Here is a 112,498-nt window from a genome sequence, read left to right on the forward strand (position 1 = left end):
AATTAGATCGGTCACGAGGGGAACTTCTGTCTATTGACGCCGGGTCCGGCCCTGTTCTTCGAACAACAAACCTCTCAATTTTGTGCAAGATTCTTTATAATAATGACCTTCATTCAAGCGGAAATAGCAACTTTAGTTCAATTAGCAACAATGTTATAATGAATAGAAACTTATTTCTAACGAAAAATTCCTCTTCCTGGAGGCGCTGGGTACGGTTCTGTTTTGCTTCCCTGTCTTGTTTCATTGAAGAAATCTCCTCTCTACCTTTAAAAACACGGAAATTCCCCCTGGTATATCCTCTTAAACGGTACGACCCGGAGCGATTTATTCCGATCAGAAGACTACATTTGCTGACATCAAGCTCTAAAAATAGCTCTGAGTATGAATTTTTCTGGAAGTATAAAAGATAGAAATAAGCAGGCGCAAAAACAATCCTTGACTAACACTAGTTCTTCGCTTTATATGGCGATGAGATGTGATTCGAATGATTCAATGAGATTGAAGATGCGGTCGGTTAAATGCGTGTTAGTGACACTCTTCCTTGTGTTCGGGGGGTGCGCAGCGAAACCCAGTCCGCAGTTCCTGCCCGTGGCTGTCAGACTCGGTGAGTAACCTGTCAAACACGTCACAAAACTTTCGAACTATCAAAAAAATAGCAGAGCCAGAGATTCACCAACACCGAACATATCATCTGAAAGCTCCAGCGAAGGCGAGAGATGAAAGCGAGAATGACATCGCGAGTAGTCCTGAGAGGAATATTGCGGCGTCTTCTAACGGTAAGCTTTGAGCTGAGGCAGTGAGTTGAAGGTACGATTATTACTTTTGACAGATTTGTTGCTGACGCAGACTTCAACAGAGGTACCTAAGAGCAGCACAAGGGGCTTGGAAGCGAAAGGTGCGTAAGAACCTTGAAATTAGATTTTTTTTTACGTTTGCCCACGTGGTTTGAGTCAACGGCTGGCAGAATGTGACGTCAATGCCGTGCAACTGGGTTTGACAGCTGAACAATAGAGTGCCGCGTTGTTGCCATTTCATATCAAAAAGCTTAATTTTGGTTTTATTTTGCAGAGCAAAAACTCAACAAGCGCAGACGTGCCAAGCCGAAAAGTGCTTCGACAGGTAAAAGCGTCAAATACTCTCATTAAACGATAAAATGGAGCTTTGTATAATTAAAATATGTTTTAGATTCAAAGAACATCATAATAAATCACAATGCGTTATGTAAGTAATTTTATCAGGTTATCGCAGGATGTCGACTTTTTGGGTTTTTAGGGTTTTTGAGGTCCATCAATGATAAGCCCGCAGATTTAGTCTTGAGCACCGATAAAGGTGGGTTCCTAGCATATAAACTTCTGCAATGTATTTAACGCCTTTCTCCAGCTTCCGTAGCCAGAGACCTGAAAGACACTACTGAGAGTGCGTTGTTCAAGGTGAAGAAGCTCAAGGAGAGACCGAGTTAATTGTCACTGATTTTCTAACATGATTCAGCCCTCATTTGTAAGTATATAAATGTACGAATAAATAATAATATATTTGATTGTTTTTTTAATTTTTTCATCCTCCAATGCCTCGATTATTAAAGCTGCGATTGAAATAAATATTTTTTGTCATTAACATACACAAGACATACTTAACATATAAGGGCGCCTCGAGGGGCGTTGCGTAAGTAATTTTTCTTCTGTTCCATTAATTTTCTTAACGCAATCTATTACTTCTCCTTTCAATGGTGCACTGCAAACAGTCTATTTTAGGGCAATTTGCGCCTTAAAACAGTTCTGCTATAGGATTCAGGGCTCTGTGCTCTGTCGCGCTAAAAAACTGCTGGAAGTAGACCCGCTTACGTGGCACGCCCCCGAAAAATTAATTCCATAACCGGACCATTTTGGGCATAATAAATTCAACGAAATGGCCACTAGAGTAGCCCGGATCATCTCCGGACCCCTTATTTTATTCAAATTTTATTACAATTGTATTTTGATTAGCATCATCTCTTTTCGGATGAATCCAATTATTACAATATGAGAGAAACGCCTCGAGAGAACAGCAATCTCTGTATAAAAACAAAATACATTTTAAGCACAGGATCAGACTCAGTATAAAGTTTGGTCCTGTCGCAACATGTTTGAGCCAAATTCCGGTCCTGTACAAGTGTTTGAAAGGGACCGAAACAGCGACGAGGGACCCCCCGGGGGTCACGACAGCCCCCCCGCCGCTCTCTTAACCAAAAGAGCACTCTCTAATGTTGTCGTCGATGGTCCCATTGTCGTTTGTGTTCTTTTGTGTCCGACCTCGGCTAATGGACTTTTAAACGGGCCCTCTTTTTCTGTTATAAATAGTTCTATTATCCCGGCTTAATGAACTGCTTTGATTTACATGAAAATCGTTGGGCAGGTATCAATTCAAGCCTTGATGCGACAACCTAAAGGAGGGGATAATACCCCATACCCTTCCCTGAACTTTACACACAATCGCGATGTAATTTTGGAACCTCGAACGCGAACAGTGGGAATTGGAATGACGTCAGGATGGAGGCTTTAACGACATTGAACGGGAGGCGGCTGTCATGTTTGCGTCATTTTGATGACAGAGGAGGTCTATGTCATGCAACTGTGTTCGAGGTCCCGTCAAGTTCAAAACGCTACGAGATGTTTTTTTGTTTGTGGCGTAGACGAATAGTTTTTAACGAATTTATTATTACTTTTTTTAGAGACAACTTAGGGCCCTCATAACGCCTAATAATTGATGAGATGCAAGGTGCTTTATTTGAAATTAAAGACCATTTTTGTACAATAATATATTTGAAATATACAGGAAAGACGCTTATTCATAAACTGCCCAACCTACAAAAATTACACAGCTAAATCTATATGGAGAGATGCTTTGTCAACCACAATATTCAATCACAAACAAACTTCTATGAGTATAAAAATAATAAAAACAAACAAAATCTATAAACAATACAGTGTAATATATGCATAAAGTCACATTAATTATACGCTAAATGAAAACACACAAAAAGGAAATATATATATAACACAAAATTACTTAAACATAAAGTTTTCCATAACGATTTTGCAAAAACACGGGCGGCAAATCATTAAATGAAAAATAGACAAAAATTAGATTTTGACAAGAGACTCATTGTGACGTTACGTTCAATGTCCTTTAAACAACGCGGATTTTTGTGACGTCAACTTGTGCTTCTCTCTCTAACCTCCCATGTTCAAAACGTCTTAAATTTAAAAACCAAATTGTCTCTATTGCCCAATATCTTACTTCACTCTCACTTCTCTCCTCCCCGCTAATCATCCTCCTCCCCACTACCTCCTCCCCCTCTCCCGCCACTCGAGTCCCCAGGCGAAAACTTTGGGCCGTCTGACGTTACCGTGCTGGACGCAGGGGTGGTGGCACTAGTGCCCAGGTTGTGGGTCAAGCTATGCCTCCTCAGATCGCAATTTCTCCTGAACACTTTTCCGCACGCAGTGCAGTTATAGGGTTTGATGTCTGTGTGGGTCAACAGGTGGGTTTTCAAATTGGATCGTTGGTTAAAGGATCTGGAGCAAACTGGGCACTTATGGGGCGATTCTTCCATGTGGAGGATTTTGTGGACGGCCAAAGTCCGGCTCTGGCAGAATCCCTTGCCGCACTCCTGGCATTTGAATGGTTTCTCTTTGGAGTGGATGTACCTGGACCAAATTAGAGAGATGATAAAATCGGTTAATGGTTTGAGGTACGAAACAGCAAGCAGAAGAAAACAGTGCAATATAGCCATGTGTCAAAGAGACAATTTTCCAAAAAAATACAATTTTGAGCACTTTTTTCAAAATGGCCGACATATGCTAATTTTTGTTCCAAGATGGCGTCTACTGTAACCCAATTCTTCCATATTGATTTATTCACACCAAAATGACGATTATATAAATGCATAGATGAAGGTTTCGGCAAATAGGAATTTTTCTCTCTTGCAATGTAAAATCGCAGTAAAATTAAGCTAATAGAGTCATTAACGCTTGAGCGGCGCATTGTCTTATTGCTGGTCTCGTAAAGTGCGGTTTGAATGGGCTATTGTGAGAAATAAAGTCTATAATTACAAGGATTGCGGGTTAAAGTTGAGAATTAACAGGTTTTATAGTCGCCGTTTTGCCTTGAAAACGTTTAAGCTTAGACATATACCTACTGATGGGTTTAGATTGTGAGAATGCAATCTATGCGAGGAAACATGCTTGGTTAAGCGTGGAATTCGGTAAATTGTGTTGGCTTAGTTTCAGTATTTAACCATTTAAGTAGAGATAATTCAACAATCGAGATTTTTAAGCCTGAGAACCGGTTAAACACTGTTTGAATTCGGCTACATCAAACATACTCAGCTTCAATTTATTGGTGTAGGAATGGCCGCCATTAGGTAAACAAAACGTCCATAGTTTCTCGAAATCATCTAACCTGAACTAACTTAAAACCGCACGTTATCTAGAGTTCGCGATTTTCAGGGACAGCTGATGATCTGTAAATAGGGGAGCACGTGACAGGAACCTTTAATCTGAGTTACATCATTATGACGTGCGTTGCGCCAAATTGAAGTTGACGCGGCTGTGAAATTGCGTCATCGTGACGTCACGGGAGTTACTAACCAAAGACTACGTTCGAAATCTATTCCCTCTTTTTACGTTTGTGATTTGAAGAGTTGGAGCCGTAAGTGCTTAGTGGATTTTCGCGTGAAAAAAATGAATCAAACTCACTGCGAGGTCGACAGACAACACCTATCATCGACTGGAATGATTAACACGAATCGTCCATTACTGGCGGGCAAATAAGTTCTCTCTAATCGAAAAAGGTCAGGAAATGTATACGTTCACAGGTGTGCGCTAAGGTCAGGTGCAAAAACAAACGAAAACAACATTATAGGTAGGTTGGGTTTTTGAAGCATTTGTGCCGTGGGCTGAGTACCTGACCTTACTCCACAATATCCATTTGTTAACATGTAAACTCACCTGTGATCCCTCAAGTGATCCTGTCTCCTGAAAGCCTTTCCGCAAATATCACAGCTGTACGGTCTTTCGTCAGTATGAGTCCTCTCGTGAATCAACAAATTGTAGCTCTTTGTGAACTGCCTGTTGCAGAACTTGCAGATGAACTGCTTTTTCGGTCTGGCCACCCCCTTTTGCCGGCCCAAAGCCACCCCACTGGCCACTGCTGTCGTCGCCACAGGCGGCTCGGCCCTAGAGGCATAGACGCTACTCATCACTAGAGAAGGATAACTAGTGTCCACAGGGCTGGAAGGCAAGGAGAAGTTGTCCTCATTATCCAAGAGGGCCAAATCCTCCTCCACTTCCTCTGACAGCTCCACGTCCTCAGTGAGGCTGGTATTGTTGGTGATGTCTTCATTGGCCTCTTCGTGGATCTTAGCGCTGCTGGTGGCGATTTTTAAAATATCAATCTTGGGAGGAGGATTCGACGCACTTTTGGCCGCATTGCATGGAGGTGATGAGGCGGGCCAGTCATTCTGCAACAAGTTGCAACAAATCAGCCTCAAATCAAGTGACTCAAAGCAAACTTACAGTGTTAACAGATACAGTCGTAAGCCTTTGCAAAGTCAAATAACTCTCCAACGCCTGCAGATTCAAGGCTGTAGCGGCGGCGCTGTTAGCTGGTAACAGCGCGGCCTGCTGTAGAGAGCTGATCATGGCGTTCTGTAGGGTTAAAGCTACATTGTGGATGGACCTCTGCAGCAAGCTATCTTGCATGGGAGTAGAGGAGGGCTTTGAGGAAGCGTCGGGAAGAACGACTTTGCCGGAGCTCAGCTGTTGCTTGTCTTGCAGCATTTTCGTTTCTGTAGAGGTTTGCATGTTGAGGCTGTAGCAGTAGGCATTAATGGGAGTCGCAGCTGGAAAGAATTTGATGTTTGTGTTGAGTTGGTTGGTTTGCGACCAGAAGAGGTAGATTCGAGAGGACAAACAGCCGAGATAGAGAGGCCCGATTCGGAAGTGTATGGTCTAGAGACCGCCGTCAGGACGCCCCTGACTTTAGATAGATTGAGTGATGAATTATAGAATTGGAAGAGTGCGCTCATGCTGTAAGAATGTCAGGGGCGCAGCTGGAAGTGTAAAATTTTTGAGGTGGTTAAATTTGGTAAATGCACCTAGGTCTTTACTTGAGGAAACTCCCTTCAGTACATTCTTCTCATACATACATACATCCGTACATACTTCCTTCTCATTTCAAATCCATCATTCAAATCAGCGGCGTGACAAGTACATGCCAAGACCAATTAGAATTATCTACAAATATTTTCACTTTTTTCACTCTTAGAAAGTACCTTTCGGCGCGTCCTTGATTTCTCCTCTATTTATTGACGTCAGTGGGACAGAAAGTCTTTAACCAAATAAAACAAATCAAAGGAATCAAAGAGTCTGGATCTTATATCAAAAGCAGTGGCGTAGCAATCAAAGTGAATCTATCAACTTCCGAGTTCGGGATTTCAGACATAGAGTGGGGATGCGGTTTAAACTCCTGCGGGTTCGATTCTAAAGAAATGGCCCTTATTTAAACACTCCCTTCTGGAAATCTAGAGACGTGAAATTCAATTAATCAGTTTTGGACTGAAGATCTTCCTAAGGCTCGGATTTCTGCTGAGTTTTCTCATATTTTCCCACTCGGAACATTCACATAAGTCTTGAGAGGGAGTCTGCTTGATTTTCGCATCAAATGGCACTACTTGTACTACAGAGTAAGCGTTTTTTACCGCAAGTGGTCCATGCAAGGAATGTTGAAGAATTGAACCAAAGGAAATTGATGAAATATGAAGATGGAGATTTTTACTCGCGACCTGCAGGAATCTGAAAACAATTGCGCAACAGAGCGCAATGTAACTGTGAAGTGAGAAACTAGAGGAGAATGACTGCAATTTGAGGATTTTGAAGAAATTTGCCATTTAAATCCAATTTCAACAAGTTGCTTTGTTCGCCGTACCGATAATTGTGGTATAAATTCCTCTGGAAGTTGATATTCTGCTCAAAAAAACCATAAAACACGAATCCGACTGAAGAAAATCTCAAGAATTTAACACTAAGTGGCTTCAGCGCACCGAAGCATGAACCTTGTGGAAGGCCAACGAAGAAGCACCTGTTCAATCCCGATTACCTCGCCATTAGTACTTCTTTCCCTTATTCTCTTCCACACGCTCAATTTATTCAAACATTCTCAGATTTTACTATAGATAATATCTAAATGGCCCTCAAAACTCACCTATATACGTCCTTTCCACGCACCCCCCGATATCGCCAACACTGCCTTACCCCCCGTTCGAAGGAAAACAATCGACACTCTACCCACCCCCCGAACTGTCAACCACCTGTCGAAATCGGCGTAATCGCGCGCAACGTCGCGCACACGTACGTTCGCTCTTCAGTAAAACAGTAGAAAGTCGACTAAATGAGGCACCAGAAGAAGAAGAGGAGGCCGGCAACACGTTCTTCGGCTGTTTTTACTTCTGCGCCGACCGGGATTTAGCGCGACGACAGAGAGAGGCGTATAACGAGATTTGCGGGTGGGAGAGAGAAGGCGGGAGAGTGGTGAAGATTGGGCCGTTATTGAAGGTATTTTTTTGTTTCTTTCGATGGAGATGCAAACTGGGTGATTTTTAGCTTAGTTATTGAGGTTTTAAAGATTCTTTCTTTGAGGCCGTCGGATCTCCAGCCAACAAATGTTTGCCCCAAGACAAAAATTTCCTGAGACACTTTGGTCGACCTTTTTTGTAAAAGGGGCGTCTCGAAGCATTCAAATTCCGATTACAAATCAAATATTGGAGGAGTCAACATATTTTTTAACAAAACGTGTGTGTGTCGGTTTGACTTGAAAGGGGAAGTCAATATTTGCCCACACTTCCTGTGTCTACACGCAGCTTGAAGAGCTTTCTTGTTATTTTGACCGAACGGCACATAATAATTTAGTCTGACGATTTCAGGGCTCGTTCCGATGGCGGAAAAATGTACTTTCCGTGTGCCGAAAATAGAGGCAATGAATCATAATCTTGAAAACGAAACAACGACTTTTGATATCGGCCCCAAAAGGAACAGCTGCCTCCAGAATTTTCAAAGGAATTATCGGGAATGTGTCTGGGAAGGAGTTGACTGAGTGAGGGAAATACGACGGGAGAGTTTGCCAACTGAAATACCAAATACTTCAGATAGAATAGAAGAACGCTTCGAAGGGAAAGGACTTTTTCATGGTCCAAGCAGAAAGACGATTGTTGCTATAGAATGTTCTAGATTTTTCGATCGTTCGGACAACACTTATTTCAATGAAGTCACGGAAGACAACGATTGAGCTTTTGAAGGAATTCCAAACAGTCGCGGTAATGGAAGCCTCGAGAGTTTTCGAAGAAACACGGAACGTTTCCAGAATAATCTGACTCGTTATGGAGCATGACGGATGGATCTGGCTTACTTTGCGTTGGTTGTGGATCCATTGGGCGCGTTAGCAATTAGAACGCTGACAATTTCCCCTGTATATGGCGCCCTGTATGTCCTCCTCTATACAGGCATGTCCCTTGAGCGAATAGATCACCTTTACCTGCTATCATACACTCAGCCAAATCCCGGCCAAAGCAGCAATATTGAAAGCGTGAGAACTTTCCGGTAAAAATCCCGTGGGTCGACAAAATAATTACATGTTGCGCAAGTCTCTCATTATCTCTTTTATCATCCACTGCCACCATAACAGACATGATCTATTCCTCGATCTTCATCGCTACTTCTCCTCTTCTAAGCATAGAATCCGATTGAGCTTAATCAATCGCTATCAGCTGGAAATCTTGAGACAAGCATCAGCTTCCGGTTCCCACCGCCGAATAACTTAAGCTGCTTTCGAACACTGGTCACCGATTTTCGCTGGCCGATTAGCATTTCATTAACAAGAATATAAGCCCTTAACAAGTTGACATAATCAATTTTCGGGTACTTGGATGGCCGATAAACCCGGCATCAGATTGTCGGCCGTAAAGAGCTCGGATATTGGGAAAAGCCACTTGTGGCAGTAAATTCGGTTGTTTAGTGGATGGTTCCGATTTTTTAATTTGGTTTTGGGTATTATTAGTATGCTAAATGAAGATGTTGAGGTCAGGTTGGTGGAACGGTCGCAGTCCATCCGCACCATCTCTCCGGGGGTGGTGGAAAGTGCATGCGCCTATTCGGCTGAAGCACGCCCCTGTTTTCCTGCTGTAAATTTTCATAAGACGGGAAGAAATCTTCGGGCGATGAAATTCACAGAAATCGGTAGCGCGGGGGGCCTCGAGCCCTCGAGGTAGCGACCCTAGGAAGGAGATTAATTCGCCCCAGTACCCCTCTGTTTGCTTGGGAAAACGTTAATGAAGCTAAGAGAAATCTTCAGGTTTTGAATTTAAAAAAAGCAGTAGCGTAGCGTGCTTTGGGGCGATATTACAGAAATTGAAAAAATCTATACGCTGACGAATTTCACCGTTTAACGTCACGTGAAATGCGGGCCAAGTGCGCTTCTGTTTTCTTATAAAAATGTTCATGAAATTTTCAGGCTCCGAATTAAAAAAAAGTCAGTGGCGCAGCGTACTTCATGACGACACTTCGCGTGTCCTTTCACCAGAATCGAACCAAAAATCACAAACGTTCAGGAAGCCTGCTGACCCCTTAAACTCGCATCATTAGTCTTACCGGGAGGTTGCGACTGCATTAGGGGGTGTAGACAAACATCCCGTCTTGGGATATTGACGAGTTAAAAAATGACTTAGTAGAAAATGTAGATCTTATCTAAAAAATCGATGATCGAAAATACGAATTCCTTCTTGGAGAGGTAGCGACCGTGGGGGGTACCGAATAAGTCTGTCATTGTGCGGGGCCACTATTACTGGGCATAAATATGGGTCGTCATAACCGAGACGGTTCCATAACTCATTTCCCCCGAGAAGTCGTGTATTATAAGATTATTAATATCGCGGGCAATATAGCATGTGAGCATTATTATTGGGTAAAGTGATCCACAATAAACATGTCCTCTGATCAACATAAACTCGTGGAAGATATCACCTCGTTGCATGAGAGACGCCCATTTTACGACTGTGTGAAAGATCGTTTTGCTTAGTCACTTTCCAGCATAATAAACTCTCCCACATCATATTTTAGCCATTTAGGTGCTAAAGACGAAATAATACAGAATAAATCTTGTGGCGGAGCAATAGGGACAAACAGGTGTTAAGGCCTTCAACAGAGGGACTCCCGGAATCTCTTTTCAAGTTGTGAGAACACGTCAGATTAAAAACCGGGACAAAAGCCCCGTGAAATGGTATAAAAGCCATTTTGACGTATTAGATGGTCTTGGGCATTATTATTTATTGGTGGTGATACGGCTCTTTTTGCCTGAATTTGTTGTTATGATAATTTCGGCCGCATCACGGCTCTTTCAGCACCATCCCGAGAGAACAAAGCTGGAACAAGATCGGATTTTTATTGGGTTTGTTCTTTGATCTCAGCAACAGCGCGATAACTCACCCATCTGCCGTGAGAGATAATGAAAAGCAGCGGCAGTGCAATACTTGTAATTGAGCAATTAATAACTGGGCTCGGATGGGGCTAAATGGGGCTACCATGGACTACCGTGCCCAAAACGGCCCCCCGCCGAAAACCATTTGTTCCAATCGGAAAGTGAGGCGGGGGGGCCCCGCTTGATAGCACCCCCTATCAGAATGAGGCAGTTTTTAGATCGACATCTCTCAGTGTTAAACGGCGACAAAATGCAACCATGTCACCGGATTATCGCGCCCAAAGTTGGCGTGAGATTGCCAAGAACCGTTTTCGAGCTCTGGCTATTTTTTATGGCCTCTTAAACTGTCATAACCGCAATTTAGCACTCGTTGCCATAATTCATATGCGGTCCCAGATCTCATTTCACACTTAAGGGGTTTAATATGCGCTTTCCATAAGGCTTTGTGTCTTTCATATTCGGTTTTTTGATCGTTCGACACAATGGACACTACACTTTCTTACCTTTTTGCACCGGCTCGAATTCTCAATTGGGGAAAACACATGAACGCGCCCATGCACGCAGTGAAGTCGGGGGGGTAAACTTCGTGCTGTTTTTAACTAAATCAATCCGGGGAATGAGGCACAGGAATTGGAACTGGAAGCCAAGTTTGACACGGATTTGAAATTAGAGCTGTCAACGCCGAGTCTGCGCGCAGCCGAAAACAAACAATGCACGTTGTTGCCAAACTGCACACGGGAGGAAGGGGGCACATTTGGGGGAGTTGTTTTAATGGATTTCAATGGGCGCGCTTAACACCGAGAAGTGCTAGTTGCGGATTTCGAACGGAGTTAAACGGCAAGCCATTTTTACCTAAGTTAATCTGATGAATAAGGCACGCAGTCCCGGACTGCAAACCAAGTCTATCAACGTCTGACATCGATTTGAAATTAGAGCTGTCAACGCCGTTCCACGTACCGATGAAATAAAAAAATGCGCGATGTTGCCAAACTGCACACGGGAAGAAAGGGAGACATCAATTTTTTTATGGATACATGCGGAGGCGGGTTTGCGCATGACGCCGAAGAGTGCTAGGTGCGAACCGCAAGCGGGATTAAACCGAGAAGGCAATTAATTAATTTTATAAGGTTTATTTGCGCCTCTGCCTCAACATTTGTTTCTCGCCATTTCTGTGTAGAAACTTCAACGAAATCTTCGGCAAAAAGGAAAACTGGCAACCCAAATTTGGGCTCCTGTCGCATGTAAAATAATTTTTTCCATTATAAAGCAGCAACACTTGTACCTGTAAAACTGCATAGGCGTACCGGAATGCCGGTACATTCCAATAAATTTCATAAATAGAATACCGAACGAGCTGGTCGTGTGTTCGAAAGAACTAATAGACATAAATCCGGCACGCCGGACGGCCAGCGCTTATCCTATGCTAATGCCTAATGAATATTCTGGTTCAGTGCTCCGCCGTTTCAGATAGCAAACAAGAACCGATAACGGGGGACAAAACTTTCCGGTCAACCTGTTTCCCTCGATAATACACACAATTAAATCACACGAGGAAAAACTTACAGATTCGCAAGAAAATCCGTTTTTTACTCTCACTTCACGTACGGAGCAATTCATTAAGAGTGAATTTATGTCGAACAAATTCCGGGGCCGAACCTGGTGAGCTCATTTAATTATTCCGACCCGATGGGGCCCTGATAATGTCATTGTCGATTGCACTTCACAATGACAGGTGAGACGGTGCTGATTGCCTTTTCTTTCGGGGATTAGTGTCCGACGATTATCTCTTAGATCGCCCACGATTTTCAACGGGGCAACAGGTGAAGAGAAACAATAAGCCTAATGAAGAACTTGGTCTTGTTGGATGTGACAATCTACAGCAACGACAAATGGAGGAATTTTTTTCTCTAGTAAACCCTTGTGAACACGTTGTCACCTCTTAGCTCCCGGGCGAGCGGTCAAGCCGTTGACCAGCGTGAGTATTCATTGGCTAAAGGTTTTTCTCGCTGACCATAGGATTTTCGTCGTTAAAACCTTGACAAAAATTAATGAAGGAGGTGTGGACAGTGGTCAGGGGAATAACCATCCCCTCCTCTGCTTCCGCCACTGCTCAGCTTCACTGCTAATTCCATCAACCCCAATCCCTATCAATTTCCCACTCAATCCCAAGCCGCTCGTTCGCTTCCTCGGTTAAAGTCCTAAATTGAACCCCAATTTAAGCCTGGACTTGAGCCACATTGGAGCCTCAAGTTAAACTCCAACTTGAGCCTCAATTGAGATTTTAACGAGGACCCTAATTTAAGCTCGAAAAGTTTGCTTCAAATTGAGCGCCCAAGTCCCTAGTTAAATTCGCTCGAGACTTCACTCTCGGAACTCGAGCCTCAAGTGGAGTTTTAGCACGTTGAGTCATTCTCTCTCGAACCTTCAAATTACCGGCCTAAAGATGAGTCTCGATTTAATTCAGCTGAACGGGATTCTCCACTTGACCTCGACTTCAGGCCTATACAGGGCCGGTACTGGGCCCTTACCTGGGCTAGAATTTTTCATTAAGGAACTTGAGCCCTGTGACTTCAAGAAACAAATATTTGGGCCATTTTGAAGCAGTCTTTAGCAATTTGGTGCTTTAAAGGGAGCCTGAGATTTAAGAGAATTTGGGCGCTATGTGGCTCAATTTGGGGGCCCGCGAAATTAGGAAATTCCAAGTTTTCATGGAAGGCAGAAGAAAGCCAAAAACATACTCGATCTGTCTCCTAAAAGCCAAAAATTTCAGACTTCGTCTTGATGGAAGACAGTGGCGTGCGACGCCAGCGGCCAGGAAGCGCTTTTAAGCGCCCTTGGAAGCTTTTTCGTTTCGAAGGCTCTGGAATTCTAAAGCGTTCGAAAGGGAATTTTAAAAGCTCTAACGTCCGACCTAAAACCTGAACTGGACCCGTAGATATGTTTATTAATGGCAGCCAAGAAATATTATGTAAATGCCTCGTTATGACTAATGACTTCCCCGGGCCCGAACGGCGTTGTCAAATGCGGGGCCCGGTCATTTTTTAGCGTCGGAACGCCCAAAATGCACCCCGGTGTTAACCGATATTGGAAAAAGCTTTTGGAGCTGCCGAAAAATTATCATTTTTCATTAGAGTTTACGGTTTAAGAGGCCGTTTTTCGTCCACCTTTGTTGTCCTGTTTGGTCAAATGATAGATCGAATTAATCGAATATTAATAGTGCGCACCTGTGTCCGTGTGCTTCGGGGGCTCATTCCGAAGGATTTCGCCATTAAAACTCCAATAAAAGCGTGCATATATGCGAAGAATGCGCGCTCGCAAGAGAAGAGCAATTTTCGGTCCTTTTAGAGCCTCAATCACGAACTCTAATATACCACTCGCAAGACCGTCCGTATGGGAACACAACACAACCAGTCTTTATGGAGTTTTATTGCTTTTAGGTGATTATGAAAGGGGCGAACAAAGTGTTCCAATTAGGACCGAAGAGGCTTCGGTTGATAAGCTTCTGAGAGGCTCGTCAATGAGAGGGAGGCATCAGGAAGGACGGTGCTAGATGACTGAGGATGGAGCGTGTTGGTCGGGTTTGCGGGGAGGCGGCATTTAAAGCAGTTTATGCGATGATGTTAAGGCTCAGCCTTGCAGCTGATGCAAACATCAAAAATTCTGTTTGTCCTCCTTTCTTGCAATTTTGACGCTTAAATGTTGGTGACTTTCCTTCGCAGCTCTTTAGCATTGCTGGAAACACAGAATTGGCTGTCCATAAAAGAGAGTCAAATAGGGATAGATCTGGTGAGCGTGCCGGCTATGGCACCTCTCCGCGGTCTGAAATTACTCTGCGGGGAAATATCGGGGGATATGTTTGAGAGCACTGCCCGAGAACTCGATTCCCTGCCGGTTATTATTTTGGAGGAGGTTCTAGTCGAATTTCCACTTCGCTCTCGCTGGGTCTGCGAACGCGCCTTTCGGGCTCAGAAAACGCACCAAACTCCAAAGCTGCTCCCAGTTCCCGACATTTTCGGAGGTCGATCGGGGCCTGCCCGCTCTGACCCGGCCCTGCCTCCGATCGATAAGAGCATCGTTCAACACTCGTTCTTCGTGACACGAACCCGACGGATACAATAGACGATTGTTGGTCGGTCCTCCGCCTTTGAGCACCCATCATTAGCATTGTCATCGTCAAGTGAAGGCGGTGGTTCTTTTCAAATGACATGTCGATATCATTAACAATATCACGCGGCATTCCTGCCCTTTTAGGCTGGGTCGCATGAAAAGTGGGCAATTGCAATCGGTCAGTAAGTTTCGAGATTTTAAGGTTTGAGACCAGCGGGGGGGCGCACTTGGCCGCTGGCGACTCGTAAAATATGGCGGTCGGATCCCCCGTTTTTTTTAATAGTTGGGCCCACAACTCGTGGAAGGTTTACGAGGAATCAAAAAGGGCCGCGGTTGTTTCATCACCTCCACCGCAGGGGCGCGCATAAATTTCATCGTGATATCTTTGAAAATTTCGTTAATTATTTCCAATTTGATCTGGTGTCCCTCTCTGTGCACGCCTGACCTGCCCATTAGCCTCGGCCGCGTATGGAGGATCCTAGGCTGATTTGCAAGACGTTCCCTATAACAAGTTGTTACGTACCTCATTATTGAAATTAATAGTACCAGAGAAAGGCACAGTATGAGTAGCGATGAAAAATATCGGGCTTTAATTGCTTTTCAAAGTCGAAAACAAATGTTGTTAGTTTAGAACGCACCGGGACGCCGGACCGTTTCTGAAGAAGGGCATCAGAGCTAATTTGGGAGCTGTCTTGCCAAAATGTGATTAATAAAAGTCTTAAAATTAAGTGAACGTCAGAAATATTGATGGTTCGACGAGACTGATAGGTCGTTAGTAAGGTAATATATTAATTTTTCGAGGTTTTGTTTGTTTTTTCCAGTGCTGCTGCGGCCCGGGAATGCGGCTGCTACTTGAAGGCCCGAGGAGCGCGAAGGCCGACGTGAGGATTTCGAAAAGGCTCGAAAATCGACGACCCATTAGATGGTCGTTTATGTAACCAGGTGGGAAATACGCGGCTTTCCGCGACGAGCGAGCCTTTGCGGGGCGAGTGAGGCGCGGGCGCGCAATGTGCCGCGAGCGAGCGCGAAAAAATCATGAAGCACCGAAGCGTTTTCCTCCTTTGCTCCAATACGCGTCGACACTAGAGCAAGAGACGTTCTTCTCGTGCCTTTTCCCTTAAAAAACCTGAGGAGGAACAATGGAATTGGGAGGAGAGCTGCCGTAGTTCGCCGATGAGTCGGGAAACGGATGCGAGCCTCGAAAACCTGCGAGGAAACATCTGGTTTTCTGTAACGAGGGAGCGTTTGGCGGACGAGTGGGGCGAGGCGCCGCGATGAGTCGCGAGCGAATAGGAAAAGCCACGAAGCCTCGAAGTGTTTTCCTTTTTCATCGGCTGCTGCTCTCCAGCACCCACCAACAGCGCAACCAGGAGGCTCTTCTGGCGCTTTTCCAATTATCTTCCCGATTCTGGATTGAAGTCGGACGGATCTCTCCCCGTTAGTGACTCGCCTCGTTCTATCCGCATGCGCAGAAGCCTCTCCGGCAATCAATGGAACGACCGCCAAGCAGCTCCGTTCTCAAGTTTCCATTTCAAAAAACAAATCTTCCACTGAATTTTTGTCCACCCTCATCTAATAAACCATGACGGGAGTATGACACAGTGGTAGGTGGTACGGGAACTGAGGGCACCGGCACAGTGGTGGCAAATGAGAATTTCACCGGCAAAAGTCGCAGTTTTCTTACGCTCGCTGTGCGGACAGTCACACGTCATGGAAATATGTTGCACAAGCGAATACGCATGAGGCAGCCATTGAAGGTTCCCTGCCCCTTCTAGAAAATTGAAAAACCAATTAGGGCCAAGTCCACACTATTTTATAATGACAGGGGCGATAATTCATACATCGGCCGTAACGAGACAGAAGAGGTATTTTTGATTACGGCGTGGCAGACTTTTGTGTTGGGAACGCAAATGAGGGACTGCTCATTTTGAACACACGGTAGGGGGCCCCATTTCGCTCGGGGGCCCACACCGCATTATATACGACTCGATCCGCGTAATGCACTCGCTTGTAATGGGCATTTATTTGAGGAAAAAAAACCTTTTCGGCTTAGTTGGTTAATTCTAGAAACGGTGTTGTCAATTCGGAACGAAAACTCGTTAATACGGAAAATAAATGAGTACATGAAATATGGTAAAGGTGAGGTTCTGTCACCATCCGAGGGGCCCATATAGGCCCACTGTCCGAAATATGGGGGCGCCCAACCACGTGCTGGGCCGGCCCGGGTCCTGCTGCGACTTGTCGCATGTCATATTTGACAGAGGCGTAGTGTGGCGACCCCTCGGACCCAGAGCGCCATGGTATGAAACAAACGAAAGGAGTGCTGTCTGTCGATTCCAGAATGTTCTAGAGCACTCTTTCTGTTCTCGTTGACGTGTTCTAGGTTAACTTAATTTCAGGTAAAATAGATCGAAAGCGGTCCCTCCAGGAAGGTTTCGAATTTTCGGAATGATCCCAAACGCAACGCGACGCCCCTGGCTTGCGATACCATACCCCGTATTGATATTATTCAGTTGCTGCCCGGTGTCTGCGGGGTTTCCAAAAATATGAACATCATATACGTTGATGATTTTTTAAATTTATGTAACGTGTTTCTCGAATTATTAATGTTTTGGTAGTCAATATTTCTACTGTCCTCGCGGTCGGCCCGAAAAAAGAAACCGAGGCGAGAGGAGAGATATTTTGTCACGATACGGTACCACTTTATGATGATGGGTACCGCGATTCACAACATCGTCAAATAAATATTCCGTTTTTTATTGCGTTAGACCTTTTAGGCACAAGTCATGGGCGGCTGCCATCTATGGTTAAAAATTGGAAACAAACATGTCAGTTCGCGGGGAGGACAATGAGCGGCGCTGGCCTCAGAAAATGCTCATTCGAAAAATACTTGAGGCACCTTGAAAAGTTGAGGCACCGCCTCCAGTGGCGTATCAAACTAAAACAGGAAGCATGAACCCCGACGCACGGCTCAATAATTGTGTTCTTTTTTCGAGTTTCCAAGCATTTTATCAACGCCTCTCCGATTCAGATTTGACCGAATTCGATTAAAAGTTGAGATTTCCAGCGGGGCCAATATTCACCACCGTGAAGCTGCGTAGGTACCCACTCAGCCATAGCCGGAGCTTCAAAAGATTACAACAATCATCAGACTCAAATTGCGCCATTCATTCTTCATGGAGACTAACCGTAGGCGCCTCTACTGTCCCCGAAAAGGAGAATGAAATTAGAAAAAAAAACAGGGGGGGGTACTGGACCAATGCAGTCCATCATGCTCAACTCATTACGCATTTTTACGCATTTTCGGGTTTTTTTGCCTACCTGGGTCAAGCTAATTTAGGGCAGTGTAGACGGTTCTAATGTGGGTGATGTAGCAAGCAGAGAGTGGTACTTACAAGCAGAAAGAGCGCGTGTCCATCGGTTCGCCCGTGGCCTCGTAGGAGGTGCGCACCGTGGGAAAGTCGCCGGAGACGGTTTAAACCGTTTTATGGACAGTTCGCCTCTCATTATCCGTTTGCCGAAGTATCCAAGTAACGAATCGGCCAGGAAATGCTGTAGGAGCACTCGGAGGAACCCGCTTAAGAACACAAAGATGCCGCAGAAAGTTCGGAGGAGAGGAATGGGGGTGAATAATCCGCATTTTCTACACATGTCGACAATGTACACTATTGGTCGTTGTAAAAATTTGAATTTGCTGGTCTGGTAGATCCCGTCGAGAGCTCTCGTAGCGGTGATCACTAAGAACCTCGCATAACCCGATGACCCGTTCGATTAGCTCGTGATTTTTCGACCCAAACATCCACGATACCCATTATTTCATTAATATCATCCACTTGTCGAGCGCCGTATAGTACCACCAAATAACGCCGGTTCGGTTGTTGCATCCGAAGGTAATTTAGTTGTAATCTCCCCCGCGGGGGCATCGCGTCGTAACGGCAACGTCGCAAATAAATTACAACGTCGATCGTGGTACCCCGGAGCCAGCACGTCTCGAGGTGGCCCCTTGGGTTCCGCCCCTGGAGACGGCACTAAGTATAGGTGCCGTGCGGGCCTTTGTATACATCATCGTGGTTCCTCCCTTTTTTTGATAAAAGATAACCCGATTTTTCGGTAGGATTCCCCGAAACGAAACATAAAATGTTAATGATAGCTTGCGGGAACAAAGATCGAGTTACGTGAGAAAAAGGTACCATTTTTGTGTGCAGTGGTCCACCCGGTATATTCGGGACGGTACCCAACAATGTCCCAGCCATACATCACGACACAAAATCAGCAGAGTCCGATTATTTGTTTACGAAACGACCGTAAATTTGTACGAACCGCGGGCGGAATTTTTATTATGAATCGGCTAAGTCATGGCGGCCAATAAACAATTAGGCCTAAATCCGGCGATGCGGGTGGACCGCGCATCCATTACCGTACGAAATAGTGCACAAAATAGACATGGCACATCTGCCATGATTTATGGATCCTAGTATTGTCCTCGAGGGCACGGACCCGGGGTACCAACCGGGTCTGACATGTGCCGGTCGATATTTCACGAAAACTGCCATAAATAACAATTTCTCGGGCATTTTTCAGGAGCCGTCAATCACCGGGGCCTCGAGTGGTTCTCTAACCACGAAATAATGATAAAGCACGAGAGCAATTATTCTTCGAAAACCGCCGATGCGAGTTATGGGTCTGCGGATGGTACCGTTTGCGTGAGAACCCATTGATTGAATCAAATTCTTTTGCTCCGCTTAACCAAGATTATCTTGGAGGGAAAGATTTAGTAGCAATTCTGTTCTGTTCCAAAAACATCACCGAATGGGAATTGCTCATGTGTGGCGACTTTGTCAAGAGGGTAATTCCCATGGAAGCTAACGAACCGATCAATGTATGACCGGCAAATTCAGCATGTCAACGCATAGGACTTAATCGCGGGGTGATAGATTTGGCAACAGGCACTTAGGACCGGTTGTGCACCCTCCTGACAATTTTGTCAGTAGAAGAATTTCCATAGAAATGGAGAAATTCTTCTATACTCTATTTCGTGGGTTCCATGAAAATTTGTAGTTGCTAACAAAGGGAAACTCAAAGGCCAAATGAGGGAAATCTAGAATTGCGACTGAGAAACTTCATGCCAGTAATGCCTAGTCCTGCTCTGGAAAGTCCAGAAAATTCTGGTCTCATAGTCTGGACATTCTGGGCAAATTCACCGGCGTATGTTGGCCCTAACAACATGAAAAATATTTAAAGATTCATTTTTTTAAGTAATTTTGCCCAGCTTCGGCCCCTTCCGCGTTCGTGACCTCCTTTAAATTGATCCCCAGATTTCAGTGATTAATTAGGAAAATTTAGAAGATAAAATTCGACGAAGCCATTGGTGTACGATGTCTGCAATAATAATGAAAAAAATCGAAAGTTTACTGAATGAATAATTTCCCCAATTTCATCCAGTACCGCGCTGGGAGGGGGGGGGGGGAGATTGTCCAAGGCGGCGGACATTCCTAGGTTGTGATTCTTCTTGAGGGTAGAGTGATTAAAAATTTCGCCAAGGAGCCAGGCTAAATAAGGCAGGCCAGGGTTCCATCCCGTCCTTGCCCTTCGTAGTACGCTCCTGATCTCCTTCGAACCTATTCAGAAATTTCGGTGATTCATTGACGGTACTCGAAGGGTGTGACGTGTCGAATCCGTGCACGTGTATCGTCGACTTAAAGGAACCAAACGTGGAAAGTGGTATCTTTTCTCACACCACTTGCTGGCATTTTTTTGTTCCTTGCGCCAACTAGGGAACTGATTCCCATCACGAAAATGAAAAATAATGTCTCGGTCGCACGTACCACAGGATAGTACCCTCTCCTCCCACAACGGTCCTGAAGATTGAAAAATAAAAAATACGGTACTTTAGTACCGCTCGGCACGTAAAAAGGAAATAAACATAGTGGACGTCATGCAGAGGAAGAAGCTGTTGCCGTTGTGATAAACGCCGCAATCTGAAATATTTAGGAAATATTTCTGTGGCGTGTTGTGGCAAGCCTGTATGGGATCGAGAAGATGTCTCTTTTATAACGTACATACATTCCGGCTACCTCTCTACAGGGCGCTCGCCAACTCCGCGCCAATGAAGAATTAACAGCGATTTTTCATCGTTGCTCCATACAGGGTGCGCCAGCGCTTTTACGGAATCCATGCCAACCCGGTGATTATCTAAAACCGTATAAACAATGGTACCGTACGCGGGTGCTGCCCAGGCGCCACAGGCTTTGGGTATAGGTACCCAAAGTTAATTTTCGAACGTGTCATTTTCTAACGGCTAACCACCGGTTAGAACGAAACGGTTGGTTCCAAATTATCACGTTGGATTTATTAGTTTTGATGGAACCCAGGTGGTTCCCACAGGTGAAAACGAACCCCTGACCGAGGTCAATCTATCACTGATTGACAGGCGCGAATCAAGCGCAAAGAATTATAACCACCGTCGAAAATTATCGAATTATCCCTGGAAACAATCGGGCATCGGATAACAATGGGACCGATTAAACAATTAACTGCAATTGGGCGCAAATGGGCTCACGCGATTTTCAGCTGTCAGACGGTTGATTGATGGATCAAGCGGCGATTCTCGGGTCTTTTCGGAGCCGCGCGGGTAGCGGGAGGCAGGCGACGGCCGTTGTTTTTTAGGGTTCGATTTTTTGACATTCGAATATTGAAGGTGAAAGGTACTTGAATGAATTTGTATACAGCTTGAGGCGTCTCTATTAAAATCTCATAACCGTCGCAACCTGTAATTTTTAGGTTGCTCTCATCATCATCATCAGAGTATGAAAATTAAGTGGAAAGTGCGTGGGGGAATCACATTTGAATTATGGTGGGCACTTTGCGATGAAACTGCTGTTTTGAGTCTCAAGAACTTCATTATTCCACAAACCAACGAGCGGAGATTGGAGAGGACAGAGACCCAATGGAGGGAATCTGGTTTCTAGAAGCGCTACTCATCATATCTTCAATCCTAATTTTATCAATTCACATCTGCAGCTCCATCCAGGCAGATCTGCTGCGTCCTCAGCATTAACCCCAACTGCTCCAATACCCCTTGCAGATCCCGTAAGAAAAATTCAACTTTCAAGAGTTCTTGTCTTGTAAACTAAGAGAACCCCCCATTTGAAGACCGCTATGGGCGCCCACAAGTCCGTCAAGTACCACCTGAAGATGCCTTTCGGTAATTCTAAGTTTCTGTATTATGTCAGCAGTGGCTTTTAGGGTGCGTCTGAGAACTTGATGGATGTGGGCCATGATCTTTCAGAAAAACCTGTGGAGGCCCGTGGCCAAAAAATTGAAGGACCAGCTCGTCTGACTGTTAATGAAATAATCAAAATTTATGTTATGCAAGCAATAAAAGCGGCTCATACATGTTTCTCATATAAATAAAGGAAGCAATGGCCGAGAATCACGTAAGCAGCTAGTTCATCTTGAGCCCAAGTTAGCATGTCCCCCAGAGGCCAGTGATGACTTTTTTTGCTGGGATGTGTGGAAGTGAATTATTTCCTAAACATAATGGCTTGCCCGGAGTCAGTCGTGTTAACAGATCTTTAGATTAAGTCAGGTGGTGTATGCGAAGAGCCATTGAGAAGGAGGAAAGTAAATTATTTCGATTACAGGATTTGAACCTTCCAAAAGGGGGTATGAAATAAGCGAACTACTGGGGATGTTCGCCCGCATCTTCAAAACGCCGCTACTTTTCCTACGTGCGCATTTAAATCTAATTTCACACCTTTTCCTGGCTTGTTACGGTATCTATCTATCTTACTTATACTTTTTTTTCCTCATAGAATCGTCAATATTTCGTGCACGAAAAGAACCCAAATCAAACCTGCTTCTCCTGGACGCAGCAGGCGTTTTCTTGATAAAATGGTGATCGACATTAATCCCCTTTAGTGGGGCTGGTTCTACCACTATGGTACCTCGTCGATCAAACAGCGACTAATTTATTAAAAAAATTCCTTCAAAGGACATATACCAGCTAGGATTAATTACCCAGGTGCGGAGCCCAATGGGCATATCTCAATCATCTCCAACATTTCTCAGTTCGATGTGGTACCGGTAAAGCGAAATATTTCCATAAATAATTCGGCCCGTCGACAATGGAAATAATGGATGAAAGAATGCCCGAAAACGGAAGCGTTGTCATTTTGACGAATCATATCTCGGCCTCGAATCTTATTTAAATATTTAAACGCAAAGTGTGTAAACAGCCTTAGTTATGAATTATTTATCACTTTTACGGTCCCGCTTGTTAGATGACATCAACACAGTGGTTCGGTAATTAATTCCCTCTTTTTGGTCGTGATTTGGCAAAAACGAGTGCCCTACATAAGCCCCCGTGAGAACATTCCTCGAGAGGCGCTTGCTCAAGGAATTAAAATGTCTTTAGCCTTAAATGACTACCGATTTAATTTATTCGCTTTCAGAAGTGTTATTATTCTGTAATCAGCGTGACCATCTAATCGAAATTTCGGTATTTACAATATCAGGGATTTGTTTTCGAGCAGCCGGTAATTTCAGGGACAAAACGACCCTTTTCCGAAATTATAGCCGCGGCCTATTCCCGGCTACCACAAACCCGGCAATTTGGGGGCATAACATTTTTCACAAATTATACCTTTTTCGAATTAGATCATTCGTTTGTGTGATGCGTCTAAAACCCGAAAGGATTAATGAATTAAACGGCGCCTGGGGCGGAGAACTCCACAAAACCCTCAACCATAAATCCAACCACTTTTCAACCCTCTATTTTGACTACCGGTTCCTTTGTGCGGTCGGTGACAAATTATCTGCTTGAACTTTCGCGGAATACTTTCTAAATTTGTGTCACCCTGCTACCGGGTGGTACGTCTCTAATTTATTAGAGTATGGTACTTCTCCACGGGGCGCCGGCCAACCTCAATGGGGCAGGTATTGAATTACGCCCCATTGTGGTGGTTTAATTGGGGCGGAACTACTGAGTGTGAAAAATTTCCTTTCAATAGGGTATTGACAAAGTTGTGTATGAGGGCTTTTGTGGTCGGTGAAAATGAATTGAAAAAAGGGCAACATGTGAAGTTTGGGCAGCGAAATGCGCGTCGGGCTTGCTTGGCTTCATGTACGGTTTTTTGGTAGTTCCTTTGACCCAATGAGATAATTTCTGTCATATATCTCCCAATTTAAAGAAATCCTCAAGAAAATAAATATTAGGGCAGAATTGGGGCCAAAATAAATTAATTTTAACCTTACGTTCGCCTGCTGCCATATGTACCAAGTGAAATATAATACTTCCTGTAAAATCGAACTGCAATCGTAGGTAGGTAGAACCAAGTCCCCTGTTTGAATTACTGCAGATTTCATTGGTAGATGATTCAACGTAAGATTACAGGTGTGACTATTAGTGCAAACACGGAATTTCAAGTTAGGCATTTGTTGGAGTGGGTTTCGTTACAGAAAAAACTTGCATAAAGCAGCTGTCGATTTTTTCTGCAGTGTACAATCTAGAGTTCGTAATGGGATAATTTGGCTTGTTGAAATTTTGCGATCTTCGTAATGTTTGTACTAGATATCACACACTCAATTAATTTGGTTCTCCGCTCAGTTTTCTATTGATAGATGATAATTCAATGGAAAAATGATAGGCAAAATTCTCCATTCGTCAGTAAGTTATCTCCGATTCGGAATTGCTCAAGGACTCGGGGACAATTGTCATTATGGAAAAAGGAATGACACAGACCCTACACAAGGAGAGTAAGACAAAAATAGCTTAAAGGAGAAACATGGGTTAACTCTTATTTCGTAACCCTAAACAAACTCCTAACACCTACAATCAAAGTAGCCTCGAATTATCCAAAAGTAAAAGCTTATCTCACGACCCATAATTACGCCATTACCCCTATCTGCCTATCTAATCCATTACGCCATCACATAATGCGAAAATAATGTATCAGTCCAGCAATCGACAACTACTAGTACAGATAAAACTATTAACCCATTAGCATTACAGAGAAATTTTAGTGCGACACTCGTACGCGATTATAGCCAGCCTAGTTACAGATTCCTGCTTCGGTGCACAGATGGCGCCTGTTACCGGAATAAGAAATCAATGGCGACACCTGCCTATGACGTCATAAGCCAGATGTTAAGCCTTTTATATAGGGGCTGTTCAATAAAAACGACTTCAAAGGAATATGTTTGCATTTACTCATTGTAACCGAAAACATGGGGCTTTTGTGATTTTAATTAAAGAACTACATATACTAAAGGGTAAAACCTAATTTGGATGTATTATGCACAAAGGGTGATTTTGATGCGTGGCATGATTATAATCCGAAACTACACAAAAATGGTAACTATCGGAGAATGTTACGAATAATTTTAAAATAAATCAGTCTTTCTTGGAGGTAGAAATACATGTAATAGCCTAAAATAATAAATGCTTCTTTGGTACCGAAATAAGCTAAACAAGAAATGAATAAATCTTTGAACAATCAAAAATTCATTAACACATTTTTCCAAAACTTGTGGAAGGAAAAATGTACATATAACCTATATTTATACACTTATCTCCTCATTATGTCCTCTATACTGAAACCCAGTTTTCGCCGAGGCACCTCTTCAAAAACCTCCTCGCTCTCCCCTTCGACATCCACAACCCTATCATCCTCCTCTTTCAGAGACAAATCCAACAAACTATCTTTGGCCACCTCCTCAATGTGAGTCGTAGTTACTGCGTCTGAAGAGATCTTGGAGGGGGAGGAAACAGAGGCATCAGCTCCGCATTTAAAGACCTCATGATCCCTCATTTCGTGATAAGAAGCGAAGAAGCTCTGGCACTTATTGCACTCCAGAGGGCGGTCCGTGTGAGTGAGCATGTGAGTCTTGAGGTTGGATCGTTGATTGAAAGCTTTGGAGCAGATGGGACACTTGTGAGGAGACTCCTCCATGTGAAGAACTTTGTGAACCGCTAAGGTGCGCGACTGGCAAAAACCTTTCCCGCATTCGGTGCATTTAAAGGGTTTTTCCTTCGAATGAATGTATCTGGAATTAAATAAACTATTATTGGAAAAAACTGATGTTTGAGGGTAGTTGTTAGTCGTACCTGTGATCTCTCAGATGATCCTGTCTCCTGAAAGCCTTGCCGCAGATATCGCAGCTGTACGGTCGCTCATCTGTATGCGTTCTCTCATGTATCAACAAATTATAACTCTTAGTAAAATGTCTGCTGCAATATTTGCAAATGAACTGCTTCTTAGGTCTGGTATTTCCAGGCCCCATTTTCGCCCCACTGGGCGGCACCATCCCTCTGCCACTTTGAGGCACATATCCCCTGAATTGCGGCTGCTGATGGTACATGACATTCCTCAACCAATGATTCACCATTATGGCGCTGTTGTACTCAGTGTGATACTGCAAGAAGCCTCCAAGGGGTTGCTGGGTTATGGGAAAATGTGCGGGGCTAAAAAAGGGGAGTTCGGGGGGTTCGTTCGCGCATCGGGGGTACCAATTGGTATTAGGTTCAGGATTCGATGGTGGTGTTTCCATGGGAGGTGTGGGGGGTTGGTAGGTGGGGGTGTGAGGGGGAGTTAAGAGGGGAGAAGTTGAGGAGTCGGGCTCCTCTTTGGGCTGGCCTAGCGGCCTGTAGGGTGGCTGAGTTAGTAGTACTGCTGAAACCAAAATTGGTTTACGTAAGTAAGATGTAAGTGGAAAGTTACATTTCTAGAACAAGTGTGTGGAAAGTGATATTTTCTCGCAAGCGACTGATGTTGCCCGTAAGACACGAAACGGAGTTTAGGCCAGCAGTAAAGTGAGGGAAAGACGCTTTCTCCAAAAGTTGGGAACAATTTCCCGTTCGCAAACAGAAAAAAATGTTTTTATTTTATTGATACTGTATAAAACTTTCACCGTTTTTCTGATAATGATGTCTAAAATACTGCACTTTTCAAATTTTTGAGATCTGTAACTCATAAAAAATAAACAAAGTTTTTCTTGAGTTTTATCTTCCAAACGTGATTCGTTGGAATCACGAACGTGATTTCAAAAATGAGAAATTTTTATTTTTCAAACGAGCTAATGCAATACTTATAACCCTTCAAACTCTCAAATTCAAAAACTCTCGCGAATTTTGAAATGAAAATCGAAAAATTTTCAGAACTTAAATTTAAATCTGAACATAAGCTAAAACTGAAATTGAGCCAGAAAATTCTGAATTTAAAGGAAAATTTTAGGAAATTTTTCCCCTTTTTTAGGCAGATAAAAGCCAATTCAAGCCAATTACAAAAACCCCGTTTTTGACCCAAAATCCTGCAAAAAACTCCCGTTTTCGCAAACTCTGAATACTAAAAAAGAAAAAAGCCACGTAATAATGGAGAAATGAAACTAGATAATAATGGAATCGGTAGTGGAAAAACTGAAAACTTTTAAACACAGATACACCCGGATATCCACAACCGCATTACATAACACCTCCAAAATATGAACAGACCTGCGGCTTGCTTGGTCCCCAATCTCTCTTCCAACAATTCAAAATTATTCATTTCGCACGGTCACCCAACTCCAAATCCACAATTCACACTGAACAAAAGAACTCTCTATCTCCGTCGGACTGTGATTGACAGTTCACTGACATCCACCACACACTGTGATAAACTGGTGCAAAACAAGCGAACGGCAAGACCTACTACCGTGAGGCTGTAAAAGTAGCGCTGGGGGCGGGGCGCAACCAGGCGCCGCCCCCACTGGGCGCTCGGGTCGCTTTTCAACCCCTGCTGCTGCTACCCAGTAACAGGGGCTCCAAGGCCCTTTTTTCCTATGTCGGCAGGACAAAGGAACGTCGTAATGGATTTGTTACGTCGTTATAGGGATGAGATTGGATTTAAATACAGGGGGCCGTCTGTTGGTAGTGGGCTTGGGTGAGGTGATGGATGGAAAAGGAGGTAAGGACTGTTGTCAACGCTTTTAAACAGTTTTTTTAAGTGTTACGCGTTCAATAATCACAGAATGTTTCACTTTCGATTGTTCGATGATTCCTCATTTCATAACGAGTCACAGAACGAAATCCATTGAGTGCTGTAAAATACCACTGGTGCCGTCACTTTAGTCGTCGAAATTAGGAACAATTTTTTATTAGGAAATTGGATTGGTGAAAGAGGCGAGAAGCCGGAAGAGGGGGCCGAAGAATGTAGGGCTTATACCACTAATTGCTATTTATTTTACACCTATTAGCCCAAATTGCTTTTGATGCTACCTGAGCTCAATAAGTCTCTGGCACGCGAGCGAATGAGTTCGCCTCAATATTATGGTGCCCAGAGGCTCTGGCACACCTCTGAGCACCGGGCCTAAGGGAGCACACACCAAGATCTGGGTAACTTTATCAACAGAATATAATCCGTAGAGAGATGACGAAAGAGACGTAGCTCAATGGCTAATTCCTCCCTTTCGGCACGGTGACGAAGGAATAATTTAATCTACGAAAACGATCAGTACTCTATGTTAATTTCATCGCCAGCACGGGCATCGTCTTTGCGGCAAACCTACCTAGCCATTGGCCCTATCACCACAAATTCCACATTACGACACAATCATCGGCTTGGCAACTTCAGGGTTAAACACAACAACAATCAGGCCCTTAACTAGCAAGTTAAAAATATACCTTTTATTGCAGGATTATGAAGGATCCAACGAGATATGTAGCGCACATTCACACACACCACAAAGATCACATTATCGCATTGTTAATGGAACACGATAGTACTATTGCCTGAGGAAATACGGTTGACAATAAAACTATTATAATTGAAAACTCCTCGATATTTATTATTCCTATAAATTGTTTAACAAAACGGAAAAAAGATCAAAGGCGGCCCGCTCCTTATCAGCCATATTGATTGCAATATGGTAGTCAATATACTTAGAGATAAAAGGGTTAAGAAATTACGATTGGGCCTTTGATGTTCGCCGATTACAGGGAACGGTAGCAATATAAAATTTATTGTTGTTTAAGAGCGGAGGAACGATTTTCACGTACAAAACGATCGCAGATGCGGTACTCACCTGAGGAGATCCAACTCAAAGGTGGCCGCGCGTACACAGTATCATCAACATCCCACGTTAAACTGCTGTTAACATGTAAAGAGGGATTTCGGTAGTACCACGTGACAAAACATTGTTCAAGGCAACTGAAACAGTTTTTGTAACAAATACCTCTACCGATATAGAAATTCCACATCAGCGTTATTCAGAAACGAGTGAAGATGCATTTATTTATAGTCAGCTCTTCAGTTTTATTTATTGCGTGGATATAGATAATCGCAGCTGCATGCGGACGCTAGATAATCAATGACCAAGTGGTTCCTGGCTAGTAAGCGAACCCCGCAAATCGCCGTTGCTTTAATTTTTAAAGCGAGCTCTTGGGTGCGGTGGGTTTCTGACTGGTACTTCCGTCCTTGTTATACACTTGAGGTTTTGTATAGTCGGTCTTTTTTGGTTGCTGGACAGCACCATCACCACGCCAAAAACCGGGCTTGAATTACCATCAAATCGAAAACAAAGATTTTCGATCTTGCTCGTTTTTAATGGAACACCCTCTATATACAAATCCTCAGATCCTCCTTTTCGAGATATTGACTTTTGAAGGATGACACTCTTTACTCGTAACTTTCGAAGACTTCCAGGTAGAGTAATTTTTTGAAACCTCTTCCAGGTCACCTGACGAAAACCCTTAGCTATTTGACAAGTGTCAGTAGTTCTGCCAGTTTTTACGTTTGTATAATAACACAATTTGTTCCATGACTTCTACGAAGCCAAAACCTGTGCAAACCTAGTTTATAACGTATCGGTAAGGAATTCCTTAAGTTACTTTACCTTTTGAACCCAAGTTACAGATTTACCCATTCCCCGTCCCTGCTATTAAAATACAAGACATTTTACCTTCGTCCTGCCATCCCTTCATTGTCGCATTGCGATTTAAGGGATGCAGGACTCTGCTCAAAATTTCTCGCAAATGGCGCCACCCTGGTACCCATCGCTTGATTGACTTGAACTTGGCAACCTCCCGAGATCGTCCCAATTGGGGTCCGATTTCATAAAAAAGAAAAAGGGTAGCTCTGGAACGCCATGATGGCTCAAAGCAATTCAGTCGTGTGAGCAATCGTGAATGTTCGTTTTCCGTCGTGTCGAAGATATTTTAGTCCGAGAAAAAAAGATGATCGAGGTGCAACCTCCGAGGTCAGCGTGAAAAGTACAGTGGCTCGTCAGATCAGTGGCGCAGTTAACGCCACGACTGAAGGTTTTTTCTTTTATTCTCTTTGGGAATAAAGCCTTACGCACAAGTAGGGAGGAATTGCAAACTAGCCTCAGTTAAAGCTAGCTAAGACGTTGAATAATAACAAATTAAATTTAGGGCAAGTTTAACCGAATCGCTCTCCTTTTGCGTCGGCTGGCATACTGACTCATTTGTAGCAGTGTTCCTGAGACATCCAGTAGATCTGACGCCAGACGAACCCTGCGAACGCGTTAAAATCGCACCCCAAACCTTTGCGATGGGGGATGTGACAATAAGTTTTCAAGAAAAAATGCCCTGTACATGGGACCTGGATACCTTATTCCAAAACACATTCCTTAAGTTCGAATTCCGCCAATTTCCGTTGGGCGCAAAACTCGGAACTATACTCAAATTCTCGCCGACATAAACCATGCTGCGAGCGGCAATTTTGCCGCTGTAACCGATTTTTAATCTGTCGGTATCTTCAAACGGTACCCAGATCAAAGGTGCCGTTATCTGCAATTGACACAGTTTATAGTAGCATTGATAAAGCCGCGAACACACCTTTTTCGCCCCGGTATCAGTGGTGTCGGTAACTAAATTAGAACCGTTTATTGTTACCGGAATGACGCTCGCCGCATATCAAAACATCATCCCGATGATGGGCAGATTAAAATTTATATTTATGTCTTCTGGGTAAATTCACCTTAATAAACAAGTTAACTCATGTTTACAGTGTTTACGTACATAAACAAATAACTGTTGTCGCCTGCTTGTTTTAAAATGGCAACCAGGCACCTCCCATTCTGTCAGCTGTCATGCACGTCAAACGTCACTAGTCACCTGTCAGCCATAACGGCGCTTTAGCCACTCACCTCTCAATTATTACAGTGACTGAACGAAATCGCAAATTAAACTTTCAGCCGTGGTTCTGTTAAACATCCACTGAGGCTATACTTGACTTGAGCTGCCACTCTAGGACTCTATTAATAATAAACCATAAATCCCTGTGTTACGTCCCTGCTCCCTCCTTACAAGGCGTGTGCCGTCTTATTAAAACAGGGACGGTTTTATTCTCATTTCTATTTACTCAGTCGACAAAGGCCGCCGCTGGCCGGAATCAAAGAAAGAAAAGTTCTGTGGCGTTCGTGCAAATAGGGCCCCATGTGATAAGGGCCTTTAATGGGATTGTTTTGTTCAACGGCTTATCGATGCCCGTGTAGGATTGTCGAGGTATTTGGTTTGGGTATGGGGTGTCGAGTGGTCGCACTTGGGGCGACTAGATTCAATATTTGAAGGGGTTGGTTGATGAACGATTTGGGTCTAGATTGAGATCTGGTACCACCTGACAAACAACGTAGAGCAGGCGTTGTCAGCCCTCGAGCCTCATTACCCTATCGTGAAGGTTGCTTAAGGGGTTAAAGGGCTCTGCAGGGAACCTGTAGTACCATCAGCATTTTCAACTCCATCGATGGTACCAATGCCAAATATACTTAATTTCTTTGATTAATCTGTCAGTTCTACTTGTGGTACCATCTATGCACTACTGCTCTTTAACGAGGTACCACTCGGCAAAACTTCCGTGTTTCTATTATGTGTCCAAAGTGAGTTTAAATATGTCTTTTGACGATTGTCGCATTATGGAAATTTATGTTCAGATTTTCCCATATTGATCGACTGTTTCTCGGTTTGATTGCCGAGCGTCTGGGACCACAAAATTTAGTCATAACGTGCGGTACCAGAGGTTAGGCATCACTATCAATCTCCGCAGGGAAAGCCCCAAAAGCTCGTCTAGGGTACCGCTAGTATCTTTTCTTAGCTGACCTGATGGTACTACCAGAATTGTCCTCTCCATAGGAGACTGTCTCCGTTTGCGTCCCAGCTCAAAGCACCATCAATCAGCCGCCTAAAGCTCGCTTTCGGCCTTGCTAAAGCACCTCGGACACTGTCCAGCCCTTACAGCACACAATGGCGAAACTCCGACACAATTAATGCATTCATTACATAGGGTCGTAAAAACGCAACTAAAGGCCGAAAGGCACGTTTCTTGAGCCCTCTTTGTTGACACAATTAGGCCTTTATTGCCCCGCCCCTGCACCCCACGCCATAACAGCGACAAAGCTTTTAATTAAGTTGGTCAATATTTGAACTTTGGACCTGCATCGTGCAGGATTTGTGACCCCAGAGGTCGCTCCTAGGGGCCACAGAGCGGAAATTCTCCAGGTAACTTTATCTGGGAGATAATTTCCTGAGACTTGAACGTAGGAGTGATGTAGGTTGACGGAAAAGGTCTTGCCCATAAATTGTCTTTTAGCTGAAGTGGCCCTTGACTCTCGGGCCCTGAGGGCCGAATTAATAAAGAGTGGATTTTCCGCGAAAACGCTCTATTTTTAAGCTGCCAAGGTGGTGAGAGTGGTGCGCGAAAAGGGCTTTGAGGGCCGACTTTCCTTTCCTTGCCGAGGCATTTTCTTGAGCCCCCTGGCGCGCCTTTCCCTCCAACTAGACACGAAGTTGGAAATGGCTTTTCTAAGTTAATTTCGCAGCTTCAAAGGGGCGCCGCCAGAGAACAACAACCTTCGCACGCCCAACGTGTAAAATCTCAGTCTATATGCAAATGGGGCTTTAAAAATAATATTTCCAGCCCTGCGAAGCAGGGCGGGCTCCGACCAATCCCAGCAGGCGGCCGCACCGGGCGATAACATAGAAAAAGTCGGAATTGCGTTATCTTATCGAAATTAGAAATCTGCATTAAACGTTTCGAGCCCATATGGCCCCTTTCGGTCATTAAAGCCCGATTAATGGGAGATAATTGGGAAAGTAAATGAGCCCCGGGAGGCTACTTTCAATGGGCATCGAAGTGAAATTTTCTCGTGTTTCTTCAATGTCAGGTTTTTTTGGTGCAAGGCCCATAAAGCGTCGGAGTCTTTAGGCATCGGAGGTGCCATAAATAAATTTGTCAAGCAGAAAGGAAACAAAGTGCTAACTGAGCAGCATCTTTCAAGGGCGATGGGGCTCCCGCAGGGACCACCCATGTTGGAGTGGACGCCCTGAGATTTCGGACTTCCGAGCCGAAGAAAGCGAAGGAGGATCCTCAAGGAGAGCAAAAGAAATTAAATGAATAAATAATGAAATAAATAAATAAAAATGTGAATAAAATAAATACCATGTTTACTCACCATAACCTGAAGAAGAAGAATATTTTACTGGGGGTTTGATGAGTTTAAGATGATTGGAAAAGTGTGCTTGAAAACTTCCGCTTCGCCCCCTTATCAGGTACTCTGCAAGATCGACCGTTTCACTGATTTGACACACAATTACAGATCCAAATAGGATTTCCAACACACATAAACCGGTTTAACGATTTCACAAATTCGTAAAAAAGGGATCGAAGCAGTACTAAAAAACTCGTAAATTTATTTTTTAGTGCTTTTGCTGCTACCAGGAAACGGTCTTTTTGAAGCCGTAAACTGTGACCTCGGATTAGAATCAAGAAAGCCTGTAAATCAGGTATTCAATTCGTTCGGTTTATGCCCTTTTAATATTTCAGTAGAGGCCGATGTGTGACGGATTTAAAAATATCCTAAATGTTCATAAGACGCTGTGCATTTTACATTCGCTAGATTTTCAGAGTAATTTCGCCAGATTACTCTACGACCGTATATGAATTAGAACCGTAATAAAAATGCTCAAAAAGCAAGTTTTTTTAAATCGTCAAAAAAGGAGATGGGGACGCAGCACACGAAGTATTTTGCATTATCCATTATAGGGCGACTGTCAGATGTTACTGGCAGCTACGTCCGAAATTTCCTACTTGAACTTCCGGATAGTTGATGAGATTTTTTCATTGCTAACTTATGTATTACCATGAGCCAGATCTAATTCAGGCTTTAATGATAGTTCAATGAAAACGAAGGAAAATTACGTGTTTTTTAATGTTACCCTCTTTTAGTTGAAAGTACTGCCTGGGTTCTAAAGCCTCCTCTTTGCTTGCTTTAACTTTATTTGACACGATCTTTTGATGATCCGTGACGAATTTTACTTCATTGAATTTTGACGATTCATGAATGACTTGATCCTTCTCGATCTAGGTTTTTTTAGGGAACAAAAACGCGGTCTAATATATCTGCCTGTACCTATTTTTAGTCTTAACAATCGAATTGCTGCTTGCTGGGAATCAATAAATGAAACATTTCTTAGCAGGATTCTTTGAATGGATCTCACGTGTACATAGAACTGAATTCACTTATCTCCTGAGTTCCGGGTATACATATTTTCTTACAACAAAAAATTTCGTCGAATATGTTTATTAACAGGAAAATCATGGTTATTTGGGTAATTTTTACGATTTAAAGCGTTAATACAGCTCAAATTTTAGGCATAACGTAATGAGCCATAGGTTTTTTAAAAACCGTATGGAACGCAGCTGCAGCAGTTTTTCTATAGGTCCTATAGGGAGACTGTCAAGTGTTACTGGCAGCTACGTTCGAAATTTATATTAACATCTTGAAATAGGTAGCAAAATTAATCTTTATTTTTTCACTTATCCATCGTCATCAACTAGACTCGATCGCGCTCTTGCTGAAAATTCATATAGAAAAGGAAAAATCATCTTTACCTTTGAAAAAATGGGGGAATGATAGTTTCGCCACAAACACCACAGACTCATGACCTCTCGATTTGCTTTTCATATGGTTTTTCGTGTGACTAATTCGGGAGCTACATGGACACTTTCGCACGGTACCTCGTACCCGCAGTTGCGACAAATCGGGCGTCGCAAAATGATCATTGATCGGGCGCGGAGGCGGGAGCTCGCGCTCGGCAGCCATTTGCATTCGTCGCCATCGGAGGCGACGGCGACGGCGGCGGCGTCGGCGGGCCGGATCAAAGCACGCCTGCCTCTGAAGGCCCGCCACTACGGAGCTTAATTCGATTTCCGGGCTTCGCAGGAATCCGGGGCTCGGTAGCTCGGGGCGCTATACGGGTTGGGGGCGCAATACCGAGAGATTTAATTGGTCATTTATTTCGTAATGGGGATTTTTTGTGTATTGAAATCATGCAAATTTCCCCACAAAAGGAGCGGCGCCACATTTTCGTCTGACCAGCGTTATTTTTACAGCAAATCTTTTGGAAGTCGACCCCGTGACACTTACCATAAACTTCCAATAAAACTAAACACTATTATCGGCCCAAGGGGACCTATCTGCCCTCAATTATTTCCGAAATCCACCTTTCAAACCCGGGTTATCTCATAACAGCCCACCCATCAAAATCAGCCCTGACAACTCATTTTCGAAGACCTGTCCTAATTAAAACCCGTAAAATTGGCCCGCTATTTCCTGGGGGGGTGCAGGTGGATTCCAAAACACCCTGCACCCATACAACATGTTTTCGTGTTTATAAATACAATCCATCGAGGAGTACAACATTCTAACTCGATGGTCCGGTGGTGCCCTCAAGGTATCTGTTATCTTTTGGCAGTAGTTCTGGTTTCATAAATTAGTAGACTTAGTGGGTCCTCTGGCGAAATTGCATGTTACCCGAGCACCTTGCTTTGTCTTGAATTATTCATCAGCGCGGCCCTTTAGGTCGTGGGCAGGTAGTGAGGAAACACCTGTTTCACATGTTAGATATCAGGCAGCGAGACAAAATTATTTTCAAAAAATGTGTCCCCTTACATCACTTATTGCAACATCTGCCATCTTTCGACCACATGAGACCGGCCGTCTCTGCTTTTTATCTCGAATATGGGGAATTTTAAGTGTTTCCCTTGAATCCCTTTAAGAACCTTCAGAAGTTAACACTTCTGGGGTTAACGCGTTTTCAGTCTCTTTCAAAAAATTCTCACGCACGTTGTTCATATCACACGTTTGGAAATTGTACGAGGACCCATCAACAATGCGAGCCAATTGCAGGTCTGGCGAAGCCCAAGAGAGAGCTGCTTTGCCGTGCTTTACGGTGACGTCTCCCTGTATTCACATATCATTTCGAGCACATCGTCTGCTTGAGAGCTTTTAGGATATCTGGCGAGATAATGATAGGCCACTTCAGGGGTTTGACACTTCAAACCTTAAAAGTCATCAAGTAGCCATAATTTTCCAGCTGATAAACGGTTTTGACGAAAATTATTATTTTAAGAGGGTACGTGTTCGGGAGATAAGTGCGTGTGTATTTAGAATGTGTTGAGAAATCGTACGTTTCTAAACAGCATTGTCTCATTTTCTATTTTATTATTTTGACTTTTAACGATTTTTGCATTAGAATAGTGGTCTCAATAGTGCAAATTTCGAACGTAGCTGGCCACAACAATTGACGGCTGCTCCATGCTGACAATGTTAAATATCTCGCAACTGCGATCCAGCTTCCAAAAAGCATTAGCCGCCCTGATTCGGGCGCAACTACTCTATGCCTCATAAAAACATTATCAGGGGCGCTGTGTAAATTCTCAACAGGGACAAGAAAACTGCTAAAACGTTCTTACTTCCATTGCAGTCGAAGCATATATCACCGATTTTTCTACTCTGACACTATACGCGGGCTCTTCAACGTTTCCTCCAAGGTACCTGTGGTGCATGCCCTTGAAGAATGAGAATAAACAACTTGCTGTTTATATGCCATGGAAAGCATGATTCATCAGATCGATGATATATGAAGCATTCCGCAGTTCCAGGCAGCAGATAAGAGATCGCCGAAGAGGTGCGTATTATTTAAAATTCCCAATCACTGGGATATCTCGTGGCAAGAGATGAGTGAGCATCGACGCTACAGTACCATAAGAGTGGTACTGGGAAAATTCTGCAATGTCCTCCTCAAATCCATCCATCCTAATTATCGACGCATCTCCAGGCATTTTGTAGCTTTCCCTTCCCAGCTGCTGGGGATTCTCACTGGTCAGCACCCCCAGTGCTGTTGCTCAGTTCAACATGATTTCCCCACAGGCGTAACTACCATTTCTGATGAGTAATACCATGTTACCTGGCACAGTGATAACATCCAAAAATTCCACGCGTCTCAGCTGGCCGATATCGACATAGCTGAAACCAGGGCAGCTTGCATTTTGCTAATTAAACGCCATAAGCCAGACCCGAGCATTATTATTATTAACACGAAAACTAACATCGGCCTAATCCAGAAAACCCACAGAACGGTTTAATTATCTAGAAAACAAACTGGTATAAATCAGAGAGATACCCAAATATCCCTCCGAAGCCCTTTTATCTCTGGCACCATCTGTCTGGACAGGAATTGGCAATTTGGGCCGCGTTTACACCGAATTAACGACGATTAGCTTTCGCTTTTAATTAGTACTGTCGTTTGTCAGCTAATTTCCTAGATTTCATCGAATTGATGACGGAAACTGGGATTAGGGCACCGTCATCTGGCATATTGGATTTCTCCTGTTTGACTTACTGTTTGTTGAATTTGGGCTTAGAAAAACAAGTCCAAAAAGGATCGTTTAGCCAAAATGAAATTTCAACAAATGTCACGTGAAAATTGAGTGTGAAATGCAACGGTGCTTTGAGGCTGAATGTCATGTGAAATTGGCCCGAGTGGATCAAATATAGCGCATGCTCTGAACTCGAACTAAAACAATGCATTTCACATATAAATGTGGCGTGAATTGCGGCCGCCTGCGGAGATTCGAATTTCATATGAAATCGAGCTAATCCGAAGACACAAAGTGTGCACAATATGAAATTGAAATTCAGGCGATGAACCTCACTAACTCCCCTCTTACAGCGAAATGGCAGCGTCGTACAATACCTCCGAAGGATTCCTCAGGCCACCCATGGACTCATGAATCCCCCCCCCCCCCCCCTCCCGTCCTCATTGACCACATTCATTTTCATCGTGCTCAGGGTTTTTTGAAGGGCTCTTGGAGCGGCACTGTTCTCCTGGAGGAATGATGAATTCTGACATCGTTCTGACATCTCCGGAGGTTTCGTGCAGAAAGCGGATGTTTAGATGGGGGTTTCTCAGGAAGGTGAGGATATTGTTGAGTGGTGAGTTTGTTTGATGAGGATTTAAAATGAACTATAAAAAAGCTGTGAAAGTAACTGCACTGGCAACCCTTTTACCAGTTATTTTAGCTGCAAAAAACCTATTCAGACCTGTTCTCTCTTTAAAAACGCACGGCCGTTGAAACGCTTTTAAAAGGGTGATTTATGTACTCTCCAAACCGTGTTTTATCTGGGCAAGGGCTCGAATCCCAGGCGATAACATATTTCTACGGAAGAATGTGGATAAGAGCTCTATAGGGCCATGTGTTTAACTTCATTTCCAAAGGCAAAAAAAGTCAAAGGTGTGAAGCAATAACGTCTCTTTTCAGTCGTTTCGACTGCGAGAAATGATTTTCATATATCCAACGCCCATAAAAGCGTCCATAATTCAGGCCGAGCTATTAAGTCAATAAGCTTTAAATCTGGAATAAACGCAGTCCTCGCGGCTAAAGGTCACAGTCGTGTAGAAATAAACGGTCACTAAATTAAAATGTGTTTATTTTTATGAGACCAGTTACTGTTTTTAGTGGCCTGAATTATTGGAATGACTTCCGACAAGGTTGGCACTAAAAACTTCTCGAGTGGTTAAGAAATGCACACATAAAATGACTATTTGTTTTAATTGCCTCGGTATTAGATTACCATTAAAAAACGCATCAAAATGGACCCTTTTTTGGTACTTTTCCCATCAGGAGCGCCATAGAATGAGAACAATTTGAAAGAATTCCATCATTTAACAGCAGCTTTACACGACCAATTTCATAGCATAATCTGATTTAAAGGCGCGACTAATCGGTCTTTAGGGTGGAACGGTTTTAGAAAGGCACTGTTTTGACTTTGTGACTGATGTTGATACAAACTGGTACAAGAGAGCCGTCACGGATGTCAACAGAAGCGCGTGGAAGAAAGCTCGTAAAAAGTTGGACATTCTCTTGAAGTCGTAAATGCACAAACGCCCAGAAATCTCCGTTGTAGGGCCCAAGGTTTCCTAAAAGTTTTGGGTTCAGAATACAGACGATATATCGGGTGGATCAAAACATTTTTGTTAAACCTTTATGAAGTTATAGGAGCATTATCTGAGAAAGTTATCAAAGTTGTTAAATCTTTCAACAAATTTCTCAGAATTGTCTAAGAAAATAACAATTTTTTTAGTTGTCAAAATTCTTTTAAAAAATTATGAAAAACTCACTCTATCTCTTATTCACAACTCGTCTCTATGCTCCAAAAAACCTTTTCTGGGCCGCCCTATATTATATATATATATCTATATAATGTTTTCTTGAGCAATTATTAGGTTTTATGATCTCTAATATCTACCTACCTAAGATGCCATCAGGGCGCATCTTTTTCAGTAAGATTGTAAAATTTGATGGTTGCGACAATGGGGCTCTTTACCTAGGTTATTTACAATGTTTTAAAAAACACTGCTGTAGTAAAGTTCGGCATTTTAGGTTGTATTAAAGACCCTACTGTGTCGGTAGTTTGGTCTTATTTTAGCTTGGAACCATCTCAATTTGGTTCCACATTTGACCATAGATCCCCAGCAATTATCTAATTATGTAATGAAATTTTTATTTTTTGGGGGGAATTCCATCTATTCTCAGTTGGTTTTAGATGAGAATGTTGTGCAATTCCTCCGCACTGTTCCCAGTTAAAGCTAGCTGAGAAGAACTGAAGGGTTTAGTACTTATTTGTTAAGTGAAAGTGGATTGGCCAGGTATAGATTGTTCTTCTATTCGTCCTCGTCCACCAGCGATGTACTGCATTGCCCATAACTTGCGCGAATTCCGAGGGTTAAACGACGAGTTCTTCCTTTAAACATATTCTGATACGACCCTGATTTTTTTCTCGTAAAAAATTGATAATTATCAGGTTTCAACGTCCCGATCAGAGACGAACTGCGTTTCTCCCAGTCTTCAGGAATTCCTACATCCTTTATTGATAAGCGACGGGGTTTTCCTTAGCGTTTTGCCCCCATAACTTTTTGACCCTCGACGTGAAGTGCGCCCAGCCGCCCCTGTTTTCATCCTGTTACATGCAAAATGAGGCAGAAGTAAGAAAAGGAAAAATCAGAACCGTCCGGAAAAACTGTCTTAAGGGCGAAAGACCCGTCCAAAAATTGAAACCAGCCCCTCACAGAACACCACACCCCGGTTTTTTTCTCTAGACGTGTTTTTATTGATTTCTAGTGAAATTTCCCACAAGAATCTCCGAGTCGCTCTAAGAAAATTTCGGGAGGGGGCTGAGAATAATAGCGAAAAATCACCAAATCACGGGTTTTTAACGCTCCAAACATCCTCCAATACTCTCTAATTTTAATTCAGCCTCCTTAATAACGGACAAAACGGTCCTTAACCAGATAAGCATCACATTTTTAACCCACCCTGAAGGATGCTCAACCCAAAACCACCCCCTCATCCATCCACGCACTCGACAACGCTGTAACATGCAACCCATAAATTAAGTTATTATACCCTCTGTTACCCCCTATTAAAATCCGCTTAATAAAAGTGGAAAATTACCCCTGGGGAAACTGAGAGGATATGCATCAGCTCAAACCCTCCGGTAAGCACCTGAGGTATTTTGTGTGTTATTTATCTGAAATTTGACTTCCCTTGCCCCTGGCAGCTTGTATCCTGATCTGGGAGGGCCGAGGTATGGGGGCTGCACATGGGAGTTTAAATGAGATGTTACTCGAGTGGTACTTTGTAAGGGTCGTGTGTGGGCCAGTGAGGAGCGCCATTGCATGGAAAACCGTGAGGAATGCCGTTAGGCAGCTGGACCGTCCACATGGAAAGACGCACCAAAATGCCTTTGGGGAATAGCAAATTTACCGCAAATCCCTTATTTAGAAGTGGATCTCTTGGGATGCCCAGTTGGCCTGCAGCTTGGTGGGTCGCAGTGAATGCTCAACTGGCACCTCCACCATCTTCAATTTGGCGGTCTCCCTCTCCAATCTTCGCATCCTTTCGATTGAAACATTTTTATTTCCATGAACAAATCTTCCTTTTTGCACTGTGGCATGCACTAGAGAGACTTTCTAGCCTTTCCTAGCCGTTCTCAAGGGCTCTTGGCGAAGCATTGAGTGAATTTTACGTCATCAGTTTGCACGTGCAAACAAGCTTAGCAGCCGTATACTGTTACCCAATTAACAAAGATATTTGACCCTGGAATTGCTGGAATCCATGTCCTTTTAAAAGATTATAAGGGTAGTTTGCAATACCTATCAATAAATCAAATTCACTCTAATTTCACAACCCCTTTCCTTCTAGATGTTAGCAACTCTTGTCAAGGATAGTAAAGCAGCCTTTGTTGCATCCTAAAATTGGAGCATTTCTTTTGTACGGTTTTTCTTTGAAGTCGTGTTATTCAAGTTTGCGATCGTTTTATGCAAGACAGACAAACAGCTGATGGAAGATGAAAAGCGTTTTAGGGTGGTCATTTAGGGGCAATAGACTACGAATCGAATGGTGCAGAACACGCCGAATTCTCACAATCTCCGGGAGAAATTTTGCTCAAACAAATTTAAGCTTATTTCGGTTTTATTGGGGATAAAAATTTCGTTGAAAGGCACCCGATTGTGCCAGTGATTTTATTTTTAACCCACGTGCCCGTTAATTCGTTGAAAAAGATGGTTTTAGATTTGAGGATAGACCAATATCAGCCGAAACGCCGGCGAGGTTCGGGCACCAGCCCAAAAACTTAGGAGTTACCTCAAATTATAATCTTCATTTCTTTCTTGCTGGCGCCATCTGCACAACTTTCCGTCAACTAAAAGTGGGCAGAAATAATCTATGCCCGTGGCGCCATCTACCATCCAATAGATGGACTCACCGCTGCAGTCGCCATCAGAATACCAGCCCCTGCAGTGGGCCTGATTAGGCAAAAGGCAGCTCCATCTCTCAGCAAGGAAAACAATATATGCCAAAAACCCTTTCTTTAAGGTCACTTCTTTCAGGTTTCTCCTTTGCACGTCTGTAGCTCGCTCCATGAAAAATTTGCCCAAATCATGTAATGAGAGAATTCGAAGTAAAAGAACGGGGCTACATAAGAGTGCCTCCCTGAATTTTGTATTTTACGTGGCAATGAAGCTGCACGCCTCCAACGTTGATTTAAATTATTGCCAAATTTTTCCATAAGGAACTGTAGATACTCATATGTGGGAGGAGGCGAATTGGTCAGTAGCTTTGCGAATAAAGGTGATCTTATCCTGGCTTCAGGAACAGGAACAGTCTAAGTTCCAAGGCAGAGGCGGCCTTGATAACTCTGGTTCCTTGGGCGAAATTTTTGATCACCGTCCTCTATCCCAAGAAAAATCGCCGATAAAGAAAGTCTGGCACCCATCCTAGTCTATCGCCCTGAGCCGTAGCCCAACCTAGCTCTCCCATAAGGCCGGTATTGGTCCCAGGGTCCCTATTCATGACAATTTCCTCGGAACTTGTTTTCTGATCTGGTCGCCTCCTACCTGAGGTGTGTGAGAACTTCGTTGATTGCCTGCCTTATGATTTCTTCTCTCTGGACTCTCCTTAGGTCTTCAACATACGCAGCATGTGTGTAGTGTGTTGCCTACGTCTTCCTCTTCTTCGGAGATATGCTACTTGGTATTTCCAGAATTATTTCCCAAGTAGTCAGCAAGGGCCTCAGCTTTATTCCCAATTCTGCACATAATTCTCCACTTGATACTTATCGAATTATCTCCCCAATAGCCACAACTATACGTTACAAACCTACGTTTTAGGCAGGTGTGAATCGATCAATTCTTCCCTTCACCAGGGGCATGTTTTCGGTGAGCAGGTGCCTTTGTTCAGCTCCTTCTGCAGTTTTCAGTCACTAATAACGAGTTTAGAGGGAAAATTGCCGGTTCAAATGGCAGTCGATGGTAGCTCGATAAGTCATCATATCAGTTCCAACAGGTCGGCTCCCATATGGAGCAAGACCGTATAAGCAGAAGCCTCTATGAGTATAAACGTAACGTAAATTGACTGCAACCTTTGATTGTGCCTTTAATGGACACTAATTACTGTGTATGTCGGCTATCATGATAAACATTTGCATTAAGGTTTGATCGCAAATAGGTCAAGCGGTAACGGAAACCGATGACTAGAGGTGTTGACTACATTGTTCCGCAATTACTTCTCGGTAAATGTGCAAATTGATCGATTCGGATTCAAGTGCAGCGGGCACGCCCTTTCTACGGTAGCAGCCGGTACTGAGTAGTACGATTTTTCAATGTATTAGTCATTTTCATCAAACCGTGAGTGCATAGGTAAAAAGGTAAAGAGCATACCAAAATTCCACATAAGGGCAGCTGGGATTTATCGAAACATGTTCGGTAAACAGACGTGACTTCTGCAAATTGGCGTTATTGCTAGGGGGCGACTGCTGATTATTACCTCCCCTGGTGCTGATTAAATTTTATAGCAAACTCGCAATGAGCTTTTCTTTTGGGGAGAAATCCGCACAGAAACAGCAATTCTACCCATGTGCGTTCACCTTGGCGCAGTCATGAATGTGTAATTCGATTAAAAGTGAAACGCAAGAACGTTCAGTGCAGGTAATCAATAAGCTGTGGACGATGACAGAATTATTAGTAACGAATTTGCATATAATCGTTGTTGTTATTAGTCATTTCTCGCGCTTCAAGGGTTGCTGTGAAGCACAAGGCAAACTTGAGTTTGTCAGCAAACACCTGAAGACCTTCATTAACGGTATCGCTTAGGAGCGGCCAGAAATGTTTTCAGAAGCGGTATCAAAAGAGGGATTTCGAACGTAGCTGGCAGAAACAATAGACTGCTCTGTATGCTGGCAATGCAACAACTTTGGCAACTGCGTTCGAAATTTATTTTAGGCGATTATTTCTTAATAAACTTTATTTGAAAAAAAATCACAAAAATTGTATTTTTATATAAAAATGAAACAGATAAAGTAATTCTAACAAGATTGTTACACCTTAAACTAAAAATTTCTTCGGAGATCTTTTGAAATCATAATTGTGATTTTTCCTAATTATTAACCTAAAATACGCTAAACCGGAACTACCAACTTACTCTAAAGTACAAAAAAAGCGAAAAACTTAAAAAATGTACTCAACAACTGTCGGTTATAATGCGCAGTTGTCTTAAGTACGTGTACAACCAATAACTAATGTGTAGTAAAGTATTGCAAAATGTCATAAATTAAAGCATAATAACATGGGAAAATGTTATCTACAACGCGTTTACACGATTAATCTTAATAATAACAGCCAATTGCGCTATTTGTTCGTGTGTACGACATCTAGAAAAGCGATTTACGTACGTTAAACACATAATTGACACCCTAAAACTATGAAGTTTGTACAGAATCATTGCGAGTGACGGTCCCTTTGAATAATAACGGAAAAAAAAAAATTTACAAACTTACTTAAATTACAGAGCAATGTGAGGAACATTTACATGCATCAAAAACTAAAAATTAAAGTTTTACACCCTTAACAAACCCACGTGAAACTACAGTTTTACGAGGAATTTACACGATTTCTTTCAGTCCTTAACCCTAAACCTAAGTGATGGATAATCACAATAAATCAACATTAAAGTCCCCAGCAGCAACCACGAAAACAAAAATTTACACCTCCACCCTTAACTCCTCACAAACACCTCCTATCGGCCCATAATATCCGCAATGGTAAACCCGGTTTTCTTCGGTGGCGGCCGCGGGGGCGCCGCACCTCCACCTCCGCTACTCTCACCTTTTTTCATGCTCAAATCACTGGGGGTACTATTAGGGGACACCTGTCCCTGTTTCGAACTCCCTGGCATACACATCATCCCCCCGGCGAAGGAACCATCAGGGGGTTTGCAGGGCTGCATTGGTAAGCTCAAATTCTGGTGATACATGCGCAGGGTCATCGGGGGGCTCAGCGGCCTGGAATACGTGGAGGGGGTGCGAGGACGGGGCGACCCAATGGGAGGGCGCATGAAGGAAGGGGAACAACTCGGACGGTCCTGGTCAAAGGCGCGCTTCCGGAAAGCTCCCAGGAAAGAGGGTTCCAGAGGCTTATGGTTGCTGGTGATGGTGCTGGGCTTTGGTAAGAGGTCTCTGCGGATTTGAAGCTGAGGCATTTGTGGCGGGGGAGACGGGCGGACTGGCATCTAAGTAATGAGAAATATATACTATTTTTAATAGCAGTCGTGGCTTAGATTACCTCTTGATCCAACTCGCTGAGGACATCTGGGCAATCCTCCTGCCCAGGATCGATTTCTGGATCGTCCTCATCATCTTCATCATCGTCAATTTCATGTCTATAATCCAGTTTTTCCATTGAGGGCCTCATAGTGTAGGGCGAGGTGCTGGATCGAGGTTCATGACAATGAGTGCGTTCTGGAGTGGGAGAGCACACTCTTATCGATCCATCATCTCTGGAATCCTGTGAGGGAGATCTGAAAGACGAAATCTTGTAATCGCAAGGCTTTGACTCGAAACTGCTCATTTACCTCGGTCTTGGGGACATCCTCTCCTGTTCTCCCTCCTCAAGTCCCTCCGGAGGAACATCTCCAACTGCGTGAGTGAGGGCATGCCTTCTCAAGTCGCAATTCCTCCTGAAAACTTTTCCACAACTATTGCACTCATAGGGTTTGTGGTCGGTGTGAGTGAGGAGGTGAGTCTTCAAGTTGGAACGTTGATTGAAGGAGCGTGAACACACCTGGCATTTGTGAGGGGATTCCTCCATATGGAGGATTTTGTGAACGGCCAGCGTTCGGGATTGGCAGAAGCCTTTGCCGCATTCCGTACATTTGAATGGTTTCTCTTTGGAGTGGATGTATCTGAAGCAAAATATGAGATAAATGAGTACAATGAAGAATCATTGAGAATTGTTTGGAAGTTCAGTTTTTAATAAGGCAATTGGGATTTCGGGCAGTAAATGCGCCATTTCTTGCTCATTGAATTTGTGATGGATCAAATGGATATACCTATGACATAGTGTCGCCTAAGTGGAAAATGTGCAGGTGTGAAATACAGTCCAAGTAGAAAACCGGATATTAGACTTCAGCAAGGGCGTGTTGGACAATACATCAACACCATTTTTTGAGGGATTACGCTCGTTTGAGCCATTGTATAACGAAAAATTGGAGAAATTACAACTCCTCATGCAACCGTCATTCGCTGTTCTGTCAAGAACTTACTTGACAAAATGGTGAATAGACAAGTAATTAACTCGACAGAATGGTGAATAAAGATTTTCAGCTACTTAGATCACTTTAACCTTCTATTAAATTCTATGGGTAATAATACATTCAAAGTCACGAAAGCTCTTTACACGTCTTAAACCACTTAACGTCATGGACGCGGTCCAAACCAGCCTTTTACAGCTCTTCTGCCGGCCACAAAAAACCAATAAAATTCTAAAAGCATTTTTGACGGTTTCTCGAGGTGTTGGAAGTAACGTCTCCCGGTCATTACGTCCATTAATACGGACCCGAAACCCTGATCTGATAGCACCGTCATGCCAAATAAAACGTTCACCCAAAACTCGTTCGAATATGGTAAAGCATTTTCGATTAATGACGATGGTCCAGTTATAAAAAATATCGCTTCGCGAAGAAACTGCAGAATGAAATAGAGAGTTGGTGGTCATTTGCATAAGATTCTTTTGTAGGTCTCATTGGTGCATTAGCAAAAAGTGCCATTTCACGCGTTTTGTCCACATTCCAAAGATAATGTAGAAAATACGTTTATATAAGGAAACATGGCCGTTGTGGCGGGCATTAATAGTGCAAGCGATGGTGGCTCTCTTCGTCTTCGAGAAGAAACCGCTCTTCTTGAGCGCACTAACCTTGAATTGCGTTCAAAGACCGCTCGACGATCAGCGAAAGGGGCACGCATTCCTAAAGCTGCAACTCTCTTCTAGATCTAAGTAGGGAAAAAACGCGCATCTGGAGCTTGAACTTTCATGAGAATAAATTCATCAAAAGCACAGTGACTCCTGCTAAGAAACCCCTTAAAAATGGGGCTTCTCACCAAGTTGCAGCATCAAGAATACACTCCCAGAGAATAGTGGTCTTCAACGAAGGATCGCACCTGTTCGAAAGCAACAGAGACGGTTATCTTTTATCTTCGTCGAAGCGAGACAGAAATAGATCAGTCGCGTGCGCCCAAGAGAGATAACTGATGGTTATGGTCGGGGCCTTGCATATCTTCAGCACTTTTTTTGAAGATTTTCCTTGACAAACGTGTTCAACCTCTCTTGCTTTGGCTGAAAAGTAAACTGCTGTAAGAGTTATTTAGAGGAATTCTTGTACCTAATGCCTGCCCTGCAAAATGAAGAAACAAGAGATGGAAGATAGGGAAGAAATATGTTATATTTTTTTAATTAACGGCTTCAGATAGGCCTCGATTGGCCGGATAGCGATGCTGATATTGCAAGTTTTTATCTCTTTTCGAAATTAATTGTCAGCCAGTAATGGGATTGATATTGAATGTGGAATGGCCGCGAGATTGGATTTTACGATGTGCCATTAAAACGTACATTCAATCGAGTTTCCTCTTAATTAAATCCACAGTTAGCAACAAGTTTCCACTGGAGCATGCTAACATGAGGCCTACTGCAGTGGCAGGAAGCTAATTTCCGAAACACACGGTAAAACACACACGCATATCACGCTCCTGTGAGTTCTGTTAATTGTATGATAATCATCCTCGTTTGGTAATTTATTTTTTCGCTCCGTCAGGTAAAGAAGTGTAATTCGTTTAAAAAATGAGGTTTCGTCGTTCAACACGTTGTTTACACGATATGAAGGTACATTTTGTAGTCTTACAAGCTATTAATTTCCAAGCATTTGCGTGATGATAGGTCTGGATGTCATTTTAATTGGTCTAATCAATTTAATGGATCCAGTTTTAACCGGAAAAAATCCTTGAAGCTTTTAGGGAAAATCATCACAATTTCCTCAAAATAAATTTCGACCATTGGAGAAACGACACTTGTTTTGGCCATCAAAATTTGTATTTGCCATCACTGCTGTGTAGTTGGGGCATCGGCGGATGTCAAATGCCGTACAGTCAATATAGCACTACGTGTTCGATTCGAGAAACAAGTTACTGGGAAAATGGTGGTCGAGCATAAACTTGATCTTATTAATTTTACTATAACTCGTTGATGGAGAGAATGAAATTTTTACCGTGTAAAAAAAGATTTTTACGCCGAGAGCCGCAAAAGCATGATTATTGGTAGTGTTGAACCACTGTAACAATGACACGTATAGTCCTTGCTGTTTTATTTATGGTTGTCATGGAGATGAATGACAAACGAAACGTCATCGTCGATTGTTTTTCTCGAAGTAGACCTTAAACTTCGCGTCATCGTCAGTGTTTTTGACGTTTTTCGAGTGGTTCAGCGCGATTTATAACCTTAAAATGCTCGTGCGTTATCAAAGTGAGCTAAAATTAGCTGAAATAGTGTTTATTCAGAAGTCTAGGGCTCCAATGGACTTTTAGTAAGTGCTTGCATGCACTAAATTTAATCTTTGTCCAGGAAATCTCAATTTTAAAGCCTGCGGTCGTTTGAGACTCAAGGGCACCTTACGAGAGTGGTTGATTGAACGCTATTTCGCCACTGATATGGCAAATTTCTTTGCCTCTTACAGGGGCGAGGGCTTGCTGTGTTTTTGACACCATTCATACGAGTTTAACAACAATTTTCTGTGGAAAATCGTATCTCGGAAAACCGGCGTCTGTGCGCTCATCTGACTGAACTTTCAGTTGGAGAGCACGTAGCGGATTATGTGCCACCTTCTCGCACTCACGCCAGGGCCGTATAGGGCGTCCTGGTTCGAACCAAAGGACCTTTCTCCTGACGTCGCAAATGTCCGGAACGCCGGCCTGAAAACCTTAACCAGAGTACCAGTGACAAATTAACCGTCTTGCAGGAAACGGACAAGAGCCTCTATCTCCACGCACTACGTACAATTTAAATGAAACAGGTTCGAGGTAATGGATCTCAGCTCTCGAGACAATAAATCAAGCGGCTTATCTCGAGAACGCATCCTTTGGTTAGGAAATACGTCTGCATATAATTAGTCCACTGATAGCAGCGTTGGTACGGGTAACCAGATCATATCTCGCCTCTATTGTTCGGAAATGTGTCTTATTATAATCCCCAGTTGTCCTTTATTAATCACCACATAAAACATGATCCATAGCGTTTGGCCCGAACCTCGCGTGTCTCAGCCTCATCGGAATACCTCTGAGGTTCTTTATGCTCGATGGAAAAAACATTTATATTTTTTCTGCCTAATTATACTTCCAAATCAGCTCGTTTATGCATGCAACCGGCGATGATGCAGTTTATCGTGCGAACTGCAGTGGCCTCCTCAGGAACGATTCTCAGGAAATCTGGTCGAGATCGTTGTCTCAGGTTTCAATCAAACGTCCCCTCATTGGGGACGCTCGCTGGGGAAGAAAGTTCGAGCCTGATAGACGTTTAGTTGATTTTCCGGTTCCCGATTTACGATGAGCGCAAACAGGCAAATCGCCACGGCTAATTGGCATGGGAATCAACTGAGTCCTAATGAGGTGATAAAGAAGGTAGACGGCTTAATTAAGGGTAATGAGTATCTGCAGCATCTCGAGTGCTCGGACGTCTCTGGGGCCTCCTGCCATGGAGCCGTTTTCCGGTGAGTGCGGCTTTTTCACATTCAAAACGTTCTATTTACCCAACTCCCACTTTCCAAGCCTTTGTATACGCAAGAGTGTTGACCTCTCCTCCAGGTGTAACAATAATTGTGCTCGGCCATTACTTCATATTTGGTTTGAATGTTTAAATAGGCTTTCTCTCCTTGCGTGGGCTCAGTCGAACACAGCCGTATTTTTCCTTTCTGCTTATTACGAGCGACTGTTGTTCGGGTCAATCTTTTCGCTCGACCATAGGCCCCAATTTCAAGTAGCTCTAATTAGCGACGATTATATGGGCGAACTTTTACACCTCGCCGAGTGGCTTAATGAGAATCTTACGCATCATTATCTCTCGTGGCTCCTAGACCAGCCTTTCAGCTGTCCCTCAACATCAGATCGGGAATCGAAGATTTCAACGTTGATGAGAGGAGGTGAGCGGTTGGGGTCACAAAATTCAAATGCGTCCCTGAAATGTGTAGGTACTGCTGCAAGAGCAGGAATTTTATCGTCCGGAATCAGTCGTGCGTCAAAAAGGAACTGGTCGAGCGACTTAGCTGATAGTCGCTTAGATATCTGTTTCCATCGGTTTCTGGTACAGGTATTCTCTCTTCAGTTAAAAGCAATTAACAGAGCCTGCTTAATAGCCGAAGACACGAACGTTGCCCGAGCGAGGGTCTTTTTTGCTCGTGCTCTGCCCGATCAATTAGCCAAATATCTCCCCTCCCCCACTAATCCCCCTTACCGCGGAAATGATCTCCTTGTTAACGTTGCCGGGGCATTGATATGTGGATCCTAGTGTTGTATTAGAATTAATACAGCAAGACTTAAAGCAGCCAGTCCCGATGTAATCTCCTCGAGCCTGCTCCGGTTGTAAGTCTGCGGAATGCGGCCCCGCGATTATCTCCGAGGATTACACTCCAGGAATATTAATTTGGTATTGCCCCATACGGGATTATTATCACCATCAATAGTGAACTCAGGGAATTCGCGTTTGGTTGCTATGAGGTGCAAACAGAAGTAGGTCGCTTCGGTTTTTGCTAATTCATCGGGGAAAAAAATTAAATTGCAATTAAATAAATCACGTTTCGCTCCTTTTAGGTCGGACAGGCACGATTTATGCGCCCAATCGCCATGAAAACGAGTCTGACTGCGTTTTGCAATAACAATATCATTCGGGTTTTCAATGTAATAACCTCCATGTAGTCACAGCTACTGATGTAATTTGAATGCAGAGAGATTTGGTGCGAGATTGAGGCCTTAACGAGGCCCAAATTCTCGACCTTGAAAGTGGTCAATTCGGCTCGAAATGCATGTGCAAAGGCCGATGTGGTGCAGGTAAATTTTGCAAAAATGTCAAAAAACTGAGAAAAATTCCCTTAAAATAGTTAAAAATGATTTTTTTCCCCAAACATTGCCAGAAAATTCGTGCACCAACGGCGGTTCGCATTGTTGCGCGGGGTGTGAATTTCATTGATTTATCTTTTGCGATTTCTGTAGTCATTTAATTTGACGTTTTCGTACGAAATTCGAGCTCCTAAATCGAAAAAACTCCTCGCATGGACTACAATGTGTAAAAATAAAGCGTTGCGAATGTTTTCTGCTGAAATCCCGGTGAGTTTGCGATATATTACTATAAGTAAAATCATCTGAGACCGCCCTATCTCGTCCGCCACATATCGTTTGGTCTTCGCTCCTCTTACGAAGCTTTCGCTTGCTTCACATATGCATACAGGGTATCTTGAAAAGTGGTCTTTGTCGGCACACTCGTTTGCGGTACACATTCAGGAGTAGGTACCACCGCGGTGTGCAACACTTAAATTTTTTACGATTGTAAACAATTTACGGTTGACTTAATAAAGGGGCATTAACAATAGCGTTCGGGTAATAAAACGGCGATTTGTGCCGTTACTTTATGGCCATTAGAATTGAATTACTGCCTCAATAAGTCGTTTTGACTGTGCGCGGCGCACTGTGTGAAGCTGCATACAGATAGCAACATTTTCATCCGTAATTAGTTTTTTATTGGCATCGGAGAAAAAAAGGGGGCAATTACCGACAGCATTCCGTCTTCTTCGTCATTAAAAAGGAAAATAAAGAAATTCTTCTCTAGTCACGTAGTAGAGCAAAAGGCGTCCCATCCGAACCCGTGGCGAATGCTGCTCCAGTACCATCAAAAACCTGTTCTCGGGCAGCGAGAGAGTCTGTTGACTTCGTGTGGTGGTACTGCCTCGCCGCCATTAAATTAAAAAATAACAAACCCAGAGACTGATTTAATTTCGTGCTGGCCTCAAAACTGTTTGACACCCCTGTGCGGATAAACTGCTATATGTGGCGTGGCGGTTCCCACGACATATTTTTCAAATAGTAATAATACATTTGGTCAATTACCAGTCTGCCGAGCGTATAAACTAGCCGGAAGGCGTCACGATGAATTTTGATTTGGCCGCAACATAATCTGCCGTACATTCGCTAATTTCGGATTGTAATTATCCGCGCTACAATTTTGAAATTAGGCTCGATTATTAGGGGCTGCGGCGCCTTCGCCTTTTTGTCCAAAAACCCCCTCCTCGGATGAGTCGAATTTCGATGGGTTGGCTCGTGGGATTTTTTTGGTTCTGACTTATTTGAACACTAACGAACCATCAACACTCTCAGAACAATATCAATTTTATTGTATTTGCGAGTCTTGCAGGATTCTTACCTTGAAAATTCTATTGCATCTGAAATCTGTTCTAAATTGCACCTCCGACCGTAAAATCCGCTAATGAGCTTATTTATTTTATGGCCGCAGAGATTAGGTAGGTACTGAAAATTTCTAATATACTTTAGCCGTTTTTGTGGATCAAGTTTCTGGTCATATAAGCCACAAAAAGGAGACGGTCTGCGGTCGGTACTACATAATTACTCTTCTGGCCTCGACGAGGCAGGCCTTCCTTATGAATTTTTTGCCGATAATTTTCTAAAATTTACATGCGGAACCCTATAATTACACTCGAAAACCAATTGAGTTTTTTAGATACAGTTTTTGCCAATCGTGGGAATTATTGTTCCACGCTTCAGTTATAACCCCGCGCCATTGTGGAGAAAAAACACCCCAACAATATAATTAATATAGATTAGAGTTAAAGCCCGAGAAAGTATTAATCAAGCGACCGGACAATGGTGCCCACAGACCTTAGAGCCCTTGACAGGTCCACTATGTTTTTTCTTTCCACTCGTTTGGGTATTTTTGTCAGGTAATACTGCCCAGTGGTGTAGATAGCGATTTCTCAGCAGCCATTTCAGCCACCACCTTCAAACTTAGAGTGCGCCTCTGCTTTAGGTTCAGACGCCCACAATGAGCTAGGGACTTAAGAAGGAACACTTGGCATTCAAACAGCTCTTTAGATCCCTATCTTAGAACCATTTCTACCATTTTACCAGGCGAGACAAAGGGTCAATGCAGGTCCGAAATTGAATTTTCTTCTATCTCAGTTTCGGTCGTTTTCTCCAAGTTAGTAATGTGAAAATGTGGGTCTGATTATGACGAAATAGTTTAAATCCGAGCAATAATTTGGTTCGCGTTAATGTATTACCCATGGGTGGTCCGCAGCAATGGAATTGTATTCTTTGTGTTTTTGTGTGGAGGTGGAGTAATTTAATTATGGTCGCTTGTTTGTCCTACAAGAACCGCGGCTTGGACGAATGGGAACTTTACAGAATTTGGGCTATAAAAGCACGATAATTTGCGCAATCTCAATGGATGTTTTAATTAAATTTGAGGGAGCCTCAAATGTAATCTCTACCTCAAACCAGAAATTACCTCTCCCTCTTCGACACACAACATCGACTTAATACAGGCCCCAAAAATGTCTTATATCATCGTCATTATCTCGCTTTCAATATAAAAAAGGCTAATGGAATGCTTTAATCCGTTGATAAATACCGGACGGGGTCTTTTTATTGAAGATTTTAATAATATAATTTATAATGGGATCAGGCCGATTGTCAAGAGAACTGGTTGGGGACCATTTATTCTCGAATTAAGTCGCGCCGCATTAAGAAAATAAGTCTTATGAATAGCCTCTTTTTTGTTTCCACTCGTTTTCTCCCATGTCATCCTCGCTACACCTCATATTACCGAAATCATGCGTGCAATTAACTAACTCACCTATGATCCCTCAAGTGATCCTGCCTCCTGAAAGCCTTTCCGCAAATATCACAGCTGTACGGTCTTTCGTCAGTATGAGTCCTCTCGTGAATCAACAAATTGTAGCTCTTTGTGAACTGCCTGTTGCAGAACTTGCAGATGAACTGCTTCTTGGGCCTGGAGGCTCTTCCGGGAGCCCTCAACAGCCGGCGGTCCAAGTGCGCGTGTATTTGAGGGGGGCCTAAATACCGCAAAAGCGTTCTGTTTATGCAAAAAGATCCAGAACCAAAAAAGAGGGCCAACATGTGGCACTGCATACGAGTGACGAGCCTCATGAAGGTACAAAGACTTGGCGTTTCTCACCTGGTGGAAATAGGGCTCCTCCTCCCGGAAACGTAAAACTCCCGGCATTTGCAGGACTGGTGGGTAGAAATCCTGGATAGCCGTGAGGCTGTTGCCCCCCGGGGGTTTCTAGCATCCCTCCGGGAGGTCCAGCCCGGGGCGGCAGCATGAGGGCGGCTGCGTGGGCGGCTGCCACGCAGGCTGCCTCCTCGCGCAGCTGCAACTCTTTGCGTTTGTCCGCCATCATGGCCATTAAATCAAAGGAGGTGGATTTGCGACCACCTAGAACAACATGGGAAGTTTAACATAAAAAATGCATAGTTTTGTCATGGGAAAGATGTTGCTTTTTCTCAAGAAAATACATGGTGAAATGCAATTTTGAGTATCTCTAATCATAATCAATACATTACGAAAAGCCTGAGCGTAGGTACCTTCAACATTCTTATTTCCCTCGGCATTTCGCTCCCGATTTTCCAACCCCAAGAGCGGATGGATGTCCCCAGGGTACAGCATCGGATGCGGCATGTTCCTAGAGGGAACCACCGGGACGAAAGCCGAAGTTTCTCTGTGGTGGCTCATAGAGGGAGCCAGTGGCACCTAAAAAGGGAACAGAACACCTAGTAGCACCAAAGAAATAGTCGGAGTTTCCGTCTATAAGATTGTACACCATTGGGTTTACGCAATACGACACTTACTTGATGATGATAAGGAATTTGTCCTTCATATCGGCTCCCCGAAGAGGACCTATTTGAGCTCCCGGGCGAGGGCAATGGAAAATCCCTCCTGGACAAGGCCAATGGCCTGTCCTCGGCTGGCGAGGCAGCTGCAGTTTCTGGCATTTTAACCTGCAATCAATAGTTATACTAAATTCTTCAGGGAAACGTAATAATAATCTCTCTAACGCAATTATCATGGTAATGAACGGCTCTTTCGCGGCGCTGGTAGGCAATAAATAACTAATTGCGATTAATCTCAGACAAACGCTTTATTCATGACCGGTTCAAATCTCGGAACTTCTTGCATATGCATAGAATCGATTCGGATTATCGCGATTTGCATACATATTGAAATTATGGTGGTTTTGTTGGTAATTAGACACGTTGCATACGTCCGGAAAATTCCTCTACAAAGATAAGGCATGTTGATGCGCTCAAATTTCGCATTATCGCTTTTTATCGGCCAGAAGAGCGCTTTTTGGAATTATCAGGTAGAGAAAATATATTCGGTACTCAGCCTAGTTCTAGTGGTTTTGGAGGTGCAGTGCCTCGATGGAAGCGTTCGCTGAAATCTTGAATGGTGCCTTTTTGAGTAGGACGCTCGACACATTTTTGAATATTTATGAACTGTAATTTACAGGGAAGATTATCTAAGTCGAACGGTCGCGTTGGGTTAGGTGTAGAGGCGGAAGTAATGGCTCGAAACAACGCCAAACAGCAGTTCTAGGCGGAAGCGGGGCGAACCGGGGAGGTTTTCGTGGGGGATACACCACAAGGTCTCCTCTTCTGCATACAGAAAAATGGTTGTGGGCCAGATTAATATACCAGAGGAAAGGAAAGATGAAATTTACGGACTTGCAATATACAGGGTGTAACATATCGCCGTGGAAATACTGGGGGGGGGGGGCGTTAGTACTCTGCGAAATAGTAAAAAAAAGATAATAGCCCCATGGTCAAAAACGCGCCATTTTCGATATACAGAGTGGCAAAGTTTCACACTTTTTCTCAAATATTGCATTTTTCTCACGTATGCCTTGAGTTAAATTTTTGAAATTTCATGCACCTATTTCAATTAGGACCCTCTGTGCCAAAATGTCAAAATGGTGGGCAGCCAATGCAAAATGTTATGGTTTTTTAAGTTGTGCACTATTTTTTGTTTTGTACCTTCTTTTGGAACGCCCAGCATGAATTCTGATGCAAAATTTAAGTTCCTTCTTGAATCCTTTAGCTTTTTGTTCTTTCGCAGTACTTTCGCATCTTTCACCGCTTCGGAGGAAGAAGGGACAACAATCATCTCGCTCAGTTATCAGCTAAGTGAAGCTGAATCGCCGGCCTATTTCAGTGTGGAGGTGAGTAAAACAACCTGTATATTTCGAATGGTTCCCGGACCAGTTCACGGAGAATATTTAGGCTTTAGCCGTAAATATCTCGGGGAACCAATTCAACTTATCAGCGACTCTTCGCCAAAGCGTATCCCGTCTTTCTGGAGCCAATTTCGATTAAAAAAGCCTCATTACCCATTAGCATTATATGAAATATTAATAAGCGGTTAACGATAAAATCGCACGGACCGATTCAATTGAAGTAATTACGTAATGAGAATTTTGGTCACGTCTCCGCTAAGCGTAATACGAAGAAAAGCTGTAAAGCCAAAAACTATAAACAAAATAGGATTAGTCGGAATTGTATTATGGCACGACATGATTTGCAGGATTTATTTGTCGGTTTCCAATGTAAATTTGCGGTTTTTCTGATGTGTTCTATTTGGGTTCGAGGGAGTGCCCGATCACTTCTTTATAAGTCCTGCTTGACGAATTTGTCACCACCGGGAGAAAATAAACTTATCGCTAAGTAATTTGGCAGTAAAGCTGAGGTGGCGGCACCTTTTGATGAGACCCACGTGCTAGCAAGCAACGTACAGAAAAAAATTATGGTATATGACCCCATAAATGCGCTTTTATTGCCCGTTTAGCGATTGCCTTTCAGGACTAGCTGAGTGTAACTCAGAGGCTGAGGCTTTGGCTTTGCACGAGTTGCAGTCTTCATAGGCAAATTTGAATATTCCGCAATAGATAATCGGCATTGTACACCCAAGGAGCCGATGGTAGCCACCTAAATATGTTAATCAACTTTATATTCAAATTAGAACCGTACACGACGACATTATAATATCTGAAGTGGAATGGTTCTACCTCCGCTGTTCGCTGAGGCTGAACTCTTTGGCCTCGCTTGAAAGAACGCTCCGTATAGGTAGATACGCTCGATTTCATGCAAAAAAGTCAGCAAAAGAAAGCCTCATCAACGCCAATTTGATTGACTTCATCGGATTGAGTGCCTGGTGCTCTGTATCGCCCAAATCGCTAGAGCTACGACCTCCTACGAGAGAGATCCGCCCAATAACTTATCCTTCACAGAAATTCAAATGTGCCCGCGTTTACCTGCCCATCTTAACCACCTTTTAAGCTCTTTATTGTCCTTAAAGCCCCCTTATATTCAGGCACAAGCAAATCAAACACCCTTACGGGTCGTACGCAAGAGCTCCCAAACCTTTCAAAGCACTAAAAGACCTAATTGACTTCAGTTGCATCACAGCCTGCAATAATCCCAATATTTTGTTTGTTTTCCGCATCTGGTAGCTTATTTCCGACTGTTAAGGCTCCACCAGGGCCATATAACTCGTCTTGCGTAGTCATAAAAAGAGCAAACAGGCCTGAATTTGAGGCTCATAGATGTACGTTTTTGTGCCTACGTGAAGTCGTCAGATGATGAAGTGGAACGTGAATAATATGCGCAGGTTTCCTGGACGATCGCCCGGTGGTGTTTCGCTTTCAGGACAAAAGTGTCGCACTTCGTGTCCTGAATTGCATTTTGACCATACGCCCATATTTGATAACTCGCATGTAGCACGCTAATAACTGGACAGGGGATTAGATTCGGGGCAAGCAGGTTCATCTGGAGACGTGGCTATGAGGACGTACTAAAGTGATTTAAAATAAAAACATGATTTATCAGGCCGTTGCGCTTCAAAGATGTCAGGTGCGATTTAACTTTAACTCATTTAAATGGATTTAAATTGATTTAAACCGTAAACGGTGGGTCAAACGAGTCTTGCTTTGCGCCGTTCTAGGGGCACTGATTTATTGAGCGGCTGTGTACACAAGAGACATCCTGGACAATGAATTCCTGCTGACGATTCAAATCGTCGTTCAGATTTAAATTTAACCTGATTTAAATGATTTCTCTCCTTGATGCGACTTAACAAAGGTGAAGGAAGTGCCCACATATTAAGTTTTCGGTCAATCTTGCCGTTCCATGGGTGTTATCTTGCAGATAAACCGTGCATAGGAGTGTCGCAACTGGCAAAAATGGTCGATAAATTCAAATGAGGCGTCATGACACACGAGAATATATGAGCCACAGGAAGCTATTAAACAGTAGTGTGTTTATTCGACATCTAACTGTAAATCGACTTCTGGTTCGATGTTTTGCATAAGCACGTGGGCGCAAAACATCAAAATATCGATAAAGGCTTGCAAATTGCTTCACACACATGTCTAACTGTGAGAGAATGGCCAATAACTGGACTTTCACGAGAGGAATTTTTATCCTCTTTTTTTTCGTGCTTACCACGATTTTCACTGCCTCACACCATGCCTGCGATAATCAAAAACTGGGTATATCTGTCAAAGAAGTAATAAGTACGTTTGCTTAGCAGCCATTTTTTCCGCGGTTTGCTTGCACAAAAACGACCAAAGGTATGTCTTGAGCAAACACATCAAATGGATATTTCTTTTTCGAAGAACCCATCGGCAAACACGGTACCATAATAGATATGTTAACAATGGATGCCTCGGTACACACACGCTCGAAATTACCTTTTACCTGAAGAATCGGAAGTATTAGCCCGAGTGGTACCCTCGGATGCGAGTTTTGTTAAGCTAGAAGACTGGAGGAAAGCGAGAAAGGACTACTAAAATACGTTGATTTTTTCTTGCTCCGCTTTCTAACGTATGAAGACTCACCTTATAGCACGAACGTCACACAGATCCTCATTCCTCAGTAATGATTACTACCAAAAAGAAACCAAAACAGTACCATTGAACTAAGACGCACTAAGGGAAACCCCCCTTTAAACCGAGCATAATTTGCGTCCCAAAAGGATAAAAACCGATTTACCAAGGCTACTGTGCAACACAATAGGGCGCAAGGGGTGCCACCACCGCACGAAGGGACGAAAGTCCAGTTCAGGTAGTTTATAGTAGCAACAAAGATGGAACAAAACGCGTACACTTGCTTCGAGTAATACTTGGCGCAGACTGAGGAGCGAGAGGTATCCGATGGTGGTACCGCGGTACCTCTCGGCCTCCCATGTGTTCGCGGCCGGAATTTTGGAAAAAAATGCAAGCTTTGCAGCAATCGGTTATACATTAATTCTTTTCGCGTCTCGCAGCATTTTTCGTTCATTTGATTTTATTTGTTATTGCTAGGTGGTACTTGGAATTGGGTGAGGCACGCCTCTGCTTTTACGAGATTAACTTGTCATTTGCTTCTCGGTATGATCCTAATTTTCCAGTTTCAGTGCTGCCAAATTTGGATTTTTAAATACACACAGCAACCAGGGATGTACCAATCTTGAGTGCTAAACGAGAACTTACTTCCTTGATGTTTTTATTAGCCCCTTTTGGTGCGTCCCTGATTTTTTCATATAAATTCAATTATCCTATCTCAATATCAGTGATCTTTTCTTCGAATTTCTACGAAGTTCCAATTTTTTAAATGATTAGCGAGAGCAGTTCACCATTTCAATATTTTACCTCTTTGGTACTACATTATTTTTTTACAAAATTAAAAATCATGAGCTTTCAACTTGCAAGAAAATAATCAGTGGAGTATTGTAATGTTTATTTATTTTGTTCGCGGTTTTAATTATTCAGTTTTGCAATAAAGCTATTGTGTTTATCCACGAAGTCTCCTTAAGCTTTCACCTTACCGCTCATAGTGATCCCTTTGCCTTTAATACAAAAGGTGGCACCTGAGGGTTACAGGGATGGTGAAACTAAACCAGTTGCGTAACATCACCTGAATCTTTATTGTGAAGAGGGCGTCGCAGGATTGCCGAATTTCATTTTATCTAAGAAATATTGGCAAAAAATTTAAAAATTGTGAAAACAACTTTTCGAAAAAAGATCAATAATTGGCCAAATACTATTTTCAAATCTTCGTTTACCACTAATTTTCACTATTTTTGCCTCATTTAACTGCCGTTCTAACTCTAACGGTTAAAGCACTTGTGGGTATCTCGTGCTGATGTGTATTTCGGCCTGTATCTCACATTTGCGGCCCCCGTCCCTGCACCTGAGCAGTACTGGTGGGGTTGGCGCGACCTCTTCGGTGCAGCGGTAGCACGGCTGGGCCTTCCACGGCAGCAGGAGCGTTATTCAACTGTTCTGTGTTCTTCGGCCGCCGTTGGTTTTCCCCTCGCTCTTCCATCCTGCCTTCATTCTCTGTCTGCGGTACTGCTACAGTATCTTAAAGGCACTTATCCCCTTAAAAACTAGAGGAAAAGAACCGTAGAATCTTTCTCTTTCATCCTTGCAAAGTTGATAAAAGATGATGCGAAAAAAGCGTCTCGAAAAAAGGTAAAAAAAAAACGCCACAATCAAAAGAAAAACAGTTTTATTAAAACATAAAATATGCATATAAATAATTAACTTTAAATAATACAATCTGTGCACATCAATTTTGCCAAAAAAATTGTAGCTTGTAGTTGAGTAAATGCAGCTTCAAATTCTTTAATCCTTCCAAGGTTTCAATCATCTCTCGTCTCATTCCTTCTCGTTGTCAGATAGCTCTGAAGAACTCTCGTCCTCCTTCGGCAGGGCCCCCAGTTGGCGCAACCTTTCCTTGAACTTATTTAACTTCGTGTCTTGAGCAGTGAGCAGCTCGAGCAGATCATCTTGATCTCTCTGATAGCTGAAACAATGACACTGAGTTTTTATTTTCAATTTTCGGGCATTCTAAACGCAAAAAAACCTCGTATTTGAATACTCGATGATTTAAGGGATCATTTTCTTGCGTTGTTTTTGCTATTTAGTCTACTCGATAATTGACTCGAACAACGACAAAACCTGCAGGAATTGGAATTTATCCTCCTAACTTTAATGCTATAACCCTGTGAAGTGCCATATTAAGTAGTGTTTACCAAAGGTTCGTTGGAAAATTGCCATACAATGAACAATATCTTGATATATTTGTACTTTTTTTATTTTTCGTATAAGAAAATTTACAGGGCGTTTCCAGAAAGTTTCTATTTCTTATGAAAGTGTAGCAAAGATGACAATATTAGTACGTTTATATACCAGCACTAATTATAGTATTTCGGAAAATCTAATCTGAGCTAATTTGATTTGCCATATAGAATTTTTTGTGAGTATTATGTGAGGTGAGGAAAAATATTCTACACATATTCTCCATCCCAGGCAGTAAGACTTTCACCGTTGAATGATATTTTTCCCACCAACCAGCGTATTCACCATTCTATCAAGAATTAATTACACTATGCATAGTATTACCTACCAAATTTGACAACTTTATAATCCCCTTCAGGGATAAACTTATATACATATTTATTAATTCATTTAGTCATGTTTTTCATTCCTTTTTCTACTCTACTTACCTCTCCAACTCCGCTGTTTTCTCCGCCAATTCCTCTTCCACCTTCTCCAATTTGGCACTATCCCCCTCCAATTTCTGTATCCTCTCCAGTAAAACGTCGTTATTTCCATGAACAAAAACGGTTAAAGCCTCAGGCGGGGGCGACTGTACAGGATGAATTTCGTGCACTATATTCGTTACCTGCGGAGACCCTGCTGCAAGCTGAGCCTTCAATAAGGTGTTCTGATCGGTCATTTGGACGTTCGTTTGCTGCAGTTCTTCCATTTGTGTCTGTTACTGAGATTATGAAATATATAATTAAAAGTGTTGAAAAATCACCTTTAAATCCTCAAATTGCTTCTGTAGAAACGCGTATTTCCTCTGCCACTCTTGCAACTTTTTATCCTGATCCCGAATCAAATCCTTGTATTGTAACAATAGGGCGTTTTCATGCTCACTAAGACTCAGCTCGGAAATTCCATTGGATAGGTCACGTTGAACTCCTAAGGCTTGAATAATCAGGCCTTCCATCGCTTTAAATAGCTTGCAAAATTCGAATTCTGCAAGTTTCCTGATTAATTTAAACCAGACATTTTTTTAAGACAAACCTAAAAGTAACTCGTTGGAATGTTTGGATTTTATTTGAGGCTGTTTGGCAGCTTTCGCATACAACTCGTGTCTGGAAATCTCGTTCAGCTTCTTGCAGTACGTCTCCAAACCCACGCGCTTCTCAATGAGATGCGATAAGTTCTCTTTAGAGTAATTTGGAACTGAGTTATCGTTAAACAACACGCACAGACCCATTATAAAAGCACAGAGGCCTGAAGTAAGAAATTGTATATAAGAGATTTAATAATATGTCAATTAAGTGGTACCTTGTAAAAGTTCGGCGTTGTTGTCAAACTCAGTTGCTGAAGTTTGGGCAGTGAGAAATGCCATTGCACCGGGAACCGTAAGAAACACCGTTATGGCAGCTGGACAGTGAGCCATCCACATAGACAGAAGCGTCAAAACACCTTTAAAAAATAATAAATATATCTCAATTTTTTCATTCAGAAATGAACCTCTTCAGTTCAGATTAATAAATACCTAATTTGGCTTGTAATTTGCTGGTTTGCTGTAAATAAACTCCGCATTGACTTAGCAAAGTTACCGGTTGGGCCCCCAAATTTGTGGCCAAAAGCACCCTCAAAAGCTGTTCTTTTTGGGCGGGATTTTCAATGAGGCAGTGCGATAAGGCCACTGCTGAAAACCAGTTGCTCAGAGAGTCGTTGCTGAATAAACCGCTGCACAATAACTGACCTTTATTAAAAATGTTTAAATATTTATATTTTAAATTCTGAGAAATAAACTTACCAGTAGTTACAGTGGTATTCCCTGTTGAGCTAGGTAGCAGAGTCTGCACCACCAATTCCTGTCCGATTTCGTTTTTGTAGAGGAAACATTGGAAGCAGTACAACACAGCGCATCTAGCATTTTCTCATACATTTAAACGAACTTCTATTCAATTAAATTCTTAATACCTTAAAGTGAAAGGCTGCTTTTCATTTACCATTGACATAATCAGAACCACCAAAGCAGGTCTTGGAGGATTTGATGGCGCCAAAACGTTAGCGAAATACTCTTGATTCGTTAAGTTCCCCCTTATAACCTCCCCTACAGTATTTATGGTCTCAGTTAAAATATCCGCAGGCACACCTTAAGGAATTTGAGTTAGTCAAATTAACAGAGGGGTATTGAATATTGTGATATATATACCACTTGCCATAAGGATGCTGCAAAGTGCTTCTAAGAGGTTGGTATTTCTTAGAGTTTTCTGACAACTGGTGATTATTTGTGCAGGGTTATTTGGAGACACTAAAGTTCGCACTAAGTGGAGAACACAGTGGAAATTTGAGACTTTTTGAGGACTCCAACCCACCTATAAAATGGACCCATAAACTTTCTCACTATTTAATTAACCAACAACATACTTCCTCTAAATTTTCAGGCAACACAAACATTGGTGCCAATTTTTGAATGTAAGAACCTTCTTTAAAAAAATTGATATTACTTGTGTTATGTTGCAGCAAATTCAGCATCAGGAGCAAACAGTCTTCCACTACAATACCCCCATCTGTATAACCCTATTAAACACCTCTTAAAAACGTCTGATACCAAATACTGATAATTTCAAATTAGTTACCTCATCACTGATGATATTCAGTAGCTTATCAAAAGCATTCTCAAATGCTACAATTTTCTGAATATTAGCATTTGATTTTGTTAAATGAATCAGCAGTAACACTGCATCATTCCTGATAACTTCCCTGTTTTCGGCTAGCAAATCCATGAGTTTTGACATTCCCATGGGGCTCACTAGGACTATATCTTGCACTTCTTTGGGCTTGCACATGGTAAGTGATATTACCAGTTTTAAAGCTGGCCATCGAACTCTGTTAAAAGAGACATAAGTCTTTTGTTAGTGCTCAAAAAGAATACTACCTGAAGTCATACTCCTCAAGAAAACTTAAAGCCAAAGTTAAATTATCTGCGTTTTTTAAGAACATTTCAGAGAATTGTTCTCCGACATTGATGTTTATATTCATATTGTTCTCTTGCTCCTCTTCAAATACCTCCTTTGAGGTGATATTGCAGAGTGTGTCTAAACAATAACTGAAACCTTGCATTAATGGATTTAAAAGATCTAACCTTATGAGAAGTTACCCGATTATTTCTGGATCTGCATGGTCCAATTCCAGTACCTGCCTTAGCACATCCATGCCTTGTGCCCCTACCTCAATCCGGTATTTTTTAGATAGAGCTCTGAGAGCTCGGCAGGCATCTCGGCGGTCTTCAAGTAGAGTGCTGCTACTTACTCGGGAGACTAATTTTTCTACCTATAATACAGCTTAATCACTGGCTCATTTGCACAGAATGGGCATCTCTGAGGAATCAGAGTGCTAGCAGTGGGTTGAAGAGAAGGAGAGATGTGCTGCATATGCAGATTATCAACCATAACAGGAAATTGGGATTGTCTAAATGAGAATTGCATTCAGTACTTACGGTTTCCGCGCCTGTAGGCTGGGTCCCAGGGGTCGGGCCCCCCAATACTGACTTTAAGCTACTTTTAAAATATTCCATTTTGCTATTTTTTTAATTTCAACAATGCATTTCTCTATATTTAATTAAATTTGTTAATATTTCTCAAATTATAAGATGCACAAAATCAAAACAAATTGGAATTAAATTTGACAACCGGCCACGTCACTTTTCTATGAACGCTATGCTTTATTTCTCAAATATATGGAATTAAAAGAAGACAGAGCGTAGTACGTATGTCGTAGATAATTGTAGATCGTGGCCATAGATATGTAATTCCATGGATATCATAAAAAAGGATGGAGCTATTAAGGGTAACTTGAATAATGTGTTATCATCCCAACATAAATCGTTGAAAATGAAAAAAAGGTTAAAAAGAGTAAAAATTCAATAAAAGCACATTTTCTCAGATTTAAACTTATTTATTGCACTTTTTTGTATTTTCTTATCCATCTATTTTTATCTTCTTATTTTTCAACATTTTCTGCTTATCTTTCCTCTTCCCAGAAACTTTATCTGACTCCTTAAGCTCTGGACATTCTTTTTGCTTATGTCCTTTTCTCTTACAGTGCAAACAGGCCTGAAATAATATTTAATAATTAAAATAAATCTCACTTGTGACAATCACAAATACCCCTGTAAACTTAATTTTCCCACACTGATGATTAATTTGAGCACATCTGCCACAATCATAGCAATGCCTCCAGTTTGGCTTTACACACCTCTCACATTTCTTGCAGTGCACATAGGTTTCCCCATTTTTTGATGTACAGTCTCCACAGGCTTTGCAATGTTTGTTCTCTTTTGCCACCCATTGAGAGCACTTTGAACAGAATTTATAATCCTCTTCAGGCAGTTTTACCTCACTAAAATAACTGTCTTTAATATCACTAAACCATTATCAAAAAACCCAATTGATACCTTGGATTAATATTAGTAAAAATCCTTACAGGAGATCCCTGTTTCCTGCCTTTAGACCCATTATGAAACAGGGAATGATTGTCATACTGCATTTTATAATCTAGCATTTTAAAATCAGGCCACAAATTCAAAATTTGGGGCTCCATGAAGTAGGGAAAAATCCAAAATATTGGTAAATTGTTTTTGGTATTGGTGAGATTTTTATATTGCCTGTCAATGCTTTGAAAGGTTTGTATTAAGGGCTCAGTTCTCCCTCCAAATGGAGGATCTGTGACCAATACAGTATGCTCTCCTCTGAAATAAATTTTATATGGTTAAAGAACATAAATCAAAATATCAATATGTACTTCGTGGCTTTTAAATACTCTCTAAACACATCCTGGGCTTCATTAAAGAAGAAATGATTGTTAAACATGTTATACCAACAATATTCCAAAGGGCCAAAGAAATTGTGGAATCTGTGATCAAAATCTAATAAAATGCTTGATAAATTTGTTTCTGAAGATTGTATATGTTCATGGATCCTTGGGGTTCCAATACAAATTACATGCCTGCAAAGTCATTATTTTTACCAGCTGCTTTTTTGATTCATGATCACATCACCTGAAGTCTAAGTTTTTGAAAGTGTCAACAAGGAATTTTACTGAGTCTTTAGAAAACAAATACTGAGCCTCCTTTTTAGCATCATCTAAGGGGGGTAGTAACTCGGAAGGATGTTGCAATTGATAATCTGTCATGTTGGATAGCAATGAATGTCCAATGTGTTTTGCCTCTTCATCTATTGTAAATTTCAAGCATGAAGAACAGAATACCCTTTTTGAGTTTGGTAAAGATTTGATCTAGAATTTTAGTTTATGTTTATAAAATGGAGCTAGATTTACAGATTGATACATGATAACATAAAAAAACACAAGCATAGCATACGCGTTTTGTCGATTCTGTCAAGTAAACATCTTGTTTCATAAGAGTCTTTTTTGAGATTACATTTAAGTATGTTTTCCTTATTACTATTTGTTAGTAGTAAGTCATGCTTGCATTATGTTACGCCAATCTATAAATCTGATTTAATTCTTCTAATACTTACTTGATTCAATTTTATGAATAGCCTTCGATGACAAATGCCTTTTAAGAACTTAACTCTCATTTCCTGCCATACTTTTTGAGAATTTAGTACTTTCCTTGACTTGTCTTCCCACATAAAAAAGCTGCACAGTTTTCTATCTCTACATGCGGCGCACCCAAAGAACCGTCTTTCTTGCTTCTCAATTAATTTAGAAAACAATAGGGTTGGTCCATGGGGGCAACAGGGATGTGTGTCTAAGCTCTCAATAATGACTTTAATTCCATGGTGGTTGTCAGATTGTTTGGATTTTACGAAAGTTTTCATGATACGCTTAATTAGGGGACTTTTGTTGGAGGTAATAGGAGAAACGGTTATAAACGGAAGAAAAAACGAAAATTAAATCTATAAAATATTGAAAAGTAGGGTTAAGTTTTGAAATTATGAAAGCAGTGTTGCCATCCGCATCTCCTTTTTTCTCAGCGACAATGACCATATTATTTACAACTTTCAGCCAACTTTGCATTGCTCACATTCATCACTCGCCCCCCATTATATTTAGAATCGCAACCTGATAGATAGTGCAAACCTAGACGGGTGATTATTTAAAAAAGTTCAAAACGAATTGGAAGATAGTCTTAGAAAAAATGACCATAAGCGACAATAATGTGAATTTGTAGAAAAAAGTCATGAAATTAGAAGGGCGACAACGTCGAACTATACGCCATTTTATGGTAGTTTCAGTGATCTCATTTCCCTTACTACTTTCTTAGATTTTTTCGCAAATCGTCTAAAGCGCAAGTGCTTCCTATTTTTAGAGAGACTCAAGGAATATAAGAAGAAAGTGAAATTTGTTAATATTCTGAGCTCAGAAATGGGACAAAAATGTATGTATTTCTATGAAATAATGCTGAACAAAGATTTAAGACTGATTTTATGAGTTGCATCACCGCATCTTCCACATGTTTTCTTAATTGTTACTGAACCATCGAGATGCTGCCAGTACCAAGAGGTACAGGTACCATTGCGGACATATAAAATTAAGCAAAATATCATCTGATAGAGTTTGCAAGGACATGGCTGTATTATGCTCTTAAAGAAAGAAATTGGTTAGATAAGGTCAAATTCTCTAATTGAGAATAAGTTTTTGCTTTGCGAAAGATTTATACATGTGGAAGTGCCTCTAGCTCTAAGACTCTGTGTATAGGTTTCAAAATTTTTAGTAAGGAGTTAGATTCTGGCATCTTCTTTGTTTCTGCCTCACTAATTGTTAAGGACAAATTATGAGGTATTGGTGCACTATTGAGGTGCAATATATGTTTTTGAAATTTATAAGACGAGCTTTGTTAAAGCAGTAATCATCTATGGTACTCACTCGCTCCTGGTAACTTGAATAGCTATTATTAGGAGAAACCAAAGTAACTCGAAATAACCTCATGCTCACCGTTCGGAGAGAGTGGCATATCTCGTTTTCGTTCATAGTACTTGATACTGTTTATTTTAGGAATATAAAATTGAAATAATAGAAACGTAAGTTTTACTTAGGCGTCGAATACAGTTTCACGATTGGTTCATTTTCTTTTAAAAACCGACGATAAACCAACTTCAAGAAAAATGGGTATTTCCAGTTTGATGAATTTTATATAATTTAAATAGCTCTGTCCTTTTCCAACAAAGTTCGACAAGAAAAAATAAGCTTGAACAAAGTTATTAATAAGATTGAGTGTGTAAGCAAGAAGTGTGTCAATGTCGAGATTGAATTTATGACCATTTTTAACGCTATATATTTCTAAAAAAAGGTACATACTAAGAAAAATTCGAATTTAAAAACTTTCACGTTCATAGTAGTAATTTTGTTATATTTTTGTGTTTCATCTTTTTCCATGAGTTCCTTAAATCGCAACAATTTTCAATTGCACCTTTCTGAATCAATGTTGCTCATCAAAAATCAAATGCACTGTTGCTGTTATTACCTCATGGCTCGTATATATAACAGTTGATGTTTTCTTGAAGGTCTTCTAGGTTAACCAACCAATGTTTGTACTGAACTACGGTCTCACTTCACTTCCATCACTTCTTTGAAGTGAGAAAGAGATAGATCGATTTTCTGAACGATCTGTCTCTCTCTCACATTACTAAAGCCTTAATCTAATCGAACTTAACCTCACTTTATTTTTATGATTTGAAAATCAAATGTTTAAAAGTTTATTTAAACATAAAACAACATATTCATAATAAATTAAATAAACATGAGTAGAAACCGCGAACTTATTTCTAAAATAGGGCTCCGTTTGGATGGCCGCAGAGCTAACGAGCTGCGTAGAATTCGGTGCAAAATGGGAGTTTTTTCACAGCCTGATGGCAGTGCCTACATAGAACAGGGCCTCACCAAAGTATTGGCTGCTGTATATGGGCCCCATCAAGTTCGAAATAGGCAGAAGGCCCAACATGATAACTGCATTATTAATGCACAGTTTAGTATGGCAGTATTTTCCACTAATGAGAGAAAACGAAGACCTCGAGGAGATAGAAAGTCAATAGAGCTTTCCATACATTTGCAACAAGCTTTGCAAGCTGTAATCGAAACTGATCTGTATCCATGGTCACAAATTGATGTTTATGTTGAAGTTTTGCATGCTGATGGAGGTATTTATGCTGCCTGTGTGAATGCAGCCACATTAGCTATTATAGACGCAGGTATTTCCGAATATTAACTCCAGGAATTTGGGTTTTTAAGAGTGGTTTTGAGCAGGAATTCCCATAAAGGAATATGTTTGTGCCTGCACAGCTAGTTTAGCCAATAATGAAGTTCCAATGTTGGATGTTTCACATCAGGAAGAGATGCTTGGGGGACCTACATTAACTGTGGCAGCTCTTCCCATGTCGGGTAAAAAAACCTTTTTAAAGGGCAAAAATATGGGGTTATAGGGAGGTTTTTAAAGGTAAAGTAGTTCTTATGGAGATGTCTCAGAGGTTCCACTTGGACCACTTGCCAAAAGTGTTGAAAACAGCCTTAGATGGATGTAAAGACATAAAGGAGATTTTGGATGAGGCAGTAAAGGGGCACGTGAAGGAAATGGGGAGTGCGACAGGGTGGGCCAATACTACAAGTTAATAAACCAATGTTCTTTCTTCACATTGTCAAGAATTGTATATTTTTTCAAATAAAACCCTGTTTCAGTGCAGTTATAAAGGAGAATTTAAATAAAGCCATAAAATGGCATGGAGTGCCATGGGCTAGGCCAGATGGCTCCTTAATTCTGCCAAAAATCTTAAAGGAAGTAAATTTGCCCAAAAATATTTTGTTCGCCAGATTGTCAAGAAATATGCTTTTTACGTGAAATCCTATCAAAACAGATCTAAAGATTTTTAATAGAGATAGTAAAAGGGCATGTGAAAGAAACGGGGAGTGCCACGAGATGAGCCAATACTGCATTCCATTAAATTCATCTTTTTGTTAAATAGTCTTTGATTTCATCCATAGGAAATTTGTCGAAAACGTTAAAACATTAAAGAGTAAATTTAGCTAACGAAAATGTTATTCATAAGATGGATGTTAATTAAATTTAACTGTGCCTTTAAGTGCATTGTACAGATCCTTGTATGCAATTGGGAAACCTTTTCACTTTAATGAAACGCCGTAATTTACTACCATTCTTTTTAATAACAAAAACATGTTTTTGAATACATAAACATAAATCATCCATTTTCCTATTATAAACATGTCCTGTTAAAGCTACCCCATATTTAATGGATTTATTAGGCACTTTTGCGTGAGACTCCGGTTTCAATTACCATCTCAAAATGGGTGTATTTCTAAACACATTTTACTAATTTTGAAACACCTGTTTGCACTTAAGTTAGATAAGGTTTAATGCTATTTATTGTGGCGTTCAGAACACAACATGCAAAGGGCTATTTTGTGGCGTGTTTAAGATGAGTGTTTTGGTCAATTTTTAGAAAGAAAATCCCTTATTTCTACGCTCTCATAGTGGCATGAAATAATAGAATAAATGAGCAAATAGTCCCTGTTCAAATGAAGCTCTCGACCCCACGAGCAGACCTCTTTTAAAATTCCACTCGGACACCCGCTGACGCTTCTTCGATGCAGTGTTTGAGGGCCTCGGCTACGCTATGTTTACAAGCAAATTAGGCGCACTTGAAACAGGACAATCTATTTTAAAGCCCCCCGTATCATAAAACGCACCTTACCGGGCGATTGGAATTATTCTTGTATTCTCTTTCCTCCACCATTCGCATTCAAAGTTCTTCGGCTGAGGCAGCAGTCGACGATTCGTGTTTAAGGCGGCCGGGCTGCGACCACCAAGCACACCCCCTAGTGAAGGTCCAATACGTGAAAGAGGGTTTTTACTGTGAATCACTGTTTAGTAGTAACTTTCGGGACTCATTGAGAGTGGCAGTGCGTAAGCAGCGAAGTGGGATTTTGGCTTGAGAGAATGAACTTATTTGAGGTTCTTTGATTTACTACCTTATAGGTAAGGCATTGGATCCAAGAACCTTGGCAGAAGGAAGGAAAAGGAAACGTATTTCTCCGCAAATTGTGGTTCTCTTTCTAAACCGCCATGTAACATGTGTTTAATTGTCTCTCATTAATGATTACTAACATGATTACGATACATAAATGTATCGATCGTTTAATGATCTATTCGACCTTAGGCGTCTTGGCAGACCAACCAAAATGGCATTGATGTTCGTTATTCGTCGAATTAGTTACTACATATTATACCAATTAATAGGTCAACTGGTTTGTAACATTAACGCGCTTTTTCCTTGTTTTCCAGTCATGAACGGGGAGAAGTCTCGAAATGATTCGATGGTACACTATAAGCGATACACGGGAAGTAGGCCTAGGTGGGTGCAGAACTGAAAAAAAAATCATAATATGATACACACAAGCGATACGATATTGATTTCGGTTTCAAACGACCTAGAAATTCAAACCAGATCAACAAATAAGAAACAAGGTTACATGATTTACATATGTAACTTGTACGTAGTGACTTTAATTCGGATATTGGGAATCTGCACGATTTGGTGAATGAAATCATCAGCCTCAGTGGCTCACATAACGGTATTCTCTTCAATTACATTGCACTCTCAACCTTCGCTTTCATATCCCAAAAACAATCGTTCATAATAACTTACGATAAATGATTTCACTTGCTTCGAACAGACAAGAACAAACAGTCTTTTTTGAATTTCAAACACGGTCGCTACCATTATTGAGACTTTTACTTTTGCGGTATACACAGAGAACAAATTGCATGTTTGTGTTATCGTAGGAGGAATTAATTTGAAGTAACGCACATTCCTTTCGTGCTCGGGTCGACCTTGTCGCGCGTTTTTGTACATTGTCAAATTACCCCTTTCTTCATTATTCTCAATGCGATGTTCTTGCTAAGGGCTTTTTCTGAATCGCTAGAGCGGAACGGGAAATAAATTTTTGACGCCACTGTCTGCACTTATTAACAACATAATCGTAATGAATTAGACATAAATTACCTCTCTTGCATATTAGATTAACCGTGAAGATTCGCGTTAGAACCAATTACGAGTGCTTGTTATTGGCAACCGCGTTTCTTTGCCGTTTATTTGATATAACGGTAATTAGGTGACCATTTTTTATTTTAAATACCAGCCTCGTTACGTATGAGGTTTTTCAAACGTTCGTAAGAGACTAAAAAGTGCGAAACTATTCAGGGTTTTAGTAAATAGAGCTATTCTCTCGACAATATTGCGAATCAAAACCATTCGATTGTAGAAGAATCGCAGATTTTAAGAAATTTCCTTTCTTTTCTGTTTTTTCTGCATTCCACGTTGTGTATAAGGGTTTTCAAAAGTTCACTAACTCACTTTTGTCGACCAAAGGCTAAGAAATTCGAATATTTTTTGAGCTCCATACTTTCAAGCTCCAGCATATTGTCAAGGAAATAGAGCTATTTCCTTGATAATATGGTGAACGTGTTTTTTTTCTGTAATTTCTTCTTCTTTTGCATCTCAGATTTAAAATCATCGGAAACTTTTAATGTTCGACCTCTAGTATGAGACATGTATACAGGACCGAAGCAAGCCCAATTGTTCTAAAATGTCTGAATCTGCTCGGATGTTTTCGCATATACGCAATTTCTTGTGAATTTAAACCAATCAAATTTTCACCTGTTAAAGAACGTTTCCTTCAATCGATAAGCCATTAACTTATGTAATCGAAGCGTTTATTACACCTATAATACAAACGCCGCCGATGTGCTCTACTTTCTCTGGTGCCTTATTACAAAAATAGACCATAGTGGCCTTTTGAATTAGGCACAACAATGAATACTAATACTACCTAACAATAGATCGGTTCGGTTTCCAAACACCGATGATTAATAGTCTAACCGACGTACATCGCTGATGGAACCCAATCGAGGGGTTCCCAGGGGCATCCTCTACTGAAGACTGAGTCATGGATTGAAATTACAACAATGTCACAACACCCTGTAGTGACTCATACTTCACTGACACCTCTTGAGTTAAATTTTTTTTAGGTGATGTTAGGAGAGATGAAAAAGTGTTGGTAGTGTCTTTTATGCAAAGCTTCAGTCAGGCTTGCAGACCGACCTTATATGGGGCTGTGTGTGCACCTAGGTTGGTCTCAATTAGTCGAGTAGTCGAGTGACATTATTATTTAACAATTAGCTTAACTGTACCGTTAGTCTATCTACCCGTTCGCCATCAAGGCGGTGGTTAATTGCTATGTTATTTGCCTTCAAGTGTAAATGCATATTTATTTACGTTGCTTTTATGAATTGTCTTTGACCAAAAAAACCATCAGTATTACAACCGAGTAAAACAGCAAATCAATATGCAACACCTTACCGCTTGTATCGATGATTTTGGGCGTGTGTCCCCGGTACAATTCACTCTGTACCGTATTTCGAACTTTTACACCTCGCAGCCGATAAATTATTTATTGCAGAGTTGTAAACCGTGTACTCGGACACGTGAGCTAAATGTCAACGCTGTTACACCACTCACAACATTATTATTAATTATTGCTATTATGCCTTTAAGGAAAAGGCGGATTGGTGAATGCGGGCAATGCGAGCGCCCTTACTACGAGACCGAAAACAAAGAAGTCAATGGACATGTCCCTTTCCGCCAGTCCCTAATTTGAATTGCAAATTTTTTTAATTCAAATTGCATTGTATTGTTATCTCTCGTTGCATTAGCTTGGATCAGAGCGTTTTTTAGCGTTTTACCTGTTAGGTAATTTCAGAAAATAGTATTGGTACAGGATGCGTTTTTTCTTGCATTAGTTGCGCAATAAAAATCGCGGACCCACAGCTGTAAGTCGCTGGATAGATTTTTTCCAGGCCAAATCCCGTATATTCCGGGGCACTGCAATTTAAATAATTTCCTCAGGAAAAATTATAAGTCGCGGCAACGCTGCATTGCAGCTAACAGACGTTTAAACGATATTATTTATACATGAAATTCACAGGCCACCATATTGGTTTTGCGACAAATGAATGTCGCAGCGTTGCCATTTTCCGAACCTTTATCAATAAAGGGTAGTTTTGCATGAAAACACCCCTGGAAACGTCTAATATTTCTAGCGAAGCTCTCTTTTCTTAAATCAATGTTATTTAAATATTATTGCTACGATATAAACCGCTCAGTGTTAGATCCGGGTCAAAAAGCGAGCATTAGTCTACATGTCAAAACATAAATATTTTTGGATTTTCGGTAAAAAACATTATTCCCACATCTGGAGCATACTTAATTTACCTGCTTCTCTGCTTCATGTTTGGACCTGAGTGTGATACATTAGGTAATCATTATTTAAATGTAAGGTAAACTCTCAGCCCTCCACAAAGGATGACTAATGCTAAAGCGAACTGAAGTGCAACAAAGTAGATGAAAGGGAAGTCAGGTATTACACGTTTGTCTGATTATATACCCATCGGACAAAGCCTCGCCGGATATCCGGATATGCCTACATATGTACCTGACGCGGACATTTTTTTTCGCTCAAGCTTGACTTTTACTTTCCGACGTTATCTCCTTTCCACCGATTCCCCGAAAAGAATCATTTGCTCAAGTAGTATTAAATTAACGCCAAGGTTGGCGGGACCGCTGCATCCGAGAGGCCGTCCCGATGACCTGATTTAGGTCCTGTCGTGATTCTCATGGTTCTACGATAATTAATAATGCAGCTTGCAAATATATCTTTGGCTCGACTCTTGCATATTAAAACCAACGTTTACCATCCAATAGGTTAAGGTCAAAGTTGTAGTACATTCATTGCATTACATCGAAAGATTCCTGGCCTTTGATGGCGGTTTAGATGTGTTTGAATGCGTGTATGGTCGGAATTTTGCCTCACTAATCAATTATCTCTGTGCTCCTAACTTTCTCTCTGATTGGCATATTTTTGTGGCCAGTTCTTGCACAAATTCCCCGAGATACTGACGGCCGAAATTTGCGAAAATTTAGACGATTTTTTGCTCCGAGAAGAGCCGACAGGATTCTAAGACCGACCAGAGCAATAAAGTACATGGATTACATTATATTTGTCGGCATCGAAGAGACTGCAGTAAAGACCTCGGTAATAACCGGCCTGGTAATTGCCCGAGCTAAAACGCATAATTTTCAACATAAAACTGAAAGAGAGCTATTTATGCCCTCGCATTTGAAATGGAAATTTTCAGTCCAGTGGAAATCCGGAATTAGATATGAATCGCCTCAGTTGGGAGAATATAAAGAAAGACCAAAGAGCGCCGCTGTTTTTGAGATTTTTTCTTATTGCCATGCACCAGATGTGGTCATCAATCGGTCAGCTCAGTAACGGCCATGGAAATGGGGAGTGAGCCTGCCTAGAACCGGCCAATTCAGTGTAGATTTACGTGCTATACTTCTAGTAATCGCCTTTCAGCGTAGTTACGTAAAGGTCAAAACTCCACCTGCTGCAGGTAAATCGGAAATTTTGGCTGGAAAACTCGAGGGCCCCTCTGGACTCGTGAATGTTTAACGTCAGAGAAAAGAACAAGAAAGATAAACAGAAGATAAATGTGTCCTATGCGGTAGAATTAATGGTCGAGAAACCACCCCTGTTACGTGCGTGTTTGTGTTCACCCTCGACCCCGAAGGGGGCCCCGCGTTGAGTTACTACTAAAAGAGATCGCGGAATAAGAAAATGAAATACGAAGCGCGTATTTAACATTTTCTTGGCCATTTTTATGCCTCGCCACTATGCTTCTGTTTCTAACCTGAAAATAACTTAATAAACCTTCGGAAAAATGAATGAATTTTAAATGAATTTTAGCTCAATCTCCCCCAGGTCCGACGTAAACAACTGGACGAAAACTTTTTGGAGGTTCGTCACTGCATTTGAGAAGCGTGCAGCATTAAATGATCATTTGTCCAATTTCCCCAAACTCTCAATAATTGCAATTTTTTCCAGCTTCATACCCCTCTTGCTATCCTACCTCGTTGAAAACTAACCACAGGTACATAAACGAACTCAAAGCTTAGGCCACACATTGATCCTCACAGGGGGTGTTCAACCTGTTCGTTAGGGTGGAGTGATCCTAAGTAAGGTAAACATGGGGGAACTGAAAATTCTATTTTGGCCCTTCTGCGATAAATAATTAATTTTCTGGGAAATGCCTAGTTTTCCGTGGAGATTCGTACAGTGTTGTTATAATAAAGTTAAAATAATACATCGTTCTTGAAGCGATCAATCGATTCATTTACGTTAGCCTGGAGGCTACAAATTACCCCTCAAGCTGACTGATATATGAACTAAATTGATCCGTGGTATACATAACACACCTGGGACAGTGACTCATTCCAGATCAGCTTCCAATGTATGGTTTATCTTCAGCAAATTTGTGATTAATTTCTGGGAATTTTATTTCCCTCCGTAATACAAAGGAAACGCACTAATAAACAATTTTTTCCTTTTCAGACAATGGAAATCGAAGACTTTGAATCTCCCCTCCAAGAAGTAAGTTAGTTCGCCATTTTGTCGAGTTATTTTCGTGGCTTCAAATTCCGCTGATTCTAATGACCCCATCAGACATGTCTTAGTCTATTCTCACGGTACGCAAAGAAAAGCATTTTAATTCTGTGTAATTAGCGTAAAAAAGGCGATTCGTGTGCCATGACCGTTACCTTAATCGCATCGCATGACTTTTTGTTTAGCCACGTTTAACTGTATCAAATATTACTGTGTTGTTGTTGTTGTTGTTTGTTGTTATTGTGACGTCATCAGGGCTATAACGGCTGGGCTTAGGACTGAATTGTACCCGAGCGCAACCAAACGATCAAAGGCGGATGTAAATCCTCACGATTTCTGCTTATTTGGAGCGTTAATTTTTGAAAGTAAAAGTGGTAAAAGTACCAATATGGGCAATTATTTGCATTCAATTATTGTGGTTTTATTGCGGGCGCCCGTGTCGAATGAAGTATGTGGTCGAGGAAGACGCCCGAAACGAAATCCAAATAAACTTAACAAAAACCTGGTGGGCTAAAACCACATCTTGCTGGTAAACTCGTAAACCACGGGAGGTGGCAATAAGCATCTAATCTTTATTGGTTTAATGGGAGAATGTGTGTATACGGAAATTCGTGTATAATTAGAAAGAAACCATCATAAACTTTCAAAAACAGCATACTAAGATTTACTGATAGATCGAATTCACCATACGTCAAGAAAACAACACGCGCTTTGGGGTTTAGAGTGAAGATGGCGCTAATGATTTCAAAAATAATTAATGGATGCACCATTTTACCTCACGGACCTAAATAACCATTTCCACGCACTAGCAAAGACCAAAACAGCCGCCCTAAAGCAAAACAAAGCTAAAAAGATTTACGGCCGTGTTTTCGCGCGAAAAAAGTCGGAGCCTTTGCGGAATTATCAAAATGCGGGCTAGTACGTGGGACCCCTTTTATAGTGAAACCTACACGAGTTTTACAAGAAATGCGAGCAAATGATAAACGGAACTAGAGAAAATAAACGGGCACCGGTGATTTAACCTTATTTTCTAGGGAAGTCGTTAAGTTTTATCGTTTCGCGAATAGCTCCGGCAAAAGGAATACGGCACGAAGATGAAAGAAGTTCTATTTTGGACCGCAACATCATTTTTAATTTAAAAGAAAAGAATAATAGTAAGAATATGGAGTTATCTTGCATTTCGCCAAATAATAAATGTGTGTATATCTGGTTGCATAGACAAAACTGCCTCGCAACAGCTAAGCTAAAGATAAAGAAGGTATACAAGGGTGAATTCGGAAGTTGAAGATCTATTGCCGACTCACAAATTTTGATTTCAGTCTTTTAAGTAGATCACATGAGATGGAAGATTGGTCTTATTGACGCTTCTTGTGATTTTTTATTAATTTTTTAATTGGTTTCCTATAAATTCCAAAAAACGTTTCGCTCGTGAATTTAAAGAACTCCCTTTGTAATGGCACTCCTTTGGCTGCCATTTCTGTGTGACGTCAGATAGTGGAAGAGTGGGAGGAAATCCTTATTTTATGAGACATACCAGTTTTTGAAGAAAAATACAAAATTCATTATTTTTCTTGCATTTTTGTATGAACAGTTAATTAAAGAAGTATTTAGCAATTCCTAAAGCGATGAATTTACCCACTTTTTTCTGTTCCCACGAACATGGTTTTCAGGGATTTTACCCCACTGTCTTCACCACTCTCAGGTTTTTTTTTAAATCGAATCTTTGCCAATTTCCTTGTATTTTATTGATAATTTGTCCATTTTGTACAAAATCGAACCACTTGACCTCTTTCAGTACAGGAAAAACATTCCTATATACCTGAGTGCCGTAATCAGCTGCCGCATAAACAATGGCAATACATATTTCAGCAAATTACAAAATTACATATTTAATCAATATTCAGTTCATTTACCACGCAGTCATTACTGTGGAACCGAATGTGCGCATTGGCAACCCTTGTTAGTCGATTCTATTAGAAAATAAATTCATTTAATTTGTCTTAATACAAGGAAAATAAATACCATGCGGGGATTTGCATAATAAAAAAAAGGAAAGTGAATTGCCGTGTTATAAAATTGGTATGAATAAGAACAATTTGCGCAACGGTCTGGTGATATGGCAGTTATTACTGAGACAGATTTGTAATTCTATTACAGCACACAATTGTGTGTGTGTTTTATTTTTTATTATTATCCTCTTTTGCAAGATTCATATAAACCTTCCAAAACACCCCTTAGAAAAGCTTATAGTAAGTCGCAGTTACGTGATCATTCCCTTGTTCTCACTGGGGCAAGAAGCAAATCCAATTGGGTACTTTCCGGATGTCACGTCTTTTTGTAATGGGCCATAAAAGCCGAAAAACATTTTGAAACCCTCAAATTCCAGCGGAATCGAGGACAAAAAAAAAATCGTTAAAACGTGGGTTTGTCCGTATATCTTAGTGCAATATTTGTAAATATTGCATTACGGTACATACGCATTCATTCTCTGTGCAACTAGTTCCTCCATTGACAAGAAAAATGCTCCTTATATCATGAAAATAATGCCAAAAAGCGCAAACTGCGCAACTTTCATTCACCATATTGTCAAAAAAATTATTCTTTGTTTCTATTTAAGCGTATAAAGCGACAGTCACGATATAAGCGGACTACAGAGTTTACTATTTTGTCAATAAACCATATGATTTTAAGGATTAAATTTTTGAATAAAATCAAGCAGGTTGCTGCTACAGACCTATGATTTCCAACCCCCTGTAACCCACGGCAGTGCTGTAGCAAATTCTGTCGTAAACGCAGTAGTAGTAAAAGTGTAAGAAAACAATTATTTATCGCTGCCTGTCAAAGCACTCGTTTCGTATTTCATTCAGCTCGATCATGTGACACTGAGATGGTACCACAGGTACGGAATGAGAAATTTATGGGCGTTTTTCAAGGGCTCACCCGATTTGCTTGCAATTCTTTATGTTCCTTTATAGCATTCCCGCTTAGTGATTTGAAGGACCGAAAGTGCCCAGTCAGAAAGTACGAAAGCCGCTTTAAATAAGACCATAAAAATTTTACCTGGTAGTGACGCTTTGTATAGATGGTGCAGGTCCCAGTCAGGTATACCGCACTTTATGCGGAATCTCCCTTTAACCCTTATTAAGGCCTTATTTGTCAATACTACCTACAAAGTAGGTACCAATACAGTGCGATGGTAAGTCGCCTAGACCCGTCCCTGTAAGGTGGTACCAATACCAATCAATTCCCCAGGGTCCGTCTATTGACATCTCGACTTTTCACAACTTGGACCTATCTGGGCTCGGACACGGTCCAGTAGTACTGTGAAGTCTGCTCGATCGGCCGCAAGAGGTGCGAGCAGAGTCGAGGGTACTCGATCGCGTGTGCGCGTTTTTGTTCCTGGTGGTACTAGAAGTTTGTTTGTTTTCGGTACTCGTCAAAGAAAACGTGTTTTTCGGATATCGTTGAGACCGGATTTTTGAGTTTTCGTTCCTTGAGAGGATTGAGCTGTTGAGGTGAGAGGGGTTATAGTGACTGTGTTTGCTCGAGTTGGTGAGAGTCGTTTCTGCGGTTCTCAGCAGAGAAATTGAAACGATGAATTTTCTGAGGTTTAAGCAAATTTGTTAAGAGTTCCATCAACCGATAAAACAATTAGAAGGTAATTAAAGACGGAAAAAATCGCACGTCATACAAATCTCGATGCGAACCATTGTTCAAAGAGCGTGAGCAGTTTCTTATTCTCCGTCACTTGAACCTGGAAAAAGTCGTTTGACACGTCAATCAAAGCAATCCCGATAAGAATATGAACAGAAAACGTGTTCCCAATTAACTTCGCTTTAACAAATTGTTTTTAATGGCCCATTCGATGGTTTGCGTCAGCAATTGCCGCAATTTCGGTATTAACCTTTTCTTCTCCTTCCAGCGGCCTTGCGCGATGATTTATGGCACTTGCTGCTTATTATTGCCCAAGAAGGAAGTCCATTCCGGCATTAAATTCCCTTATAAACAGCATTTTTGAGAATTCTCACGTCCGCAATATGTCAGTTAATTAAAATTCCTTCACATTCATAATATTGTTAAGAAGTAATTAGTGGTTCACATCAGTTTGTAATTTTAGCCCTAAGAAATCGCTGACCTGAAGCGTCAAAATTGTAATTCTTTTGTGGAAAATGGGCCTTTTAGAGGCTGTAGAAAGACCTTTCTGAGGCTAGGTTCGGGATGTTAAAACTTCACTTTTTCATACAGAATATTCATAACAAGACAATGGACAATAAGAGCACCTTTAGTGTACCCTTAGGTACTTTAAGTGCGAAATTCGACTATTTTCATAGGACACCCTGCATGTTATTGACTATTATAAACCTCCCTGTCACAAGAGACAATGTTTTAACGAATACTCCTATAACTATCCTGATAGGTTTTGGAGTAATTTGAGCCTTCATGAGGTCCTGCTTGCGACGCGAAAACTGTACGTTTTTCATATAGAACACCTTGTATATCATGCAGTTTTTTTACTTTTCTTTTCATTAGGGCTAATCTACCTGTAGAAATCCTCATTTTAAATGAAATTTTTGACCGAATTTTCTTGAATTCTGGAAACTTTTTTTTTTTGGACATCCTGTACATTAATGAATACCCTGAGCTTGCCAATCTCCTGGAATAAACACCTTAATGCACCTTCCTTTTCAATCAATTTTTGAGTAATTTGAGCTTTTATGCTGCCAAGCCAATTAAAATTTTCCCCTCGTGGACTGTAGCAGTTCACCTTATTGTCAAGATGTGATAATTTGTACTGATTGACACCATTGCACGTCGATGTGGAGTTCGCCGTTCAAATCGGCTTTGGTACCTAACCAAATTGGTCCGAACCTGAACCGTTGTGAACACTGCAAAGGTCTGATGTGAGGAAACTATTTGGAGGGATTACTTGGACGTTTAACCAAAACCAGTGTTGCCTAATCGGCCGTATTAAACGTGTAAAACTATAAAATAAATGTTCATTTTAGGACGAAACACTCTCTCGATCTCCCTTTTTTATCCGCCAAAAATGATTTATGATGTTGTGTACGTAATTGTCGGATCACAAGGCAACATAAATCACGATTATAAAATATTTACAGTAAACTTGACGGGTTGTTTATCCTTTGTCAATTATTGAGAAGAAAAAATCGTCCGCGCTGATTATTTCGTGTTTGCTTTCTGGTACTGATTGCGCTCCACATTCATATTAAATCAGGAAACAACGACCACTGTCAATGAGCAAAGATAAAGATTGTATAGTGTATGTATGTAAATATGCGCAAATAAACAGAGATATTCAGAAAAATTGATAACGTGACATGAAGCGTTTTGAGCCTTGAAACCGTGTATTTGAGGTCTACACCGAGCCCCAGTCGAGTACTTCGTTTGTCAAGTATTCATCCTAAAACTTAGCATTCACCACAATGTTAAGAAAACTGGGGGTGGTTTGTCTACAAGTCACTACGAGATGGCGCAAACAGTATTTTTGCACCTCTCACCGATTTTCCGACCTCACCTCGCAGTCACCAATTGTCAAGAGAATGCCTATGACTCCGGTCCTGTTCGATCCAGATTGTTTTCGTCGAAACGTTGAGACTGCTTGTCTCTCTGTTCCAAGTGTTTCGGTTAAATTGGTGTTAAATGAGTTTGAGAGCAGTGGCAGCGTCCGCCGCTATCTAATCCAATTTAAAGTTGAATGAATTACGGCCTCCATTATGCCCAGATGGTAGTCCAGAACGAATTAGACGCACATCCATTTATCCTGCTTACATGAAATCGTTATTACAAGCACTTTCAAATGGTTTTCCCATTATTTTTCGGTGCCTAATTGTGATGATGACAAAACCGTGAGCGTGCAACGACCCAACCTTTGAGATAAATGGAAAAAATACATCATCAGGGTCATAGAACCTGATTTGTCTTAGGGTTTTTGTACTCAGTTTAGTGTGGTATATAATCAACTCGGAACGCATTATTTGTGATATTTCCGCATTTTTCGGCCCGTTTAAATGGGCTTTTAATTGGTCTTAAAGCCATCGTTTTAAAGCAAAAGTACTAATGCATGTATCGTTTCATATGGATTTATTCAAGGCTTCAGATAAGATCAATTTTTCTGCACAAGACCAACGTTATCTCAGAACTTCTTGTTAATCTCGCAGATAAATTTTTAAGGTCCTGGTCTGTACTATTTTTAACCGAAGCAGCGTAGGTTTCTCTAAGTTCAAAGGAAACTCCTTCGGCACGACTGCCTTACTTTATTCAGTTTTTTTAGGACGAACTGCTGTTGACCACTAAATGAACTTACGATTATTGACTGTATGGCAAAGGTGTGCATTATTTGAAAGTGTGTAAATTTCTCTACGTTTCCAACCACAAATGCGGTTCCACGTCAAGTCCGTGTCCGATACATTCTTGTACTTACGCCTCATCTACGTTGAGCTACTTGCTACGCAAATACGCATATCCAAGCTCTTGTCCAAATCAATCACCCACTCGTTAATCGCCGATACTTCCATTCAAAACAATCGTTGGCATTGCTCCAACTCTTTAATGGAATTTTCTTGCCCAAAACTGACAACAAACCATTTGTTACAGTAATAAAATCGCACTTTCGTCAAATCCTATTTATTTTTCTTTCTTTCCAGGTTTTGGCGGGCGGTAGAAAAAAGGCTCGTCCAGATGTTCCAGAGCGACAGTCCGAGTCTAGATCCTCTGCGAAGAGCATCGTTCATCCTCAAGACGTGATGTGAGTCGTGATGAAGCTCTGCATAATAATGGTACATTTGAACTATTTGCTGTTGGTGCTCAGTTTGTTCGTTACGGTGCGTTCGTTCCCTTCTGGGTTGTTAAATGAGAAAAACCGGGATGTTTCCTGGGAGGCCTGGTTGCTGGTAGACGACCAGAACCACAAGCAGGCTCACGAAATGACCCCCAAGAGACGTATAGTCCCCAAGAGCGTATTTGTTGCCCCGACATTCTCATTGGAGAACCTACCTCCCTGCGCTGAAGGCTACAGTTCTGACCCAATGGGGCGATGCGTGAAGATCATTAAAATAGACGAATCCAAGCATTTGGAGTTTTTGATGCAAAAGCTGAATGCTCAATTCGGGAGCTCCTTGGACTACGAAACGATACTCGATGAAGAAGCCAACTCGCAACAACCGACGAAGGTGGACATTCCCTTGTTTGGGGACTATGAAGTTGACTACACTAACGACACTCCTGAAGAAGCAGAGGAGATGGACATGGCCATCATTGTGACCCCCACTACAAGGGAGAGCAGCAAAGTAGGCAAGGGGAGCGATAAGACGGAAGAAGATGGGTACGAGGAGCAGTTGAGGAAGCTCGTTACTACTAGCACTGAGGCCTCTACCACCCAAACCGAGTTAGTCACTACGGAGTTAGTCACCACTACGTTCTTTCCTGACACCACTGAAGCCCTGACCCAACCAACTATTGCTGAGCTCGAAACCACTACTGCAACAGAAGTTCCTACCACAACCACCACAGAAGTGACCACGCTCACAGAAGAGGTCACAACTACAATCCCCACGAGCACCACTCCGAAAATCACCACCTACCACCCAGTGGCGACCACCTACCATCCGCTCCCCGACCTGAAGTTCATGGGAATCGGCTCCAAGACTAGAAACCTCGTGCGATTCCCCATGGAGGACTCCCCGATTCCTCGTAGCCGCTCCGAAACCGCGGGCTTCGTGAGGTTCCCAGATATGGACTCGAAAATCCAGCAGGAAGGTGTGAGCCACCACACCAGGGATGTCGACCGTCAGACCGGGAACTTCTTCAACGAAATTGCGACCGCTCCTCCCCTGGAGAAAATCCACAAAACGCTCTTCACACTGCCCCCCAAGTGGTCGCCCCAGGACCCCAAGCCGATCATTCTAAGGTTTTCTAGAAAACACCTGAATTTGGGCCCCAGCAAATTTAAAAATGGTGCATTTTACAGGTCTCTGCCAGTGGAGGACCTTACGTATTTGTTCGGCTATAAAAACGGGCAGAGCAGTCATAATAGGTAATATACTTTGTGATTTCTTGATATGTGTATAGCCACCCTGTAGATTTGTGTATATACTTAGAGAGTATTTATTCGGAAGTAGCTTTGTCTGTACATTCTTAGTGAGTTGGGGGGTCGCGCGCCCCAGGAGGATGTATACAAGGTGTCCGGGGGATCTAAAATCTATTTACTTTCAAGGTAGACGCGATCCAAATAAACGCACGCGCACAGTCCCAGTAAAACTATTGAACAGGGTTGCACTCAGGCTTTCTTTAAATGTTACGAAAGCAATATATGATTTTATTGTTGATGTAATTTGATAAATTAAAAGTTGAGATAAATGATGATATCAACAAGTCACAAACAACAATAAATAACGATTAATGACATGTGTGTAGGTGCGTATAAAAGCAACGAAAAAGACGCTGATTGCAACCCTGTAAAACGTTCTTCACCTGTAGATTTAGCCAGTCAGTGGATGGCCACGTGATGGATGACGCCTTTATCGTGTCATCCACCACGTGGTTTTTGATCGTGTCTGTCATGAAGATAAATAGACTGTAGTTAGTCCCGCGAGGTTGTAAATACTGCATGTTTTACGGCCACCCTGTATACATAGATGCGCTATGATGATAGTCGATGTTGTGTAAATAATACGTAGTGCGTTGTACTACCTGAATGTGTACCATATTAATGAAATAACCAGAGGATAATGTATTCTGTAGTTTAACCGCTAAATACAACTAATACAGTACAAGTGCTCTATTTTTATACGTTTTTTGTAATTTGCCCACACACGACGCGTCCAATTTGCCATTTATCGAGCCATTTTTCGAGAAACTTTGCACCCGATTTTATTTATTTATTTATTGTTCGAGGCACGTTTATTCTCTGTTTTCTGTGATTCACCGCAGAGAGGGAACCGTGTCACTTCCAGCCCAAGGCTTTCGCACTAAAGTCCACGTAAATTGCCGTAGATTTGTCAACGTACATCACGCCTTTAGTAAACGTAGTATTACCCCATTATTTAGTTATTTATTTATTATTTATTAAACCAAGAGGTAGTTGCGCACGATTTTCCCAGTAGAGAATGTTGTAACGTTATCGTATTATTTTCTATTTATGGAAGTGTATTAAGTCGTTTTCTGTTTAGAAATTTAAAAGTATTATAAAGTAGTTTCGCCACGAAAAAAGCAGTTTTGTTCCTACCTCCTTTAGTCCCCTTCAAAGCCCTTTCCCCCATCAAGCACTCGCTCAAAAAAGTCGTTTCTCTCACGCTGCCTGAAGGAGAAAACTAACGAAGAACCACAGAAGAGCTTACGTTGTTCTTGCTAGAAGACTGCTGTAGGGGAGTACTGCCCCTGCATCCCCTCACTATATCAAATCTGTGTCATTTTTGAGAATTATCATCCCGCTTACTGTGTAATCTGCAACAATTAACGCAAATCACTCTGTACATGTATTTATTCTTGTAAGTTGATAATAAACCTTTTTATGCCTAGAACTGCTTTGATTGTCGTCGAAATTCCCAAGTCCGTCTCTGTGGATCCGCCACTTCGTTCCCCAGTAAGTGGTTTCTTTGTCCCTTAAACGCACTTACTAAATAGATTAATTATTACAATTAAAAACAAAGGGCTGATTGCTGGTAATGACCAGGGCTGGTCAACAAGACCTCGGGCGTAGTCGCTTTATTTCTTCTAAAGACTTTAGGTGATTTTTTTATACACGGGTGGAGCACGAAAAACTTGTATATGGGAAAAATCGGAAAAGTTCTGGTTGTACTGAACTTGACGCTGTCAGCTGAAATATTTAGGAATTGCCCACTCTCGATCCTGATATAGCAAAACAAGCAATTTAAAAAAGCAGCAATTTTCTTGGGGCCCTATAGGTCACGTATGAAAACCTTAACACGTATTTCTGTTAGTCCTTAAAGTAGAGGAAATTGTCTATAAAATGAGCAAAAATGTCCGTTCTAGATAAAAAAAAAACTAAAGGAGTTTCCACTTTCAATCTTGGCACGTAAAAGAGTTCAGTTTTTAAAGCGCAGTAGTGGATCCAGCCCTTATACCTCACTTATGGGAATCCCTTAATGGATTTGTATAATCTGCGATTAAAGTAGGGAAAAACATTGAAGTCGCAACCACAATTGCCGCCTTCTTGCAGACGTTTTAGACGAGAGACCCATAGACTCTGTCTTGAATGCAAAATGTGAATTTTTTTCTCACCCTGTATAAGATCTTCGCACGCCTTTTTAGGTTCTGGGCATCACATTCATTACTTTGCGGATGTTTGAAGACAACGAGGTAATATCTTCAACATAGCCCCCATTTTTTCCATATTTCGGCCTTGGAGAGCCCACTTTGTGTAATACCGGACTCGACCATACCGACATGTCCAGCTGAAGAAGATCACCATGTAAACACGTAGTTTAACTACCTGCTTCGTGTGCGATTCAAAAACCACTTCTTGCTCTGCTTATGCTTAATTGTAACTTAAACCATCAATTATTGTTTCCTGCATTGACCTTAAGTTGAACAAATTGAATTTCAATCAAGGTGTTATCGTAGAATTTGAAAGATTTATGGCTGTATGGTAGCACCCCGGAAGGCTTTTGAGATTACAAAAGAGGCTCACACCCGTTTTAGGAATTTTCCTAGAATGGCCGTTCGGTTGAAAGTGTGCCAAGAACTCGAGGAACAGTTGAGTGGTTCCGTAAACACAAAAGTGGAGAGTTGGACGCACTTGAGGTTCGAAGTAACGTCCTCCAGCTTCGGGGTTTCAGCTCGCTGCGGGGCATAATCCGCCGCGAGGACTTAGCTTAAGTAATAGAATGGTTACGTAAGAAGCAAAATCTTTATCCATCCATCGATCTGGCGCAGAAACCTGTTGTATTTTTTTCGAAGAAGCGGCTAGATATAGCCTAGCGCCATGGCATTTTTTAATGGGAAATGCTCATTTCCTGGCGCCAACCATCTATATTTACTATTACTACATGCATGGCGGGCAGTTTTTGCACAGAAACACGTAAAATCATACATTACCGCATTAAAAATCTCGCATACTTAAGCTTAGTGAGTAAATAACATGAAACCTTACGGGCAGTACTTTTGGTGCTGAATCTTGACAATTTGGAGGAGGGTAGATGCAATGACTCACCCATATAATGTGATATCATTTTTATTAGAGTACGATACTCATTAAAGTACTCGTTAAAGGACATACAAAAAATATATTAACTTTCAATATCGGCAAAGCAAAGATCGTCGGCTAATTCGCTTCTACTCACACGAAAGACAAATAACACCCATCACAAATGAAGCAGAAAAGAGGTTTTAATGCGGCATTTCAAAACTAGTTCTGTAATAGATACCCGGCTCGACATGCTAGACGCCCAATAAACATTACATCAGTGCGCTGACATAAATGGTTATTTATCAGAGTTGTGCTAGTTTTATGGGCTCTGCCTCAGTTTATGGCGTCGCGACGTCTTTTTCTTGACGCTCTCAGCTTGTCAACTCGAGTCAAACTGTTGGCGCGTTCTAGCAATATTGTCGATAATAGTAGCAAAAAAATAGTTCAAACATCTGTCTTAAAGCTCATAACATACCTCAGAAATTTACCTTTAATTTTGTCAAAAGTAAACCTATATAAGACAATTGATTCGATCTTGAGTAATACTCAAAAAAACCAGACTGAACTCTTATATATAGGATTTGCGACAGGTGTAGGTAGTAAATTGAACTTAACCCTACTTTGAAATTGCTAAGACAACTTGTATTAATTAACGAATTATTCTGTTACTTACATACGATTGCAGTAGTATGGATTACTTGTATTAATCCCTCAATCAGGCAAATGTTAAATAAAACTTTTAATGCACTAAAACAATTTAGTCACGCTTTAAAATATCTGAATTTTAAACTCCCAACCTACCAAGGATGTTGCTTTCAAAACTTCAAAAATTGGACGTCAGTTATCTAAATGTCAGCTTCGAGTAATAGTTATGTCCACATTAAATGTTAATTAATTAACATTTAAAACATCAGTTTAGATAATAAGGCGTTACAAAATGGCACTAATAACAATAACCGGAATGTTACCATAATTCCAAGTCCTTTGATAACGTTAAATTCTGTTTTAAGCTCATCTTTTTATTCAAAATCTAAGTTTGCATTTGGTAAAAGAAAACCGATATGAAAAACTTCCGTTTCATACAACAAAGAGCATTCACCTTATCCCATACGATACATAAAAAGGTCCAGCCTTCAGTAAAAACAAAAAATTCAAGTTCTTACGAGTGGCTCTCCAGACAACTTTCAGATCCTTTTGTAGAACTAGCAAAGAGGCACAACTACCGCTGCAGAAGCGCTTTTAAACTCATAGAAATAGACGACAAATTTCGAATATTGCAACCTGGACATGTTGTCATTGACTGTGGAGCTGCACCAGGTTCCTGGACCCAAGTTGCAGTTCAGCGAGTCAATGCAGACTCGGCCCTAAAAGACAGACTCCAGGGGACAGTTTTGGCAATTGACCGACAACCTATTTATCCAATAACAGCAAGTGCTCACATTCAAATCTCATGAACTTCTTAAAAATAAGTTTTAGGGTGCAACAGTACTGGGCAACTCAGACTTTACAAATCCAAAATCACTGGAGAATGTTCTGAATGTACTGCAAGGCCGCAGAGCAAATGCAGTCATCTCAGACATGGCCCCCAATACCACAGGAATAAGGGAGTTGGACAAGGAGAATATAATACAGCTTTGTTATGCGGCCATTAGATTTGCAGTTATGATTTCAGATAAAGGGGCTTCAGTGTTGGTTAAATTGTGGCAATGTGGCCAGATCAAAACATTGGAAAGTGACGTTAGGAAATTTTATGATAATGTTCGGTTTTTTAAACCTAATTCGAGCAGAAGTGATTCAGCTGAGATATTTTTGTTGGGAAGAGACTTTAAGGGAATTAAGACGTGATTGAGACACTAAAAATAAATTTATGAAACATTTCTTATTTAAAAAGAACTATATTTGATATACTATTTGTTTATTTAACAATATTATAGAAATAATGCAATAAATTGTTTAAATGTAAGGCCAACCCCATCAGACAATTATGTAATTATGGCAAGAAAATGCAAAAATAAAAAATTACCCTTGAAACATATAAAAATCTAACCTCTACACTTAGATGAGCTGATTTCCATAAGCATTCCACAAATAGAAACTCGCTAGCCCCAAAATAAATGCCACTACATTTCTCCCACATTTTATAGCATTAAACCAAGGCCTTTTGGCCATTATAAACTGTAAATATCTCACTTTACTTGGAGTCATTGGGGGATATTTTACAGCTCCTAATGTTTCACCAAGAGCCCCCAAATTTTTATGAAGCACTGCTTTTTTATGGGAAAATGTATCAAAGGAGAATTTCCCATGATAGGAGCCCATACCACTGTGGCCTACCCCACCAAAAGGTAGGGATTGTACTGCTAAATGTATTATTGTGTCATTGATGCATACCCCACCTTAAAATGCATATTACTGTGTTAGAGTTTAGCCGGTGAAGTGGTGTTTACTTACCAGAACTGGTGTTTTTAACCAGCAATTCCACATCACTTTTAATGTTGGAAAAAATATACAGAGTCAGAGGTTTTTCCTGTCGATTTAAGAGGTCTATAACATCGTGACAAGAGCTCACATTGATAATTGGCAAAATTGGTCCAAACACTTCCTCCATCATTATAGGATCATTCTGAGTAACTCCTAATTAGGAAAACAAATTGAGATTTCTTTTTCAATTTTAATTAAGTCTTGACCTGTTAAAATAGTGGGAGCAATGTATCTCTCAGTGGTATCAATCTCTCCTCCTACAGCAACATTTCCATTCTGAATTAACCTTTGTAACCTCTGAATGTGCCTATCGGCAATAATTCTTCCATAATAAGCAGATTCCTTAGGATTTTCCCCAAAAAACTCCAGCAAAACTTCCTTGGCTGCTTTAATAAACTTCTGCTCTACTTCTTTGGTACACAGAAGATAATCTGGGGCCACACAGGTCTGCCCTGCATTAACAACTTTTCCCCACATTATACGTTTTGCTGCCACTTTGTAATTTACCGAATCATCAATGTAGCAGGGGCTTTTCCCTAAATAAATCTCCATTGAAAACAACTTCAATGCTTTGAAAAACATACACACCTCCCAGCTCTAATGTTACAGGAGTCAAATGCTTGGTGGCAGCTGCATGAATAACTTTCCCAACTGCAGAATTTCCAGTAAAAAAAATGTGATCAAATCTCTCTTTTAAAAGCTCAGTGGTCTCAGGAATGTTTCCAGTAAAAACCTGTAACAAAAATCTAGTGCTCTTATGAACAGGCTTCTTCAACCTTACTTTATAACAATCAGGATCAAGATATTGAGGTATGACTTCTGCCATAAGCTTGGCGCAAGCCTGGGACACTTCAGAGGGCTTTATCAACACACAATTACCAGCTGCAATGGCCCCTTGTACTGGCAGTAATGTCAGGTGAATGGGATAGTTCCAAGCACCTATTACCCTCTTATAAGAAAAAATCTATTAAATAATTTTTAATCAGTTACCAATTACTAGAGCTACGCCATAGGGCTCCCGCTGAATGTAAGCGTCGTCGAGAACGTTAGCTAAGTCTCTTGAGACCCTCTCAGGGCGGGTCCAAGAGTACAAATTATACAAGGTGTTTTTAATATCATTCACTAGTATATCAATTTCCATAACCATCGATTCTCCCTTACATTTATGCAAGTCTGCCCATAGGGCTGCAAGGATTTCATCCTTCTTTTCAGTGTACATGCGGAGCAGGTTTTGTAACTGCTTAATGCGGAAGTGCAGGTGCCTGGTTTTGCCACTGTTGAAGGAGTTACGGAGCTCTGAGACCATTTCTGAAGGGAGCTGAGACATGGTGCTTCGTGGCGCTAAAAAATGGATTTTACAGATTTAGCAAGAAAATTGATAATGTACAATGCAAATGGAAGTTGACCTTTGCTCGTAGGAGTGTTTAAAGAATATGACTTGTTATGAGTTGTATTTGATCTCGAAGGATGATTTGCACATATTTAAACGTCCTGAATAAATTTAAATTTAAATCAAAGTAAATAGCTTTTTAGTACCTTAGCTAGGACCTTAATTGTATTGTGTATTTCAACTGAGTAATAAACCAAAACTGATTAATTGGTGCTGAACGGTTTGCCGTATTTAAGTTAATATGTTTTCATTTCAAGTATTTTATTTATGTTATTCGGTAAAAACCGAATTAATAAAGTAGGAAAGAGAGAACGTATGTCGTATATAAAACAGATTTAAAGAAGTTTATTAGTACGTTATTCCCTTATTGCACATACAGATATAAGGCATCCATTGGGCCCTTGAATCAAAACTCGTACGAAATAGCAAAATATCTCAGCGAAAATTTCTTTATTCAGTTACAAAAGGTTCAAATATACAGGAAAATTTCGTCGATTTCTTTTGAAGCCGTTGCTGCCATATTTACAACTTTGCTCCAGAACATTATGAGAATGTTGTTACGTCATTGTCACTTTTGTCATCACACGCGCAATGCAGTAGCCCAGTTAAGTTACGTTTTTAAGTAGTAACTCAGATGGATTCAGTTTGTTTTTGGTGTTTTAGTATGTTTATCTCACAGAAAAATTGAAAATTTAACGTTTCTAAAGTTTTTTATAAAAAAAAATCGCAATTAAAATTAAAAATCACATGGGGCATACTCTTATAGCGGTTTCACGTCATGAAAGAGGGAGAATGTAGGTTGTGCTCCGGAAACTTGAGCATTCCACAGTCCGGTTCGTCGTTGGTGAATAATAAGCCTATTCTACACAATTTGAGTCAAATTTCGCCTGACTACGTTAAGGTAAGTGGCAGACTGGTGTTTCTCTGCATCAACCCTCATCTCGCAAGAAATAGCTTAGAAAAGCGCGAGAAATCTCTGATTTTTGTATTGGAAGCGCCATATTGTCCAGAAGTAGAATGACGCCAAGAATGCTAATATTACTAATATCACCTAATATTTGATTATTTCTATCTATTTCGATAGTATATCAATACTTAAAGGTGTCCCAAGAGGGAATAACTATATGCTTATTGTATTTTTATTTTTTTCTAGAATATCAACTTAACTGAAGAATTTCTAATATGTACCCCATGCATTGACAAAATTAAAACTTTGGCCAGTTTCAAGGAAACTACAATTTCTAGTGAATCTAAACTAGAAACAAATAACTCAACTGAATTCTTGAAAAGTGTTTCTAAAGATGTGAATAACATTTGCCGCCTTTGCTTAACTGCAGAAATAAACAATGAGAGATGCTTATTTGACTTTGAAGACCTGCTGTCAAAATGCCATCTTCCAGTGGTATGTAAAATATTCAAGTCCCCTTATTGATTTGTTTGAACTTCACATTTAATTTCCCGCAGAACAAAAGCATTGAAACTCCCAGCAAGCTCTGCCAATCTTGTTACTTACTTCTTCAATGCATGGATGAATTTTTCTCTGAGTGCTTGAGAGAAACTACAGTTGACTTGCTTTCAAGCAGGTCTGACAAGCTTAGTGTTAAACTCACTGGATCTCCAAAATTCTATAAAAGTAAAAAATCTGAGGACTTGCCCTCTGCTATTATGGCTGAACAAAGCTCAAATAAAAAGATAGTTTTAAAGAAAATTAAAAACCCAATTAAGCTGATTAAAAGTCCCAGAAACATTTCTCCTTCACTAGATATTTGCAATATGACTTCAAATATGGATGATGAAGTGATGGTCACTGAACTACCCTCAACAGGGTATACTACTACTGAGGAGCTTGTAGAGGTGTTAGAAAGGCAGTCAGATGAGATAGACTCTGTGGAGGCCCAGAAACCTCCTGAAGATGTTGTTGAGCCAAAAATTTTTAAAGGCAAAAAGAGAGTTTCTAGTGAGGCTAATAAACTGGCAGAGGGTAAGCGACCTAGGAGGAGTGCTAGAGAGGCTGTTATAAGCACTGAAAAAGAGAAGACTTCAAGTGGTAAAGAGAAGGAGGAACCACCTAAAAAGAGATTAAAAAAGACTCAAACTAATATGGGAAGTGCAAAGAAGCAGTCTGAGGATAAAGAGAGTAATGCCCTTCACAATAATGATTTGAGACTGGAAAACAGGCCTGTACAAGTCACTATTATAAAAGGGAAAAAGAGGACTAATAAAGCTAAGTTAGATAAAGCTTGGTTAGAGCTTACAGGGCAAACTGATTCGAATGCAAGTGGAAGTGGCAAGAAACCTGAGAAGAAACAGGATGCAGTTGAAATTACTGTGGTGAAGAAGAAGCTTGGGCGGCCACGTTCTTCTGAGTGAGTGTTATACTTTCTTTGCAATTTTAACTGCTTCATTTACTCTACTGTAACAAAAATATGTTTTTAGTAAACCAGCTGTAGTAAAGAAAAAGAAAAAAGTCCTGTGGCTACATTGCAGTTTATGTCAATTCAAAACATATGCTCAAAATAGCTTTATACAACACCAGCTGATACACAACATAATGTCTGAATTGCCCACGTTGTATTGTGAGTACTGTAGATTTAACACCACCAGTCAGGAGCTAATGAATCAGCACAAAGTGAGGGATAGTTAAGGTCATCCCAAGAAGTTCCTTAAACATTTGTCTTTCAGGGAACACACGAAACCCCAAACTTATCCTATAAATGCGTGTTTTGCGACGACTTTTTCAAAAAGAAATCATCTTGCATGTACCATACTTTGCGGCACGATGACCAAGACGTGGCCAGTCAATTTTACTGTCTTGTCTACAGTGCAGCTGCTGATGAAGAGTATTTTGAGTGCTATCAGTGCGATTATCAAAACGCGGAAGAGAGTCCCATGCCCGATCATGTGATTGGTAAGAAAAGATGAATAGCGAAACCTGGGCTACTGTACAGTTCCAGAGCATACCATTGAAATCCCCAAGAATCCTCTATTGGCGAAGTTTAATTGCGATGAGTGTTCCTACAAGACGAAATCTGAAGAGGCCTTGGAGCGCCACAAAAAGCTCCATCTAAACCGCGTTTCGAAACCCGGGAAGGGCAAATCGAAAGCCGTTAAACAAGAGGCTCAAAACCCTGAGGATATGCCTTTGCTGAAGTGCGACAAGTGCCATTACATGACGCATTACCGACGAAGTTTGGTCAATCACATCGGACTTAAACATAACCGGTAGGTAATTACACAACACAACACAAAAAACACAGTAGAAAAGGTCCGAAAAACATACGTTTAGTTTTCATTGTCTTACGAATTTTCTATACAAAATTTATTTGTCCATGGTAGGGCTGTTCCTCCTCTTGTAGCAGCTGTAGACGCGTCGGCGAAAGCCATCGAAGAGGGCAAGACTATGTATTACTGCAACGAGTGTTCGTACAGTACGTACAGAAAAGAAAATATGCCCAGGCATGTTTTGGTGCACCGGACTAAGGAGAATATGGAAATGTTCGAGTGCCCGCATTGTATATTTGAGACTAAACACCGCAGGAGTTATACGAGACATATGGAGACGAGGCATGGAGTTATAATCTGAGCTCCTGCCGTAACTTGAAATCGGGCAGAGACTTTTTTTATTCGCATTTGTAGTAAGTCATTTATTTTTAATATTTAATTAAGTTTATGTAAATGTATAGGATGGGCAACTTTGGATGTTTATATAGGAAATCTAAGTAACTATAGAAGAACAACCAACAACGCGCATTTAAATATGCAAGTCAACCAATAAAATTTATTTTTAATGGAAAAAATCACTTTCCAATGGTGTCTAAGCCAAGTATGACTCATATTATGTATATAAACGTCGAAATTTGCCAACCTTGTACATATATAATGTAAAATGTGTTAATGAATAAATGAGTGAAATAAGTATGCAGATAATCTAGTTTACTTATTCTTTGTTTTATAATTACCCAGGAAAATTGTTTAAAAAAATGGAAACACTCCGTTTTAAAATGAGGATGAGAGTTTCCAAAAAAAGGGCGAAGGACCCCGTCATTAAGCAATTTGGGAAGGAAACGCCACTATTTTATATTTTCAATCATATATTTTGCGAAAAACTAAATAAGAGCCATGAATGATTGTAGTATATGTATAAAGGGGCATATGCAGCCAATAAAATATGTAAAGAATTAGAGACTAAAGAATCAATGTTTTATGAAAAAAGCCGTAATAATACTCGAAAAAGAAAGCAACAACCTCGCTATATAAAGTTTTAACCTAAACTAATTCAGATTTCTATATAATAATAATATACAAAGTTCACCATTTCGAGAGGAAAAAATAAAGATTAACCTTATTGATAATAGACATATATCCCTATGTATATCACATAACTTTTTTAACAATTTCTTTTAGAGATTTTTGTTGACGTAAATTTTATTATTATCGTTAAACATCTCGTAAAACGCAATAAGTTTAAGATTAAATTTTTCTTGTTAAACAGTCAACTAGTTAAAAAACAACGTTTCAGAGCTTATGGGCTATTCTGATGAATCTGAGAACAACTAGATATTTAACTATTGAAAGGTACTTTTAGTATAAATTATTTGTCTGATTAGAACTGAGAACTTGGGGTAACTTTGACGTAATTACGTAAAATAAGACAGGAGATTCTGGACTGCGCCTTATGCATTATTCCGGAGATTCAACTACTAAAACCGAAAACAACAATTGATACTAATACAAAACGGTTTAAGCCTGCATCTCTCGTATTAACAACGTCCTACAATTGCTTACCGATTTAAAATTGTTATTTACTAATTTGATTGATATATATCTTGAGGTTTGCGCATGAGAATCAGCAAATATAAGTAAATAACAAAACCAAACAAATCGGTAATTTACTTCTACAACTAATTCCCGTTTTGCATCGCTTGGATCATTTCCAATTTGACTTTAAGCCTCATCTTTTCTTCCTTAACATCTGCCAGTTGTTGGCTCAGTTCCTGACATGTTCGTAATAATGCAGTGTTCTCCACTTGAAGTCTCTCAAACTCCTCCCATTGCTCTTCTTCCAGGGCGTCCAATGGAGATCGCTCTCTGGATGAAGGCTTACCTGGTTTTCTTAAACAAAACATACTTATCAGAAACGGTCAGAAATATATCTACGTACTCAGTAGTTTCTACACATTTCTGAAGCTTTCGAATTGAATTATCTGTTTAAATAAAGCTATAGGCTGTCTCACAACCAACAATGTACTCCTACCTATACACTTCGAAGGCTCCGTGCTTCTTTGGAACACCCTCCGTCGAGTCTTGGGCGAATAATTTTGCAAACAGTTTCTTCCTTTCAGCCTCATACACATCCCCTATGAAAAGTGATAAATAATTGCCATTATTTTTTGAGTAGTTGCAACAGCTCGCTTACCGGGAAATATCCCATCTTCCTGTACATTTTCATACTGCTCAAACCTGTTGAAATCAGCAAAACAAGCTTTGTCCTCAGTTTGCGGAGTGGTCTCCCCTTCGGAGCTTTGACTGATCAGCTTTTTACCACTGGGGCTCACTCGTGGTGGAGGCGCAGGGGGAGCACTAGGTTTTCCCAATCGGTTTAAATCAAGTGAAGAACTCCTACCATGCGTTTTAAACGGTCTTGGAGGTGGCGGAGGGGGTTTTTCCTTCTTTGGAGGAGGGAAGACCGGCAAACTCACTGGACCTAATTCCTCTGGAGGCGGCGGAATGGCCCCCAATGCTCTGGCGTTGATTTTTTTAGGCTGTGGTCGTTGAATTGCGCTGTTTTGTTGCGATGTCGGGAGCAGGTTCTGTGTGATCCAATTCTTAATTATCAATATGTACATATATATTATTAATCTATTTTTACCTGTAAGTTATTTCCCTCCCCCCTTTTGGGACTACTCAAATCAATGGCATCAGGAATGTCCTCGCTTTGCACAGCAACGCCTGCAGCCACCATTTCTGGCGTCAACCTCCTTGGCACTGGATGCCTCAGATCTGGATCGTTTTGATCAATGTGGAAGTCAAAATTCACAGGTTTTATCCCAGGGGATGAAACAGTTGAACTGGTGGGACTATCAGTAAATGTGGTCCATTCTTTCACCAAGTCTTTAGCATAAGATGCTGGCTCTGGGTGCAGTTTTGGATTAGGAAGCTTCGGAATATCGTTTTGCGGCTGCAGAGACACCGGTAAAACATCGGGAATCGGAATTTTGTGCTTTCGTAACACCACTAAATGCATAGCAGTGAAGAATTCTTGGAGAGAAAGGGCACCATCTTTGGTAACATCAGCTAATTGCCAGATTTTTCTTAGCTCTTCTATAGGCAATTGAGATCTAGTGAAAACTATGAAATAAACCATAAGCCTCAGTATTTATTGCTCTAAGGTACCTTTCAAAAAAAGTCCTTGCTACTGGCCCTGCCAGCAAGGCACTGGTATTCTCCTGAAGCTTTTGAAACTGTTTTGTGTAATATTCCTTTTGTTCCTGAGTCAGCACCCAAACCTCTGCAGAAACCTCTGTATCATCATCGCTGCTATGCCTATCAGATGACTCTTCTTCTAGGAAAAATAACCCTCTGAGCTGACCCTAAACACACATTCTCTCTGAGGAAAAACATACCCAAAAGCTGTCTCTGCTCCTCAGAAACCAATCCCTGCCAAGCCCAATTCCGATCCTGGATACTATTGGTAGGAGTAGGACTGTCAGAGGCAGGACTAGACACATCAGGAGAACATCTTACCTAAAGCATATCATACATGGATCAACACAAAAATTGAAATGTTCAAATAGTTACAGTTTCACTGTCAGCTTCGGAATCAGTGCTAATGGAACTCGTGATTGAGTCCTCAGCATCTTGGCTCAATTCAATTAAATCTGGAATAGGAGATTGAGACTCTAAAGGACCCCAAGTGAATCGGGGTAAGGGCAGATCTATCTTGCTAGTAATTAGGTCAATTCTAATCGGTATGTTGAATTGATATGCAGCTATTAGTTTTAGGGCGGAGAAAAACTGCTTTTTGTTCAAGTAGTTCGTGCCTGGCGTCCAGCATATTTCTGCAATCTAAATGCAAAGAATTGATATTACAATATCCAATGGCAATAGGGAATGTTTTGCTGCAAAAACAATCATGGAAGCTTTATACTGGCTCTTCATATGGTCTTCAATTTTAGCCAATTTGAATTGAGTCCAAGAGTCTCATGCACCTTTCAAATGATGCGCCATATCATTCAGTTTGTGTTTTATGCCTCTGATATTAAGATAACCTCAAGGTAAATAAAAACATCGTTTTATAGCAGCGAATGTCTCTGTAAACATTGAGGCTGAAACTGCTTAACTACGCTCAATTACCTGGCTAATAACTTCTTCCGGGATATTTCCAGACTTGAACACTTCAGTGGCACGGTGCAATCTGGCTTTTCCGGACTTGTCCTCGTCGCAGCACAAGAATATATCGGAAAAATATCGCTGAAATGTCTCGGATAGATGCAGTTCATCCATTTTCTTACATTTTTTTTTGACGTTTTATTTTTGTGTAGTAAATTTGAATTGAGGTTATCGCCACTCTGAAGTTTTTTGATATTTGACAACTTTGTTATTACTGCAGTCCATCCGAGACATGGTACGCCTCTGTGAAGTAAACCAATCAAAAGCTAGATCGGCTTGTTCTACCGAAACTCTAACCTCATTTCGTTTCGCAAAATAAAAATCAAAAACTATTTTCCTTTATAACAACTAATTAATTAAAGAAAATGATTTCTCTTAAATTCCTCACACCGATTTTAAGCGGCATTACTACCCCCTCATACTTAGAATGCTTCTTCCGTAGCTTAGCTTACAAAAGTGCCATTTCCTTGGACAAACTATACCCCAATAGCAGTCTTAAAATCACCACCCCTACTAAGGTAAACAACCCTTAAAATCAGTTTAATCTGCCTTTAAAGAAAAGTTAATTCCAGCCATCTGGAGCTCAAAGCCCCGATTTTGATGGCTACATTCCTATGGATCAAATAGAAATTTCCTACAGCTGCAGCTCAGGCCCGGGAGGCCAAAATGTAAACAAAGTCAATACAAAAGTGGATGTGCGTTTTCACCTACATTCGGCCAATTGGTTAAGCGATAAAGTCAAGGCAAAAGTCTCAGAAAAGGTATGACAATCATAAGGATCATTGAAGAGAACCCTTAAGTAGACCTAAAAATATCAGTTTCTTAGGAATAACATGAGCTTAAAAAAATATTTTTCAAAATTTCAACTGCCCCTTTTGCGTTTTCATACATTTCTACAGGATGCATAATTGGAAGCCTTCATTGCAGTTCCAATCAAGGATTACCAAAGAGGGCCACCTGGTGTTTCGGTCAGATATCACAAGATCCCAGCAATTGAATTTGGCTGACTGCCTGGAAAAACTAAGGGCCTGTATTAGGAAGTCTTTGTATGAGAGAGCAGAACCTTCTGAGGAGACTCAGGAGCGGATCCAAAAGAGGATTGAAAAGGCTAATAGAGAGAGACTAGCCAGAAAAAGGCACCATGGAGCCTTGAAAGCTGAGAAACACTTAACTGATAACGTCGAATTTTAGTTTTAGACATATTGTTGAATATAAGGTATTGAGATTTTATGTTTTTTTATGGAATAAATTTAAACCATAGTTTTCCTTTTTCGATAAATAATTGTTATATGAATGTCTGAGTACTTTCGATGACGTAATAATTTGATTGCCTCCTTGGTGAAGAATAAATAATTCTTGTGACAACTGACACCGTCACTGCTACGTCATCCACTACCTCGCACGTCTTCCATTTTGTTTTTGTCCAAAACGACGAGAAGCCGTAGAGCGCGTTTCTAAACGGTTGTAATCCTTATATCGAACATTTTCCTGGCTGTAACCATCAAAAAACTCGCCAACACCAACTATGTCGGCTCACGACCAAATGCGGGCGATGCTGGACCAGCTTATGGGCACTGGCCGAAATGGTAAGTGGCCAACTCAATTGCGTTATTGATCGCTCAAATTATGGTTCCTTTTTAGGCGAAAACAACAAGTTTCAAGTGAAATACAACGAGCCACGAGTGTGCAAATCTTTCCTCCTGAGCTGCTGCCCTCATGAGATTCTTTCATCCACGGTAGGTTGTCTTCTTACTTTTCGTTTGGCATTTCCATCACACTGCAAGGGGTTTGTTCACTGCGGCCGTGTTGTTGCGCGTTCTCAGAGCTTTTATCTTTGTCGAAAGCATAGATGCGGTAGACGACGTATGTCGGATGTTGGTGTGACGGTGCAACGGTGGTCCTAGTGAACAAACTCGATAATGACTATTTTACTTTTATGGGCTGTTTAGTAACATTTCCTCTGCAGTTAAAGAAAATATGAACTTTAAGTGTGTCATTTCTTGAAATACTCAAAAGTGTGCTTTACTCGGAACACTAATATGATGCACTGTATTTTCAGAAACTTCAAATATCTAATAAAAGATGAGGAAAATAGGTGTTAGTTTTGTATGTAAGTACACCGACGTACGTATAAATAACAATTTCTTTAGCATATTGTGAATAGTATATATCAAACGAGAGATTTCTTGTTTCCATTGTGGGGCCAGGACTATGTCCCTGCAATGGAAATTTGAAGTTGGCGTAAATATTGATAAAAGCCAGATTGGAATTAAGTTGACCATGGTTTGTGTTGTACATGACAGTGCAAACACTTTGAACCACAGTAGAAGTACCTAATCTTACATCACAACTTAATAGCAGGGACAGTCCAAACATTTACATAAATACCACATTTGTGGCCTTCTGGTTTTTGTCAATATTTCCTTTGGTTGAAAGCAGAGAGGCGCCTGGTTTTCTTGGTAAGTTTCGGTATACTAGTAGCAATAATTCGCCGTTACTAACCTCATTCTGAAAGAACAGTGGTAAGTAAAAGTTTTCCAACAGAAAGAATAATCAGTGCCCGCAATTGTACTTACTACATACAAACTGACCGAAATTCGCCCGCAGTGTTGTCTCAATGCTGTGAGTATGTATGCATTTTGCCTAACATTTAGGGTTCGTAAAGACCAATATCTTGTGAGTATAAAAAATTGTCTCTCATTGGTCCAGCACGGTTTTGAAAATTAGCCAAAATTGTCTTGTTTGCGAGAAAAAGAGTCGGCGGAGTAGCGAATCCTTGTAAGTTTATGTTAATCTTTGTTATATTTTATAATATAAGTATGTGGAGGAGAGCAGCAGTTGGGGACGCAGCTAGAACACAAGAAGTTCAATTCAATCGCTTCACAAAGGCTGCAAACAGTGTGTTCTAGCTGCGTGTATCTATTAGGGGCCATTCCGGAAGGTGCGAATTTTTGGATTTTTACTTTGCCTTCAAGGCTCTTAAATTAAAAAAAAGCCAAAAGTGCGCAGATGATAATGTTCAACTACAGTCAAATTGAAGGCCGCTGTGAGGGTGTTCTGCTTTCTTTAAAAGTCACTTTTGTTCAACAGCGCATGGACTTGGGTGAGTGTCCGAAGATCCACGATTTGGCGTTGAGGGCCGACTATGAAAATGCACAGAAGAACAAGGACCACTTCTACGACCTTGATGTAAGTTAAAGAACCATTGACCAAGCAATTTCTTGAGCAGAAAAATCGCAGGCAATGGAACACCTCCAAGCTTTCATCAGTGACTGCGATCGGCGCACCGAAGCAGCAAAGCAACGTCTAGCTGAAACTCAAGAGGAACTTTCTGCTGAGGTAGCAGCGAAGGCCAATGTGGTGCATGAGCTCCAAGAGCAAATCGGTCAAAAACTGGCAAAGGCGGAGTCCCTCGGAGCTGAGGGTTTTGTAGACGAAAGTATGAAGCTTATGGAAGAAGTGGAGGAATTCAGGAAGAAGAAACTGGAAGCCGAACAGGAGTACCGCAATTCGATGCCAGCGAGCAGTTATCAGCAGCAAAAACTGAGGGTTTGTGAGGTCTGCTCTGCTTATTTGGGCATTCACGATAATGATAGGCGTCTGGCTGATCATTTTGGGGGAAAGCTGCACCTGGGCTTTATTAAAATTAGAGAAAAGCTGACGGAGTTGGAGGTGTGTTCATTCAACATGATATTTGTTCCTTGATTGACCCTGAGTTATTTAACAGAAAACATCGGAGAAGCGCAAAGACGAGCGGAAGAAGGCCATGAAAGACAGGGACAGAGACGATGATCTCTATTCCGGTCGCAGATACAAGGAGCACTACGTGGGGGGGAGAGAATTGGACAGGCGTTCTCGTAGACATCGTTCGAAATCTAAAGAGAGAAGAGATACCAAGGATAAGAGGGACAAAGACAGAGATCACAGAGACAGGTAATTCTACTTTTTTAAGCATCGAAAATTGTTCTTGGACGATCTCGATTGAACAGGAGAAGGTCCAGGTCTAGAAGCAGAGACCGAAGCCGCAGGTCACACTCGCATCATTCGGGATCCAGCGACAAGAAACGTGACCGCGAGAGGGATTAATTACTACTCCGCCTCCAACCATTTACACTGTTTTAATACATTATTTGGGAATTATAGCTTAGATACTGGAAATTATGAGTTAAAGTACAAAATCTTCTAGAGATCTAAACTCATATTTCAAGTGAGCATTGGTTACAGGTACACATACATTTTGTAGATACTTAAGAAGTTATAATTTATGTGTAATCCGTCTTTGTTTCATTAATTAAAGATGTTGAAATTGAATGGTATTGATGGTTTTTGTGGACCTTTCAACGGTACAAATTAGGCTGCAAAGAAACCTCTTTAACGGCTGGCTATGAAGTAGCCTCTTTACTGCCCAGGCATTAAAACGCTTTTTAATTGCTGGAAATTTGGTGAGCAGTAACTAGGCGGCAAAGGTAAAAAAATCCAAAAACGCGTAAGACACGTAAAAAAGTAAATTGAGAATGAGGAAGAGTGATGTTTTTTTCGATTCTGCGCAAACGATTAACGCTCCGGCAGTAAATTTGCCACTTTTTTCTCTTGCGAAATAAGTGACGATCGAGTGATCTTGAAAAAAGCTCACAATAGACGATAAACCATCAACTTGGGACGTTGACTACCACTTGCTATTTACCATCAAGTAGATAGCCACTAATGAATCTATCCAAGACATGCCTCTGATATTCCAACTCTTACTAATTATTTTCAATGAGTATTAATAAACCAGCGGACCTCTGATTTATTTGCGACATTGCCACAGTACTTACAAAATTGCACTTAACATTCTAACATGACAATTCTTTTAGCCAATGAAAATCCTTTGTGTATAGCGCCACCTTTTCTCCGCTGCACGAAGAAATTTCTAACCTTTTGAGGTTATAATCTTTTATCAAAACAAATATGTCGGCCGTAAATCCCGTTTCTTGTCCTAACAAAATGAGTTTCTTTCCTTTAAATTAACCAAAACCACCCAATATGAACCTAAGCAACAACAATCAACACGGTAACGGCTTGCTCTTTGCAGGATTTAACCAGGACCAAGGTAATTAAAGCCTCAAACCTCCTGTAAACTGCGCATATTGACTGTAAACATCACCTGAACTAGTGCCAACACTTGCATGTGATGTGAATTTGCATTTCTCTTTATTTACATTAGGGTGCTTTGCTTGTGCTACGAATACCGGCTTCAGAATATTCAACTGCGACCCCTTGAAAGAAAAAGTGCGCCAGGACTTTGATGATGGAGGGCTTGGATATATTGAGATGCTATTTAGGTGCAACTATTTGGCACTCGTCGGCGGAGGAGACAGGCCGCTTTACCCCCCAAACAGGGTGAGATTAACCCCCTCCTCCCTTTTTAATAAACTGTTTGTCAAATTTAGCTGGAATGGCAAATTTTTTGTTCATTTTTGGGAGGTTTTCATTGTTTGATTTGTTATTCTAATTATTGTGACAAACAGTTCAGTTGAAAGAAGACTGTTTAGGTCATGATATGGGATGACCTAAGGAAAACCACTCCAATTTACTTGGAATTCAATGACCCAGTCTTGAGTGTCCGTTTGAGGAGGGACAGAATAGTTGTAGTCTTAGATGGGGTCATTAAAGTGTATACATTTACTCAAACGCCCACACAGATACATGTATTTGAGACTTGCTCTAATCCTAAAGGTTTGTGTGTATTATGTCCAAATAGTAATAATTCTATTTTGGCTTTTCCTGGAAGAAAGACTGGATATGTTCAGGTTAGTACATGCCTTGGTTAGTAATTAATTAGTAGCAATTTTGTGGATAGCTTATAGATCTTGCAAATACAGAAAAGCCTCCACTGGATGTGCCTGCACATGAGGCTCACATAAGTTGTATATCTCTAAATTTGCAAGGCACTCAGTTGGCAACTGCCAGCGAGAAAGGCACTTTAATTAGAGTCTTTGACACAACTACTGGTGATAAAATTCATGAGTTGCGCCGAGGCGCGCACCAAGTTAGTATGCTGTACTTATGAAAAAGCTCAAGCTAACTGCAACTCTTTAATAGGCCAACATTTACTGCATAAATTTCAACAATTCCTCCACACTGCTTTGTGTCTCCTCAGACCATGGAACAGTGCACATTTTTGCCTTGGATGACCCAAAGCTGAACAAACAGTCCAGTCTGGCAAACACAATGTTTTTGCCCAAATATTTCTCCTCAACTTGGTCATTTTGCAAATTTACTGTGCCTAATGGGCCACCTTGTATATGTGCTTTTGGACAGGACAGCAGCTCAGTTATTGGTATTACATATTAGAACGGTTTCACAAGGTTTTATTACCGTTAACCAAATTTTCAGTGGTCTGTGCTGACGGGTCATATTACAAGTTTGTGTTTAACCTGAAAGGGGAATGTGTGCGAGAACATTGCGCTCAATTTTTGGAACTGTTGGATGAGTCCCTTTAGTTTTAAGTCCTATTTAATTAAGTGTCTAAGTTTTGTGGTCTTTTGTTGGTTTTTGTGATTTTTTTACCTTCAGTAGAAGGTAAGTCCTATTAATATTACTTTTGTCTTGGAACAATAGGAAGTGAAGGCCATGCGTTTGTGTTACATAATTGCCACAGAGAGGCTGGATGTGAGTTCTATAGGAAATGAATTCATTTTTATGTACGATAGGATTCTTATTATTTGTATTGAAGTATATGATGAAATAAAAATTAAATGTTAGTAAAATCTCCTGTTTAATGTATAAGATGATACAGTACTATGTTAAGCCCAGCAGTAATGCTTTGGACCTGACTTGTTAATGCTTTAAAGTTGCCAGCCTTTGGTAGAAAAAGAGCTATTATAGATTAAACACTACAAATAAATATAATTTTTCAAGATCTCCTGTGTTTGGCTATTAAAAAGTATCACAAAACCTTTATTTCTGTCCATGTAAATTCTCTATCGCCATTCTCTCCAAGTCATCCAGACTCAAGTTATTCACAGTAGTGTGAAAGTTCTTCATAAACTCATCCACTAGAATTGTAGTCTGTTGCTCTGAATAATATTTGCGGAAAAACCTGCCAAGGGCAAGTGGCAGACTTTCCCCCTTTTTAACTACCACATAAAGCTTGGTGCCCTCCTTGATTTTGGGGTAATCACCTATGGACTTGTCTTCCTGTAAAGGAGACCCCATCACTATTAAAGTCTGTTGAGAAATGGGAATTTTCAGGTCTTTTTCCACTTTCTTCTTCAAGTCCAATATTAGGGTGTTCTGGTCTACTTCAGCAGAAGTGCTGCCTCCTTTTAGGGATTTAATTATTATTTGCATTGTGAGTGATTTAAGTTCTTTAAAAGTGTAGAACTCTAATATTAAAGGCGGACTAGTTGGATACAAAATATCGAAGTAAATAAATTGTTTTAAGCACGTTAGACATTTTTAGGTTAGATGTGTGGTCAACCAATATGGCCACCAAGGTAGGCTAATGTTAATAAATGACAAGTTAATTCATGACAAAAAAACCTTTATTTGAGAAAATATCCTAAAATGGCAACAAAACATCAACAATTATTAGGCAAATCCAGGAATTAAAAAACATTTAGCGTTTTCTTCAGCATTCAGTTTTCTCTGCTCAATAGGTATTGTAAGAATCTCTTGAGTGTGCACTGCAAAATCAAGCAAATGAGTAAAATCAGACTTGCTGCAAGTGCTATGGAAGCTGGCCTCAGCTAAGTATTCCCCAATTTCTGCCTTTAAGGGCTCGCTTATAGTCTCAGATTCAATGAGCAGATCATTAAACTGCTCAAAAATTTTATGAGTTGGATATGCCTGTTGCTCAAGGTCATTGACAAACTGAATTATGTCAGTTATATCTGACTGGTTTTTGCAGAGATTCAAGAAGTCCAAAACCCATTTGCTGGGAACCACTGTCAAGACTTCATAAACATTTTCTAACGTGATGTAATTGCCTGAAAAATACTTTTGCAAGTTATATACAAAAAAAAGTACTTGAACTAACCTTCCCCTTTAAGATTGGCACAGCTTTGGAGGGCAGTAATGGCCTTCCTCATATCTCCCCCGCTTTCCTTGACCAAAGTTTTTAATACATCCTCAGCAATTAAAACCTCTTCTTCCTTGCAAATATACTGCAATCTCTCCAAAGCAAATAATTGCTTTAGAGGCTTATATCTGAATTTAGTACAGCGAGAAGTTAGTGGCTCAATAATCCTTGAAACATAGTTGCACAACAAGCAAAACCTTGTGGTTTTAGTCTCCTTCTCCATGGTCCTCCTCAAGGCTGCCTGTGCCGCATGAGTCATGGCATCAGCCTCATCTAATATAACAATCTTCAATGCTGGACATAATTTTCCATCTGCTCTAGAACTGCTCACAGTCAACTGGGAGAAAGTCTTGATTTTGTCTCTAATCACTTGAATGCCCCTTTCATCTGATGCATTTAGCTCTAAGATTCTGTCCTTGTAAAGGTCTCCAAAGAGTTGATGTGCAGCTGCCAGAATGGTACTAGTTTTGCCTGTGCCAGGAGGACCATAGAACAGTAGATTAGGTAGATCAGCTCCTAAGATGCACTCTTGAAGAACTGAGACTGCTTCGTTTTGTTGTACTACGTCCTGCACGGTTTTGGGGCGGTATTTTTCTACCCATTGTAGCTGTCGAATCTTTTTCTTCAGACCTTTTGAGCTAGATGGTTTACTGGTGGATGGATCAGATAGCTTACCGGACTTCAGAAAGGATTGCATTTTGGTGAATACAGAGGATATTAATTATTCAACTAAACCGGAGTTTATTATAGTTTATTGAATTTTAATGAGGAGAATAAGGTTATAAAATGTTTTGTTAATAAAACAATATTTCCCGCCATTTATAGACTTTTGCAGTTAAAATTAGAATTAAAAGATGGGGCTAGTAGAAGCATATGTTCTCAAATCTTGTTTTTGTTTCTCTAGAAAGTACTGTGTTAGAAAGAGGTATAAAATAAAGGTTATATTGTAAAAAGTCAAAAGAATGGTCTTACTAATAAAAACATCTTTTTTGTGATTAATGAAACGCATCCGGATCTTTGATCAGCCAATCAGCTTGCAGTGACGTCAGCATGCGGATAGAACATAACCTCAAATTAATAAGTGATGGTGACAGCTCTTTTGGCAGGATCGAGCAATTAAAAAAAAAACCAATAATTATTTTTAATTGTTTTTAAATTTTATTGACGCGCTATCGCAACAACTTTAATTCAAACTCAACTCTTCTTATCTGCAAGACAATCATGTACCTTTAATCCCATTTAATTTAAGTCGTAAGTACGTTTTCAGTGTAATACAAACATACTTAATCAGGTATTAAAAGTCCAATCGAACTATCATCCGCCTAGTCTCCCTCATTGCACAAACAAAAACTACAAGTGCCTCCGTCCCTAAAGTTTTTATATTATACAATAAAAGCAGCAGCCTCCTAAAAATAGAAAAATCAATACCACTGCTGTGACCTTTTCCATTGAAAAATGAGCCAGGAACGAACAAAATCCAAGCACAAAGGCTTCGCTAGTTTCCTGCTGCCTAGCAGACCGCCTAACAAAGTTGGGGTAGCTGTAAACCGGTCTCAAAGCGCCAAGGAGGCAAACTTGAAAAATCTTGCTATTTCAAAGAGGCCTTTGAGCTTCAACATGAAGAACGGTACCTTGAAGAAAGCTGGCGATTTCCTTGAACCAGTAAGTTTCCCTATTATATGCATCTATTATTAATTCATTAAATTTTAGCCTCTTATGCCCCTGAAGCGAGAAAACAGTTTATCTGAAAGCAACCTCTTTAATGAGGAACATGAAAGTTTAATTGAAAAACCTCTAGAGAGATATGGGTCTCATGAGAGTGTACTTAAAGAAGGTAAATTCAAGTGTTACTGAATTGTTGAAAGTTTTGTGAATTTTGTTGGTTCAGGTTACTCATGACTCAAGTCATGACATTAATGCAATTTTAGCTGTTAGTTGCCTACACAAAATTCCTACTGTAAAAGCTAGGGAGAGAAACTATTTGCATGGCAAAATAGGGGCAAATTCATTATTGGGCCCTCCTGAATTGGACAGGATGTGTCCCAATAGGGAATTGACCATTTTTGTGGGAACTTGGAACATGAATGGCCATTCTCCTCCTAAGTATGTTGTAGCCTACTTAAAATTAGATATCCTTTAATACTTTTAATACAGAGAATTGAATGATTTTGTCCTTCCAATCGGTATGAAACATGTCCCTGATATCTTGAGTTTTGGGACCCAAGAGTCTTGCTCTGAAAGACTTGAATGGGAAGTGTCACTACAAGAAACCATTGGGCCATCTCACATTTTATTCCACTCTTCTAGTTTAGGTACATGTGGTTAATTTTATAATCAAATATTAGGCTTTATATGTATTTAACATTGCAGGCACTCTGCATCTTTGTATATTCATCAGACGAGATCTAATATGGTACGTCTCAGTACCAGAAGACGCGAGTTTGTCAGTCAGACCTGGCAGTGCTTTTCGCACCAAAGGGGCCGTAGCTAGCGCTTTCATGGTGTTTGGAACCTCTTTCCTTTTTGTCACCGCCCATTTGACTGCTCACCAAGAGAAGGTGAAGGAACGTGTGAGCGATGTGAAGAGAATTGTGAATTCGCTAGATCTGCCCAGGTCCCTTCCATGCAAAAATAAAGCTAAAGGTACGCGAATTTGCTGTCTTTGAAATTTTTAGTGAAAGCCGCTGAAAATCTTGGTTAAAGTTCGTTGTTCTTTCAAGTGAATTGAGTGTTCTTTTAAAGAAATTTAAGCAGTAAGTAAAATGGAACAGTTTTAGTGGGTTTGTTTGTGAATAGAGTTTTATTGGTTTGAGCTTCCTTTACACTATTTTAAAGCACTTTTTGAGGAGAACACCGACATGCACTGTCTCTTACTCACTTTTTCTTTCTACCTAAACTGCCGTTTGTTGTAATTACGCGAATGATTATTACACGGAGCTCTCATAGAGAACTCTCAGTCAAAATTTCTTCAAATTCACCATTGATTTAACCCTCGAATTCCTGATTTTGTTGTTGGGTTTCGTTTCTCATCCAGAGTTTGCAGGGTGAGAGCTACTAGCAAAACCTACAGACGTTTTTTCACATAATTAAGGTTCCGTTTACTGTTTAGGGATATAAGTGTGAAGAGGCTTTGTGAGTAGCTCGCAACCTGCAAACCAGGCATCCACATCCTCTGTGGAAATAACGTATGTTTCTTTTATTTTCAGATGACTGCAGTAGTAGAGAAACGAGTAGTACCAAGCAAAGCCTCTACACGACTATCTTGTATTCCCTCAGTAAAGCCCGATTGAAACTCTTGAACATTGAAGTTTTATTTATCTCTGAAAGTTTCCGTCCTGCCACCTGCATTAACAATTCGTTTAACATACCGAAACGGGCATTTTCCGCATTTCAGATGTGACCCAAAACTTCGACTACGTCTTCTGGTCGGGAGACCTAAATTTCCGCCTCGCAACTCCTCGCAGTAATGTCCTAGAGTGGCTCTCCCACACCAGCTTCCCTCTTCCAGCTCACTTGCCACATGGCTACATGCACCATGACCAACTCTGCACGGTGTTGGCCGATGGAGCGGCTTTTCGAGGGTTCTCCGAAGCCAAGATCACCTTCCCGCCCACTTATAAGGTCTTAACACCTCAATAACTAACTCCCTTAATTTTAAACCTCGTTTATCTAGTACGACCCCGGGACCCAGAACTTCGATTCTTCTTCTAAGCAAAGAACCCCGGCGTATACAGACCGAGTGCTCTACAAACAGAAAAACAGCAGGCGGTTAAGCGGGGCCTTGGAACACCCTCCTTTACAGTGCTTAGTCTATGATTCAGTGCAGAGCATTACCACTTCGGACCATAAGCCCGTATGGGGGATGTTTCGGGTGTATTTAAGGCCCGGTCTAGATACGTAAGTAATTGAGCTCCATTGTTTAATTTAGTTGTTTTTTTTTGTGTATAGAATTCCTCTGGCTGCCGGTATGTTCAATAGGGACGTTTATCTCGAGGGCTTGAAGAGGAGGGCAGAGACTTTGAGCAGGAGCAAAGACACAAGTACTGTGTGCTCTCTACAGTAATTTATTATCAATAGGGCAATCCCAAGACAATACTGCTGTTTAGTCCAATTATACGAAGATAAGATGTTTAACAAATTAGAAAGTATTATATCGTTATATTCGGTTTTAGGCGGATTGAAGTTCTCCTAGGCTAGGTTCTGCTCCTTCTGAGCGATCAATCAATCATGATTAGGCGTACTTTTCTAGTCATTTTTCCCCTACAAAGGTCCAGTATTTATATGATTATAAATTAATACCGTTGATTGTTTATTTAGAGAAAAAAAGTCCTATTTTGTATTAAATGATTACAGCTAAAGATCCGTTTTTTCCTCCACCCTTAACAAGGAATCAAAATCCAACCCTCGATAAACGACACGCACGAGCTCCCAGCCAGCTGACAATGAACCACCCCTCACTCCGTCGCCCTCGCACTCACCCATTCTCCCCGCTTTTACACCCCTTTATGGAATTAATTATTACGGGCATGTGCTTAAAATGGTACGACCTCCTAAAAATAGCATCTGGCGGTATTAATCTCTCGTTCAGTCTCGCTCGGAAGTTGTGAGTTGCCGTTTCAGAATTTATCATTTGGCTGAAAGATAAAGACTTGTTTATGTTGAAATCGTCGGAAATCGATAGCTAAATTGGTTATATTGTGCTTTACCTTCTAACGAAAATATTATGGTTCCTTTGGATGATGTGATGGTGGCGAGTTCGAGCTGTTGCCCCTTGGATACTCCCTATCAATTACAGCCCAAATCTGTGCGTTTGACTCGGCCCTGGGACATTCGCAACAAGTAAGGAATCTATCCGCTTCTTTCTTAAGAATTTGACTCTGAATAATGTGTTTTTTAGATTTTTATTGGCGCACGAACAATATGCTTATTACATAGGTTCTTTCAATAAACACTCGAAAGAAGAAATAAACCAGGAAGAACGGAAAAGGCTGATGGTTTTGGCATATCAAGGGCCAGATTTGAAGTATCACTTGGCTGACAATTAGGGGTTCTGCTTGACTATTTATTCGTTCATCAAAGCGCACATATGGGCTTCGTGCAAGATGCGTTCGTGTAATGCCCGTTTTGATTAAATTATTCGAGTGTAATAAGGATTTCGATTATTGCAATGTGTTCTAGTCATCGTTTATTAAGGTGTATGTTAGCTGATAAAAAATTTTATTTATTTAAGTGTTTTAATTATTTATTTACTTGGTTAAAATGTATGTAATATACCGCTAAAATACAATATTATTGGAATTATTCCTATAAGACTTTTATTTTTCCGCTTGAAGCGTTTTGCACAAAAAAACATTACCTCCCGGACTAATACATATAGCCCATCTGGTCCATTTGCAAGAGATAGGCGCCTTCAGGTCCTCAAAGCGCATGATCAAATCTGCCACATAATGTGTCTCACTCTAAAATGATCATGTGGAATCGAGCTTATTATACAATGTATTTAAACACTTTTAAAATGATTTTTACATTTTAAACACATTTCGTGTAGT

General features: G+C 41.0%; 18 protein-coding genes across 34 annotated transcripts; 9 read left to right on the forward strand and 9 right to left on the reverse strand.

Moving 5' to 3' along the window:
• The first annotated feature begins 322 nt into the window (after window positions 1–322).
• On the forward strand, window positions 323–1,537 carry LOC136409874 (uncharacterized). 2 transcript variants are annotated; one of them, XM_066391715.1, is made up of 7 exons: window positions 323–604; window positions 660–776; window positions 830–895; window positions 1,069–1,119; window positions 1,186–1,221; window positions 1,273–1,329; window positions 1,381–1,537. In XM_066391715.1, exons 1-7 carry the CDS (start codon window positions 382–384, stop codon window positions 1,458–1,460), a joined length of 630 nt encoding a protein of 209 aa, XP_066247812.1. In that variant the 5' UTR covers window positions 323–381; the 3' UTR covers window positions 1,461–1,537. The 2 variants fall into 2 exon arrangements, with proteins under 2 accessions (XP_066247812.1, XP_066247804.1); XM_066391707.1 differs by having other exon boundaries at window positions 326–604; window positions 657–776.
• A 1,253-nt stretch (window positions 1,538–2,790) lies between these two features.
• On the reverse strand, window positions 2,791–7,976 carry LOC136410988 (protein sister of odd and bowel-like). The gene is made up of 4 exons (XM_066393388.1): window positions 7,243–7,976; window positions 5,556–5,881; window positions 4,989–5,500; window positions 2,791–3,686 (listed from the first exon to the last, which is right to left on the reverse strand). The coding sequence occupies exons 2-4, from the start codon at window positions 5,841–5,843 to the stop codon at window positions 3,302–3,304; spliced, it is 1,185 nt and encodes a 394-aa protein (XP_066249485.1). The 5' UTR covers window positions 5,844–5,881; window positions 7,243–7,976; the 3' UTR covers window positions 2,791–3,301.
• Window positions 7,977–24,798: 16,822 nt separating this feature from the next.
• Window positions 24,799–33,379, reverse strand: LOC136410997 (protein odd-skipped-like). 3 transcript variants are annotated; one of them, XM_066393415.1, is made up of 3 exons: window positions 33,058–33,379; window positions 25,721–26,285; window positions 24,799–25,659 (listed from the first exon to the last, which is right to left on the reverse strand). In XM_066393415.1, exons 2-3 carry the CDS (start codon window positions 26,161–26,163, stop codon window positions 25,182–25,184), a joined length of 921 nt encoding a protein of 306 aa, XP_066249512.1. In that variant the 5' UTR covers window positions 26,164–26,285; window positions 33,058–33,379; the 3' UTR covers window positions 24,799–25,181. The 3 variants fall into 3 exon arrangements, with proteins under 3 accessions (XP_066249512.1, XP_066249505.1, XP_066249498.1); XM_066393408.1 differs by lacking the exon at window positions 33,058–33,379 and adding an exon at window positions 27,104–27,268 and having other exon boundaries at window positions 25,721–26,282; XM_066393401.1 differs by lacking the exon at window positions 33,058–33,379 and adding an exon at window positions 27,104–27,268.
• A 10,362-nt stretch (window positions 33,380–43,741) lies between these two features.
• Window positions 43,742–59,086, reverse strand: bowl (brother of odd with entrails limited). Of its 2 annotated transcripts, none has more exons than XM_066393364.1 (8): window positions 58,740–59,086; window positions 54,697–54,846; window positions 54,433–54,598; window positions 54,023–54,283; window positions 53,681–53,900; window positions 45,354–45,683; window positions 45,065–45,299; window positions 43,742–45,011 (listed from the first exon to the last, which is right to left on the reverse strand). In XM_066393364.1, exons 2-8 carry the CDS (start codon window positions 54,838–54,840, stop codon window positions 44,520–44,522), a joined length of 1,848 nt encoding a protein of 615 aa, XP_066249461.1. In that variant the 5' UTR covers window positions 54,841–54,846; window positions 58,740–59,086; the 3' UTR covers window positions 43,742–44,519. The 2 variants fall into 2 exon arrangements, with proteins under 2 accessions (XP_066249461.1, XP_066249453.1); XM_066393356.1 differs by lacking the exon at window positions 58,740–59,086 and adding an exon at window positions 58,593–58,687.
• A 1,290-nt stretch (window positions 59,087–60,376) lies between these two features.
• Window positions 60,377–64,619, reverse strand: p115 (General vesicular transport factor p115). The gene is made up of 14 exons (XM_066393318.1): window positions 64,417–64,619; window positions 64,078–64,250; window positions 63,856–64,026; window positions 63,557–63,806; window positions 63,345–63,497; window positions 63,130–63,292; window positions 62,895–63,069; window positions 62,728–62,840; window positions 62,461–62,673; window positions 62,247–62,387; window positions 61,980–62,192; window positions 61,711–61,931; window positions 61,394–61,662; window positions 60,377–60,690 (listed from the first exon to the last, which is right to left on the reverse strand). Exons 1-14 carry the CDS (start codon window positions 64,492–64,494, stop codon window positions 60,543–60,545), a joined length of 2,481 nt encoding a protein of 826 aa, XP_066249415.1. The 5' UTR covers window positions 64,495–64,619; the 3' UTR covers window positions 60,377–60,542.
• A 265-nt stretch (window positions 64,620–64,884) lies between these two features.
• On the reverse strand, window positions 64,885–66,821 carry LOC136412069 (rRNA N6-adenosine-methyltransferase ZCCHC4). Its single transcript, XM_066394956.1, has 6 exons — window positions 66,458–66,821; window positions 65,977–66,212; window positions 65,721–65,924; window positions 65,374–65,667; window positions 65,087–65,318; window positions 64,885–65,032 (listed from the first exon to the last, which is right to left on the reverse strand). The coding sequence occupies exons 1-6, from the start codon at window positions 66,758–66,760 to the stop codon at window positions 64,898–64,900; spliced, it is 1,404 nt and encodes a 467-aa protein (XP_066251053.1). The 5' UTR covers window positions 66,761–66,821; the 3' UTR covers window positions 64,885–64,897.
• A 1,757-nt stretch (window positions 66,822–68,578) lies between these two features.
• Window positions 68,579–69,603, forward strand: Ski6 (exosome complex component Ski6). Its single transcript, XM_066406725.1, has 3 exons — window positions 68,579–69,130; window positions 69,186–69,320; window positions 69,376–69,603. Exons 1-3 carry the CDS (start codon window positions 68,683–68,685, stop codon window positions 69,546–69,548), a joined length of 756 nt encoding a protein of 251 aa, XP_066262822.1. The 5' UTR covers window positions 68,579–68,682; the 3' UTR covers window positions 69,549–69,603.
• Window positions 69,604–70,726: 1,123 nt separating this feature from the next.
• On the forward strand, window positions 70,727–85,990 carry LOC136407944 (uncharacterized). 11 transcript variants are annotated; one of them, XM_066393350.1, is made up of 5 exons: window positions 70,727–70,929; window positions 76,407–76,445; window positions 83,123–84,384; window positions 84,445–84,510; window positions 85,646–85,990. In XM_066393350.1, the coding sequence occupies exons 3-5, from the start codon at window positions 83,234–83,236 to the stop codon at window positions 85,662–85,664; spliced, it is 1,236 nt and encodes a 411-aa protein (XP_066249447.1). In that variant the 5' UTR covers window positions 70,727–70,929; window positions 76,407–76,445; window positions 83,123–83,233; the 3' UTR covers window positions 85,665–85,990. The 11 variants fall into 11 exon arrangements, with proteins under 11 accessions (XP_066249447.1, XP_066248686.1, XP_066247909.1 ...); XM_066392589.1 differs by having other exon boundaries at window positions 85,780–85,989; XM_066391812.1 differs by having other exon boundaries at window positions 83,123–84,510.
• On the forward strand, window positions 75,231–100,112 carry LOC136411517 (large ribosomal subunit protein mL62). The gene is made up of 4 exons (XM_066394514.1): window positions 75,231–75,242; window positions 99,231–99,402; window positions 99,457–99,645; window positions 99,812–100,112. Exons 2-4 carry the CDS (start codon window positions 99,250–99,252, stop codon window positions 100,073–100,075), a joined length of 606 nt encoding a protein of 201 aa, XP_066250611.1. The 5' UTR covers window positions 75,231–75,242; window positions 99,231–99,249; the 3' UTR covers window positions 100,076–100,112.
• Window positions 88,489–89,624, forward strand: Mrm2 (Mitochondrial rRNA methyltransferase 2). Its single transcript, XM_066401813.1, has 2 exons — window positions 88,489–89,051; window positions 89,101–89,624. Exons 1-2 carry the CDS (start codon window positions 88,686–88,688, stop codon window positions 89,467–89,469), a joined length of 735 nt encoding a protein of 244 aa, XP_066257910.1. The 5' UTR covers window positions 88,489–88,685; the 3' UTR covers window positions 89,470–89,624.
• Window positions 89,579–91,778, reverse strand: LOC136415587 (aldehyde dehydrogenase, dimeric NADP-preferring-like). The gene is made up of 7 exons (XM_066400641.1): window positions 91,642–91,778; window positions 91,096–91,446; window positions 90,887–91,044; window positions 90,694–90,838; window positions 90,312–90,641; window positions 90,076–90,258; window positions 89,579–90,020 (listed from the first exon to the last, which is right to left on the reverse strand). The coding sequence occupies exons 2-7, from the start codon at window positions 91,430–91,432 to the stop codon at window positions 89,680–89,682; spliced, it is 1,494 nt and encodes a 497-aa protein (XP_066256738.1). The 5' UTR covers window positions 91,433–91,446; window positions 91,642–91,778; the 3' UTR covers window positions 89,579–89,679.
• Window positions 92,107–95,336, forward strand: LOC136414819 (zinc finger protein 37-like). The gene is made up of 7 exons (XM_066399453.1): window positions 92,107–92,396; window positions 92,649–92,897; window positions 92,960–93,861; window positions 93,932–94,124; window positions 94,178–94,403; window positions 94,450–94,717; window positions 94,832–95,336. The coding sequence occupies exons 1-7, from the start codon at window positions 92,274–92,276 to the stop codon at window positions 95,076–95,078; spliced, it is 2,208 nt and encodes a 735-aa protein (XP_066255550.1). The 5' UTR covers window positions 92,107–92,273; the 3' UTR covers window positions 95,079–95,336.
• On the reverse strand, window positions 95,900–99,068 carry Reps (RALBP1 associated Eps domain containing). 2 transcript variants are annotated; one of them, XM_066390406.1, is made up of 8 exons: window positions 98,849–99,068; window positions 98,294–98,560; window positions 98,119–98,239; window positions 97,889–98,054; window positions 97,365–97,833; window positions 96,912–97,305; window positions 96,750–96,852; window positions 95,900–96,607 (listed from the first exon to the last, which is right to left on the reverse strand). In XM_066390406.1, exons 1-8 carry the CDS (start codon window positions 98,996–98,998, stop codon window positions 96,397–96,399), a joined length of 1,881 nt encoding a protein of 626 aa, XP_066246503.1. In that variant the 5' UTR covers window positions 98,999–99,068; the 3' UTR covers window positions 95,900–96,396. The 2 variants fall into 2 exon arrangements, with proteins under 2 accessions (XP_066246503.1, XP_066246495.1); XM_066390398.1 differs by having other exon boundaries at window positions 97,889–98,057.
• Window positions 100,113–100,311: 199 nt separating the features above from the next.
• LOC136420051 (putative RNA-binding protein Luc7-like 2) lies at window positions 100,312–103,195 on the forward strand. Of its 2 annotated transcripts, XM_066406752.1 has the most exons (7): window positions 100,442–100,470; window positions 100,526–100,620; window positions 100,944–100,994; window positions 101,975–102,073; window positions 102,125–102,556; window positions 102,612–102,817; window positions 102,874–103,195. In XM_066406752.1, exons 4-7 carry the CDS (start codon window positions 101,978–101,980, stop codon window positions 102,968–102,970), a joined length of 831 nt encoding a protein of 276 aa, XP_066262849.1. In that variant the 5' UTR covers window positions 100,442–100,470; window positions 100,526–100,620; window positions 100,944–100,994; window positions 101,975–101,977; the 3' UTR covers window positions 102,971–103,195. The 2 variants fall into 2 exon arrangements, with proteins under 2 accessions (XP_066262838.1, XP_066262849.1); XM_066406741.1 differs by lacking the exon at window positions 100,944–100,994 and having other exon boundaries at window positions 100,312–100,470.
• A 592-nt stretch (window positions 103,196–103,787) lies between these two features.
• On the forward strand, window positions 103,788–105,790 carry LOC136409710 (WD repeat domain phosphoinositide-interacting protein 3). Its single transcript, XM_066391400.1, has 6 exons — window positions 103,788–103,976; window positions 104,091–104,266; window positions 104,419–104,676; window positions 104,727–104,915; window positions 104,969–105,206; window positions 105,263–105,790. The coding sequence occupies exons 1-6, from the start codon at window positions 103,910–103,912 to the stop codon at window positions 105,367–105,369; spliced, it is 1,035 nt and encodes a 344-aa protein (XP_066247497.1). The 5' UTR covers window positions 103,788–103,909; the 3' UTR covers window positions 105,370–105,790.
• On the reverse strand, window positions 105,633–106,283 carry LOC136409717 (ubiquitin-like protein 4A). Its single transcript, XM_066391411.1, has one exon. It carries the CDS (start codon window positions 106,217–106,219, stop codon window positions 105,827–105,829), a length of 393 nt encoding a protein of 130 aa, XP_066247508.1. The 5' UTR covers window positions 106,220–106,283; the 3' UTR covers window positions 105,633–105,826.
• Window positions 106,284–106,457: 174 nt separating this feature from the next.
• Window positions 106,458–107,737, reverse strand: LOC136419200 (replication factor C subunit 4). Its single transcript, XM_066405405.1, has 2 exons — window positions 106,908–107,737; window positions 106,458–106,857 (listed from the first exon to the last, which is right to left on the reverse strand). The coding sequence occupies exons 1-2, from the start codon at window positions 107,644–107,646 to the stop codon at window positions 106,460–106,462; spliced, it is 1,137 nt and encodes a 378-aa protein (XP_066261502.1). The 5' UTR covers window positions 107,647–107,737; the 3' UTR covers window positions 106,458–106,459.
• Window positions 107,738–108,089: 352 nt separating this feature from the next.
• Window positions 108,090–111,321, forward strand: INPP5E (Inositol-3-phosphate synthase). The gene is made up of 8 exons (XM_066389951.1): window positions 108,090–108,611; window positions 108,660–108,783; window positions 108,878–109,052; window positions 109,104–109,261; window positions 109,320–109,592; window positions 110,344–110,570; window positions 110,623–110,846; window positions 110,898–111,321. Exons 1-8 carry the CDS (start codon window positions 108,405–108,407, stop codon window positions 111,010–111,012), a joined length of 1,503 nt encoding a protein of 500 aa, XP_066246048.1. The 5' UTR covers window positions 108,090–108,404; the 3' UTR covers window positions 111,013–111,321.
• Window positions 111,322–112,498: the final 1,177 nt, after the last annotated feature.

Source organism: Euwallacea similis, chromosome 1, assembly GCF_039881205.1.
Source record: "Euwallacea similis isolate ESF13 chromosome 1, ESF131.1, whole genome shotgun sequence".
Lineage (NCBI taxonomy): Eukaryota > Metazoa > Arthropoda > Insecta > Coleoptera > Curculionidae > Euwallacea > Euwallacea similis.

What these genes read in the sequence shown, in the direction of transcription:
- LOC136409874 (XM_066391707.1), top strand. Translation starts at nt 382, where the DNA reads ATGAATTTTTCTGGAAGTATAAAAGATAGAAATAAGCAGGCGCAAAAA. An exon ending in GCCGAAAAGTGCTTCGACAG is followed by an intron (nt 1,120 to 1,185) that starts GTAAAAGCGTCA and finishes AATATGTTTTAG; the next exon opens with ATTCAAAGAACATCATAATA. An exon ending in AGTCTTGAGCACCGATAAAG is followed by an intron (nt 1,330 to 1,380) that starts GTGGGTTCCTAG and finishes GCCTTTCTCCAG; the next exon opens with CTTCCGTAGCCAGAGACCTG.
- LOC136410988 (XM_066393388.1), bottom strand. Translation starts at nt 5,843, where the DNA reads ATGCAAACCTCTACAGAAACGAAAATGCTGCAAGACAAGCAACAGCTG. An exon ending in CGACTGTATCTGTTAACACT is followed by an intron (nt 5,501 to 5,555) that starts GTAAGTTTGCTT and finishes AACTTGTTGCAG; the next exon opens with AATGACTGGCCCGCCTCATC. An exon ending in GATCACTTGAGGGATCACAG is followed by an intron (nt 3,687 to 4,988) that starts GTGAGTTTACAT and finishes AATTTGGTCCAG; the next exon opens with GTACATCCACTCCAAAGAGA.
- LOC136410997 (XM_066393401.1), bottom strand. Translation starts at nt 27,155, where the DNA reads ATGAATAATTTTGAATTGTTGGAAGAGAGATTGGGGACCAAGCAAGCC. An exon ending in GGGGACCAAGCAAGCCGCAG is followed by an intron (nt 26,286 to 27,103) that starts GTCTGTTCATAT and finishes TTTTGGTTTCAG; the next exon opens with CAGTACTACTAACTCAGCCA. An exon ending in GATCATCTGAGAGATCACAG is followed by an intron (nt 25,660 to 25,720) that starts GTACGACTAACA and finishes ATTTAATTCCAG; the next exon opens with ATACATTCATTCGAAGGAAA.
- bowl (XM_066393364.1), bottom strand. Translation starts at nt 54,840, where the DNA reads ATGCCAGAAACTGCAGCTGCCTCGCCAGCCGAGGACAGGCCATTGGCC. An exon ending in AAATTCCTTATCATCATCAA is followed by an intron (nt 54,599 to 54,696) that starts GTAAGTGTCGTA and finishes TTCCCTTTTTAG; the next exon opens with GTGCCACTGGCTCCCTCTAT. An exon ending in GATCACTTGAGGGATCATAG is followed by an intron (nt 45,684 to 53,680) that starts GTGAGTTAGTTA and finishes ATTTTGCTTCAG; the next exon opens with ATACATCCACTCCAAAGAGA.
- p115 (XM_066393318.1), bottom strand. Translation starts at nt 64,494, where the DNA reads ATGGAATATTTTAAAAGTAGCTTAAAGTCAGTATTGGGGGGCCCGACC. An exon ending in TGCCTGAAAATTTAGAGGAA is followed by an intron (nt 63,293 to 63,344) that starts GTATGTTGTTGG and finishes TCCATTTTATAG; the next exon opens with GTGGGTTGGAGTCCTCAAAA. An exon ending in TTCCAACGAGTTACTTTTAG is followed by an intron (nt 61,932 to 61,979) that starts GTTTGTCTTAAA and finishes GGAAACTTGCAG; the next exon opens with AATTCGAATTTTGCAAGCTA.
- LOC136412069 (XM_066394956.1), bottom strand. Translation starts at nt 66,760, where the DNA reads ATGAAAACTTTCGTAAAATCCAAACAATCTGACAACCACCATGGAATT. An exon ending in GAGTATTTAAAAGCCACGAA is followed by an intron (nt 65,668 to 65,720) that starts GTACATATTGAT and finishes AATTTATTTCAG; the next exon opens with AGGAGAGCATACTGTATTGG. An exon ending in GGAAAATTAAGTTTACAGGG is followed by an intron (nt 65,033 to 65,086) that starts GTATTTGTGATT and finishes ATATTATTTCAG; the next exon opens with GCCTGTTTGCACTGTAAGAG.
- Ski6 (XM_066406725.1), top strand. Translation starts at nt 68,683, where the DNA reads ATGAGTAGAAACCGCGAACTTATTTCTAAAATAGGGCTCCGTTTGGAT. An exon ending in ATTAGCTATTATAGACGCAG is followed by an intron (nt 69,131 to 69,185) that starts GTATTTCCGAAT and finishes GGTTTTGAGCAG; the next exon opens with GAATTCCCATAAAGGAATAT. An exon ending in GGCAGCTCTTCCCATGTCGG is followed by an intron (nt 69,321 to 69,375) that starts GTAAAAAAACCT and finishes AGGTTTTTAAAG; the next exon opens with GTAAAGTAGTTCTTATGGAG.
- LOC136407944 (XM_066392588.1), top strand. Translation starts at nt 83,234, where the DNA reads ATGAAGCTCTGCATAATAATGGTACATTTGAACTATTTGCTGTTGGTG. An exon ending in GGGCAGAGCAGTCATAATAG is followed by an intron (nt 84,511 to 85,779) that starts GTAATATACTTT and finishes CGCTGCCTGAAG; the next exon opens with GAGAAAACTAACGAAGAACC.
- Mrm2 (XM_066401813.1), top strand. Translation starts at nt 88,686, where the DNA reads ATGAAAAACTTCCGTTTCATACAACAAAGAGCATTCACCTTATCCCAT. An exon ending in AACCTATTTATCCAATAACA is followed by an intron (nt 89,052 to 89,100) that starts GCAAGTGCTCAC and finishes AATAAGTTTTAG; the next exon opens with GGTGCAACAGTACTGGGCAA.
- LOC136415587 (XM_066400641.1), bottom strand. Translation starts at nt 91,432, where the DNA reads ATGTCTCAGCTCCCTTCAGAAATGGTCTCAGAGCTCCGTAACTCCTTC. An exon ending in TGCTCCCACTATTTTAACAG is followed by an intron (nt 90,259 to 90,311) that starts GTCAAGACTTAA and finishes TTTCCTAATTAG; the next exon opens with GAGTTACTCAGAATGATCCT. An exon ending in GGTTAAAAACACCAGTTCTG is followed by an intron (nt 90,021 to 90,075) that starts GTAAGTAAACAC and finishes ATGCATTTTAAG; the next exon opens with GTGGGGTATGCATCAATGAC.
- LOC136414819 (XM_066399453.1), top strand. Translation starts at nt 92,274, where the DNA reads ATGAAAGAGGGAGAATGTAGGTTGTGCTCCGGAAACTTGAGCATTCCA. An exon ending in GGGCGGCCACGTTCTTCTGA is followed by an intron (nt 93,862 to 93,931) that starts GTGAGTGTTATA and finishes ATATGTTTTTAG; the next exon opens with TAAACCAGCTGTAGTAAAGA. An exon ending in CATGCCCGATCATGTGATTG is followed by an intron (nt 94,404 to 94,449) that starts GTAAGAAAAGAT and finishes GTACAGTTCCAG; the next exon opens with AGCATACCATTGAAATCCCC.
- Reps (XM_066390398.1), bottom strand. Translation starts at nt 98,998, where the DNA reads ATGGATGAACTGCATCTATCCGAGACATTTCAGCGATATTTTTCCGAT. An exon ending in CCGAAGCTGACAGTGAAACT is followed by an intron (nt 98,240 to 98,293) that starts GTAACTATTTGA and finishes GATATGCTTTAG; the next exon opens with GTAAGATGTTCTCCTGATGT. An exon ending in GGAAGATGGGATATTTCCCG is followed by an intron (nt 96,853 to 96,911) that starts GTAAGCGAGCTG and finishes CACTTTTCATAG; the next exon opens with GGGATGTGTATGAGGCTGAA.
- LOC136411517 (XM_066394514.1), top strand. Translation starts at nt 99,250, where the DNA reads ATGATTTCTCTTAAATTCCTCACACCGATTTTAAGCGGCATTACTACC. An exon ending in AAATCACCACCCCTACTAAG is followed by an intron (nt 99,403 to 99,456) that starts GTAAACAACCCT and finishes AGTTAATTCCAG; the next exon opens with CCATCTGGAGCTCAAAGCCC. An exon ending in AGGCAAAAGTCTCAGAAAAG is followed by an intron (nt 99,646 to 99,811) that starts GTATGACAATCA and finishes CCTTCATTGCAG; the next exon opens with TTCCAATCAAGGATTACCAA.
- LOC136420051 (XM_066406741.1), top strand. Translation starts at nt 100,410, where the DNA reads ATGTCGGCTCACGACCAAATGCGGGCGATGCTGGACCAGCTTATGGGC. An exon ending in ATGAGATTCTTTCATCCACG is followed by an intron (nt 100,621 to 101,974) that starts GTAGGTTGTCTT and finishes TTTGTTCAACAG; the next exon opens with CGCATGGACTTGGGTGAGTG. An exon ending in AAAAGCTGACGGAGTTGGAG is followed by an intron (nt 102,557 to 102,611) that starts GTGTGTTCATTC and finishes GTTATTTAACAG; the next exon opens with AAAACATCGGAGAAGCGCAA.
- LOC136409710 (XM_066391400.1), top strand. Translation starts at nt 103,910, where the DNA reads ATGAACCTAAGCAACAACAATCAACACGGTAACGGCTTGCTCTTTGCA. An exon ending in AGGATTTAACCAGGACCAAG is followed by an intron (nt 103,977 to 104,090) that starts GTAATTAAAGCC and finishes TATTTACATTAG; the next exon opens with GGTGCTTTGCTTGTGCTACG. An exon ending in GGACAGCAGCTCAGTTATTG is followed by an intron (nt 105,207 to 105,262) that starts GTATTACATATT and finishes CCAAATTTTCAG; the next exon opens with TGGTCTGTGCTGACGGGTCA.
- LOC136409717 (XM_066391411.1), bottom strand. Translation starts at nt 106,219, where the DNA reads ATGCAAATAATAATTAAATCCCTAAAAGGAGGCAGCACTTCTGCTGAA.
- LOC136419200 (XM_066405405.1), bottom strand. Translation starts at nt 107,646, where the DNA reads ATGCAATCCTTTCTGAAGTCCGGTAAGCTATCTGATCCATCCACCAGT. An exon ending in TGCCAATCTTAAAGGGGAAG is followed by an intron (nt 106,858 to 106,907) that starts GTTAGTTCAAGT and finishes AGTATTTTTCAG; the next exon opens with GCAATTACATCACGTTAGAA.
- INPP5E (XM_066389951.1), top strand. Translation starts at nt 108,405, where the DNA reads ATGAGCCAGGAACGAACAAAATCCAAGCACAAAGGCTTCGCTAGTTTC. An exon ending in TGAGAGTGTACTTAAAGAAG is followed by an intron (nt 108,784 to 108,877) that starts GTAAATTCAAGT and finishes ATGCAATTTTAG; the next exon opens with CTGTTAGTTGCCTACACAAA. An exon ending in AATGGCCATTCTCCTCCTAA is followed by an intron (nt 109,053 to 109,103) that starts GTATGTTGTAGC and finishes CTTTTAATACAG; the next exon opens with AGAATTGAATGATTTTGTCC.